The 119628-nt window shown below is 38.7% G+C and overlaps 2 protein-coding genes and 1 pseudogene across 9 annotated transcripts; all 3 read right to left on the reverse strand.

Moving 5' to 3' along the window:
- Positions 1 to 3812: 3812 nt before the first annotated feature.
- On the reverse strand, positions 3813 to 25922 carry HDC (histidine decarboxylase). 2 transcript variants are annotated; one of them, XM_010965298.3, is made up of 12 exons: positions 25492 to 25922; positions 23229 to 23401; positions 19681 to 19794; positions 18482 to 18604; positions 16112 to 16246; positions 15716 to 15859; positions 15215 to 15281; positions 14211 to 14373; positions 14029 to 14119; positions 9010 to 9108; positions 4931 to 5032; positions 3813 to 4797 (listed from the first exon to the last, which is right to left on the reverse strand). In XM_010965298.3, exons 1-12 carry the CDS (start codon positions 25517 to 25519, stop codon positions 4051 to 4053), a joined length of 1986 nt encoding a protein of 661 aa, XP_010963600.1. In that variant the 5' UTR covers positions 25520 to 25922; the 3' UTR covers positions 3813 to 4050. The 2 variants fall into 2 exon arrangements, with proteins under 2 accessions (XP_010963600.1, XP_074222202.1); XM_074366101.1 differs by lacking the exon at positions 25492 to 25922 and adding an exon at positions 20198 to 20241 and having other exon boundaries at positions 23229 to 23292.
- Positions 25923 to 37983: 12061 nt separating this feature from the next.
- GABPB1 (GA binding protein transcription factor subunit beta 1) lies at positions 37984 to 99267 on the reverse strand. Of its 7 annotated transcripts, none has more exons than XM_045524158.2 (9): positions 98948 to 99267; positions 68224 to 68331; positions 62791 to 62958; positions 61410 to 61604; positions 59605 to 59752; positions 59137 to 59250; positions 47173 to 47358; positions 44148 to 44263; positions 37984 to 39485 (listed from the first exon to the last, which is right to left on the reverse strand). In XM_045524158.2, exons 2-9 carry the CDS (start codon positions 68329 to 68331, stop codon positions 39333 to 39335), a joined length of 1188 nt encoding a protein of 395 aa, XP_045380114.1. In that variant the 5' UTR covers positions 98948 to 99267; the 3' UTR covers positions 37984 to 39332. The 7 variants fall into 7 exon arrangements, with proteins under 7 accessions (XP_045380114.1, XP_045380115.1, XP_010963602.1 ...); XM_045524159.2 differs by lacking the exon at positions 98948 to 99267 and adding an exon at positions 98344 to 98483 and having other exon boundaries at positions 47173 to 47355; positions 59641 to 59752; XM_010965300.3 differs by lacking the exon at positions 98948 to 99267 and adding an exon at positions 98344 to 98483 and having other exon boundaries at positions 59641 to 59752.
- A 10936-nt stretch (positions 99268 to 110203) lies between these two features.
- On the reverse strand, positions 110204 to 112766 carry LOC141577967 (peptidyl-prolyl cis-trans isomerase A pseudogene; annotated as a pseudogene).
- Positions 112767 to 119628: the final 6862 nt, after the last annotated feature.

Genomic DNA, 119628 nt, shown 5'->3' on the forward strand with positions numbered 1-119628 from the left:
ACTCCACCACCTATTCTTTGAGAGTTAGTCTTATATAAATGAAGTACATGTGTTTTGTGATGATTATATCCAGATTTTTTTACTTATTTGTCTCTGTTCTCAGTCATGTTCTAGATAGTTGCAGTTGCTACATCAGTGACCTCTCAATTAGCAAGTTAAAGTTGTACTTTCCAATTTAATTTTTCATGGAGGCAGAGCAGTACAGTTGTCATACTATAGTGGAGAGGGTCTGAGTTCAAATCCTAGCTCTACCACTTCGCGGACTGGCATTGGGCAATGTCCAGTGTACCTGAGCCTTGGTTCCTTTATCTGTAAAATGGGTTACAGGTAATACCTATCTCACGAGATTGTCGTGAGGATAAAATGACACATATGTAAACAGCAAGCTCTAGAGACTGATACTTAGCAGGCACTCAGTTATTGCAAGTGATAACTTTTCACTTGCCCCAAGTATGGTATTATGTTTTGTTTGCAGTTTTGGAGAGAGGACAAAAATCTCAAAATCGGAGACTGGGAACATCACCTTCATGCACCTTACCTTGCTCACTCTACGAAGCCCTTCCTCCAAAATACACACACTAATTATAAGCAGGGCTATATTTCTAGTACATCTTTCTTAAAGCTCCAGATAACATCAGAGGCTCTATACTGAGTAATATGCCTTAGTTTGAGAAGAGGGTTCCATAGACCTTTGTTCCAGGTCCGTGTACTGACCCTAATTTAACTATGTGATCTTGGTCAGGTTACTTAATCTCTTCAGTGAGTCATGGGTGTCCTCCACTGTCAAAGGAGAGTGACAGGCTACATCACTCCCAAGGTCCCTTCTGATTCTAAATTGGGAAGATCTTAACAACTCACCAAGAAAGATTAAAAGTGACCGTAAATCTCTCCCACAGACTGTAAAATCCCTAAATCCTCTCCCCAAACCCAGCTCAAATGTCACTGCCTCCTTTTTCTGGACTCCTTGGCATTTTGCACAGATCTCCGGTGTCCACGCCCCCGAGAGGTCAGGACCTCTCTGAAGCTGTTTTTCAGCACTCGCTGCCCTAGAGGGCTGCCGTGAGGGCCGACGAGATCACGCACCCGATGCGCCGAACACAGGAAGCACTCGGGAGACGTTTAGTGTCATCCCTCCTTGAGCCTCGGTTTCCTCAAGGGTAAAATGAGGCTGGACAGACCAGGCCCAAAGCCCCAGGCCCGGGGAGGGTCGGCCTGAGGGGACGCACACCGCGGGTGGCAGGGCCGCAGTGGAAGACCGGCGGCCCTGAGGGTCCCGGGTGCAGCGACGGCGACGGCGAGATCCGTTTTCTCACCTCCCGGGCTCAGCAGCAGCTTCAACGCCTCCAAAATCCGCTCCAGACCACACGTTTCCAGAGCCCCGCGGGGTGCCGCCATGACTAGAGCGGGACGCGCCACTGGGCGATCTGCGCAGGCGCCGCGGCGGACCGGCGCCGCCGCCACGTGGAGTTGATTCTGTCTTGCTCACCATTCTATTACGAGTGCCTGGCACATAACGGGCAATAGTTACTTGTTGCTTTTTCATCAAACAACCCTGATAAACATCTGTTCCCCCTGTGCGTTTCTTGGGGCAGGGGTAGGGGGGCAGAGAGGATGAGCTAAACACATGATCTGAGTCTTCTCTTTCACTTTCAGCCGTGATTCTCAAACTTGGGCGCTGAGAATCGCCTAGAAGTCTTGTGCTGGGACCCATCCCCCAGAGTTGAAATCAGAATTGGAATTTGAATGTCTAACAGATTCCCGGGTGCTGCTGATGCTACTGGTCAGGGGCTGCTGCATTCTGGGAACCACTGACTGGTAGAAAAAGCATCCTGAGTTATACATCAAATGTGCTTAGTGCAATTCAGTTCCTCAGAGATGGATTATCCTTTACTAACTGAAGCTCAGATCTTAGATTTGGAGCGACTCAAAGTGTAGGTCCCAGGAAAGGCCCAGCATAAAGCAGCACGTTTTCATCGTTAGCCTGCAGTTGTTCTTGGAAATTCACATTAACAGCATGTATCTATTTACTAGATACACACATGCATATTATTTGCTGCAGCAAAACTAAAAGCAGTCCTGGATAGTGTCTAGTCAAAACTCTTTTTTGATTAAAAAAAAAAATGCCTGGGGAGGTGAAGTACCTGCCTAAAGTCATACAGCTCATTGGCATCACTAAGCTCCCACCTAGCACTTCCAGAAGAGACCACCTCCTTATAGACTAGTGGTTCTCAGAGTGTGGTCCTGGACTGGCAGCATCAGCATCATCAGGGAGCTTGTCAGGCTTGCAGTTTATCAGCTCCGCCTCCTCCAGACCTGCTGAATCAGAACCACAGGCGATGTTGGGCCCTGCCATCTAAGTTTTTAACAGGCCCTCCTGGTGATTCTGATGTAGGCTCAATTTGAGAACCACAGGCTTAGACCAGTGCTTCTCAGACTTTAATGTATATAAGAAGCACCTGGGAGGCCAGTGCTTCTGGTGCACACCCTCTTCTTTGAATAGCCAGTGACTCTAGAACAGGGTGTCCTGAACATTGCTGCACAGGAGAATCACTTGGGGAGCTGTCAAAAGTCCCAAAGCCCAGGCCCACCTCAGACCTATTAGAGCAAGATTTCTGGGACTGAGAGCCAGCCATCAGTGCTTTTTTTTAAAGACTCCCAGATGATTCCAATATGCAGCAAAGTTCAGGGACCACTGATGGAGAACAGGCAACACAAAAATTTAAGCTCTTGACAGAGATTCTCTACTTGACCAGACTCTACCCAGGCTTCTCTGAACCCTCTTCCCTGCCAGGCCTCAACCTCGGCTCATAAAGGCTTGAACAAAACAGTAGCAAAGTTTCTAACAGCTCAAGGCCACACCCCTAGGATGATCCTAGATCACCTTAAAGTGCCTGTCTGAGAAAACTCAAGGCTGCCAAAAGATGTCCGGTTTGTTCCAGACAACACCTGAAGATAGAGACCCTGCCTCCCAGGCTCTGTGAGAGGGGAGGAGCCTAATTTCAATAAGCACCAGGGAGCAAACGCAGATGGGTTTCCCAGGGACCAACCCGTCTTCCTGCTTTTCGTAATTTTTCATTTCCCTGACTCTCCTGAGCCCCTATTTGCATCCTCCCTGTTCCCACATTTTCCCTCTAAAACACCCAGTGACCTCTGTACAAGTCAAAGCTGAGTCTGGTTCAGTCTGGACTCTTCCCACTGCAATCGTTTATTACTGACTAAAAGCTGTCCTGACCGTTTAGCATCCAGCTTTGTTTACCTTTAGCACAGTTAATATAACCAATTTCAGAACCACTCCCTGTCAACGTGCCATCTGAAATGGAAAGAAAATGATTTTCTGGCCTATGAACTCACCATGGGTAAGCTGCTCTGAGCAAGGCTTTTATTTGATTACCGCGTCCAGAGAAAAGAGAAAATGCACAAGTTCCCAACTTAGAGAGGGAACATCTAATTGTCCTGAAGGACTCGAGGAGCCTACTGAATGATGAGCTTCTAGTCAAGTACAACCGTGAACAGTACAGTCTGGTGGAACAGCCTGAGCTTTACTGAAGACAAGGAGACCTGGCTTTGCCCACTTAAATGCTGCATGAACTGGGGCCTCCGTTGCCTCATTTATAAACCATAAGCCACAGTGCCTGACCCAAGATGCCTGCCTTCCTCATACCAAGAGTCTCCTCCAAAAGCTTTTTCTCATAATTAAAGTCAAATCTTCAGCATCTCCAAAAGCAGAATCCATAAGAACATTCATTTAGACTCCAGAACACACCCTGGTTAATTCATCAATATTTCAGTGGTCGATTAAGTGACACAGGATATGCATTTTTTCAGGGACAAGCACAATTTATTTCCACATTATATTTCATGTCACAAGCTAAATCACAGAAGCTGCCGGTCAATACACTACCCTGGACCCTTAACAGAATCTGAGAAAAATTATGGGCTCTCTCCCAAGAAAAATGCACACACACATAAGCACATAAATTTAGCGAACAATTTTGAGGGGTTCAGAGACTCCCTGAAACACATTCATGGACTCTGGCTGAACCTCCAGGTCTAAACCATTGCTTGCAGAGGGCAGCAGGGCAGCTGGAGCCCACATTGAGAGCTGCATTCAGGAAAGCTGGGGACGCTGTAGAACTTGATTAGTTTTTTGAAGGCACTTTTCTTTAGCATCATCATCTCTTCTGGAAACCTGGAAAAGATCCTGACCCGGGAGGAGCCCCCATTCTTCACAGAGCCATCTGCGGGCTGTGGCTTCTGAGCGCTAACCGGCACGCTGTTGCAACTAAGGGAACGCACTGCCTTCTTCTTATTCTGCACAGACAAATAACTGAACAGAAAGGAGGACAGCTTGTGCTTGGTGACGTCAGGGGCCTCTTCGGAAAAGCAGTCATCAAGTGGGTCCAGCAGGGTCTCAAGATGGCGAAAGCCTTCCCCTCCCCCAGGACTGGCTGCCGCATGCTGAGGCTGCCTGATGGTCTTCCTGGCCTGGGCTGGGTCGTCTCCTGTGCCAGTGACAGACTGAAAGGACATTTCCATGGCTGAGGCTCTGGGGCCCCTGGTCAGGGGGATGAGGTTCCCAACCCGAGGGCTAGGCTGGGAAGTGCAATGCTGACTCAGGACGAGAGTGGCAGCATCGTGAATGAGATTCCAGTCTCTCAGGATGTCATCCCTGGTGGTGAACTGGGACGTCACAGTGAAACGGATGATCAGCTTGTCCTGGATAGTGGCCGGGATGAGGAAGAGACGGCCAGCTTTTGCTAGTTCCTTTAACACACTTTCTGTGAGACAATTAGGACCCTGTGAAGGATGAAGAGAGGTAAAATCTGTATCACATTTCCTGTAAGCATCCCCGGAAGCCCAGCATTTCCCTTTCCAAGAGGCTGAAAATCACCAAATAGCATCTTTCATGGGACATGGAAGATGGCATTACCTTTAGACGGAAAACCACCAGACCAAGGTGCCTCTTGGCAGGAATTTCAAAGAAAGGGTCATTTCTGACCAGAGACTCAAAGTATTTTGCCATTTCAGTACCCTAGAATTGGGAACACAGAGAGAACTGAGATTATTATCTGACAGGGGACGACCATGCATAAACGTTCACACGGCCAAATGAGTTTAAACTAGTGACACCTTTGAACCAGAGACCTAAGTGGTTCCTGTCTGATTTTCTTCTCCATTTTATTTTACTTACATTCCAAGCTATGAAACCTCCAGTGTCTCCCTGTTTCTTGTCACATTAGATCCACCTTGAGAACTCATGTCTCAGGGCCCTCTTTCAACTCACCCCCAGAATCAGAAGGCCTGTGCTTTGCAGTCAAGGCAACGTATCCCTCATAGCTTGCTTCACAAATGTTGGCTCCCAGATGGGCCTAGGGGGCTGGCAAGGGCCCAAACCCAGCCCGTGTTCTGCATTTCCAGTGCAGGTGCCTTGTAAGGGCAGCAAATGCTCAGAGGAAGAGATGTTTGTTTCTACGGCCCACAAAGGCACCCAGAGGGCTACTGACAGCCCTGCCCCCATCCTGAGTCTCCATCTCTCCCTTGCCCCTCAAACCCTTTCCCCTCAATACCCTTCATCCTCTTTTTTCTGACATTTCACAAAGGACATATTTATACATCTCATCCCCAGGTACACCGTGGAGAAGGCTTCAAACCAGTTTAATGGGTTTCTGCTGGGGATGATGGGGAAAGTTCTGGAAACAGAAGATGTAAATGTACCTAATGCCCCACTGAATACAACAGTTAAAATGGTTAAAGTTGTAAATGTTACATACATTTTACCATAATAAAAATTTTTTAAGTTTTATATCATATCAATCTTTCACTGAAGTTGATGTCATTTTTTAAATTTCCTATTTCTTTCTACTTAGTATTATTAACTAAATAAGGATAGGGCTTGCCTTTTCTTTCATTTTAAAAAATTTCTCCAGGCACCCAGAAGGATCTCTATAAAATATTTGCTAAGTAGTTGCTATCACCTGATTCTCATACCGGCTACTCTGTTTCAAGAGAAGTCAAAGGATTTAGCAGAAGGAGTGCTACAAACCTGATCCAGAAGCCCTTTCTCTCTCCAATGCATGGTCTGTTTAAAATGGTCTCCAATCCCTGCCCTAAGAACTTTTCATTTTCAAGTCCTAAGGCTCACTCTCAGGGAAAGCACCCTGCTAAACATTTTTTCTAGCTATTTTCTATTTCTACAATTTATTTTCTAATTTTGTCACGATTCTCCCCTGTATCTCCTTCCCTCCAGGCCCATTTCCATCCCCTGCCCTGCCAATTTGCAGATCTTTCTAAGGAAATTCTTCTTAAAACTATCTGAGCACCATTAAGACATCTCAGGTACAGATCTAGAATCAGGCTAGCTAAGGACCGTGAAACTGATATTTTTGAGCAAGGAAAGAGACCGAGAAGTCATCTTTGTTCAATCTCTTCATCTTCTAGGAAGAGCCAAGGTCAAGTGAAGTCCCCAAGGTACCAGTGGCAAATGCAGATCTCTGGTTGCCAAGCACACTCCCCCCAACCATGCTCTGCTCCCTGCTACAACACATACTATTTGCAACAAAACAGAAGAGGGGCAGGGGAGAGAGAGGAAAGGGGGCAGGCAGCATCCCTGCCACCAGAAAAGATTCTGGCCCGGGAGGAGCCCCCTCTCTCCATGGGAGATGAGAGGTGTACAGCGTTACAACCAGGGTCCTATACCCATCCGGGTCAGGGCTGGGCAAACTGCAGCCCCAGGCCAAATACAGCCCCCTCCACACCTGTTTTTGTAAATAAAGTTCTTTGGAACGCAGCCACACCTATTTGTACATTGTCTACAGTGGCTTTTGTGCTACAAAGACAGAGTTGAGTAGTCACAAGAGAGACCATATGGCCCGCAAGGCCAAAAATATTTACTGTCTGCCTTTTACTGAAATAGTTTACCTGTCCCTATTGTAGGTGGTAGGAGATGATGATGATGATGACAATGATTTGTTATCATTAGAAGAAGGAAAAAATGAAGGAGGAGGAGGAGAAAGGAAGAGGAAAAGGAAAAAAGGGGAGGAGAGGAGGAGTGGGGGAGGAAGGGGGAAAAGGAAATATTTACTGAGTACTTAGTGGAGTATTAGGTCCTGTACTAAGTAAGGGCTTTATGTGTATTATCTCATTTAATCATGACCATAAACCTTTGAGAGACGTATTATCATTCTCTCATTTTGTAAATTAGGAAGGCAGACACAAAAAGTTTAAGTAACTTGTCCAAGGTCACCAAATAGGAAAGGGTAGAACTAAAAACTCAAACACAAATCCCTCAAAAGCACTCAAAAGCACTACCCTGTAACAGAGATACACAACTCGGTTTTATACAACTTTCAAGAGCTCACGTAGTTGAGAGTAGCCCAGAACTGTGAAGAAAGGAGGTCTTTAGCCTAAAGCCAAGCAATCACTGTCCCTGAGCCTCAGCTATAAAATGGGGTTCATCAGGGTGACTACCCCAAGCATTGCTGTAAGAACCTAATGAAACACTGTAAGTTATTTCTTTAAGACACTATGCAAGTAATAATACTTATGATCGCAGTCAAGTTGAAGAGGTAAATTTAACTCACATCAAACAACTTCATTTTAGTTCCACCCCTTACTTTTGTGGGACACTGGTGGCCTTTTAGAGCTCGGTTTTGTAGGTGATCCTAGGAATGCCAAGCAGGCAAAGACAGGGCAGATGGAAAAGTCAGGGAAGCTCCTGGGAAAAGTGGAACCCAACCCATGAGCTATGCCGGAGGGCAACACACAGGTGAAGGTGCAGAGGCACCCTGAGGATGGAATTGTAATGCATCGGTGAGAAGCTTGAGCTTAGAGGCTGATAATCTGGTCCTTGAAAGCCAGGCCCGGGAGTCTGTGTAGGCAGTGGGGAGCTGATGGGAATTCAGGGCTTTGAGTTGCCTGGCAGAGGCAACGTGACGGGTGTTAGCCAGCACCTGCATGTTGAAGATCCATTCCTAGGCCGTAAGCAGAGGAGTTTTCCTGATAACTTGTAACCTCCACCCTCATCCCCCTGCTACCACCTTCCAGTTTTGAGTCTGAGGATCTCGAGAGAGCACAAAGTGCCCAATGTGCCTCCAGATGCTGCGTGACAGCTGCTCACTGATAAATGTCCAGTTAATCAACACCTTGATGTTGATTGATTACAAATGTAAAATCACCAACTCCTAATTACTGATTCAACCGTTTCATTTGGCTCTGTGTTTGCTTAATGAGGAAGGAATTCCCTAGGGAGAGACACACAAAGGAACAAAGCATGATGTCTTTGGATTAACCCTGCTGCTTTCATCAATAACTCTGTCTTACTCATAGTTGCTCGTAGAAATGAGAGGAAAACACTGCTAGCCAAAGTTCTTACTTAAGATCCACAACTTCCATAATGAACATGATGGAAGACCATGCCTGTCCCATTTCCCTCTGGATCTCTTTCCTAGCACAATCATTCGGTTGTTGAACTGAGCTGAAATATATTGTACCAAATATACCTTTGGTAAATACCTGTTGACACATTGCAGGGATGTTTGTTCCAGACTCAGTAAGTCTCCATGTCCAAATCAGGAGAGCCATGTTTCTGGCATAACCATAATAGTGACTAAAATTTTCAGACAGCCGTGACAACCAGAGTAATTCTGAAAAAAGATAGGCTCCTACCCTGGCCACACGGTGCCCTTTGGTTTACTCTCTATTTCTTTCCCTGCAAATCAGGCTCTCAGGCCACCCCTCCCTGGGGCTCAATGACAGCAGAAGGCAAGACATTCAGGCAGGGGGGAAAGATACCAAAAAGCCCTGGGTGTCACGTTTTGCTCACTGATCCTCTAGCTAACAAAGCAGCAGCCTCCCTGAATAATCAAGTCCCAGGAGCTCCCAAACAGGCCCAGACACCTGAGCCATGCACCACAGGTCCCCAGGGCAGGTCTGCAAAGCAGAAAGCAGATTTCCTCCCCACCAGGCCACAGAGCAAGCATGGGTTCGGCCCACAGTATGCACACTACGTACATGTCTGACGTGTGCTTGAAGATTCTTCACTCCGAAGGACCGAATCACGAACCAAAGTTTAATAGAGCGAAACCGTCGGCTCAGGGGGATCTGCCAGTGCTAGAACAAAGGAACACGGTGTTTGTGGTTAGAGACAGGGACCCTGGCTCCCCAATACGCCCCTGGGCTTTATCCCTCATTGCCTGCCCAGGCACCCAGGGATGCACGGTGTCACCATAACTCCCGAAGCTGTTGCTAAGGAGAAGCTGAGACAAGTTACCCAAAGGCTGCCTCGTCATGTGCCCAAATCCTAGCGAAGGTGGCCAATAGGCCCTGGTCCAAGAGCAAGACAGGTGGAAAACAAGCCCATGACCCTGAACCAAGGAGAAGATACTTTGCTTTTAATGCCACTTTAAACATTTCATCCCAAGCTGAAATTCACGATAGGGGCAATATATTTTTGTTCTCTAAAAGGACCTAAGTTCCTTGAATAGCAGAAAATAAAGTTCTATTTCTCTTCCCTCCGAACATGTGAAGTCAGTGATCAAGAGCTCGGACACTGGAGCCCCGCAAACCCGGGTTTCTCCTCCAGCTCTGCCTCTCACCGGCCGTGCCCTTGGGCGTGGCTGCCTCACTGGCTCCTGGTGAGACCAAGAACGAACAGCACCTCTGGGGAAATGGTTCCAGGGAACCAGGGCAAAGAGCTTCACAGGAAGTTATCAGTAAGTTCTGGCTCTTTAGATGATAAAAACCTGAGCGACATATCACAGTGGTATTTCTGCCTAGAATCCAGATGATCATTATTTAATCTCACTGTCCCGCCCTGATTTTTCCTGTAACACTCCAGTGCCCTCAGGAGGCAGCATTCCAGCCCTCAGATTGCAAATCAGCATCCACTCTTGGCCTCTTTTAGCCTGGATTGACCCTTTGTTCCTGGTGACCAAATTTAACAGAGTTTAAAGTTCTCGGCCTCTGTTAGACAAAGATTGACCCTTTGTTCCTGGTGACCAAGTTCAACAGAGCTTAAAATTCAAAGTTGTGGACACCAAAGATCTGAAAAATGTCAAACCAATTCCAAACAAATCTCTCAGATCTGAAAACAGAGCAGGGTTTGGGAAACATCTGCAATTATTCGGATGTCTAAGGTGGTTTCTAATGACCTCTACCCCAAATGTCAGAAAGCTTCACCACAATTTCTTTTGACTAGAAATAAATATTTGTCCCATCAAATATTTACCTACTCCTCTACAGGACTGCCAAATCCTCAAAACTGTGCTCACCTTCATCTTTCACCCCAATTTCCTGACTCAGGCACAGTTTGGATACTACCCTTTGGTTGATGGACAATGTTTCTCCTATATCAAGTAATAAGCCTTGGATTTCCAAGCCAAACACTCTAGTGCTGAGGACCAGCTTGGGGACTTTCGTCACCAGCAGAGGGCATCAAAACCTGGACACAGGACAAAATCCCTGTAAGGGAAAGCGTCAACTCTACCCCTTGCTCACTGAACATTCTAGAAGGAGACTAATGAATGGATAATAGCAGCCTTCTCTAAAAATACTGCTTTCCAGATGGTTATGGCCAATTGACTCCTATAATTCACCAGCAAATTAACATGAGAGGCAGAGATTTTTTAATTTTGATTTCTTTACACTCTATCCACATCTCCAGTGGTTCCTACTGTCACTATTCCAAACCCAATCCATGCTGACCCAGCACGTTCTAGCCAATATTTTCTGTTGGGAAAGGAAATTTGGAAATGACTCTTCTTTAACTCAATGCTTTCCCAATTTTTCTGGTCAAGATGGCAGAGTAGTAGGACCATGAGCTCGCCTCTCCTCACAACTACAACAAAACCACAACTGACTGCTAGACAACCATTGAGGGAAAAAAAAGACTGGAACCTAGCAGAAAAGATCTTCTTCAACCGGAAGCATAAAGAGGAATCCACAGCAGGACGGTAGGAAGGGTGTGCTTGTGATATAATCGGGCCCCATACACCCTGCGTGGGCAACCCACAAGCTGAAGAATAATTAAGTCACAGAGGCCCTCCCACAGGAGAGGTCTGAGCCCCACATCAGGCCCCCCAGCCCACGGTTCTGGCATTGGGAGGAGGAGGAGACCCCAGGACTTCTGGTTTTGAAGGCCAGTAGGACTTAACTCCAGGAGCCCCACGGGACTAGGGGAAACAGAGACTTCATTCTCTTGACAAGTGTGCACAGAATCTCACGTGCACCAGGTCGAAGGGCAGAGGCAGTGATTTCATAGGAATCTGGGCCAGACCTGCCTGCTGGTTTTGGAGTCTCTTGGGAGGTAGGGGATGGCTGCTGCTTACCCAGGGGACATAAGAGCTGGTGGTGGACATTCTGGGAATGTTCATCTACATGAGCTTTCCTGGAGGCTGACATCTTGATTGGATCATTAGCATCAAGACCTAGCCCCACCCAACAGCCTGTAGGGAAGCCTCAGGCCAAACAACATATAGGGTGGGAACACAGCCCCACCCATCAGCAGACTTCCACAGCCACAAACACCCTACCTCTAGACACCCTATCCACCAGAGGTCCAGGACACATCTCCACCCAGCAGTGGGCAGGCACTGGCTCCTCCTGCCAGGAAACCTGCATTAGCCTCTAGTCCAGCCTCATTCAACAGGGGGCAGATACCAGAAATAAGAAAACAATCCCAAAGCCTGTGGAAGGAATCCACAAACCCAGGCAAGACTCTGTACTGGGACAGGCTGGACCCTGGCCCTTGGGTGACAAAAGAGGAGGGTACTGCTGGGACGCACAGGACGTCTTCCACAGAGGGCCACCTCTCCAAGGTCAAGAAATGTAACTAACCTACCTAAAAATACAAATAGAAAGGTAGACAATATGAGGTGGCAGAGGAATATCTCCCAGGCTAAGGCACAAGATAAAATCCCAGAAGAAGAAATAAGTGATGACAAGATAGGCAATTTATCTGAGAAAGAGTTTAAAGTAATGATGGCCAAGATGTTCAGAGAACTCAGGAGGAGTACAGATGCACAGAGCAAAGTTTTAAGCAGAGTTGGACAATATAAGGGATATCCAAACAGAGTTGAAGAATAAAGGCTTTCCCAAGCCCTCTCTGTCCTTTCAAGGTTTTTCAGGTCTCTCTTGCCAAGGACAAGACAATGCCCCATCCACTCACTGAGGGGAGGAGATGGCACTTCCTGATGTCAGAAGAATCTAGCCCTGATTCCAGGTGGCCCCAGGACCCCAGGGATGAAGTCAGTAAGTCTTCTTTCCCGGGGAAGCCGCTCCATTTCTGGCTCATGTCAGACATGCCTGGGGTTCTATTTAAAGCTGCAGCCACCCAGGTGAAAAAGTTTAGGGCATGAGCTGGAGCAGCAGTGAAGACCCCCAGGGTCACAACAGATGGCAGCTTTGGTTTTCTAGGAGTTTCTTCGAGATTCGAAAATTAAATCCACAGATGAGAGGTGGGGGACAGAAAACATAAAGCAGCACCTTCTGGAGGTAGAAATATACACAGTAAGGTTCCCCTGGGCCAGTGTGAAGAAAAGTTTAATTTGATGTTTTTTTAAGTGATCTGGTAGAGAGAGCATACCATAAAATCTTCAGACTGATGGGAACAAACCACAGGAAGACCCTAGGATGTTGTTGTGAACAACAACAACAAAAGTAATACAAAATCCAAAACGGCCAAGGCAAGATAATGCTCTTAAGTTAAGAGGATCCAAATTCACTTATAGGAGAATGGGCATCATTTCAGGAGAGAAACCTAGAATTACCCCTAAAGATATCTTCCCCTGGGGATGCTGTGGAATTTTTTTTTAATTAAAAAATTGCTGAAAACCCACCAGACAGGGCAGTGGAAGTAAAAGAATCTTCTTTTTTTTCTATTTCTATCAACCTCTGGAGGGTCCTCCCCCCACCAATGCAAGTTTACTGCCTGTAATTCCAATCAAAAAGCTTCAAAAACCTAAAGAAAGTGTGAGCTGGTCCGAGGGAATAACCAATATAATCAAGGAATGATGGGGTGATTATTTTAGGACGAAAAGGGCAGGACACTTGAGTCCCAGGAGATAAGAGAGAACCATCTCTTCACAAAGAATTACTCACAGATGTCAGGCATTGCTCTTTGTGTTTCACTGTGTTAATTCATTTAATCCTCACAGCAAGCCTAAGAAGGCAGCACTGTGATTATCACCCTCATTTTACAGACAAGAAAATCTAGATACAGACTTTAAGTCATTTGCCCAAAGCTACACAAGCTAAGAAATGGAGGAACTGGAATTCAAATACAGGCCATCCTGGCTTTAGCACCTACATGCTTGGCCACTTTTCTGTATAACCAATCTCTGCATCTTAAAAAAAAAGAGCTTTTAGGAACATCAAGCCTACATTTATTGAGCATGGGCCGCATTCCCGGTATTGTGCTAAGTGATCCACATGTATCTTCCCACTTCAGCCTCCCAATACCCTATGAAATCAGTGCCACATACTGATTTTTCAGGTAAGATCAAGGCTGAGTGAGGTCCACTAAGTTTCCCAAAAGCCCACTGCTGCTATGCAATCCCAAACCAAGTTTACATTCCTGTCTACCCTAAAATTAATGCACTCACCGAGGAGCCTCCCACAGTGCCTCTACAGGGACAGAAAGCTGAAAATGATTTAAGCAAGGAGTCTCTTTCCCTACCCATGGAAGTTCTCTGCCCTGCCCTGCTGCTGAGGGGTAAGCAGAAAAGATAATCCAGGATGAAGGCAGAAGAAAATTGGTCCTGTGGTAGTAGGGAGAATTTTTAAATGCCACAAATATTCAGGAAACTTACATACTGCCTCAAAGGTTGGTCTCATTTGCTAGGGTTTTTAAAGTTCTCTGGATTTCATTCTGTACACTGAGGCACAGCTTGAAGCCAAAGGTAGACGGTGGCAGCATTATGGGAAGGGCTCACAGTGTGCAGCTCTCTGACGGAAGGAGACCCTCGGGGTCAGATGCAGCCCATTTCCACCTCAGAGGCAGCCAGGCTGCCGGTTCCGGTTCCGGCCACTCACCATGAAGTCGGTGGCCACGCCCGAGTCGGCATGCCTGAGGTAGACGGGGTTCACAGAGAAGGTCTGCTGCAGCTTGTACTTGTCCTTGACCCTGTGGGTTCCCAAATGGGCATTAATGGCTGAGGCCTCTCTGCAGGAAGCAAGGCTTTCCCACAGGCTGGGAGCTGGGCTGTCACACTCACCAGAATGCAGTACAGTCAAAGTGCACCATCATCCACTTGGAAGGATTAAAGGTGAAGGAGTCAGCATGCTCGATGCCCTTCAGAAACCCCCGGAACTCGGGGCACAGGAAGGCAGTGCCTGCATAGGCAGCATCAATGTGGAGCCACAGCCCCTCACGGGCACCTGCGGAGGCAAACGTCGCCTGGCTGGGAGTGGCCCTGAGGGTGGGAGTGGGTGCCACCAGCCAGCTAAAAGGCATCTCTTGTCTGGCCCAGCCAGCTGGTGGGCGGCAAGAGAAGGGCTGGGAAAGGAAGGACTGCTTTGGCTAAATGACACAAGGAGGCATGTGGAGATGAGGGGAGGGTGTCTGTGCAAGGATTGGGGCCAAATGAGGCACAGCCACCCCTACAAGGAAAGCCTACAGCGCCTCTGCCCGCCTTTCCTCTCACTGGCCCAGAGGGTCGGCACTCTCTTGGCTCCACCTAGAGCTTTCTGAAACAGAAAGCAACCTACTGCTGGTTTGGAGAGCAATGTTCATGCACCTAAAACAAACGTCAGTGAGGGCGTGTCTCTCTTTCCTAGTAGGTTTCTTGCTTGAGGATTTGGAACAATCACATTTGGGTTTCTTTTCTGCCCTTATCTCCCCCAACAGTTTCCCCACCTCTACCCTTTTCATTTTCTTAGTCTAGACCAGAAAATACTCCCCCAAGCCTCATTCACCCTGTGTTTTGGATACTGCCTGCTTTAAGCAGATCTCAACATACAAGTGAGATGTGAGAGGCCTAAGGCCCTCCCACTGCTGCCTCCTAGGACAGGCTGTGAAGGAGGGCAGCTCTAAGCCTTGGTCCCACGCCTGGGCAAAGCAGTGACCTAGCTGCCCGGAAGGTGCTGGTGACCTCTGCTTGCTCTTCCCACGCTCCCTGCATTGACCAAGGAGGGGCGAGATAATTCCACTGGGTTGGTTAAGGATTCGTGCTCTAGGGAACACTACTTGTCTTCCTAGCCAGACAGGACAGACACTTACAGATGGGGCCCAGCTCTGATAGGCAGTCAAATGCACAGACCCCAGTGGTCCCCAGTGTTGCACAGACCTGGAGGAAAACAAAGTTAACATGGGAAAGTGGGCTCGTGTGACACATTGGGCCTGAAAAAGATTTAATCACAGGTATTATCTATCCCATCCATTCCATTAGCACAATGTGCATTTCGCACTATATTTTATCATGACCCACAGGAAGAAATACAGCAACCTAGGACATACATGTATTTGACATAAAAATTTTACCAAACAATGTGTATTCTCACTACAGAAATGCACTCTGATATTTTCCTTTCTATTTCTTTTTTTTTTAATACTGGCTATGACCCACAAAATTTATTTCACACAGACTCATAATTTGTGAAACACTGTGTTCAAGGATGTTTCTGCTCTTATGTGCAGCATGTTACTTACCTGAATTCTGATAAAAATCCCTCCTCCTGTCCCAGCTCTATCATCCTAAGCTCAGAACTTGGTCTGACTTACAAAGACAGGCACCAACCCCCGCTCCTTGTCCTCCTCAATGGCTTTCTGAAGAGCTTCCCCTCGAAGTGAGAAGTTGTCATCCACGGGCAGAAATTTCATCTTGACCAAAGAAATCAAACCAGCCTTTTCCACTGAGGAGTGGGCCTGGCAGGACCATAGAAACCAGTTAGCAGAGTCATCCTGGGAGGAGCACTGCTTAGAACCCACTGAAGCCAGATCCGGGGAAGCAAACACAGCATCAAACATTCATCTTCCCCCAGGGTTCCCGGAGACCACCTCCGAGGCCTGAGTTGCCCTCGATCCAGCCCGTTCATGTCTACAAGGAAATCACTCAAGGACTAGGACCCCAGAAGCCAAGCGCTGCCCTGAAGGTGTGGCCTGTGCCGGGCAGCTCACCTGGTCCGAGGCATAGGCAATGAGCCGGGCATTCAGGGAGGACTCATCTGCCCCAGGCTCAGATGCTTTCATTTCCAGGATTTTGTTCTTCCTCGCCGCCAGCAAGGCGATCAAGGTGGACTCGCTGACTGTGCTCTGCAGTGGAAGAAAGATTACCAGTGGCAGCCTCTGCCTGTGTTCTCTTGGCAAATTCCCCCGGCTTCTTAAGGGTGTGTGTGTGTGTGTGTGTGTGTTTAATAGCTATTGCCAGGGAAGGACACAGTGCCTGCCTAAGGGGCTGTCCTTCCTCCCCAGCTCACAGACCTATTCCGTGTTCTCCGTTCACAACCTCCTGTGTATCCCAGGGCACCTCTCACTCCTCTAATTTTCAGGGAAATTAATGAAAGCAAATTTTCACCAACATCTCGATTAGACCACAGAGACCAAAAAGGGAATGTTCAGTCCCTGCTAGGTACAAGTCTGCTTGTAGGTATGTTTGTTCCCTGTGTTTAAGGAAAAAAAAAAAAAAGAACTTTCAATGTACTAGGTATGGAAATGGAGTTTGTTTCCACAGGGATATCCCAGAGAGAGAGGGTTCTGGCTTCTGTGAGAGATGACTTTGGCCTCAGTTTTGTTGCCAGTGGCTCTTGTGATCTTGAACTAATATTGCCCCTCCAAAATATTTCCATTTATAAAATGGGGAGCATTCCTTTAGCTGCCTGCAAGAGTTGGGGTATCAATTATCTAAAAAAGCGATGGATAGGATTTTGCTCTGGCCATGACTGTGGGAATCCTGGGCCTCCCTCAGCAACCTCACAGGAATCCTGTTGGTTTCTCACCATTCATTTTCTCGGTCTTTTGTGTCTTTGCTTCCTGAAAGCTTCAGATGACCTACAGCTGATCACTCCCTGCTGAAAAGCCGGGCAGAGAGTGTCACAGCGAATAGTATAGACCAGGTCCCACAAGATATTCGGTGGCTGAAAATTACGCCACAACAAGGAAGCCAGCAGAAATAATAATATTATAATACCATCTGTATAGCATTTCATACTTTACAAAACACTTTCTGTCATCCCCATTGCTCCTCATAAAACCTGAGACACTGTGATTCCTGTCTACATACAGGGATATTGCTGCTCAGAGACGTTACAGGACTAAACCAAGTTCACATGTTTGATGAATACAGGAGAAAGCATTGTTTGGATTGAGACAGGCCTGGGTTTGAATCTTCATTCTTCCACTTACCAGCTGTGTGACCTGGAGCAAATTTTTAACCTCTCTGAACATCAATGCCCTTATCTCCAAAACCGAGGATAACATTTTTTACTGACAGGGTTCTTGGAGATAATTCGATGAGAAGCAAGATCATGTCCAGCAGACATTTAGCATGTTCTTCCAGATATAGTATCTGAAGCTGTAACTGTTTGCTCACAACCCAGAAAGTTCACAACGTGCAGTTATCTGTCTTTCTTGTGGGGTTCAGATTTTAATCTTGGTACAAGACTGGCGTGAGAGAGAGAGTCACTTAGCTAGCAAATGGGCCCAGCAGACTTTCCAGTTCTCATCTCAGGGCAGCATGGCTCTTTTCATGTAATAGAAGAATTTACTTAATCCCTTTGAGGGTATTATTATTATTATTACTTCTCTATAAAGTCAAGAAAATAAATGAGAAAATACTATATTAGAAAATCAAGACAATTACATATTACAGAAGGATTCAAGAATTTGGGGGTTCTCAAAGGTCTCAGAACCAAACTCTCATGAATGTCAAGGATTTAGAGATGCAAAAATACCCATAGTCTATGGAAGGCACCCAGTAGATTCCACTATGCTGCACTGTTCTGGACAGAAAAGTGAAATTATTTAAAGAACCATCATTTGACCGAAATTCAAAAGGCAAGGTTATAAGATAAGGTAACTCGATTTACATTGTTAATTTCTCTCCTTGCCAAGCATCTCCCGGGCCTGGGAGGGAGGGAAAGAAGTCTTTACTTGCTTTCTCTTTTCCACTTACCATACGGTGTAAAATCAGACAAGGGAGGGGAGTTAGATCACAAACTAAGAAACCTGATTCAAGGAATAGCAGACATGTGATAATGTGTTGATTGATCTTTTTCAAAGAAAAACTGAAAGAAGAGTGGAGACAGTGGTGGCAGTGCTGTAAACCCAACAGGAGTCGCGATGGTAGTGGCGGCAGCAGTGGGAGCGGGGGCTGTGGTGGGGTTGGTGGTGTCGGGTGACGGTGGTGGCAGTCGTGCCAGTGAGGATGGAAGTGGCGATGGGGGTGTGAGTGATACGCAGGGAACCCCATGGAACACATGACAACTGCCTGGGCAAGGGTTTGGCTTATCTTTTACGACTCAGCTAGGGGGAGTTTGCCATTGGAGGCACCTGCAAGACGCCTCCCCCCTGGCTGCCGGGGTGGTGGTGCAGGAAGTGGTCTGGGAGTCCCAGCATCTTTGCCAGCCAGTCCATGACGTTCATCTCCAGCTCCGTGCACGCAGGGCTGGAAGCCTGAGAGAAGGAGAACAACTTCATCCCGATGGCCCCCAGGCACCGAGGTGCCCCCACCATCCCCAGAAACTAAATCTGTCTCCGCCTTGACTCTCCCCAGGCCTAACCTAATTTGTCCCTGGAGAAGGCACCACTGTCAGGCACTGTGTCCCATCCCTTCCCCATCCTCTGCCAAACCAAAAAGGGGAAAGAATGTGGGGATTTGATTCAGGCCACCTTCAAGGAGGTGGATTCTCCTGTGACTCAAAGGCTCTGTGGAAGAACAGCCCTAGAAATGATTGCTTCCATTTGGCTCCCCAAGTCCCTAAAATATCCAGCTGAGAAGCATGCTGAAGGCCAGGGGGATGTTTTAGGACTAAGAAAGACAGCACTCCCTCCTGGAAAAGACAGCAACTTTCCCAGCTCCCACCCCACTCACACACATAAACAGTTCAGGCTTAAAATATAAAGTCCTTCTAGGAGGCTTCTGGAATAATTTAAAACTGATTGGAAGTGCTTAGTGGGTTATTAATGGAAGTACTAGGGTCCATCCCTAACCCCTTGAAGACAAGAGCACAGTGGAAATTGTACCCACAGGAAACAATGTGCTTAGTGAGGGTCACAAACTGTGGTAATAACCAGATCTCAGCCCCAATCTCATCTCTGTCTCTGTGAGCTGTGTGGTCTTGGGGACATGAAGTTCCTTAAGCCTTAACTTCTTAATTGGCCCCTACAAAATGGGGCCAATACTCATAATTCCATAGGGGTAAAGGATGAGACAATTTATATAAAGCTTAGCTCGAGGGAGAGGATATAGCTTAGTGGTAAAGTGTGTGCTTAGCATGCACAAGATCCTGGTTTCAATCCCCAGCACTTCTATTGAAAAAGTAATAAACCTATCAATAAAATAATAACTCGCCCAAAACAAAAGCAAAACCAAAAACAAACAAAAAGCTTAAGCTCAAACAACATAGCCATTGTTAACATTTAACTTGAAACCCTGTTCAGAGACCAGGACAAAATATATCAGCCCCAGGAGATCACTTCCTGCGATGTCCCCTTTACCCCTGGTTACAGCTACAGCTATTGCTACTCACCCAGGTGAATCCCAAGCAGTTGATGGCATCGGCCAGCATGTCTCCCAGCAGTGACGGCCATGAGGTGAGAGCTGGGTAGTAGGCGTGCATATGGGGGCTTTGCCAATGTACCACCTGGAGGCAGAGCATGGACACGGTGGCACCAGAAGGCAGGTCCCGGAGGCTTTCCTCCTCCAGAGACCCTCCCTGGCAAGGGGAAGCACCCGCTCTAGAGACAGCCTGACACTATTAAGATAACTGAACAAGTGACACAAATCACATAGAACCCATAGAACATACTCATGGTGTTCTTGCCACCCCCATTTCTCACATTCTGAGCTAGTTCACCAGCGGAGGGTTTGCACATGTGCAAAGACCAGAAGGGAATATGCAAAGTGGAAATCGCGGTGGGAATTAGAGCTGTGGATTCTAGGTAGTGTTTGCATTCGCCTCCAGTGCCTATCCCCCAGGCTGCTCCTACCCAGCATGAAAGGAAGGGGAGGCTGGGAGCTCAGGAAGAACAGGCTGCTTGTCTCACCCAGTCTTGCAAAAAGCATCTTGAGTTCTCTGGGCACGCAGCTCCTGCAGAGGATCAGTGGGAATGGGTTCAAAGCTGTCCTTAGCTTCCCAGTGGGGATGGAGAGAGGAGATGAGAGGGCAGAAGTGCCAGCCCAAGGGCATGGGACGCTGCCTCCAGGCTAACCCTTGAGCTTCCAATGAGATTAACCCCATGTAAGGAAAAGCCATTGGACGGGAAGAGCCCCCTATAACAGGTCCTGGAAGCATCCTCAGAGGCTCATTGGCCTCACTGATTATCTAATCTGCTTCATCTCACTGTTCTACAAACATGCCCTGATCATTTCTGGGTTCATGTCTTTGAGCAAAGCTGTGTCCCCTGACAGGAGGGCACTTCTCATACAGACATGACCTTCCAAAACCTGTTAATTCTTAGAAAGCTACTAAATGTTGATTTCCTCTGTGAACCCTCCCCCAGTTCCCATGCCCCCCTTGATCTCTTCCCTGAGCCCACGGAACACTCCCATCCTTGATGTTTCACCCTACTGAGAACTGAGTGTATCATCGATTTACTTAGTGTGCACAAATTCCTGTAATTCTTCAAGAGCAAGGACGTGTCCTGGACAAGGCGTATGGTAGAAGGAGCTTAAGATTAAGCCCAAGGACACAGGTCCTGCCTGTAACCAGCTGTGTGACCATGTAGATTTATTGTGAAGCTAATGTACTGAAGCTCCAAGGTCCCATGTTTGCACAGGTGTCTTTCAAGATCCATTGTTGATTTTTTTTTTCTTAAAGGACATCCCAAATTTTATATCCAAGTCAGACCCCCAACACCAGAGTCCTCCCTCAGTCTACCTCAGTTTCTCAACATAAAATAAATCCTGTCTCCTGGGATTATTGTATGGATCAGCCTGGGAGGAAATTCGTAAAATGTAAAGCACTAGTGTTAACAGTAAGCTAATCGCATGGTGATAGACACCTCGCATATCCTGACTGACCCTTCAATAATCAGACCTCTTCTTCCAATTTTCACCAGGCAGAAGGATCATAGGTAATAAGTTATCTTCCGCTTTCCACGCTTTTTCTTATTTAGTTCTCACAGCCCCTCTGTTAGGTAGGTTCTACCATTATCCCTGTTTTACAGATAAGAATTGGGGCTGGCGGAGAGAGGCAGCACCCCCATGATCACACACACCTTGTAGGGACAGATGTCAGCGTCAGGACAGGAACCCAGGGCTGCCCGACTCCAGAGCCCAGCATCTAAGCAGGATGTCACCCTGTCTTCTCCCCCTGCTCTGCAAGAGGAGGAGGCAGGGTTTCTCTAACTAGGGTTGGAATTAAAGTAAAAGGACAGTTTTTCTTCTCTTCGAGTCTGGGAGGTGGCATGGAGGGAAAAATTAATCCAGTTTTCAATGATGTGCTAACCCAGATGAGAAAGTAAGGGGCCAACTGCTTTCAGGCCAGCTCTGTGAGGCTGGTGCAGCCTGAGAGATGAGCTGGAAGATTGAGTTTTCATTATCGATGTGCTTAGTGACAGTATTTTGGAAACCCCAGAGAAAGGCTTCCACCTCTGGGCCCTATCAAGAGGCAATTTGTCTGTTCTTGTAAGATAAACAAGATAAGATAAGTCAGAGAAATGCTTATCAAAACAGACAGACCTCCGGGTCCAGAAATGAGCCTCTTTAACCGCGCCCCCAGCAACTGCTGGAATTTCTTTCCCTCAAATGAATCAGCTCATTTCCACCTCTTTTGACAGTTGCTTTCAGTCTCACTACCAAATTACGGTTGGGCCCTCCGCAGATAAAATTTTACAGAATGAAATCCATGAGATAATCTGATTGGGCAGCGAGCTTCCTTGGTAGAGCTTTACTGATTGAGAAATTTTCAAAAGATGCTTGCAAAATAGGCTGAATGGTCAGACAGAGATGAGTATTTGGCTTTGGACAAACTTGCCATTACTTTCTAAATTTGAATAATGTCCCACTCTTGCCTCCAGGCATATTTCTGTCACATCTCCGTTCCAAGATCTTTGGGGATGGTGGGAGCAAATATCAAAGTCATCCTGGGGGAGAGCTGCAGGACACCAATGCCCCAAGCTGGGACCTGTATGACTCTGGGAAGACAAAAACTTCTCTGAGCTGCAGTTTCCTCATCTGTAAGATGGGGATTTTAGGGTCACTCTGGGATAAAACAAGTTAGCCTATAGTGTTGCTAGTAAAGTAGCCAGCACGTGGCATGGAGCTCAGTAAAAGGCAGGCTCTCTGTGGGAAAAGGATGGTGCACGTTTGGCTCCCTGAGCACCCTGGCCCAGCTCCTCTCCCAGGTGGTCAGGGACATCATCTCAGCTCATGGCAGCTGGCTCCAGCTCAAGCTTCAGGCATCAGCCAGCTCCTGCCTGTTCCTTGGCCCCACTAGTGCTGTCACTAGGCTGTGCCCTTTGTCACCAAAAGTGTAGATGATTCAGGGACAGCTCCTTCCTACTCCTGAAAAGCAGGTCAGTCATGCAACCTCCCCTGGTTAGGAAGGACGTGGCTCCCCCCTCACGGAGGAGAAAGGAAGGAGCTGACTGGGACTCACTTGGCTTCTCTGCCCACTCAACCTGGAAATCGTGGTGCCCTCAGAGGAGTGTGTTTTCTTCCCTCCTTCCCTTTGGCAAGTCTCAGGATTCTGTAGGAGAGTCCCTGGCTCGGCCAGCTGGGGCTTCAGGGACCACCTCCCACCTCCTCTCTCCATCTTGCTTCCCACAGTTGTCCTTTCCCCTCAGAGCCAAATTTCACTACTCACCCCACCCATCGGATCTCCACACTTTTGTCGAACAGGCCCTGGAATGCAGTCCTCATCCCCTCCAGCTCCCCACTCAGCTCTACAGGTTGGAAACCCAAGTCCAGACTGAGTCCTGGCCCTCCACATGCCCAGAAGACAGGCTTGGAAGTGGGCGACCCAGTGGCTGAAGGATCACCCCAGGTGTACCCGCGGCAGGTCATTCCAGGACTAGTAGTGCCTGTCCGCCTGCACCCAGATTCACAATCGCCAGTGTGGTGACTGCATCTCACCCCAGGCATGATGATTCGCTCAATGTCCCCAAAGATGCTGTCCCAGCTGTCAGGTTCCTCGGGAGCACTGTCAGGCAGCTGGGCTCGCAGGTAGCCAGGTCTCACATCAGGAGTCACCCGCCGCTCCCGCACGGTGCGCAGGTACTGACAGATGTAATCCACCATCTCTTTTCCTACAAGAGAGGCAGAGGAACCAGCCTCAGGTTCCCAGGACAGGCCTGGCCAATTCATCCCCATCACCCTCCAGTCGGGGCCAGGAGACTTGGTGAAGGAGGAAATGGAGTCATGGGCTGAAAATTAAAAAATATGTAAGGGAGTGAATGAATGATGGAGGGAGTGCGTGACTGAATAAATGAACAAGTGGGAAAATCTTCAAGGCATTAAACACTGCGTGGAAGTAAAGTATTTCTTTTTCCTCTGCTTCCCTTATCCATGTCAATCTTGATCAGCTCTCCTACCTTTCTTTTCTTCTCAAAAACAGAGCAGCTATTCACTTACTACCTTATGAGTCCAGTAGAAATGCTGTGGTTCTTTCCATGCAAAAATCGTTGCACACATGCACACACGCACACACACACCCCCCTTACATTCTTTGTTGGCACAGATGGCAAGTTCCCAAGCCAGGTTCTGATAAAAGGTAAAATATCTATTTGCTCACCATTCCCATTGAACCAGTAATTCCCCACCTTTTTTAACCCATGAACTTCCTTGAGAAGCTGATTAAAACTATAGGCTTATACATATACCCAGTTTTCTGTAGAATTTCTGAGGTTCATGGACTCCCTAAAGCACAACCATAGGCCCAGAATAAGAAGCCTGCACCAACGTGAAATCTGGGGGACATGCAGGACCATGTCTTAATCCATTTATCACCCTCCCTCTGCCTCCACCAACACAATGCCTAGAACAGTTTGTAGATGCTCAAAAAATTTTATCAAACAAATAAATCCATGAATAGGGAAGAAAAACAGCCAAATCAAATACTTGGAACCACCACAAATTATTTATTCTGTCTTCCCTTTCATTTCTCAGGAGAGGGTCTCTGTCTTCAAAGCCTCTGTCTCCTCCTCTCTCTCTTTCTCTCTCATTGCTTCTCTCCTTCTCTGTGTCTATGTGATCACCTCTCCCTATCTGTCTCTCTCAATATCCATCATTCCTCCTTAGTCCTCCCCAGGCTCCTTTCCCCCCTGCATTATAAGAGAGAGAGAAACAGAAAGAGAGGGAGAGACAGAGACCAGTAAAGAAAACCCGATTCCTTCCCTCTGCATCATCTCATGTAAAATTTTCATGAGCAAGACAAACCCCAGACGAAACTGGGGAAACTTTCAGCACCCTCCTCTCTCCTTTGTGCTTCTTCCAACCCTCCCATAGCCCGCCACCCCTTGTGACTGCAGCAGCACCCCTCCACAGCTCCCAGAGCCCTGGGCCTCGCCCTCTACTTGTCCAGGAACCATAAGAAATTCGTTGGTGTTCTAGTCACAGGATGAATATCCCCAGGAGTCTGCTCTCAGCTAAAAGTGCCTTTGGAAAGCAATGGAAGAAGCTAATGCCCACTGAAGTGTAAAGTCTGATAGCGTCTCAGTGAGTTATGCCCGGGTGGAGGAAAGAGAGGAAAAGTTGGACTTTAACATGGGGCAATGCCTTATGGCAAAGAAATTTTAACCAAAATAACTTACTAGTGGGGGTGAGGATATAAAACCTTATAGAAAGAGTAACTATGAACAACGATCTACTTTCCCTATTAAGAGAGCCATGCTGGGAAACAGGATAACCATTTGGTTTCGCTCATCACACAAGGCTTGAGACATAGGAAGTGCTCAGTAATTACGTGTGGACTGAATAACTAAATGAAAGAACACTCCAGAGAGATTCCCACATAAATAAACAAATCAGAAGAAAGATAAGATTTTGCAGTGACTGCAGAACACTTAGGGAAATTATTTTCTATTTCAGAATATGAGTAATCCCCCCTTTTTCCCCCATTTAGTGGATCAGATCCAAATCCCCTCTTCTGGGGGAAAGCAGAAAGGAAAAGCGTGACAATGCAGTATGAATGGACTTGAGAGCTGATGTATGAGAGGGAGGACGAAGGAGAGGTTGAGAGTAGTTTTAAACGCAGATGCCCCATTGCCCTCGGGAAGTATTTTGCAGTAGCCAGCTCTCAGAAGGCAGTTCTTCTGCTCCAGTCAAACGACACCCCAAAATCTAAGCGGCAGGTCCTTCAAGAATGGCAGCAGGGAAGAGGCCGGGGTGCCATGCTCACCTCGCTCCCTGTACTCCTCGGGCTCCATCGTCTCCCTCGGGCTCGGCTCCGGCTCGCAGACCACACGGAGGAGGTGGAAGGTGCACTCCTGGGCGGCCTGTGTGCCCTTTATTTATAGGGTTCTCCTTTCTTCCACCTCAGCCCCGCCCTTCCAGGGCCCTTCCTCTGGGCTTAATTAATTCCACCCCTTCTTCCCCCACCCCCGGCCTTTTTGGGAACAGTGAACTTTAGCTGGTCAATTTAGCTGCTTCTAAATTAAACAGTGCACTTAGCAGGCAGCCGCCAGGTGCATACGGTCAAGAGCCCTCATTTCTTTCTGCCCCTGGATTCATACAATAGAGCCTTGAGGCTCACACAAAGCTCCCAGCTCAGTAGCCCAGAACAAAGCCAAGGGCATGCACAGAAAGTAGCCCCAGTTCTTAGTGTTACTCCTGCCCCTGTCAGCGGCAGGGAGGGAGAGACAGGCACGCAGGGCGAGGCTGCTCTGCGGGCCACGCTGTGCTGGAAACAGGCAGATGTTATCACTCAGCGCGGGTTTTTTTTTTAAATTATTACTGCATAATATTTATTGCTGGAGAGAGATGAGAAAACACAGATAAGCGAAAAGAATACAAATTGAAATATCACTCAGAATTTTTTCAGGGTTTTTTCGTTTGTTTTCTTAATTTTCTTTTTTGATTGACGTATAGGCAGTCTACAATGTGTCAATTTCTGGTGTACAGCACAATGTTTCACTCATACATATACATACATATATTCATATTCATATTCTTTTTCATTATAGGTTTCTACAAGATACTGAATATATTTCCCTGACATCACTCAGATTTCATCATCGCTTTTAGCACTTAAAAGGCTGTGTGTGTGTGTGTGTGTACACATGCATGTACCATGGAGAGGGGAAACACGACTCTTGGAGTTTGACTTCTGAGTAAAAAGTGATCAAATGCTTTCAAGTTTCCAAATAGAACAGACTGGTTTGTTTCCAGTCTCCATCTTCCTTGTCCTCTGGGTGGAGGTTGGTAGTTACTACTCCCATGGTCCCACCTCTCATGCTCCTCCTCCCACCTCTCTGGCTCTTTCTCTCCTCCTTCTGATCCTTAAATGTTGGCATGCTTCAGGGGATGGCCTTCCTCTAATTTCTTCCTAGGTGGCTTTATCCATTTGTATGACTTGAAATGTTACCAGGTGATAGCTGTAAACCCCATGTCACATTTATACCCTGAGGCCCTCCCAGTCTTCTGAGCCCCAAAAGCTTACCTCCAACTGCATAACTGACAAATCCCCTTGCATGGTTCTTAGGCACCTAAACTTAGCATGTTACAAAACCACATTTTAGTCTTTCTCCAGAAACCTACTTTTCGTTCAGTCTTCCCCATCTCAGTTCGTTGTATCTCCATCCATCGATCCATCCATTGATCCATCTACCTTTCCAGATACTCAAGGCATAAACCTGATCTCTTCCATCCCCTTCCCATCCCCAACCCCTGCCTAAGTCAATCTGTTCGTTTGGATCCAAAATAATCCTGTCGTTTGCCAGGTTCATCCCACCTCCAAGGCGACCACCTAGTCTGATCCAAGCCATCTTCTGCACCACCTAGACTAGTGCAGGAGCCCCCTAAAGGGCCTTCCCTTGTCCACTCCTGGCCTCCTTCAATCTATTCTCTACATCATAGAGTGATCTTTCCAAAAACATGAATCTGATCACGATAACCCCTGATTAAAAAGACTTTGGCATCTAAAAAGCTAAGGAAACTCAGTAACGAATGTGATACAAAATTAAGAGTTTTCATTTATACAATAATAACTAATTGGAAGATATCATTTTTAAAGACCTTAACTATAACAGCAAGAAAAAATAAAATGCCTACCAAAAAACCCAAAAACTGTGCAACACCTATAGACCAGTGAGCTCTCTGAGACTGGTTGTTCTTTGGGGCATTGACTCTGACTCAGGTTTTGGTTTGCTTAGGCAGGCTAGCAAGGCATTAGAGCCAACCCAGCCCACTGGTCCCCTTGTTTAAGTACTCTAACAGGCCCATTTAGGTGACATTCTCAAAATAACATAGATATAGAGATGCAGAATAAATTAATGGCTGTCAGACGTTAAGAATGGGGCGGGGGAATGGATGCAACTACACTTTATAGTACTGCATGAGGGAATTCTCTGATGGTGATGGAACAGCTATGTACCATAGTTGTGGTGGTGGTTACATAAACCTGCATGTAGGATTAAATTGCATAGAATTATATGCAAATATACAAATGAGTGTCTTACTTCAGACTGCTATAAAACAATACCCTGGAGTGAATGGCTTAAACAACAAGCATTTATTTCTCACAGCTCTGGAGGCTGGACTGTCCGAGATCAAAGTGTCAGCAGATTGAGTGTCTGATGAGAGTCTGTTTCCCAGTTTTGCAGACAGTCACATTCTTGCTCTATCTTCACATGGTGGAGAGACAGAGAGCTAGTCTTTTCCTCTTCTTTTAAGGGCAGTCACTTATAAGGGTTATGGGAGCTCCACCCTCATGAATTTATCTAAAGCTAATCATCTCCCAAAGGCCCTGCCCCCTAATACCATCATATTGGGGGTTAGGCTTCAATAAATGAATTTTGGAAAAACACCAACATTTAATCCATAACAGGGTGCATTTTAAAACTGATGAAATCTGAATTAGGCTTAATTAACAGTATTGGATCAATGTCAATTTCCTGGTTTGATCCTATACTATGGTTATATAAGATGTTACTTAATATTGGGAGAAGCTGGGTGGATGATTCATGGCCTCTGTACTATTTGTGCAACTTCTTGTGACTGTAAAATTATTTTGAAATTTAAAAATTTTTAATTGCTGCTGAAAAAACTACAACAAGATACCACATCACACCCACTAGGATGGCTACAATTAAAAAGATAGATAATAGCAAACGTTAGTGAGGATATGGAGAAATTGGAACCCTCATATATTACTAGTGGGAATGTAAAACGGTGCAATCATTTTGGAAAACAGTCTGACAGTTCTTCAAAAAGCTAAATATAGAGTTCTTTTATGACTCAGCAATTCCACTAGTAGGTACCTACCCAAGGACAGCAAATATTTATGTCCATACAAAAACTGGTATGCAAATGTTTATAGCAGCATCATTCGTAATAGCAAAAGTAGAAACAACCTAAATGTCCATCAACAGATGAATGAATAGATAAAATGTGGTATATCCATATCATAGAAATATTATTCCATAATAAAAGGAAATGAAGTGCTGACACAAATACAACATGGATAAACCTGGAAAACATGCTAACTGAAAGAATGCAGTCACAAAGGACACTTATATGAAATGTCCAGAATAGTCAAAATTGTAGATACAGAAAGTAGATCACTAGTAACCAGCAGTTGACAGCTAAGAGGAAAAGGGCTTGGCTTTTTTAGAATAACGGTGATGAAAATGTTTTAAAATTATCAGGATAAAAGCTGGAAAGGGGTGAAGTAGAAGTAAAGGGAACCCTCCTACACTGTTGGTGGAATGTAGTTTGGTGCAGCCATTATAGAAAAGGGTATTGAGATTCCCCAAAACGCTAAAAATAGACTTACCGTATGATCCAGCAATCTCACTCCTGGGCATATATCCAGAGGGAAACTTAATTCAAAAAGATACATGCCTCAATGTTCATAGCAGCACAATTTACAATAGCCAAGACATGGAAGCAACCTAGATGTCCGTCAACAGATGACTGGATAAAGAAGCTGTGGTATATTTATACAATGGAGTACTACTCAGCCATAAAAAAGAATAAAATAATGCCATTTGCAGCAACATGGATGGACCTGGAGATTGTCATTCTAAGTGAAGTAAGCCAGAAAAAGAAAAAAAAAACCATATAATATCACTTATATATGGTATCTAAAAAAAAAAAAGACAAACTTATTTACAAAACAGAAACAGACTCACAGACACAGAAAACAAACTATGGTTAGCAGAGGGGAAGTGGGTGGGAAAGGATAAATTGGGAATTTGAGATTTGCAGATACTAATATATATAATAGATAAACAACAAGTTCATAACATATAGCACAGGAAACTATATTTAATATCTTGTAATAACTTAAGGTGAGAAAGAATATGAAAATGAACATATGTATATTCATGTATGACTGAAGCATTATGCTGTACACCAAAAATTGACACAACATTGTAAATTGACTATACTTAAATAAATAAATAAATCCTTGGGGTAAAAAAAGGAAGGGGGCTGGGGGTGCCACGCTCACCTCTCTCCCTGTAGTCCTCAGGCTCTATCAAGGATAGGATCCTTGTACAAGTGTGAAATGACATGTGTACAAGGTTATTCTTTGCAGCACAGTTTGTAGTAGCAAACGATTGGAAATGACGCAAATGTCTATGACTAGGAGACTAACTGAACTACGCCACGTGCACACAGTGCAATGCTACAAAAAAAGGAGTATGGAGTATGCTGCGAGGGACAAGGAAAACGGCACAGCACAAGAACAGTGTACTGTTTGTGTAAAAAACGGGGAAAATGAAAATGCAGCATATATTTACATTATATGCCCCTCCCCCCAAAACACTGGAATTATTAGTAAGCAATTACTAATGATAGTTACCAGGAACAGGAATTGAGCAGATAGGCCTGGAGGTGGGAGGAGGACTTTTCACAGATGCCTTTTATAACTTTTTTTAACAATTTGTTTTTTTTACTGTATGTACTTATTTACTTGCTTTTCTTAATAAGCACTTACTACCTATTAAAAATTAAATAACTTTAAAATAATGTAATTATAATAAAATTTAACCTTCTTAAAATGGCCCTCAAGACCTTGCATGATCTGACCCCTGTCCGCCTCCTTCTTCCTGATCCTCTCCCTCTCCCACACTCCCTACTCCCTTTGGCACAGCCTCCAAATCTTCTTTTAGCTTCTCAAATAGCTCAATTTATTTCCCACCTCAGCGGCTACTTTTCTGAAAGGCAAAACTCAAAATTCAGTTTAACAAGCCCTCCTCAGACGGAGGTGATAGCAATGAGGCTGGTTACCAGGATCAGCTCTGAGGATCCACTGTGGGTTCCTTTTCCTGGATGGATGAAGGGCCTGGATAACAAAGCTTCCCTGGCAGTTTATTCAGAGGACATTTGAAGGCATTTTTGAAACTTGGTGGAGGAGGGAGGTGTTACTGGCGTCAATTGGGTGGAGGCCAGGGATGCTGCGAAACACCCTACACTGTGCAGGACAGCCCCACAGCAGAGAGCTGTGCCGCCCAGCATGTCAGTGGTACCAAGATTGAGAAATCCTATTCTTTGGAAAAACAGTTTGAAAAGAGCTAGGGTGGATTTCTGACACCCATTACTTGGGGAAGTTCCTTTCTCTCTCTCTCATTTCCCTGTCTGTAAGATAGGCACAATGAACATGATTCATTCTTTAAAAAAAAAAAAACAAATTTCATCTAGAAAAATGAGGAACTCTGATACAAGGAGGAGAACGTAAAATTCCCACCATCCAGAGAACCAGAGCTGACACTCACACATTCATTCAGCAGGTATTTGTCAGTGACTTCCCTTGTGCCGGGCACTCTTGTGAATGCAGAGGATGTCATGGTGAACTCCCCGTGGAGCTTACATTCCGGTGGGACAGAGAGAAAATAAAGGAAATACAAAATACGTCAGAAGTCATAAGTGCAGTGATGGGGGCAAGAAAAAGAAAGAAAGAAAGCCAGGGAAGGGGTGAAAACAGACAAGTCAGAAAAGACCTCCCTGAAGAGGCAACATTTGAGAAAAAATCTGAAGGAGGCGAGAAAGGGGTCTTAGGTATATCTGGACAAAGCATGCTCCCGGCAGGGGAACAGGCTGTGCAAGGGGGTGAGACAAGGTGGGCCTCCTGCGTTTGAGGAACAGTGAGGAGGACACTTGGAGTTCAGTGATGGAGCCGGAGACGAGGAGGAAGTAGGGTCAGAAAAGTAATGGGAAGAGGTGGTTCAGATCAGGGAGGACCTTTCAAGGCACTGTAAGTATTTTAACACTTTGTGCTGGGTAGGAAGCCAACAGTGTCTGCGCAGAGGAGTGACATGAGCCAGCTTCATTCTTGAAAGAGTCACTCTAGCTGTTGTGTTGGGAGTTGATTCGGGGGAACAAGGAATCAGGTAGACCAAATAGGAAGCGATTATAATTATGTAGATTAAAGATGATGGTGGTACTAATGGACCAGCGTGAAGTGATGAAATTCGAGATATATTTTGAAAGTAAAACAAACAAGGTTTGCTAATGGTTTTGCAGATGTGGGATATGAAAGAAAAAGAATCAAGGATGACTTCAAAATTTGGAGCCAAGTATCAGGAAAGATTTGAGAGGAGTTCAGTTTCAAGCAGGTCAAGTTTGAGACATGCATTAGATGTGTAGGTGGAACTATCGAGGGAGTAGTTAGATGAGACTGGAGTTCATGGAAAAGGCCTGGGCTGGAGGTAGAAATTTGGCAGTCATCGGCCTACAGATGATATTTAAAGCCTTGAAACTGGATGAGATCACCAAGCAAGTGGATCCTGAGGTAAAAGCACAAGGATGACATGTCACATAGACTTCCAAATACATTTGTGTTTCAAGTTCTCACACTTTATTCCCCACCCCTGGCCACTCATACTGATATTTTTCCTGCCCACCTCATCTCACCTGCAATACTCGTACTCAGTGCACCGCTCCTTAACTGCCTCCTTTTAGCTCCACAGATAGACACGGCACACACATACACCTCACACTTAGACGCATACATAAACATTTTAAGAATGAAATCATAGGTTCTCCAGGGAAAGAATCTGTTTAACATTTAAATGGTTGTATGATACTCTATCTATCACATGCCTTTACTGCAGTCTTCAACCAATCCTGTATTTGGACAATTAAGTTTGGGGTTTTTTTGTTTGTTGCTACTAGTAAGGATAAGATAGACCAATTTTGCATTCCTAGATATTTCCTTAAAATAAATTCCTAAAGTAGAATTGCTGAGTGAAATGGTTTTAGTCTGTTTGCAAAATGCCCTCCAGAAAGACCAAGTGTATCAGTGTTTCCCCATCTCTCCACACATAGGGACAATGAGTTCTGTTCCCTCCTTCTTTTAGATATGAACAGGTTGCATAAAATAAAACTAAAAGTTGTAGTAACAATTCTTTATTTTTATGCAGTTTTCTGTTTAGAATGTCTTATTAAGTTCTGCTTAGAAGAATTGAGAAGAGAAGTCTTCCACATTTGGTCCATCCTTCCTGTTCACAACTGAATTTAGGGGGAAAAAAAGAAGTTAATGCCTCAAAGCCAGGCAACAAAAGAAATAAAAGCTTGGAACTCCAACTTCACTAAGAAAATCCACAAAGAAATATTATGCCTGCCTGATCGATGGGGGAAATGTGAACTGCAAATGAAGTGGTACAATTGTCACCAAGGAAACAAGAGATTTTACTGGAAACAGAGGGATTCACTAGGACTTAAAAGATAGGGAGCTATGCCCTCCAAGGAGCTGCTTAGAACTGAAGAATTGGTTTCATTTTCAACTATGTATTGAAAGCGGATTTTTGTCATGGTATTTTGCCCCCTGAAAAAGGCACTGGGTACAGATGTGGTACAGATGTGAGCTAGGGTCAGTCTGCAAGAAACTACATGATAGGAGGGAGAAGAAAGTCCAGCTTCCTCCAGGGAGGAACCAGCTGTACAAAGTGCAACAGGCTTAGCTGCTCACTTGGGAAGGTAGCTTAAGGATAGAGCTGACAGACAATACTGCCTTAGGCCGGCAGAAAATCCAGAGGGAAAGAGTGTGGCTGGGATGACTGACAGCCCTTTACATAGCTTCAACAGAGTTCTATCTCTTCTACATATTTCTTCACAATATACTTAGCAAATGTTTACTATATACCGACCACTATACCGTACACTTTTCACACACACAATTTGATTCAACCTTCAGAACCTAGTGAAAACCATCTTCTATCTCATCCTTGAGAAACTCAATCTCAAGGAAATTAAAATACTTGTCTAAAATGACCCAAAATAATAATTGAAGGGGCCAGGATTAGAACCCAGGACTATCTGATCCAATACCTGTGTTCTTTCCATCACACAGGCTTTCAACTTTCTAGTCTACAACTTTTAAGACACCAAACCCCTAGGGTGAGAGGCTAGCGGAATTTTGATTTTTGGAGGCTCTGCTAAATGCTTCCGAACACTTTACTACACATCACATGCAATAATCCAAACATTTATTGTGCTTTCAAATATAATTCAAGACACACAACTATAAAATATCAAAAGAAAAATTTAGAGCAAGAATTGAAAAAAAGAATTACACTGGGTAGTACATTACATCTAAAAATGGTAGTTAAACTTTTCCCTCACTAATTACCAGGAAAAGCATACATTATAAAAAGGTGATAGTATTTAGCTAAAAGAGAAAAAGAATCAGTTGTAAATTAAAGTTTCCTTCCATCTTTAATTATAGGCTCCTTGAGTGTTAGAGTGATATAATACTTGAAATTCCAACTCAGCCTGGCATTGAGAGCTGTACATACTGGACACTCAGTAAATATATACTAGTTGAGACAACAGGAAAAAAACTTAAGTCAGAAACTGGGAGAAAATATTTACAACCCATACACCCAGTGAAAGATTAGCTTCCAGAAAAATATTAAACTTCAACAAATCAGTAAGAAAAACTACGCAAAAACAAAAACAGGCCACGAACTAGCAATTCACAGAATAAATGCTAATGGCCAAGAAACAACAGGGAAAAAAACGTTCAACCTCACTAATAATAGGGAATTGCAAGTAATTAGAAAAATTTCATACCAACGTAGGTTGGCAAAAATATTGTGTTGGTGAGATGTGGGGAAGTGAGAATTCTCATCACTATTCACAGTCACTCTGGAAAGCAATTTGACAAAGTCTGGTGAAACTGCCTACCCTTGATCTAACGATTCTATTGTCTGGGGAAATCTAGCACATACATTCACATAAGGAGATACCAGCATATAAGGATGTTCATTACAGTACTATCTATAATAGCCCTAAATAGGGAGTGACATATCTAGACACAGAACAAAAGATACATAAATACATATGGTATATTCTTATTTAACTTTATATAATAGTCAAAATGAATGATTAGATATTTGGACATGAATAAATGTCTAAAATACTGATGAACTGAAAAATCAATATGCAGAATGACACATGTACAAAATGATGACTAAACAAAGTTTAAGAACCACGCAAAACTCTACCCTATATTTATGAAATTTGGTATGTAGTAAAAGCATGAAAATGTAGGTAGAACGAAACATTTCAACCTGAGAACAGCGGTTGTCTTTTAGAAGAAAAGAATGAGGTGAGAAGGGAAAAAAGGGACTTCAACTTCATCTTTAACAATCAGTTTCTTAACAGAAAATATCTAATTTTAGCAAAGAAGGTAATTTTAATAATTCTTAAATCTGGGTGGTAGGTACATGGATATTTGTTAAATTATTCTTTGGGCCCTACTGTGTGTTTTGAAGTTTTCATTAAAACAACTGAGTACTGAATTGTATCTAACAAAAGTATTAACATTCTTAACAACATGCTTCAGTTTTGATGCCAAAAGTCTGTTATGCTTGGCAGAAATGTTTGGAGGTAGAGTCAATTCTCTGGCTGACCAAGAATTTTTTTAAAAAGAGATTTTAGTTTCATTCAAGTTTAAGCTTTCTTAATGTATGATATTTTTCTATGGCAACATATGCAAATGCAATTTAAACTAGAAGCAATTATTGAGAGTTACAAGGACAGCAAGTATAGGATAATTACGAAAAATGGTACTATGAAAATTAATGCTTTACTGACTTCTATCTGCACACAAAAATATTTCTTACAGAAAAATCAGACATTAAAATAATTCATAAAATTCAAAATTAAAAACCATGTAATCAATCAAAGGAATTGTATTATATAGTACTATGTATTTTATATGTAGAAAACATATTACAATTATCAGCCACACACGAGATCTAAACTATTCAAATGAAAAACTGAGTAAGCAATTAATAAAGAATAGTGGACAGAATCATGGAAATCAGGTAAAAAATTTTCCAGGAAGAAAGTGGTAGTTTTTTGAAGAGTTACAGTACTTACCTAAAAATGAAGAGCCCTAAGAACTATATTCAAATTATATTCAATATTTGATGATCATTAATGTGAAATATTTTTTAAGGACCCCAGGATATCAAAATAATTTTCAAAACTATGTATTTGGAAGATAGTTTAAATAAGTCTCAAAAATCCTGATATCAAAATTCTGATTTGGAACCAGAAGCTTATTTCCAGTGATGATACCATGTTTTCAGCCATAAATTACACAGAGTAATCTGAGAATGAATTCAGAGAGCTTACGTCAAACTAAATCCATGTGCACTGAGATGTTCTCACCTGACAAAGAGAAAGCAAATAACAAACATCATTCAAAACTGCAAGAGACTAGTTATCTATAATGAAATCCAAGAACAGTAAATATTACTTAATGAAATAACAAATGTATTAGCTAGTCCATTCCTAAGTTGATCTGACATGATGGAAAGAGGTATTTATTCAATAGAAGCTGGGTGGATAGAAATTATTTTTTTTTCCATTTGCTATATAATCCTGAGTGCTAATGTCTTGGGAACCCATCCATATGGACGTAAAGGTTCACATAATCGTTCTGTGACTTTATCTAAAAACATTTTTCTTCTTGATATATTTTGAGTCAGTTCTCAAGATCTTTCAGGTATTAAAACACAAAAAAACCTATAGGTTTTATCTGGAAGAAACTTTGTATAGAGTAATAAAATCAGTCAAATGAGCATAAAGCATCCATGAATATGTCTATCAACTCATCAGTTCCTGTTATGGGAAAGGGTTTCTTCTGATTCTCAATAAATGAAATCATAAATGACCATGTTGAAGAGAAATACTGGCATAGGTTTTCATTAGCAATATATTTTGGATAATTATATTTATACATAGATCTTTCTGTTAAAAATAATTATAGCCCAAATGACATGAGATTTCACATTTATTTCCTTCTGTCCTTAGCAATTCTTTTCATTGTCACAGAAGAAAGTTCCCAACATCCAACCCTCCACCATCAGAAACATATAAAACAATCCAGTGGTTAAGTAAAAGAATAACTACCCTGCTGCTGATATCAAGAAAGACTGACGTAAGAAAATAACTTCTAAAAGCCAATAAAAATAAATGACATCACAAGCCTTTTGGAAGTAATTAAGGTATAAAAAAAATAACAATACTAAGTTAGTTGAGAAGCCCAGTCTCTACAAATACCAGCTGTCAGATGAGGCTTTCTGAAATCAACACATACTCAGTCTGGAATGGTGATCCCAAAGTTCAAGCAGCTCTGCACAGGGAAGTTTTAAATCTTAATCAAGTCATTAGGCAATCAAGACATCTGAGCTCAGTGCCAAGAGAGTTCATAACCAGTGCTCTTCCAGATGTGCGGGAAGGAAACTAATTCATTAGGCCCTCGTGTTTAGGGCGTTAGGCTTTGATTCTCCAGCAGAACCCTGGTTGAGAAGAGCTGTTCTAGGAAGTGTCTTGGTCACACATAAGTGGAAATAATTAACTATCAATGTGGCAACGTGATGACTTTTAATTACAAATCCATCGTTATGTAGTGGAGACACATGAAGTATGGATTTCTGAAAACTTGTTATTTTATTCTTAGTTCTGCCCATGCACCCTTGAGAATAATTACAATGCAAAGCTTTTCCAGGCCACTTCAAAACAGAAGCTAAAAAGAAGAAATGAAAAAGGAGGCACTTTTTTAGTTATAAACTCTCGTCTAAGTTTTGATTTCATAGTACAGTGAATCAGGTGTAGTTGACTGAGGAATTAAACAAGTCCAACATAAAAGGCTCTGAAAAAAGTGAACTGCACCCAAAGACACTTCAATATCTACCTGTTACTATTATAGACTTAACTCCTTTTAAGAACCAGTTGTTTTCTACCAACTTTGTCAATGTTATTAGAGATCAAAATTCTTTCTTGCACAGGTAAAGTTTATAGCAGAGAGACCAGAAATCAAAGAAGGCATTAAATTAGCTTTCAGCAGCTTGTTTCCAACACTCTCAAGGCTCTTCAGGACCAATCTGGTCTGGAAGCAAAACTGTAGAGTGGCTGCATCACTGGGTGAACACACTGGCCCTTCTCCACTCTGACACTGCATATGTCTGGGTACCCTGCCTAACATAACAAATCCGTTAAATGCACTAAAGAAATAAAAAACAGACATAAAAAAGTAGCTTCATGCAACTGAAATATGACCTGGCATTTGTAAAACCCAGTTTTAAATACTTTTAAGACACAGTGTGAAGAATTTATAATATTTTCATATGGTGGAATATGGCACTAGTACACAGAACAAACTTTTTAATGTGTGAATAAAATGTGGTCAAAATATAAGTCTACACTGAACACATGTGGAAAAGATATTTAATTGTAAAATAGAAAAGTAGGCTAGAGTACAGTTTTAAGGGTAATTGCTTCTTTATACAGTATAGGTAATCTAGAAGGGACTTAGGGTTAAACATTCTCATAAAGCAATAAAACATTAAAAAATAAAACAAGAAAAAAAGGGCTTGAAGTTATGTTTTACAAAAAAAGAAGGAACAGTATGTCAGAGTTTAATGTCCATACATTGTGGAATTTAACAATATTGTGATGAGAGCCAGTCACAGCACAGACAGTTTTCACAGGGAAAAGTAAAAGTTATGTTAGACACATCTACAGCATCACTGTAGTACAAAAAGTTCTTGTTCTACATACAAAAGCAATTTTTTCCATAAGAATAATTTCCTAGGGTGGGAAACGAGTCCATGAAATATTTCAGAAACTCATATGCTTTGAGTTTCCCAAAAACATTATCTTAAAATCCAGTGCCTTAAAGTGCTTTCATGTGGAAATCATGATAGAAGGCACAGAATAGTTTCACGTCCCCACTACGAAATTTTCAAAAAAGCATAGATTTTGCAGTTTGCAAATTCAAGGTATTTTGTAAGCTGCTCCTTCCAAGAACATTGTCAACCCAATAAAACCAGCTGCTAGCTTACGTAGTTTCAATGACCTATAGAATAAAAGTTTTTTTTTTTCTTCCTGGTAACTTTCATCATCTTTGTGGGAAAAATACCTATGCAAGTGATGCACTTTGAAATTATAAAACATGCAGAATATGTACAAACAGAAAATTTTTAAAAAATATTTGCTTCATATACATGTAAATCTACTTGGGTATAGCTGAAATGCAACAAATATAAAAATTTGCTTTCTAAAAAATGTTTTCAGAGAATCTGAGACAACTTAAAGCTGTACAAAGACTTCCTGGGAGAAATCTTCTCTTCATACAGAAGTTTATACCTACAGGAGTAATTCCAGCATCAGTCCACCACATAATTATTACACAACATTTGGTCTAATCAACGATCACCCTTAAAACTGCTCTGTTTCTGAGAAATTAAGGTTTGTACTAAAATCAAAAAGAATTCACAAAAACAGTGGCTTATTGTGTTTTTGGATCTCTTCAACAATCTTTATCAACTCATTTGGAACTGTAAAAAAAAACTATTTACAGAATTCAGTTTTAAATACATTTCACAACTTCTAAAGTAAAGTTTTATGTTACAAGAATTCAGGGCTCATGGCTTAAGTCCAACTATCAATCTGTAGTCTCTTCTATTATCATGTCTTCCCATGACTGCACCTTATTGTGTACAGTTCAAGATTGTATTCTTTCTTGACCAAAAGTAAACTCAAACTACATGTTCATTGCAATTAAACAGCTTCTTTATTAGTCTGAAGGCGAGTCATAGCTTCTAGTTTCTGTCTGTAGGCCTCTGCTTCCTGCTCTTTCTTTAGAAGTTGCTGTCGGTATTTTTGTGCTTCTCGATTTGCTTCATCCAGCTGTTTCTGAAGAGCTTCTCTCTCCTAATTTAAAAAAAAAAAAGTTTTTTTTTCGATTGTTGCAGAAATACATTAACACATAAAAGCATGCATCCTTCAAATAAAAAAAATTTGCAGTAGCTAAAAGTAGCCACCTATTGGTATTTCCTAGACATCTTGCCTTTTCAATCAATTCACTTCTAATCAAAGCCCTGATTTTGTGCTCCACACTATGAGATATGGATTAGTTTCTGACCTCAAAGAAATTCTTTCCTAATAAGAAATAAGACTAACATAATGAACCCAAATTGGGTACCTGTACTTTTATACATACTACAAAAAACTAGTAAAGAACTTTAAGAGGGACATGTACATAACCATTCCTCTTCACATTTCTGTGATGTTTTTATCTAAAGGTAATAATTATAAAACAGTATTTATTGATCACCTATTACATTGATTAACAGGGTGATTTCCAATAACAAGTCTCTAAGAAAGATATTATGCCCATTTTACAGATGAGGAAAACAATGCCCAGAGATGATGTTGCTTTCCCAAGGTAACATAATAAGGAGTCAGGTTTATGAGATTCTATTACTACTGCTTTAAAACTATCTTCCCCTGTGAGAGCAAGCAAGACTCCTCATCTTTAAAATGAAGAGTGCTGGTCTAGATTAGTGTTTCCTAAATTATATCATTGTACAAACCAATAAAATACTAATGTGATTCATTATATTATACAGAAATAAAGTATATATATTAAATTCCTCAATAAATTGAGAGGCAAAACACAAATCTGGTCCAACAAAAATGGTATTCTTTGTCCTCCTCTTCACTCTGCCCCTATACAGTTGCCTAAGGGAAAACATTTCAAAGATTTCTTTCCTACACCTAAAGTAAGCACATGGACAAAAACTCAACTTGAGAGGGCCCAGGCTTAACCTCATTACAGAAGCCCTCATATTGGGGTGGGAGCTGAAGGTAGGACTAGTAATCACATAAAAGGCCAGGTTCACACTGGACAAGACACTTGACCAGAGAGAACTGAAGGGAAAGGCGAAGGGGCTGCAGCTTGTTGGGGAGGAGGTCACTCGCTATGAGGGTCTCTTCCACTGCCTCCTTGGTCCCTGTCCATTGTGAACCCCAGCAGATTCCCTCCCCTTCACTATGCACATGGTCTGCAAGGAGGAACATGTGCAATACTCCTGTCTTCCTGTAATCCCACTCCCTTCCCCACACTGGGAATGAAGCTAGATCCAACATTTATTTTTCCCATGGGTCCACCAAATGTGGGAGTGGTTGATTATACAAGTAGTCTCCAAATCTTCCAATTACACAAAATGTACAACTAGAAGAGAGGTGTGCCCTCATCTCCGAGCTAAGAAATGCCCGAGCCCTAATCTGCTACCCTTTTTTCCTGACTACAGGCAAGATGTCAGAGTAGGAACAAGTCAGAAAGGCCACTCAAGAGACAAGCCTCATGCAAGCAATTGACACTAGTCCCTGACAGTGAACTCTGCAGGACTTTGGGCACACCAATGCACAGCGTGGGAGGCTAGACACCAACCCCCGCCACCATTTATGCATTCACAGCCATGCATAAATGTTTTACAATTTTACATGTACTAAGAAATAAGATCCTTTGGCAGCCAAAATTTTGCCTGAAGGTTTTTTTTTTTTTTTTAATGGAGGTGCTGGGGATTGAACCCAGAACCTTGTGCTTACTAAGCATGTGCTCTACCACTGAGCTATAACCTCTCCCTAAGTTTTGAATATGGATAAAGACTTGTCCTGATTTGGTAAGAAATACTGGGAAAGATTAAGTCTAAGGTATTTTCCAGTATTACCTATTTATTCACACTTAGAAACAGCAAGAGACTCACAATTATTTCAGAAGATGAAAGCAATACAGAAGATATTTATCTTCCACTACAACTCCAAACCCAAGCAATGTATTATTACATTAGGCAACAGAATAGAGCAAGGAAGGACTTTGAGTTTGCTATTTTACTTCCAAACAACATTCTTGAATTCTGCTTCAGCTAGTAGCAATTGTTTTTTAACAGTTTATCACTTTTAATATGTAATATTCAAATTTATTTTACTTTAGCTATTATAAAACCAAAATATCATTAGTGATTTATCTTCTACCACACCTCAATATAAATTTTAGAAGACAATAATAGCAACTAATAGTCACTGAGCACTTACTATATGCTCAACGCTATACTAGTTCTTCACACGCATTCTCATTTAAGCCTTACAACCACCTGATAATTAATGTAGGTGCTATTATTTTCCCCTTTTTACTGATAAGAAGTAAAGCCTTGAAAGGCTAACTAACCTGACCAATCACACTCAGAAAATTATCATTCAACCCTAAATCGGATTCCAGACTCATTCTGAACCACTGAAATTTTTTTTTCAAAAAAGAGAAATTGGGCAGGGTGTGTGAGCTGTCTGCTTGAGTGTAAACATCAGTTTTCTAACTGCCATGGGCCAAATATGATCCTGTTTTTATAAATAAAGTTTTGCTGAAATAACACCATACCCAGTCATTTCCAAACTGCCCATGGCTGCTTTCCCACTACAGTGGCAGAACTGAGTAGCAAAACACATGCTGTAGGATGTTTAGCAGCATTCCCGGCCTCTGTCAGTGGCATGCCTCTCATTGTGACAAAAACATCTCCAGAAATTGCCAAATGTCCCTTGGGGTCCAAACTGCTCCAGCTGAGAACCACTGCTTTAGAGAAACTTTTTGGGTTAATGGCCAAGCTATCACTTAGAAAGGAGTATAAAAGTATACTTCCAAGACAACTCTACTGGTCATCCAAGAAAATAAATTCAAAAGAACGTCTTCATTGACTATAAGAAAATGATTACCTGGTTTGATGAAAACATTGGAGGTCTCTCTTCATTCTATATCTCCTACCCATCTCTACCATCTCTACTTATTCTGTGCTTCAAGGTCTCTCCATAGTTGCTCTAAGATCATGCAACCTTGACTTGAACATTTCCAGTGATTGAGAATAAGATTTCCATTACCAGAAAGCTCTAATTACTAAAATTAAGCTAAAACTCTAACTCCCTGAAATTCTTTATATCAAGCTAAAATTCCATCTCCCTGAAATTCTTGCTCCTTGGTTCTAGTTAATTTATATACCTCAATTCATACTTTCCTATTATTTGCAATTATTCTCCTTGCTCTCTGAAAGACTGTAAAAGAGGAATTAGGCTGATCTTTGAAGAAAACAGCAACTTTCACCGGTTGTTAGGTAAATAAAGGTACAGGCTGCACATTCATTGTTTTAAAAATGTTAGATTGAGTCAGTTACATTCAATAAAAATTCAGAGATTTTAAAATGTTTTATTAAACAGTTAAAGCAAAGTACATGACAAAATCTTTTTCACCTATATGCCAGAAAAAAAATCACCTAATCAGTAAAAGATATTAAAAATTATTAAATAATAAGTACACTAATACCATTCAATGACGTAAATTGTTAGTTTGGAAGAACTTCAGTGTACTGAGTATCTCTTTAAATTTTGAAGAAATAAAACAACTCACCCTCAATAATTAAAGTCATAATTTTATCAAACATTCTAGTTAAACCATGAATCGAACTTTTCTTAATTCAGTAACATATTCTTTGAGATTGTGGCCAAAGATGTACTAGACTTACATTTAAGTGAATTTGGGCAAGGATATTTTCTAACTGTCCGCAGTCAGAATTATGTTGTCTTTAAGTGACATTAAAAAAAAATCCCTCTCTTTTCTGTGATGAAAAAAATCTTAATGAAGACGTCCTAAATATTCATCAATATTTACTATTCTTATATATCAGATATTATCAACATGTATATAATGACTTTTTCAATTCTCCTAAAAACCCCAAAATGCAGATATTGTTATCCTAAATTCTAAGCTGGGAGAAAATAAAACAGAAACTCAGAAAGATAAGATAATTTGCCTCAAAGCTAATAGGGGTTCAAATCCAGTTCATTTAATTTCAGGTCCAATATTCTTTACATTGCATATAAGTTTATATCAAATGTGGGGACATAATTTTATTTAGTCATGTAAGAAAAAATCCTGTGAGGTATGGTTTGGTTACACTTACACACTAGTTTACACTTACAAACTAGTTTGGGAGAGGGAAAAAAAAGATAAATCCTATCAACCGTTAGTCTAAACTTAGTTTTCTTAAAGGGCTTAATAGTGAAACAAGCAGCTATCTATGGCTTTTTAAAAAATAATGCAGTTGACAAACTTCAACATTCTTTAAGAGGATCTTTCAGCCCAAATAGGCATTTGCATTTCACTTTTGAAAGGAAAAAAAAATTTTTTTAGTCAATATATAGTGACATTTCCTTTAGTGATTTGTGAGAAGGATGTATGTAAATTTAACAGAAAATAAAGGATGGAGTGCAAGAACCAAAGACATTCCAATGTTACCACGATGACAGACTTTGTTACAAACAAATTCTTCACTCATTCATTCATTCATTCAATGTTTATTTATTGAAGGCTTGCTATATGGATAAGGCAGAAAAATTAGACAAAAAATACTATGACTTTCATTCTATATCAAAACAATACTGTCATTAATAAATATAAAAGACAAAAAAAAAAAAGAAAGAAAGAAAAGTAAATCGAATTTATTTTGGATGACTGCAGCAAAACACACCGGGCAAAAGACTCCTTACTTCTATTTCTGCAGACTCCACCCGGTTTTCAATTATTTCAATACATTGTCTCTTGGCTGGTGGTTCTTCACTTATAACAGTTTCTTCAGCAATGTCCGTTGCTGGTACTGTTAATACTAAAATAAAAAAATGTACACATTACTTCATTTTCAGACAGGTTTAGAAGAACTAAAACTAGCCTTGACATTGTTGATGCAACTCATCTAAAATAAATACATTTCAAAAATAATCATTTCAAAACACTGATTTGCTTCTTATGAGAAATGCCCATATTTGTCTTCACCTTCTTGCTTTTTTACTGAAAAGTACTGAATGTTTAAAGTACCTATTTATTTTCTAAAAATTTAATAGATATTATATTCATTCACATGGGCTCAAAATTGAAATAATTTAACAAGCACATTTTGAGAGTTCTGATTCCACCCCTGCTAACACTGATCATCTCTTTCCTTGGTTTCTTGTGTATTCTTTTTGTGTTCATTTATGTAAAAACAAACATGAATATACATTCTCATTTTTCTTTCTTACACAGCAGGTAGCATACATACCAAAACATACGTACAGTAGATACACTGTCCTGCAGCAGCTTTTTCCATTCCATATATCTAGGGTATCTCCCATCAGTACATACAGAGCTTTCTTTAATTTAGCTGCATTATATTCCACTGTGTGGATACACCATTATGAACATTGTTTGTTTATAAATTTTGCTTGTTTTTCCCTGGGGTGTCAGACTCTGTCCCAATTTTTAGTATCTCCTTGCATTAATTGTAAACACATACAGAGCGAGAGACTATCCTTGTTTTGCACAGCAGTGCAGGAATGTAAAAATGACTGTGCAGTCTGAAACTATGCAAAACAACCTTAATCATCAATGGAGAAAATTACAACTGTCCCATAGCCTTTAAAGTTTTTTTGTGAAAATATTAAAAACTCTCCTACTGTCATTTATAAATGTAAACAAATTAAAAATAATAAAATATTATTTGTTTAGTACAATGTAGTTAGAAACATTAGAAATATTGAGAATTAAAGTATTTCTTCTAACTCATATTACGCTTATCAATTCACTCAAGAAGAATTGAGATTCTTACATCTGTTTCATTGGACTGTCTACATAGTCTATGTACTTATATGCCAGTTACACATTTTTAAATTATGTAGGCCTTAAATGTTTAATTTTCAGTAGGTTCCTCTCATTGCTCTTCTTTTCCAGAGTTTTCCTTACTCTTCTTCCCTACTCCTCTCATCAGTATAAACTTCAGAATCTGTTTGGCAAGTTGCACAAAAAGACCCAGTGATCTTTACTAAGGTCTGAATTGTGTCCCCCTCAAAATGCAAATATTTAAGTCCTAAGCCCCAGCACCTCACAATGTATTTGGAGATGGGGTCTTTAAAGAGGTAGATAAGGTAACATGAGCTCATTTGGGTGGTTCTTAATCCAACGTGACTGGTGCCCTATAAAGAGGTGAGGACACAGACAACACACACAGACTGAGGGATGGCTATGTGAGGACACAGCAGGAAGGCAGCCACCTGCAAACCAAGGAGAGAGGCCTCAGAAGAAAGCACACCTGCCAGTACCTCCACCTGGGACTTCCAGCCTCTAGCACCGCAAGAAGATGCATGTCTGTTGTTTAAGTCGCCCCGTCTGTGCTGTTCTGCCATGACAGCCCTAGAGAACTGCTAGCACTGTCTTTTTTTTTTTTTTTTTTTTTTTGGTATCACTTACATTTATCAATTAATGCAAGAAGAATTGAGAGTTTTATGACAGGGAGTCATCAAGAGTTTCTTTCCATTTGTTCATCAATGAGATTAGTCTGTGAGTATAATGTCAAGTTTTGGAAACAATCTTATATCTGCTCGATAGAAATACTTTGAAAGTTTCTTCTTCTCTATATAATTAGAATTAGTTCTTCAAAGCCTTGGGAAAGTACCTGGGCCTGATCCAAACCTTGGACCATCCCCAGAAGACTGAATCACAGCAGGAGAGAAAGGCCTCCCAGGCTTCACAGGTCAAGGGTTTCCTCCTCCAACGCTACAGCAACATCTTTCCTTGAGACCTGGTCTCTCTGTAGTGCCAGACCTCCACTGTCATTCGAAATCAAGCTTGGTTTAGGAGAACTTCTACCTCCAGCTCTTCCCTTCCCCAATTCCTTCACAGGCCATGAAGGGGCTTGGTCTCTGCAATTCTAGTCATTTTCTAAAACGTTATGTGTGTACACACTTTTTGCAGGGGAAGGGGGTCAGGGTGGGTACTGGATGCAGGGCGATGCTTGCTGCCACGATGCTGGCTCAGGTAGGAGCTTTCCGTACCTTCTCTTTCTGCTTCCTCCAGCTTTCATGCCCTGGTCTATCTCAGCCCTACCTGCAGCACTTCCTACTGGGCCCAGTCTTGCCAGGAGTGTATACGTATTGATGATTTCTGAACTCAATTCCTTTTCTGGATACATGATTGTGGGTTTCCCGGAGGGTTCTCTTGCTTTAATGGTCTTAAGATGCTTTTGGTAGCACTTAAAATATGGAATTTTGTGGTTTTCTCAGCCTTTTCGTTTCACTGCAATTGTTAACTGGGGCTTATCATCCATCTCATTACTCTCTTATTACTCAAGAAGAAAGAAAATGGGACAGTTATCAGCTAAGCTGCTTAAATTGCCACCATGTTCCTACATCAAGTCCTAAGTCCAACTTCTTTTTAAGTAGCCTTTTCTCACATGGCATTTTCAAAAGCCAGTATGATATCCGAATTGCATTAAATGGCCAAGGAAAGTACTCTCCAGTGCTGATTTTGAATTATTAATTTAACCTCATTTTCCAACCAGAATACTTTGGGCCAATTCCTCTTTCCACCTAGTATACATTGAGAGAAAGCAAGCTAATTTTAAGCAAATAAAATTAGGCAGTGAAGTCTGTTGCAAAAGGTTACAAAAACATAATTTAAGGCAAAAATAAATGCTGTGAAAAACATGTCACAATTTCCTGAGAATTAATAAACACAAACTTCATGTAAATGCCTTTTACCAACCTTGTTGTCCATCTGGCATGGTCACAATGATGGGCTGACCTATTCCACTGGTTGGAATGGAGTGCAAATTTCCAAGCTGAATTCCATCTGTAACTATTGTGATGACTTGCTGACCCCCTGAACTAACTACTTGCTGAATTGCACCATCCACAGATTCTGCAGTAACTACTTCCTCCGTAGCCACTACTGGAAAAAAAAAAAACAAAAAACGTAAAAATCAAAGAACAGATATAAAAGTATGAATAGAATTTTATTTTTATTTTGCTGCTTTTGATGTTCCTGCTTCTTTCTTATACAGAAAAGCTTTTACCTATTTTTTAACTTCAGTATCCAGCGGTGTTATACATCTATGTAAACAGTTGATTAGAAGTCCTACAATTTACAGTAAGTGAGTTCCAACATCTATGTGTGCAAGTGTTTAAATGAACTGTTTATCTTCATTTAATTCTACGAGGTACGAAATGTGTGAGATCTCCTAAGGTCACAGATATGACAAAGGTTACACCAGCTTAGTAAAATTCCACAATCTCAAGAGAGAAAATATTGTGTGTGGTTATACTCCATTTACACTTACATTTCCACATCCAACAAAACAGGGAAATCTGTATTTTTCAAGTAGACAGAATAAAAAGTATTCCCTTTTTGGACTATGTGAGCAGAAGTTGCCTTGATAATAAGTGGCACATAGATCTGGTATTATATAATAGTGAAAAAATTAATATTTGCATAAATAAAATCCAAAACTATGCTCTCAATATTTTATGAGAGGCTCAGAGAGAATTCTGACAGCTGAAAACAGCACTCCTTGCCATGCCTGGGTAAAGAAACTGCCAAAATCCTTTTCCACGGGCAATCTGATGCTTAACCACGAATCCCAAAAGACATACACAGGAACATGCATAGCAGCTTTACTCATAATAGTCAAAAACTTGAAACAAATCAGATATCCGTCAAAAGTAGAATGGATAAATAAACTGTGGTAGATTCATGCACTGGAATATTACCTAGCAATTAAAGTGACTAAATGTAAAACATGGATGAATCTGACAAAACTCATGCCAATGGGCAGAAGACCTAAATAGAAATTTCTGCAAAAAAGACAAACAGATGGCCAATGGGCACAGGAAAAGATGCTCAACATTACTAAAGAAATGCAAATCAAAATTACAAGAGAGATGCAAATCAAAACTACAATGAGGTATCACCTCATACCAGTTAGAATGGCTATGATCAAAAAGTCTACAGATAATAAATGCTGGAGAGGCTGTGGAGAAAAAGGAACCCTCCTACACTGTTGGTGGGACCATAAATCGTGACAGCCTTTATGGAGAACAGTATGGAGATTCCTTAAAAAACTGAAAATACAAACTACCATATGATTCAGCAATCCCACTCCTGGGCAAATACCCAGAGAAAGTTCTAATTCAAAAAGATACAAACACCCCAAAGTTCACAGCAGCACTATTTACAATGGCCAAGACAAGAAAGCAACCTAAATGTCCATCGACAGGTGAAACAGATAAAGAAGATGTGGTATATATGTATGATGGAATATTATGCAGCCATAAAAAGGAATGAAATAATGTCATCTGCAGCAACATGGACGGGCCCAGAGATTATCATATTAAGTGAAGTAAATCAGAAAAGACAAATATCATATGATATCTTTATATCTGGTATCTAAGAAATGATACATATAAACTTCCTTACAAAACAGAAACAGACTCACAGACATAGAAAATAAACATACTGTTATCAAAGGGGAAAGGAAGGGAAGGATAATTAGGAGTTTGGGATTAGCAGATACAAACTACTATATATAAAATAGATAAACAACAAGGTCCTCCTGTATAGCACAAGGAACTATATTCAATATTTGGTAATAACATAATGGAAAAGAATCTGAAAAAGAATATATATATGTGTATGTATGTGTGTGTATATATATATATATATATATATATATATATATATATATATATATATATATGTGTGTGTGTGTGTGTGTGTGTGTGTGTATATAACTGAATCACTTTAATATACACCAGAAACTAACATAACATTGTAAATCAACTATACTTCAATTAAGAAAAAAACAAAAAACCATTCTGAGCGATGTAAATCAGACACAAATTACGTGCTGTATACTTTTCATTTATGAACTGAGCAATGATTATACAGGAGTGATCACTTTGTGATAATTCATTAAATTGTACACTTATGAACTAAGCACTTTTCCATATGTATGTTACACATCAATAAAAAGGCATCAAAAGGAGTAATGACAGCAATGGATTATAACATTGAATTTTTTAAAAAATCCATTTATCCATAATAATACCTCATGAAAAAGGAGAGAAAGGGGGAAAGAGCACAGATCTTCTTGACAGAAGAATGACATCTAATTAACAAAATTTAAAAATTATCACTGTAACCCCCAGCATAACAACTGATTCAAGCAAGCATCACTAATGCATGTTAACAACACTGGTGAAATGTTTTTGGGAAACATGATGTTCAAATGTTCTCAAAGTATCACATCGAAGATTAGCATTAGTTACAAAGGGGAAAATGTGTCTATAAAGACCTGGCAGTCACCAGTCTCACCAGGTGGTCAGAATCAGGATGGCCTGACATTTTGTGCCTCCTGATGTGATGTGATGAGAGATCACAAAATATCACTTGTGTTCTTCCTGGAAATGTTTGACCAGAATCTAATTATTAAGAAACAAATAAATCTAGAATGTGGGTGATCTCACAGACAACTGGCTTAAACTCTACTAAGATTCCAATGCCATAAAGAACAAGGTTGGGGGAGACTAAAGAGACATAATAATTGAATACAATGTATAAACTATGATTGGATCCTGGATGAAAAACAAAGTTATAAAGGACATTTGGGAGGTAACTGAGGAAACCTAAATATGGACCATATGTTGGATAATATTACTAAATTAATGCTGACGTTTTTAGGAAACATAAGAGAGCTGTGACTATATAGGAGGCTGTCCTTGTTCTTGGTAGATACATGCTGAAGAATTTAAGAATGAAGTGACATGATGTCTGTAGCCTACTTTCAGATAATTTGGCAAAACAAAATCTTGTGCATGTGTGCATATGTACGCATGCATGAACATAAAGGCATGGCAAGATGTTAACACTTGGTGAATACAGATGAATGGTATAAAGTTCACCCTCCAACTTTTCTATGGGTTTTGAAAGCTATCAACGTAAAAATTGTTTTAATATAACTAGTTCTGCAAAAAGAAATGACAGAAAAACTATTTCTAAATGATATGGGTTTTTTAAATGATACAGTTTTTTAAAATGTGTTTTTGAGGCAACACTTTACTAAAAGTAAAAGTATAACTAAATAAAACCATTCTTTCCTGAAGTCATGCTACCATTTGGATACACAATTGCGCTGAAAGTCACTTAGGTTGCTACCAACTTCCAGCAGAACATCATGGATACCAATGACCACAGGATTTACTACTTACAGAGAGGCCCTAATTATATAAACTCCTTTTTTTTTTTTAAAGGCAAGTGTACTGGGACCTTAGTTTTCAAGAATGAACTCACGGCAACAGGCCTGGCTGTAACCCTGTTCACTGTGTTATTTGGGGAATCAAGGGTCACAGTACAAACCACAGGTGATATTCAAAACGCAAACAACCTCTATGTTTTGAGTTCTCTCATTTTTTTGTTTGTCTTAAACTATAATTAGGCTTTATCACCAAGCACTTAAGAAAATTTCAGGAAGATAATTATAAAATGAAATGTAGGGCATAAAAAATAGTAATAGATTCAGTCGAACAACTACTGAGGTTTTCAAATACACTAATTATTACTTTGATTTTTAAAAAATTATCCATATGAAAAAGAAATATTCACTCTGGTTGAATGTTAACTACAAGTAACAAATATTTTAAAGCATAATCATATGTAAGAAATTTCTGAGATCACACACAATCAAGGCACAACTCAAGAACTTTCATCTTGGCACTATTTGCAATGACTGTCATTAAAATAATAGAGTTCTTGCCTTTCATCTAAAAAGCTTTCTTTCTTTTTAAGTTGTGCTATGGTAAGAAATTTAAGAAAAAATTATAAGGAAACCAATTATGTAAAAAAAAAAGTACCTCCAGGAACCCTAATAATAACCCAACAGTGAAATGTTGAAACAAGTAAGAATAAAACAGAAAGCCTAAAAACTTTGAGTGCTATTAAAAAAAATATACATATACATATCTCCAAATATAAAACTCCTGGATAAAAAAATAACTGTAATAAATAGTCATTGATCTAATTTAAAAGTCAAGTTGTTATATATGAAGAGAGCCTAGATAATCTACACTATCTTTGAAAATATTTGAGATCTCTTATTCAACATGACTTTTGAGTTATAATGCCATAAAATTCAACTAAGACAGGGAAAAAACTATCTTTAAGATGTTATACAAGATTGAAAACTCTATATGTATATACATATTTCAACAATAAAAAGGAAACTATGTTTACTTAAAGAAAAAAATAACATGTCAAAGGTGTTACTGCCTTCAATTAAACCTGAAATCTTAAAAAAAAAAAAAAAAAAAGCAAAACCTAAACAATCTTATGAAGCCCAGTAACTCACCCTGAAAGCCAATTCACTTTCATTGCTCTATTTTAGGGACAAAGAAAAAAAAATGCAAACGGGATCTGGTTCAAATTTCAATGTTAGTAGAAAGGAGGAAAACAGCCACCAGATGCATTATATCTTTGGAAAAACCACCTTATTAACAATTAGCAGAAGTAGCTCTAAAGACAAAAAGAAGGGCAGTCACAGATGTCCATTTAATCAAGGGATTATATAGCTGGGCCAAAAGAAAGAATAAGGCCAAGCTATGCAAAATTAACATAAGACTGCAGGCTAGAGCCATCAAACAGTGTTTTATGACAGTTTATTTCAAAAGGACCAAACTACACTGCAGATATTACTGCCTACGTCTAACCAATTTTAACTTCCTATTTTACATCCAAATAACTCACAAATCCACTCACTTCTTATTGTCTGCCGGATCCTAATCCAGGCTAGCTCTATTTCTTCCCAGGTGACTGTATTAGACTCCTAATAAACTCCCTTCCAGAGCCCACTAAAGTAATCATTTTTAAAGTCCTGTATAATCTTAACCTTCAGTCATCATGAGTGACTCTCCCACTTGCTGAACTCAGCCACGCTGGCCTCTGAGTCCTCTGAAAGGACAAGTTCTTTCCTGCCTCAAAAGCTTCACTTGTCCCTCTTTCTAAAATGTTCTTCCCCCAAGTTTTGCTCCACTAATTCCTACTTAATCCTTAGTTTAAATGTCTCTTCCTCTAGGAAGATTCTCTGACCCACCAACTAGGTTGAAATCTTGTATTCTTTATATCAGGAATCACATTTGTCTGAGTGAGTAACTGCTTAATATCTCATTCTACCAAAAGACTACATGTTCCATAAAGATTGGGACTGTGTCTGACTGCTTACCATTTTCTCTCTAGCACTTAGCATAGTACCCAGGACATAAGAGATATTCAACAAAAAGCTGTTCAATGAATGAATAAATAACAGTTTTCTTGTTGTAGATGAATAGCTATTTGTAAACCATTAAATGGAAATTTCAGCCCAAGAACAGTTTTGAGTCATTTCTTTAACATAAAGTGTGATATACCCCTTCATGAATTTTTATTACGTGTACATTTTTGTTTTGTTCTAAAACAGGAAGAAACAGAGTAATGGTGAGAGGTTACTGGAATTCTGATTTTTTTAAACAATTTTTTAAAACATTTTTTAATGGGGGCTGTAATTTAGGTTCGTTTTTATTTTATTTTTTTAAACAGAGGTACTGAGGATTGAACCCAGGATTCTGTGCATGCTAGACATGTACTCTACCACTGAGCTATACCCTCCCCCTTGATTTTTCAAATAGGAAATACCTATAACAGATCAGCCTGTGGAAAGATAGGGTAACATATTCATTCTTCAGGGCACAACTCAACCTCACCTCACCCCACTCCCCTATCCCCAGGCCCCAACTCCAGCTACAAGTAATCTCTTTTCTCTGAAGAACTATAGTAATTGCCTAAATAATTTATTTACAAATCTCTTATGTAACAATTTTAACCTACTCTAACTTTTCACTTATTTCTTATTTCTCTAACAAGATTATATGTTCCAACTGATTATAACTCTCCCCTCACCTTTTCCCTGGCTTTAGTTTCCCTCCTATCCTAGGCTGGAATACTAAATTTCAAATTTGTTGACAATTTTTTGGAAAAATAGCAACTACAAGCTGGCTCCAAAATAGATGCCTGATCATTCTTCTTCTAGAGTAGAGTCAATTAAGCTCCAAGCTTAAAACCATGAAAGAAAACAAAACCTCCCTGATGTATAGTACCTGTAGGCATTTTTAAGTTTTGACGGCTCAGAAAGATAGTTAAAAATAGCATTGGGAAGCAGTGACTCATGGAGAGATCAAAGTTTTGTTTCTGCACATAGCAGGCATAAAACTTAGTATAGAATACATGCTCAGGTACCTTACAAAATAAGCTGGCCAAAAATACAGAAGTCAGCAGTCACAATGTTTAATCCCTTTAGTTACATGCACAGGAAAATATACTCTGAGAACACTTCAAATACATTTCAGGAAGATGCTTGCTTTTCTAAAATTAGTGAAAAGAGCACATAAGAAAAAAAAACAAAGTATATTTTAATAGAACCTCTGCAAATCTTGCCAGTCAAATGAAATGTTCAGTTGTGCCTAAATACATGAAACCTGTACATTACTTTCTGATGGTAAATCTCCTACCTGGCCAGGTAACTACTATGACAAAATAAATAAAGCAAAGGAATTCAAATACCAAAGAGAAAAAAATAGACCAAAACTGACTGCAAATTAGACTAATTTGGTTCTAGAAGATGAAATATCAGTCAAAAGAAAAATAGTTCCTAAAATTATCAAGCATAATGATGGGAACTTTCAGCAAATACGGTAGATACATACCTAAGTATAACTTAGAGGTAAGTTAAAAGATGAAAAGGAAACACATTCCCTTAGTTTTAAATAGGTAACCACATTTAGTCCCCTGAAACAATTTTCTTTTTTATTAAGAGGTCAGTAATATTAATTTTCTTTAAATCACAATTTTATCAATGCTTACTAATCAGTACATGTTAGAGATAAAATTTCATAGGAATTACTATAACCTACAAAATTTTTCTAATCTATTTCAGAAGTCAGTGTGTTAGAAACTTAAAGTAAAGGCACATAAATTAGAGGTAAGTAAGACCTACTGGGTCTATAGCCTATTGACAGTAAATAATTACTCTGTTTTATTTTTAAAGTGCTCAACATGTTAACATTCTTCTAACCTCAGTTTGAGAAATTTGGTCTCGATAACTGATGTCATATTTTTGTTTTAATTATGTCCTAATTACCTGAAACCTGCTCCTTAATTATTCAATTCTTACAAAAAGATTAAGTAGCAGGCATAGAAATATACTCAATTATTAAAACTATTAAAGCCAGTCCTCTCTCCCATATCTTTTCCTTATTGAAGGAGCAGGAAGCAAACTAACAGACTTCCCTGATGCTGAAACTGTCAGCTGATTTATTCTGAGAAGTCCTGCAGCTTCTCCCTTACTGCTTTTGAGCTAAACAACTCCCAAACTTTTCCATTATGCTTTCCCCTCCCTATACATTCTTTACCAAGAATAGCTTTAACCCAGAGGCTATGCTCCAGGAAGGCTGATAATCTCAGAAGAATGGACAGACCCCGTGGAGTTTCTCCAGGAAGATTCATCCAGGTTAAGAGGAATGTGGCACCCTGTAAAATGCCCTGATTGTTATCACCTTTTCTGTTCATCCAGTTTTTCTATAAAACCTCAAGACCCCAACCCCAAGATGGATTCACAGTCTCTAAGGCATTATTAGCCTAGAGTGACTTCCCTTTGCCTGGCAAAGCAATAAAGCTCTTCTTCTCTGATTCTCCCAAAACTCTACCTCCAAGTCTCAATCCATCTTTCAGGGTATAAAGGTCGGTTCTGCAGCAACATTATTAGTGATTCATCTATGTACCCCATAAATCTTACACATAAAAAATGAAATAAATACAAAATGTATATTATTCAAGCAAATCTTTGTTGGAGTACACTTACGATCTTTTAGATATTTACTATGCCCAATTTATTAATAGTAAAAAAATACACTTTTTAAAATCTGGATCAAATTCTTAAATTTTGGTGTGCCATCAGAATCACCTTTGGGAACATGTTAAAAATATAGATGTTGGGGCCCTACTCCAAACTTAATGAATCAGAATCGTCTAGGGTAGAACTGGGGCAAATGTATTGTTGAGAAGGTGATTCTGATTCACACAAAATTTTAGACCCCTGCTCCTGTTGACATTACATATTAATTCAAACTAGTTGAGAGGAGTTCAAATGAGTAGAAAAGTTGAATTACAGAATATGCTGAAGAGTATAGCCTTCTAATCATTGGGTACCTAAATTAACAAGGTAATTCCCAACTATTTCCAAGCAAAAATCCTAGTAGTTTGTTTTAATAATGTAAAAGAGAATGACAATTATTTTGTTAATGTATGAGCTGCCTGATACTTCTCCTGAATCAATTCCATTCCAGAATTATGAAGGATGTTTTAAATAAGTATTTTGAAAACTGTGGGCATACTTTTAAAGACTATAAACTTTTTCACTGATTTATTTCCAAAATGAGTAAATTAATTTCATGTATCAAAAGATAGCTATATTCTCCCTGAAAAAGAAATGAAAAATAAATAACTTAGCATTTTGATTTATGTATCACTTTCTTATGAGTTGGCTGAGTGTGAATCAGTCCCTTATATTAACTCAGGCTATACTAATAAAATATTTCTGAAACATCAAAGCTGAAAACTAAACCTCAGTCAATGGTCAATGACAGTAACCTAATTCAGATGACTACTGTGAGAACAAAATGAGATAACGCATGTAAAGCACTTCACATAATAACAAGTGTATAGCAAGAACCCTATATACATTAACCAGTATTTTTCTATAATTCATTATGCCAAATTAAACTTATGGCTTATACCAACTGTTTCATCATTTGTTTCTGGCTTGTCCCTGGACGGATTATTAACATAGGCCTAAAGGCTCAGGAACTGAAATAAAACCTCCCATTAAAACAATTTAATAACAATGAACATTAGCAGCAAACTCTTCAGGGTATACTACGACTTATCAAATTTTTTTTGTACTTCTATTGAACAGACAAGAATCATGAAAACTATGCATGGAGATTAAAAAATTTAATCAAGCTGGTTAAATGTCTGGAAAAACAAATGTTTATGAGGAAAGAATTCAACTGGAAATAAATGCTAGTAAGGAAGCAATTCAATGAGATATTCTAATCATCAAACATTGACAATCTGAAGTTATATTTGCCTGTAACTTCAAGAAAAGACAGACGTATCATTTGGTTTCACAATGAAAGCACTATAGATAGACTTCCTTTATGAGGTTCCCATTGGATTAACATTAAGATTTGTTTTACATGTCAAAGATGGTCTTAACGTAATCATGAAAGAGCTGTTTAAAGCCATAGTTTAAGTGAACTGGCATGGTATCCTGACTATCACAAATACCTTCCCTTTATGTACAGGACCATGTCAGCCAGCTAGCCTCCATTTCAAATGCAGTCCAACTGCTGCTGAAGTCTGGCTATTTGGTATCAGAAGATGTACTACTTAGCTGGTAACAGTAATGAATATGAGCAGTACCAATTAGTGTACTGATGGTTCCTACATTTTGTTCTTCAATCACTTAAAACATTTATTTCAATAGACTGCTTCAACAAACACACCTCGGGAGTAAAAGTAGGAACAGTGATGCTTTTGTTTCATATAAGGCAAAGTAATAATCTCACAAATATTTATTCCTATCACAAACCAAATTATAAACATTCTAGAAGAGACTAGTCCACTGATCACCTGAAGAAACTGCATAGAGGAAGCAGTCTATTTAGTGGTCACAGACACACACACAGCTTGGGAATCAATCAGACCTTGAGCATAATCTTCTTTCACCACTTAATAGCCATGCTACTTAGGGCAAGATTATTTAACCTCCACAAACCTCAATTTCATCGTATACAAAATAGGAGTACTACTTTATTTCCCAGAACCTAAGATGTCCTTGAAAAAAACATACAAACATTTCTAAATCAGGATGAGTCTGACAACTGATGTTAAAAGGAACTGGCCAGCCAAGAGGTAGAGAAATAACTTGACTGAGCATGTGCAAACTGAGCTGTGAGAAGATTTTCTTTATGTGATTACACACCTCATCTGAGTTGTTTACACTGGCGGCAATGTACTCACCTGAACTTTAACTTAATTCAACCTCTTAAAATGTCTTCAACAAGATTCCACTATGTGTAGCATTGAAATGAAAAATTATTGTGTTCATAGAAGACTGTAAGTTACATGCAACAAGAGTCCATTAAGTCCATTAAAATTACTAATTCTCTCAGACTAGACCACATATAACATTTTCAAAAGCGGACATTAGAAGTTGGTATGACCAATTTATGGAGCCAAACATCTAAAATGTCAAAACCTCCAGCTGACTTTGAAGAAAAGTTTAATTTTTAGAGACATATATTTTATGAAGTATAAAGATATATACTGTATAAAGTATAATCTTACAAAGAAAAAGTTTACAAGCTTAATCAGATAGAAATCCACCAATGAAATTAATTTTCTTTGATATGCTTATGCAATTACAAAGGTGCTGACGAGATCCAAGCATAGGTTATAAAAGCAGTATGTCAATACCATGATGCACATAGCTGCTAATGGCCAAAAATGATTCAGAAAAATCTTAAGACTCTCAAATATAAAGGTTTAGATTCAAACATTGATTATGATGCTAAAGAAGCTGGAGAATGAATAAATGTTTATTATCATAGTTAGAGGGGAGAGCGGGAGAGAGACAGACACACAGAATGAGAGATAGGCAGCCCCTTCTGCCAGAAACAAAACAAAACAAACTTCCTTCAATCAGTAGCACCTTAAAGAGTCAAATCCAGTAATATCTACCTTCAATCTTTCTGGTGAGGATTAAATGAGATCATTAAGTAAAACATCTGTCACAGTCCACAGGACACACAATAAACATACAGTGAATTGTTGTCATTATTATTAATCACACTTTGAAAAAAACAATTTAATGAATGACAACAAATTATTCTTTACTTTTATAACACTGGTCTAGATATAATGGCTTAAACTACAGTAAGAAAAATAATTTTATGGCGTTTTTAAAATTCCCTAATTAAAAAAATACTTTACTTACATAATTTCAGCAAGAACTATTTCAGTTAAGTATAAAGGTAAGCCTTATCTAAAATAGATAATACTGTTTGTCATCATTTACCCCCAGCTTATTCTTTAGTGGTGGTTGTTGGTATGCTATTTCCTATTCTGTCAGTCATTAAGCTTTTACATCATTTTAATAGAACTGACAAAAAGTAAAAGTTATGAAAAAGACAGCAGGTTCCTATGTATTTGTCTACTTTATTTATACAAAAAGTCACAGACAAGTAAAACAAAGTCAAAGTGGGTACAAAAACATGTTTTCTGTAAACCACAGAGGTTTGTTTTTAATTTTAATTAAATTAAACTTTATTTTAATTAATTGCCAAGATTTACTATCTTTTTAAAATCCAGATTTTTCAGCTTCCCATGAAAAAACAGAATCTGGCAACACTGAGCGTATGACTATGATCAGCTAGAGCTGAGCAGGAGATGTACCCTTGCCCTGCCCCACTCTCCTCAGGTGGCCATCTCAACCCGCCCTCTTCAGCCTTTTACATTTCCTTCCTGGCCTTTGTAAATAATTCAGTCTCCAACTTTTAATGTACACATTTGACTTGTTTTTCTAACCTGGAGTTTCTGAAGAATTGGACAACGGAGCAGATGCTTCAGCTAAGGCAGCTAATGTAGCTAATACTGATGTAGAGGAGTTTCCAAACTGAACAGCAGATACACCCGTTTCATCTATGAGAAAGGAGAAAACAAGTTTGAATTTTTAAGAAACTTAATCCAGTGCATTTTTCTGACAATCTATTTTACTTTATTCAACTCTTAAATAAAGCTTAGATAATACCAGTTTTGTGAAAAATGAGCCTGTATAGCATTAAGTTTTGAAAGGTAATACTGCAGTACATTTTGCAATATCATCTTTCTTTCGATTATTTTGTCTCATGAAAATTTGGTTTTTGGCAATTATAACAAAGAAAACCAAGGTGGCTGATATAATCTTACCCTCATTCTCCAACAGTCCTTTCTTAAAAGGATGAACACCTACTAAAGCATAAAATCCCAACAGCTATCCTATATGCATCTCAATACCTGTTGCCTTGGATGAATTTTCTGAAGATACCAGACCTGTTAGGTTCACCACCCCTCCAGGTCCAATGATAAACTGCGGTGTTGCAGCATGTATCGTCACAGTGTCAGGACTCTCTGGGTTTGTGTTGATTTGGTTCTGCATAGCAATCTAGGGGACAAATCATCACCATGTTTTCAGAATTATAAGCAGAACACATAGCACAGACACTCAATGTAGTACAAACACAAATATAAAGGAACATTCTGTAATCTAAGAAGAATCATATAATACAAAATTGAAAATCTTTGTTTATGGTCTACTGAGAGCACAGTGGTAAATCACAGGTATGGCTTTATATCCTAAGTTCCCTGTAAGGCAGCAAATCCCATGTGAGGAGAAATGGGTATCTGAAAGGCTTTTATAGAACACAGTTGAAAGATATTCTGCTGCCCTGTGGCTACAGAAATTAAATTATTTAAATCAAATTATGTCCTTTACTATATTCAGCAATAAATAACACTACATGTAGAAAGCATGTCTTTCCCAATTAACTGTTCTCCATCTTCAACCCAAGGCCCCAAACTAAACTCTTAGGTGTAAGAGAATTGGAAGAAGCATGGCAAAATTCGTTTTCCTGGACACATAACATCTTTCAAGTAACTAGCTGAAGTTTAATAGTCTCAGATGGTCTTGGAGAAGAATTCTACTGGGAAGGAGAACAAGAACACAGGAAAGAAGAGGTAGTAAATAAAGAAAATAATTTAGTTGTCTAGCTGAAGGAAAGAGAATATTGGTTATTAGGAAAACTTGCCCAAAAGCCATAAACAACTATGTTCACAAATAGCTTCTTTTGAGGAGGGAAGAAAAGAAAAGAAAAGAAAAGAAAAGAAAAGAAAAGAAAAGAAAAGAAAAGAAAAGAAAAGAAAAGAAAAGAGAAGAGAAGAGAAGAGAAGAGAAGGGAAGGGAAGGGAAGGGAAGGGAAGGGAAGGGAAGGGAAGGGAAGGGAAGGGAAGGGAAGGGAAGGGAAGGGAAGGGAAGGGAAGGGAAGGGAAGGGAAGGGAAGGGAAGGGAAGGGAAGGGAAGGGAAAGGAAGGGAAGGGGAAGGGGAAGGGGGAGGGGGAGGGGGAGGGGGAGGGGGAGGGGGGAAGGGGGAGGGAAGGGGAAGGGAAGGGAAGGGAAGGGAAGGGAAGGGAAGGGAAGGGAAGGGAAGGGGAGGGAAGGGAAGGGAAGGGGAAGGGAAGGGGAAGGGGAAGGGAAGGGGAAGGGAAAAGAGAAGAAGAGAGAAGAGGAGACAGAAAGGAAGAAAGAGAGAGAGAAAGGAAGGAAGGAAGGAACCAATCAGAATGATGAAGACTACATCACTTACTTAGGGCACATCATTATGATTGCCAAAAAATTTTAGTGGGGGTGTGGGAGTATAGCTCAATGGTAGAGTACATGCTTAGCATGCATGGGTTCAATCTCCAGTACCTCCAGTAACAAAAACAAAACAAAACAAAATTTAGTGGAAGTATAACAGACTTGAAAAACCATACGGTATTCAAATATGCAACAAAAATAATAGAATAAAATGTTTAGAAGGAAATTCAGAACCTTAAAAACACCAAAAGCAATTACTTTATCTAATTTTCTACTGTCACATGCAAAGACTGCGGTCTTACAATGAAATGAACATGAACAGTAAGTAATGAACAAAGAGGAAGTGAAAGAGGAATAGGCCTGTCCAAAATAACAAGTATAAAATGAAAAGCTACAAGACAAACAGTTCAAATTATCCACAAGACAGAGATCCTTTTATTTTCTTAAATTAAAAGCCAAAAGTTACCTGTAATATCTCTGCTAAATCTTCGTTTCCATTGTCTATTGAAATATCAAATGCAGTTTTACAAAATTTACTTTGTGTGTGTACATCAGCACCATATTTGATTAAAAGTTCTACCACTTCTTGATGATTGTGTTCTGTGGCCCAGTGTAGAGCTGTCATCTTCAACATGTCCTTTGCATTGACATCAGCACCATGCTACGAAAATTTCAAAATAAGAAATTTCTGAAATATGAAATATAAAGAATTCCTGATTTGACAGCACTAGCCATTGTGCTTTAATCAGGAATTTGCTACTAACATGATCAACTGTTTTTGTGTGTTGAATCATCTACATGTTCTCCACACATCTGTCACTTAATCAGTTTTCTATCATGCTGGCTTTCCTAACTGCTTTTCTTCTAATTTCTCAGGGGTACAGTAATTATTTTTTCAGTCACCCAGCCATGAGCAAGAAGGGCTGGAGTGGCATGAGGAGTGAAGGAAAACTATGAGCATTCTTCCAAAACATTCCATTTAGTTATTTACATGAAAGCATCCTTTGCTTTCAAAACCAGTTTAACACAATCAATCAACAGGGAGCTATCTAGAGGTACACTATCCATTATGGTAGTCACCAGACACAGGTGGCTATGAAGCACTTAAACAACAGCTAGTCCAAATAGAGATATGCTGTGTATGTAAATACACACTGGAGTTCAAAGACTTCACACCAAAAAAAAAAATGATGTAAAATATCTCATTAATAATTTTTGTATTCCTTTCATGTTGAAATGATAATATTTGTATATATACTGAATTAAATAAAATATCATCTTAAGAATTTTTTTTTTTTACTTTTTAAATGTAGCTAATAGAAAATGTAGAATTACATGTGATTCATACTTGTGGTTTACATTGTATGTTTTTTGAACAAGCTGATCTTGAGGCTAGAATAAAAAGGATTAAGAATATCTAAATCTATCACTCTGTTTTAAAATTTTCTCTTTGGCATTTAGATAATTAAAGAAAAAGCCCTGTCTGTTTTATCTGTTTATTCATTTGTTAGTTATCCAAACCTAACATTCCCTTTCATGTACATTTTAACTGTTGAGTAAGACAAAGCTGTAGTCCCTCACCATAGCAAAAATCAAGATCTAAGAAATCAACTGTTTGATTTAACTAAGAACATACATAGAGGAAATTCCCCCCAACCACAAAAGAAAATTTTACGATAATTTTCATTCATATAAATGCTTACACACAAAAAAAGATAATATGGAGAGGAGTGGGGAGTAGATATTCAATCAAACTAGTTCCCTACTCCCTCTTATAAAACCACTATGGTCTTATAAGCCTGTGGGGGCTTACTTTTAAAAGCAAAGTGCAAAAAGAGAACACATACCTTAAGCAAAACCTCTACTATGCTGGCATGGCCCTCAGAAGCTGCCATATGCAATGGTGTTCGGTCCACTTTGGTTCTGGCATCTCTACTTACACCAGCTCGAAGTAGTACTTCTGTGGTGGAATAATGCCCGTACTGCGCTGCCAGATGAAGTGGAGAAGTTCCCAGCTGTACCACAAGAAAAACCACATATAAAACACTATTACTTTCTACTTTGTATTTCCTGTTTACATTGAGAGTAGATTATCTTTACATTAAGTGTTTACATAATAACTCAAAACTGAAAAGAAATAATTTTTGCTGAACAGTCTCTTTATAGAGGCTTTCAAGAATTCTCATTCACTTCTCAAGGAGGAAGAAAAGTAAGGATTTTATTTAATTCAAACCTGAATTTCTCATTATTTTTATCAGATAAATAGCCTAAACAAAATTAATTTCATCAGGAATTAGACATAATTAGGATTTGAGAAATTTTTCTGAGTATTAAAATGTTTTCCTCATACCATTCACACAAAATCTCTTTTCATCTATGAAATTCACATCAAATAAATGTAACTGTACATTTTTACATTAAACTTTTGTAGGGCTTAAAAAATTAATTAAAGCACCTCAATGACCTTTTTAAAGGAGTTGAAAGAGTTCATATTGTCATTTTTCAAGGGAAAAATCTGATCCTGAGGTGCACTTGCCAAAGGTGAGTTAAGACAGAACCAAAAGAGAGCTCAGTTTTCCTGAAATTGATTCCACACTGCCTAGCCACGACATTAATGCTACATTCCTAATATAGGGAAAGTACATACTAAATGTGCAGAAGACCTTATCAGAGGTATAATCATTAACAGGTGAAAATTAGAATTAAGCTGTATCACATGTATTTAGAGGCACAGAAAGTCCCTACAACTCTCTGATTACCAAGGCACTCATGTTCTAAAGAATCAAGATAGTTCACTAGAACATGGTATTTGCTAAGACCACTACTGTAATAATAACAACTAAGGTTTTGTTTAAGCACTTTCCAAAGCAAGCACTATTCTCCGATCTTTGTATCTATTTTATCATTTAATAGCCTCATAACATAGGTACTACTACTATTCTCATTTGGCAGTAAATGAACCTAAGACACAAAGAGGTTACTAATTTGCCTGAAGTCACACAACAAGAGTTATAATATAAAGCTAGGCATGTGGTCTTAATACATGGTAAAAATAGAAACCATTTACCCTGGAAATAGTTTAACTGCTATTAAAAGTCTTGAATTTTTAAGGGAAGACCATTCTAGCAGATCTAAGAAGATTCTTAAACAATTCTTTCTTTCTCCATGCTCTATCATACTTTTCTCTAACCGGCCCTTTCCAAATGCTTAAATTCTAATATTTAGTGAAGTACCTCAACAGCCCATTTAGCAACCATGACTTCAGCTCAGTGTCATATAATGGTTTATTTTGTAATTTTTTCATCTTGAGACCTTATCTTTTTGGCTGATGCTTATATATATATATATAAATAAAAATAAAATATATACACACACATATATATAATGTATATATATACATATACACACACACATACATATATAAAGAGAGAGAGACACATATATATGTAGTCTGAAGGAAAAAAATGAGGCAAACACTCATGAACCCACCATCACAGTCCAGAAATAAAACATTACCAGCACTTTAAAATCTCCCCACATGCCGCTCCCTAATAAACCTTTACCTCAACTCCTGAGATAACCACTAGTTTGAATTTTGTAATGAATATTGCTTTACTTTACTTTTTTTTTTAATTACCATGTATCCTTAAAAATATTCTTCGGGTTTGCTTGTTTTGAACTTTATTTAAACAGAATCACAATGCATGTATTTCTCTGTGACTTGCTTTTTTATGTTCAATATCATGAGATTCATCCACGTTGATGAATGTAAGTGTAGTTTACTAATTTTCTCTACTGTATAACATTCTACCGAATGAATAAGCCACAATCAACTCAACCAATCTATCTACTGTTGAACACTAAGGTTTCTAGTTTTTTGTTATTATGAATAATGCTGCTACAAACACAGTCCTGCACGTGTCTCAAGTATGTGAATAAGAGTTTCTCTTGGGAATATTTTTAGAACTTCAATAGCTACATCATAGGGTATGTCCATGTTCAAATTTACCAGGTACTGCCAAACTGTCCTCCAAAATGCTTATGCCAGTTTACCCATCTCCTTGCCAATGGTTGGAACTGCCAGACTTTTTTTCTTTTGGGGGGACTAGTCTGGTAGATATGCAATAGTAATTCATGATTTTACTTTGCATTTTCCCAATTATTAATGTAGTTGAGCATCTTTTCATGTTTATTAGTCATTCGAACTTTCTCTTTAGTAAAGTACCATATCAAGTCATGCATTTGCCCTCTCTTTTTGTCTTGTTGTCATCTCACTACTGTCATGGGAATCCTTACGTATTATGGACACTAATCCTTCTTGAGAGCTTTTTGTCTTTTTTATGCCAGGGCTTATTTATGTATTTTTCTAATTGAAGTATAGTTGATTTACAATAATATATTAGTTTCAGGTGTACAGCATAGTGATTCAGTATTTTTATAGCACATACTCCATTGAACGTTGTTACAAAATAATGGCTATAATGCCCTGTACTGTACAATATGTCCTTGTTGTTTATTTTATACAAAGTAGTTTGTATCTCTCAATCCCATGTCTCTATTTTGTCCCTCTCCCCTTTCCTATCCCCACTGGTAACCACTAGTTTGTTTTCTACATCTGTGACTCTGTTTCCATTTTGCTATATACATTTGTTTATTTTTTAAATTCCACAAATAAGTGATATCATACAGTATTTGCCTTTCTCTTTCTGACTTATTTCACTAAGCATAATACTCTGCAGATCCATCCACACTGCTGCAAATGGCAGGATTTCATTCTTTTTTATGGCTAACATTCCATTGTAAGTGTGTATATATACGTGTGTGTGTGTGTGTGTGTGTGTGCGTGTGTGCGTGTGTGCGTGTGTGTGTACGCCACGTCTTATTTATCCATTTGTCTGCTGATGGACACTTGGGTTACTTTTGTATCTTGGCTTTCGTAAATAGTGCTGCTATGAACACTGGGGTGCATGGATCTTTCTGAATTAGAATTTTCATCTTCTCTGGATATACATCCAGGAGTGGAACTGCTGGATCACATGGTGGTTCTACTTTTAGTTCTTTGAGGAACCTCTATACCATTTTCCATACTGACTGAACCAATTTACATTCCCACCAACAGTGCACAAGGGTTCCCTCTTCTCCACATCCTCACCAACATTAGTTATCTGCAGACTTTTTCAGGATAGCCACTCTGACAGATGTGAGGTGTTACCTCACTGTTGTTTTGAAGGATCTTTTTGTCTTGAGGTGCCACAGGATCACTATGATGTGTCTAGACACAGATTGCGTTTATTGATTCTGCTGGTGATTTGTTGGGCTACTTGAATCTGGGAACTGCCATTTGTCATCAGTTTGGAAAAATCCAAATCATTTTTTTTCAATTATTTCATCGCTATTCTCACTCTCCTTGTGGATTTACGATTAGACGTATGTTAGACTTTGTCACACACTTGCCTTCATGACACCTGCTACCTTTTATATTTTCTACGTATTCTTCTCTGTGCTGCATTGTGGATGATTTTTTCCTATCTTTCAGTTTACTAATTTTCTCTTCAGCTGTTCCTAACTGCTATTAAAATCTTACCAAAAGTCTGTATACATCTGCTTCTACTGTCAGTTGTTTCAGTGGGTTGTTGTCCAAGTTGCTTTGTGCCCTTGTATGTTCAGTTATTTTTGATTGTTCACTTTCCTTGACATTTCACTTGTGGCTATCAAGCCTGGGATGAAGGAAGGTTCCTCCAGAAAGGACATTCATTTCCTTGTGTCAGGAACGTGGGGTAACCTCTAGTCCAAAGATCACTTTAAATTCATTTTTCAGTTCACAGTTTTGCAGAGTACACAAATATTTATGAGTTCAAGCCATAAATGTATGCAAAGGATGGCTTTTGACTACCAATTCTATCAACAAAACTTTACCTCTCTCCATTTGGTACCGGGGTTCAAGTCAGTTCATTTTCCTTGCAGTACCCTAACAACAGAGGCAGGTGCAGGGGCAGGATCCAGCAAGAGGAGGGAGGGACTATTTCTGGTTTACCCTTACAATGAAGGTACATCTCTTGTGGATTCCAGAACTATGTGGAAAGTATCTCCCAGGGGACTTCTCTACGAGCAATCTCAGGACTTTATCTTTAGTAACCTATGCCATGGAGGTGGGAAAACCAACAGGCAAATTTACTGAGTCCCCAAATGTTCTAAGGGTGAACTTTCTCTGCATTCTGGCCTTCACTTAGTTTCTCAGGTTGATAATCCTTTACTTTCTAACTCATCAGTGCACGTAAGGCAATTAAAAAAAAAATTTTAGTGAAAATATCTTTCGCTTTTAAAGACAGACACTAAAATATTTATGGATGAAACAAAATAGTTCCTGGAATTTGCTTTAAAATAATACAAAACAAAGAAAGTGAATAGGGTTACAGAGGAAACAGAATTCATCATGATTTGATAATTTCTGAAGATGAAGGTTATGCAAGTGTTTTGTTTGAAATTTTCCATAATAAAAAAATTTATTTTGTTTTGAAAGAAAAATAAAAAAGAACACTGGACAAATAAGCCAAAGACAACAAAATCAAAACTCTGGATTTTTCAGTTGTTACCAGCGGTAGAGTTAACCCAGACTTCTAATCCTCCATACTCCCAAGACCATCCCTTCTGATTTACCTGCAGAATTAGACAGAGTTGTGGTTTTTGTCTTCCTCACAATCACCTTCTGTAATTACTAAGACCTCCCTCCCAATCCTTTCTACCTTCTGAGTCAGGTATGCAATAGTTTTGCAAGTATCAACTGAAATGTAAACAAATTTTCTTTTTAGAATCAATTATAACATTAACCCCAAATTTGTTATTTTCTGAATTATGAATTCTGCCTGTGCTGTTTATAAGGCTTTTAAATTAAATCCTAAGCAGCTACATTTTACATTACATTAATCCTTTATTACTGAACTCCATAGTCTAAAAGAAAAACCTGTGTGTGGACAGAATATTTAGACAAGGAAGTCCAATATTAGTGTGTGTGTGTGTGTGCGTGTGTGTGTGTGTGTGTGTGTGTGTGTGTGTGTGTGTGTGTGTGTATATACATACACACACACACACACTAGCCATTCTCTTTAAAAGCTTGCTATAATTCTAAAATTGCAAACAAACTCGCAAAAAAATTAATTTTTTACCACGTATAAACACATAGTGACTAAACTCTTATCTGGAAAAACTCAAAAATGAGAAGAAGAAAAAGAAAAAGAGGAAAAAAAAAAAAAAAACCCCACAACATTAAAATCATTCTTTACCCAGTCTGTAGTAAAAGGAGCTCCATTAGCCATCAAAATACGAACTTCATCATCTTGACCTGCTCGTGCCGCTTCTAAAAGCTTCTTTCCCAAATCTACCAGGGACATCTAAACAAAACACAGACGAATTTAACATCTCCATTTATATATTATGACATTACTCTTTTTTCCTTCTATCTTCATTAATAAGTCAATTTTCAATTATCCTTTCCAAAGATTATGATATGGTTAAACTCAAACTATAGATCACACAAAAGCAATTTATATTTGAATTTTGAGAACAGATTTATTATTAAATATTTACCTAGAATAATGAAATTAATTCAAATTCTCTGAAAATAACTGGTGAAAGACAAAAGAGATAAGTGGCAGAGAAAGTTTGTCTAAAATTTAAAATAGGCAATAAACTGTTTTCACTGGAGAAGTTGTACAATAAATTTTTTTCACAAATGTGAATAGAAATAAGGTAAATATACTGTCCTCTTTAACTAGGGTAAAATTTAAAGTGAATCTGCCATAACATTTTTTGCAACAGTAAATGTGTTCAGAATTTGAAAATAAGTATTTTCAACCCTTATACCAGAAACACACTTTAAAGTTCTTTCAGAAAAGGCACAATTCACATTCAATGAAAATAATCAAAAGAGTCTAACAGTATTATCAACAGTGTATGTGTCTCACCAAGAACCTAGAAAGTAAGTATACTTGGTATCCTGAATTCAAGACACCTGAAAAGACTAATGTCACAGCCTGGGGGTGTGCGCGTGTGGTCTTGAACAAGAAATACTGAAATATGAGTTAGGGAAAGATCATCATAGGAGTACACAGATGAAGAAAGATTCAAATGTATCAGTGATGTTCAAATTCAAGGGATGACAGTTCTAGGAGAAGAAAGTTCCTAAATCCAGAAAAGACTACTATTCAATGATGCTATATAGTATCTGGAGGAAAGGCAAACGGGTAGAATTTAAAGCTTGTGGGGAAGGAAAGATGTGAAACCCCTGAAATTTACACAAGAAAAAATGTGCCTGGGGTGTGGATTTGTCTCAAAAAGTGACAAGGGGAAATAAATCATAAGAGATGTCAAGTTGATTAGTGTATCCCAACTGTATGAACAATTATTACTCAAGAAAGAGGGGAAAGGAGTATGTGTGTGAGAAGGGCATTGACAGAATTTGGAGAGTTACTTATGCCAGAAAGGAACATAACGCAGCACATAACTAGAAGTGTTAGGGAACCTAAAAGGGTTGATTAAAAGGTTCATTTAAAAATGTCCTTAAAAGAACACAAATTTTTTGACACAACATTGTAAAATGACTATAACCCAATAAAAAAATGTTAAAAAAAGAACACAAATTTGTTTAAATTATTGTATTTTTTTTTAGTAGATTCCATAACATAAAAATAACCAAACACAAAAAGAGTCCCTAGGAACAGATGTTAATACTAGGAGGCTCACGCAATGATTAGGTGAGATATATATATCCAAAACAGGCATTTGTCATTAGGCAGGAAAGAATTTCTTATAGTTGTTCTATTTGTAAGGATATAAATAATCCATAATACATCCTATGGTGAAGAATAAGAAAAACAATCAATGCAGTTGTGGGTTTTATGTGGGGGTTTAAATGCTTTTTTGTGACATTCACAATATTTTCACCGTTGAATTTCTAATTTCCTTTCCTTTTTCCGCCCATTCTCTCATTCATACCTTGGTGGAGTCTTTGGAATCCAAAATACTCCTTAATCCCACTAAAAGCATTGAAATCACAAGAGATTACTGTTCTCTAATGAAGGCTTTTTTCTGAGGGAATATGTACCAGCTGGACAGGAGTTAACATTTTCAACAGGCAAAGAACCTGCAATGACTATTTTGCATTAAAGGCAGAATAAGTTAAGAGAATCTGACCTCTCTCCTACAGAAGTACAGTAAAATCCAAACTGGCCACGCTAACAAATACAGTGTCTACACTCTGGGTGACCAAAAGTTAATATTAATCTGGTTTCATAATGAAACAAGTCTTTCCCCAAAATACGTATTTTTAAATATGTCTTACACAGTAATATAAAATCAGTTTGCAGTCATTCAGCATACATACTGCCAGATGGTTTAGACATCTGGATATCTTTTATGAAACGGCAGCTTAGGGCTTTTCGTCATTCTTTAGAAATTGGGTTGTCTGCCTTTTTCTTAATGATTTGTAAGCATGCTTATATAGGTTCCAGATCTGAGTCCTTTGTAAGATATAATACATATTAAATTCATATTATTATTATCTCCCTCTAGAACCCTGATTTCTTGACTCTCCCACCCTGTGTTCTCTCCTTAAAATTACATAATATCTTCTACGAGTAGATAATTGTCAAGTCTCATTAAAAAAATAATCAAACTAAAATAAAAACAACACAAAAATGAATGTAAGAAACATTAATATTATAATTATTTTAAAGGTCTGACTCAGATGAAAAGAGAAAAGAATAAACACCAAGCACTCAGCAGATCAATAGTCAGGGGCATGATCCCACATTTTCCAAAAGAGAAAACAGAAATAATTCACAAGAGTAAAAATGTTCAGCATCACTAATGGTCAAAAAATGTAAGTGATTTTTAAGTCAATTTGGCAATATTTAACAAAAGTTATAAAAATGTTAAGCCTAATCCTAATGACCCAATAAATGACCCCAGTTCTGAAGATCTATCCTAAAGGAAAAATGAAAATATACCAAACGGATCAAAAGTATATGTGCGTGTTTACACATATTATATATACATATATATTCATTTTTATAATGTGAACAAACTAAAGGCAGGAAAATAGTTAAATTGTGGAATCTAATAGAATAGGATGCAGTAATATAAAATAGTAGTTTTAAAGTTATATAATAACATGAAAAAGTGATGCTATGTTAAATGAAAAGATACAAAAAGCTATATACCACTGACTTACTAAACAGAAAGAGAGGAAAAAACAAAGAATACACAGGCTACTGGGGACCTAAAATAGCAAACATATGGATCTGCTTATAAAAACTGCAACAAAACAATGATGCATTTGAACAAAGCGATTTACTTAGTTCGAGCCCTCAGATTTAGTTTGTTATCTATATATTTAATCCTCAGAGATAAAATACCAGATTTCAATAAAACCACTTAAAGGCTTAGCAATAAAAGTTCTTTTTTGGTATGGCAAATAATTTTCCCCAAGCAAATGGTGAAGCCTGATTCAATTCAATAAATTTTAATGAATGATAAAAACACTTATTGAAAGTATACTATGTATATGATACTAAGTTTAATACTCCATTCTTCTTGAGAAAACCCAAAACCCCACTGTAATAAATTCCATTTTGAATTTCTTTACTACTTAGAAAAAAATCTTATCATACTCTGATATAAACCATTTTTTAGCTCCAATTAAAATGTATTTTAGTAAGATCTATAAGGTAACTTCAAAATGTCTATAAACTAGCTACTTTTGCTCAAAAGTACATGCTGAGAGGGCCATCTAGTGGTAACAGGTATTACTACCAGTAATTACATTCGTAAAGCTTAAAGTCCATTTTGTTTTGAATTTCTATAGTTTTATAGTTCAAAGAGCTATTATGAAAATTAATATTTCCTGGACATGAAAACTCTCTATAAAACTATCAAGTACTAGTTCCATGTGAATTGTTACTAGCACTCAAAAAAGAATACTGTTTTATCAGTGATATCTTTCTATGTCAGCATACACAGACCTAAACATTCTTTTAACTGGCTGCACAGTATTACGGAGTGTGGTAGGTAGGCTGAATAATGGCTCCACCAAAGACCTCTAGATCCTAATTCCCAGAATCTGTGAATATGATAACTTCATGACAAAAGGAACTTTTGCAAATGTGATTAACTTAAGGATCTTGTGATAGGAAGAGTATCCTGAATTGCCCAGGCGGTCCTCACAAGGGTCTTTATAAGAAGGGAGGCAGGAAGAGCCTGAGAAAAAGAAGCAGATAGGAGAGAAAGCGAGAAAAAGAGACTTGAATACACAGCAGATGCTAATCTTGAAGATGGAGGGAGGGGTCATTAGTCAGGAAATGCAGGCAGTCTTTTACAAAGTAGAAAAGGAAAGAAAATGGATACTCCCCTAGAGTCTCAAAAGGAACACAGCCCTGTTGAAGATTTTTTAGGTCTTCTGACCTCCAGAACTGTAAAATAATTTATTTATGTTATTTTAAGGCACTAAGTTTGTGGTAATTTGTTATAGCAAATAGGAAACTATTACACTATAGAGGAAACAAATACAGAGTATGAGTACATTAATTCCATTTTAATTTTTCATTTTTACAAACAATGCTATAACACAGACATTCAACATACTCTCAGGTTAGCATTTTTATGGAAGTTATTCTGAGAAGTATAATTGCTAGAGTTTTTAAAATCACATTTTAATTGTAATGAACACTGCCAAATTATCTATCAAAATATTACACCAATTTACACTTCCACCATCAGTGTACAAGAATGACTGTTTCCCCATAAGGTCCCCACTTTCCTAAGAAAATTGACCCCAGGTCTAGATTTTCCTACAGTCAAGGCCAAGGATCCAGTGAAATCATAATCACAAAGCTGATGAAAAAACTTCCACAACAACTTTCTTCAGGAATCATGACCTGAGAAATTCCATTTCCACACCAGGATAGCAAGACTTTTTAACTACAAGACTCTTTACCATCTTTAAAGCCTCTAGTAAAAAGACATCTTTATGTGACAATGAATATATGTATGTTCATGTATAACTGAAAAATTGTGCTCTACACTGGAATTTGACACAACATTATAAAATGATTATAAATCAATAAAAAAGTTAAAAAAAAAAAAAAAAGACATCTTTGCCCCCAACTGGGAGTTAGGGAGAAAATGTCCTTCTTGGGTTCTCCCATGTCATTTTTCACCCACTTAAACTGTGAAAGCCTGCTCAAAACCTTATGTGCTCACATTAAGTTCTATAGAGGGAACATTCCTTTTCAGGGAAACTTTGGCTTCTCTAGTGTCTACCTATTCTGTTCAAAACATAGGCCCTCATTTGACCCACCAACTCACCAATTATTAAATGATAATAATCCCTAACATTTATGTGACAAAGAATTTTACACACATTAACTCATTCAATCTCACATACTAAATAGTAGTAATTATCATTATCATCATTTTACAGATGAGGAAACCGAGGCACAGCAGGTTGCACTGCTCAAGGACAGACTGCCCGTGAGGATTAGAACAAAGGCAGTCTGGCTCCAGGGTCCATGCTCACAGTCACTATGCTATACTTCTGATCTGATCCTCCTAGTGACCACAGGCCAGATGCCCCCACTGAATGCAGACGCTAACAATTCTACTCCCTAGGCTAAACACTAACCACTATCTCTACCTACCTAATTTTATTTCACACTGAACACAGACATGGTAGAACAAAACTCCCCACCAAATTACACTCTGATTTGCCTTGGTCACCACATGGTTCATGTTTATGTGTCTTACCTAAATTATAAAATGCTTGAAGGCAAGGATGGTAGTTAATGTATCTTTCAACTAGATTCCTTTTCTTCTCCCCTTAAATATTGGCAATTCCTCAGTGTTTCAATTTTCAGTCCCCTTTTTCTTTCTCTACATTCTCTCATCTAGCAGATTTTATTTTTTTTAGCCGTGATTACCTGATAGCTTCCAAATCTACCTTCAGTCCAAACCTCTCTACAGAGCACTGGAGCCAAGTATTCAATTGCATAGACACCTCCACCTGTAGATCACAAAGCACCTCAAAATTAAAACTGTCCACGTACTGGCTTGTTCCCTCAGTCAGAAACTTTGGAGTCATCCTTGACTCCTCCCCACCCTCAACTTCCTCAATTTCAATCAATCAAGACCCATCACTTTTACCTCCTAAATATCCCTCAAATCCTTCTACCTCTTTCCAGTGATACAGCATAGGCCTTCAATAAATATTTGTTGACTGAGTTTTTTCCCTCTCTCAAAATATTTGCCCATGCCTCCACCCTTTCTCTTAGAGCACCTCTAAACTAGTATCTATGCCTCAGTCTTGCCTTCCTCTAATTTATTCTCCACTCTGCTACCAAACTTCTCAGTCATTCTTAAGCAGAAATCATGTCTCTCCTCAGTTAACGCAAATAAAGTCAAACTCTTTGCCATGAGATTCAAGGCCTTTCATGTTTGGCATCTGCTGCTGTCACCCCCACATCCTCCACTCACCACCTCTCACACTGAATTCTATACTCCAGATAATATGTTGTACTGGGCTCTTTTTCTCACCTTTGGGCACCTACACACAATATTCCCTCTGTCAAAAATAATGGTTTTCTCTCCACACTCATTTTGCCATATTTATTTCTACTTGTCCTTCAGAGTTCAGTTTATCTTCTCAGAGAAGGCTTCCCTGATGGCACCAAAATTAACTCAAGTATTCTTCCTGTGAGTTCTTCTAGAATCCTAAGTTTATCTCTATCATGGCATTTATCAAACCACATTAAATGGGCCTGTTTGCTTGGCGACAGCTTGTCACTGTGCCTGGACTGTGGTGCCTGGTGAACGGTCCGTAAGTGTTCTTTCACTGAATAGATAAACAAAGTTTACCATACTGTAGAAACTCCAGAAATACTTGGCATACCCAATAAAGCCACAACATTTGACTCTTTAAATGTAAATTAGGCTGAGAGCTTCACAAATTCTAATACCATAATCAACAGAATGCTCAAGTGAACTGGTATCAGCCTTGTAAGTAAATTCCTCATAACTAAATGAGGTTGGAACTTGCCTGGATATTCTTTTCTTCACTGGCAGCAACTCAAATTGACAGATTTGATCCAAGAGTCTGAAGTCAGTTCTATGTTTGCTGACTCAAAGGAGGAAACTATGAACATAATAAGTATGGGTAATGGCTTCATCTTGGACCCTTAGAATCACTCTTGGACCCGCCAGGTTAGTAATTTGGACGAGAAGCCAAAACTTATCTAATAATCAGCAATAGGATTGTGAAGGAAGATCAGCTCAGGGCCACCCTCAATGACAGTGGATCAAATCAGTACCAAACTGAGTTCAAAGGTTTCAATTCAGTAAGTTCTAGAACTAAGCTGTCCAGTATAGGAGCCACTAGCTGTATGAGATTACTGAATATTGAAATGTGATTAGTCCAAATGTAAAATATGTCATTAGTAGTTTTTATACTGATTACATGTTGAAGTAGTGATATACAGAGTTAAATAAAATATATTAAAAATAATTTCACCTGTTTCTGTTGTTTTACTGTGGCTACTAGAAAGCTTTAAGTATGTGGTTCACATTATATTTCTATTGGATAGAGCTGTTCTAGAACCACTAGTCAAAACTTCTTAAAGGCACCCATTTTAGAATTTTGCAAAAAGTTGCAACATTTTACAATAAGATATGGGTGACAGGGGATAAGAGAAATAGGTGAGGGAAACTAAGATGTACAAACTCCCAGTTACAAAATAAACAAGTTATGGGTATGAAATGCAAAGTGGGGGATATAGTCAACAATAATGTAACATCTTTGTATGGCGACAGATGGTAACTAGACTTACCCTGGTGATCATTTTGTAATGTATAGAAATAGCAAATCACTATGTTGTTTACCAGGAACTAACATAGTGTTGTAGGTCAATTATACTTCAAAAACAAACTCACAGAAAAAGAGGTCACATTTGTTGTCACCAAAGGCAGAGGGTGTCAGGGAAAATGGAATTGGATGAAGGCAGTCAAAAGGTACAACTTCTAGTAATAAGATAAATAAGCACTAGGGGTGTAATGCGCAACATGATTAATATAATTAATACTACTGTATCTCATATATGAAAGTTGTTAAGACAGTAAACCCTAAGAATTCTCATCACAAGGAAAAAAAGATTTTTTAGTGTGATGATGGTATTCACTAAACTTACTGTGATATTTCATGATGTATGTAAGTCACATCATTATGCTGTACACCTTAAATTTATACAATGCTGTATATCAACTACATCTCAATAAAACTAGAAGAAATATATACATATAAACATATATAGGTGTATGTATGTGTGTGTGTGTGTGTGTGTGTATATATATATATATATATATATATATATATAAAAATATAGGGCATTCTTTTAGAAAAAGTGCATCTGATAAATGATCCCCGTTATAACACTGGATAGACTTTCCCTCTAAAAACTATAGGAGGATATGGCCTTTGTCCTTGTAAGAGCCTCATGAACTCATTTGGGGATGACAGCATCCATAGATTCTATTAAATTCTTATCTTTGCAACCCACTGTCCCTTTACCCCATTCAACTACTAGTCTTTTTAAAATCACATGTATTTATCCCAGGAAGAGACTGAGGCTTGAAAGGAGTATGGGCAGTGGATGAAGATAAGCCTAGAATTCTATTAGATGGGGACCAGCAGATGGTTTTTTGAATTAGAAAAGCATAACTTACCTGTTTTACAAAGTGAAACCAACAAACTCCTGGATGCTAAGTCACAACAGTGAGCCATCAATACTCTGCCCAGCAGTGAGAATCCATACACTCTGAACTCTTCTCTCCAAGATTTCTGTTGTATCCATCCCTTGCTCTCTACTACCGCTAGTCTCACACACTCATTGCCTCATGCTTTAATCATCACAATAGCCTCTTAGGTGACCTAACTCCAGTTTCTCTATCCTGCTGCCAGGCAATCCCCCTAAAATACAATTTCACTCAATGTAAACATTTTTATATGTGAGTTTCTACACAGTACCTACCCTCAAAGAATTCAACATTTAGCAGGGAAGACATAGATCTCATAATTCTTTTGTCTAAAATTCTCATCAGTACAATCATTTTGAAGAACGATTTACCAATATCTAGTAGAGCTGAAGATGTACCTGCTCTTTGATCCAGGGATTCTGCTGTAAGGAAAGTACTCTATCTCCTTGTGTACTCTACGACATGTGCACAAGGAGAGGAACATGTGTAAGAATGTTTACAGACACATTATTTGTAATAGAAAGAAATTACAAACAACTTAAGTGTCCATCAGCAGAGAACTATTAAGTTTTTATATAAAAATTCTCAAATATAGAAATGTAAATGTGTATGTGTGTACACACACACATGTCCATACGCCATCACCCACATTCTAAATTAAAAGTTCGTTATCATGCCTCAGCCTACTCTTTTCTAAAAAAAAAATGTACTTTACAGCTGACATACACTGCATTTGGTTGTTACATCTCTAAACTAGTTTTATTCTAGGTTAACTTCCCTTTCCCCCATCTACCTCACTCACCCATTTTTCTCCCCCATGATATTAAATGGCCAGTTCATCTGTATCTCACATTCTGGATTTTTCTGTTTCCTCAAGGTAGTACTTAATTTCTTTCATCTTCCGTATTTCTTTATTAACTCAAAGTCTTAAAAGTTTTACTAAATTCAGATTTTAAATTTTAGAAAAAAATATTTCATAGATGATACCTGATATTGAGTCACATCAGGAAGCATACATTTTTGGTTCACTTTTAGTGATGCTAAAATTAATAACTGGGTTGGTGATAGCCTGATCCTTCCACTGATCCAAAGTTTTATCATCTTACTCTGAGACTAACTAGTACTCTGTGGAGTTACCTTGGCACCATATGAATATCCAGTTGCCAATGAACCTTTCACCTGACAGTTTTAGCATCCATTAATGATCCTGGTCCAAGTCAATTATTTCATAACAGGTTGTAACAAATTGTGACTTTCTAATTCTATAATTCCTTCTATATTTATCACCTGGCATTCCTCATTAACTATAATATAGTTTCTACTAAAAAGGCAGTTCAAACATTTAAGTACCAATTTTCAGAGTAAAGAATACGTATAAATGCCATTTTCATTTAGTTTTTTAAAATTTTTTGTTTGTTTCAAAAAAAAAAATTCTGTCCTTATTCTTTTGGATGTTCAACCTGTTCCAACTTTGGCCAACAAAAGCCTTTTCAGGTTGGCTTTCGTGTCTTTGAAAGCTTTCTTGCTTCTGGCAAAACATGTTCCAGTTTCACTATGTATGTTCCCCGCCCTAGTCCTGCAATCAGTCATTTCTTTGAGGAGCCCTGGATTCTAAGTAGAAGTATGCAAAGATCAAAACTGGGGTAATAGAGGTACTCATATCTGCCAAAGTGAGACACTGTTTCTAGGCCCTTCAATGAACAGAGCTAAAAATATATATATTTAGATGGAATTAAGAAATATCTATTTTAAATCATGAATTCATATTAGCATTTATAATTCAAGTTCAACACTGTCAGGTTTTTGCTTAGCTTCTTTGATAGTATACATGTGTGTATACTAATATACAAGCATAAAAACTTACTGGCTTTACCCTACTATATCCTAGTATATATCAATGGTGTCAAAATAAAAATAACCTGTTACAACTAGCAATAAAATGAATGACGTTTAAGATTTCTCTGCAGTTCTTTTTGTCCTTAACATATATGACATTAGGTGTTGGACTCAAAAGTCACTTGAGAAAGTATTTTTCTTCATGTATTTAAATAACTATTTTGGTTTTTTGTTTGTTTGGGTTTGGTTTATTGAAGTATAGTCAATTTACAATGTTGCATCAATTTCCTTTGTACAGCACAGTGATTCATTTATATACATACATATATATTCCTTCATATTTTTTCATTATAGGCCATTATAAGGTATTGAATGTAGTTCCCTGTGCTATACAGTAGGACCTTGTTGTCTATTTTATATACAGTAGTTAGTATCTACAAATCCTGAACTCCCAATTTATCCCTCCTCACCCTTTCTCTCCCCTTGTAACCGTAACTTAGTTTTCTGTGTCAGTGAGTCTGTCTCTGTTTTGTAAATAGTTCATTTGTGTCCTTTTTTCCCCAGATTCCACATATAAGTGATGTCATATGGTATTTTTCTTTCTCCTTCTGGTTTACTTCACTTAGCATGAAGATCTCAGCGCATGCTTAGCATGCACGCAGTCCTGGGTTCAATTCCCAGTACTTTCATTAAAAAAAATTTTTTTAAAGTTATTGCCTGGCTAGCTCAGTCAGTAGAGCATGAGACTCTTGAATAACTATTTTGATATACACACAGGTTCATTTGTTCAAGTTCTCAATTTTAGGAATTGTTTTTATTTACTTCGACTTAATTATTATTTTTGAATGTGTAAAATATTTCCACAAATCAAAAGTCAAAACTAAATAAAAAGGTAAACCCAGAAATCTCACTTCCATCGGTTTCCTTCACGCCATTCTCAACCACCCCCACCAACCAAAGACTAACAATTTTATTCTGGTTTGTCTTTTCAGTTTTTCTTTTTGTAACATAAACAAATTAGTATATATATTTTTATCACACACACACACACACACACACGCATACACACTCCTCTTACACCAAAAGAGCATACTATGTACACTGTTCTGCACTTTGCTTTTTCCCACTTTATATATAACATTGTTTTACAGCTGCATAGTACTCATAAATGTGAAAAAAAAACACAATTTATTTTTAATTTAAGAAAAAAATAGTGATCTCTTACTCCCTAGCAAGTAAGTCAAAAGCCTTCAACTTTCACTTTAAGGCCCTATATGAACTGCTTAAATCTCGCATTCGCCTCATCCAGTTTGCTCAACTCCCACTTAATACTCCTCAACCGCCACCAGAATCTAAATTTCCCTCATCTCATATAAGCTCACCTTATTCCAGACCCAATGCCTCCCCTCATGCTGTTTTCCCAGTATGGAATGGCTACATCCCTTCTCTCCAAATCCTAGACTCTAACCAAAGCCCATTTCAAAACTTCCTCTTTTCCAATAAGCTTTCCTTAAAGGAGCTAATTCCTCAATAATCCTTCCTTTCAATTTTTCTCAGCAATTTATGTCATGATCTATGTTTGCTATTCATTCAATAAACAAATGTTTACTAAGCATGTACTATCTGCCAACAGAAAAACAAAGACAGACAAGTCCTTACCCTCATGGAGCTTGTGTTCTGCAGGGAGAGCCTGGCAATCAATAAGAGTAGTAGAAGACGTGATAAATGCTATGAAGAAAACGTAAGGCAGGGTTAGAAAATAGAAAGTACTGGGTTAGGGATGGAGAACTGCCATTTTAGACAAAGTCTAAAGGAAAAGCCTCTTCAGGGAGGTGACACATGAGGAGAAACATGAATGAAAGAAAGAAGCAAGCCAAGGAAGGATTCTGGAGAAAAGCATCATGATGAACATGTCACTCTTAAATGCTCAGCGTTAGAACGCCTTCAGACACCTAGGGAATTCCTTCATGAGTCTTGAAAGAAGGAAGAAACCTCTGCCTATTACTGAAGAAAACCTCTGTTTTCTCAGCTTCCCATGAAGCTAGGGTAGTCATCATCTCCACTCCAAGAGAGATACATCTATGCTGGAATCTAACTTAAAAGACAGAGATAAAAAAGCAAGAAGTACATAGAATCTATCATGTACATGGGCAACAGTGGCAGCAGATTCCAATGACCCTAGTGGGTAAATTCTTTTTCTGCAATATTAACCAGAGGCAGCTTCTGGTGCTTAGAACTAAGAATTCTGACTGTTCCTGGTGATCCAAGGAGATGCAATAGCACTTATTAGGGTCCTGAACTAGAATGAAGAGCAGGACATGTAATCACAGAGACATAAAATGGGCCACTTCACACAGGGCCTTATAGGCACTATTAAGAAGCCTGGATTTTACTGAGTTTACTAGAAAGCTGTCAGCATGTTTTAAACAGTAGAGTGCTGTGATATGAGCTACATTTTAAGAAAAACTCCTCTTGATATTATGTGGGCAATACATAGAAGGAGGCAAGAATTAAGGCAGGAACACCTGTTAGGAAAATACTTCAGGCTGATGGTGCCTCAGCCTAGGATACCTGGGCAATCATTTAGACTTTTTAACCTTTAAATACTAGCTATACAAATTTAAATTCTTATTTTATGCTTTCCATTGTTCCCTATTAGGTTTCTTTTCTTTCTTGCCTTCTTTTGAATTGATTCATTTTTTAACATTCTATCCATTTCCTCTACTGATTTGGAGTTATATTCTCTGTTCTTTCAGTGGCTCCCTAGATATTATACCATGCATTAAAGTCTAAAGTTAATCAATATCTCTAGTTCTCCCTTCCCCAAAGACTTACAGGTTTTTAAAGACCCAAGCAACATATCAACCAAATGAACGTCTAGATCCTGTGTGGATTCAATCTGAAGAAACTAAACGTAAATTTTTAGAAGTCATTTTTTAGGGCAGTCAATAAATACTTTGTATGATGCCATAATGATGGATACTCGTCATTATACATTTGTCCAAACCCATAGAATATACTACACTACGAATGAATCATAATGTAAACTATGGACTTTGCGCAATGATGATGTGTCACTGTTCATCAGTTGTAACAAATATACCACTTGGATGGGGGATGTTGACAACAGGGGAGGTCATGCACGTACGGGGAAAGATGGTGTATGGGGAATCTCTGTACTTCCTCCTCAATTTTGCCGTGAACCTAAAACTGCCCTAAAAAAATAAGTTTAAAAAATCATTTTGGCGATAACTGGGGAAATGTAATCACTGCTTAAATATGTAATATTAAGGAATTATACTGACTGTTTTTCTGGATCTGATATGATATTATAATTTAAGTTTATATCTTTTTAGAGATTAAAAATAATATGTCTATGGAGTAAATAATGTGATACTTGGAATTTATTTTAGAATAAGTGGGGGATGTATACGAAACCAGATTAGTCATGAGTCCATCACTGTTAAAGCTAAGAAATGAATTCATGCAGTTCATTATACTCTTTCCTTTCCTTTTACATATTTAAAGTTTTCCACAAAGGTCTTTTTTTTTTAATTTACTCTCCTTCTAGATAAGGACCTTAGAACCTAGAGCCCCACTTAGCCCCTTTCTGTTATTATCTTTAAATCCATTATATATCTTAAACCACTTTATGTAGTCAATATTCATTTTCATTTTATAAATACACATCACTTTATTATTAGCTTTTCACACATTTTATTCCTATCATGTAGGATCAAATTCATTCTGCCTGCTATATATCCTGTACAACTGCACTCATATGGTGCAAGGACCATATACATTTAAATTAATAAAAATGTCAATTCCCCAATCCCACTAGCCACATTTCAAGTGCTCAGTAGCCCTAAGTAATTTATGACTACAATATTGGATAGCACAGATGAAGAATACCCCTATCATCACAGAAAATCTTACTGAATGGTGCTAGTTTAAATTATCTTTATTGAATGTTGGTGACAAACTGTTTTTGTTTAAACTATCTTTATTTCATCATCATTCTTTAAAGATATTTTCACTGGCTATAAAATTCTAGGTTTGCGTAGAATAGATAAACAAGACTATACTGTATAGTACAGGGAAATATACACAAGATCTTATGGTAGCTCACAGAGAAAAAAATGTGACAATGAGTATATATATGTTCCTGTATAACTGAAAAATTGTGCCCTACACTGGAATTTGACACAACATTGTAAAATGATTATAAATCAATTAAAAATGTTAAAAAAAATTCTAGGTTTGCAGGTTTTTTCATTTCATGTTGCAGACATCATTTGCCTATCTTTTAACTTCCATTGTTGTTGTTAAGTATCTGTTAGCCTAATTCTTGCTACACTGATAGTTATCTTCTTTTTCTCCAGCTACTTTTAAGATTTTTCTCTATGCCACTGATTTTCTGCAATTTAATTATGATGTGTCTAGGTGTGGGTTTATTTCCATCCTAATTAAGATTCACTGGGTTCTTGAATCCTGGTTGGTATCTTTCACTGTTTCTGGAAAATATCAGCCATCACCTCTTTAAATGTCCCCATTTTCTCTCCTCTTCTGGAATTCCACTTAAGACCTTCTTACTCTGTTCTCTATATCTCTTACCCTGTCTTCTACATTTTCCATCTTTTTGCCTCTAAGCTACACCCTGGATAATGCTGTCAGAACTATAATTTTTCTGATGTGTCCAGTCCGCTGCAAATTACATCATTAAGTTTTTAATCCAGTTATTCTATATTTCAGCATATGTATTTGTTTTTTTCAAATCCACAAATGTCACCTTTTTTTTTTCCTGTTTCCTGTTTTCAAGTTTGTTATTTATTTCTGTAAACACAGTAATCATGGTTGTTTTATCATGTATCTTCCAATTCTGATATATGACGCCTATGAAAATCTTTTCCTGCTCTGTTGTTTCTGCTGGTTCTTGCCCATGTTTCCTTGCATGCCTGGTTATCTCTGACTATGTGCTGGTCAGTGTCTTTCAAAAATTATTTGTGGGGATGCCTAAGATGAAGGAGTATTTCTCAAAGGAATATCTGCATTTGCTTCTACCAAGCACCTGAGGGACACTACCAGTCAGGGACCAACCTAAATTAACTAGGTAAGCTTCCCTTACCTATCTAGGCTGTGGCCACAATTTGGTAAGAGTTTTATTTCCTTTTTCCTCCTGTTCTGCTCACTACCAAGACAATGTGCCCTGAAGTCCCTTGATATCTGGCTGGGAAGTAGGCAGTGAAAGGGGGTCAGGGGTTAGCTCTGATTCATCCTTTCCCCTCAGGTATTAACATATGGAGTTTAAGCCTAACAGGGAAGGATCTCTTATAAGATTTACATTGGGAAGGCTCTGAGTCTTGACATTTGTCCATCTCACCCAACAAGGCTGATGAACAGAAACCTAAATTTCTTGGTATCAGCAAACAGACTCAGGGCAAAAGTGGCTTCAGTTCTCTAGGCATTCTGCTAACCTCCCTTGGTTTAGGCTTCATTCCAGAATTTGACTTAACCAGATTCCACTATCTTCCCAGTTCTTCAAAGCTCTTAAGGTAGTGTCTTATAAATCTTATCCAGCATTTTCAGTTGTTTTCAAAGAGAGAACTGGTTTAAATAATTTATCCCACCATAACCCAGATGCAAAATATACATCAAAGTAGAGGTAACAGGACTTGCTGATGTCAGATGTCAATGTACAAGAAAAAGAGAAGTCAAAGATGACATCTTAGCCTTTCGCCTCAACAACTTGGTGGAAAGTGGGATTATTTATTGAAATAAAGATGGCAAAGTGGAAAGGGCGGGTTGGGTGTTAAAAAGTTTGGCCACAGATTTGTTAAGTTTGAAATGCTTTATTTAGCTAGGTCTTAAGTTTCTTGTGGGTAGAGACAAGACTTTTTTTTTAGTGTCACCTGCACCCATAAGTACTTTCAAACAGTGCTACATACTTAGTGGGTATTCAACTAAGCAAAGGTTTCTCGATATTTAGCAGCATCCCTGGTCTCTACCCTGAGATGCCAGTAGCAACCCCCTCCCCATTTATATAAAAAAAAAATGCCTCTAGATATTGCAAAATCACTCCAATTGAGACCTACTAATTAAATGCTTCTTGAATTAAAGTTAATTTCTATACACTGTGTTATCCTTTCACTCAACTGGACACATCAAACATATATAAGAGGTAATAGTCCATCCAAGCCCAAACTGTGGCCAAGCCCAATCCAGCATTTCTCAAATTGTGTTTCTCAAAGCTCCAGAGAACTGCAGTACTGAGAAAGACAGCGGGTGAATGAGTAAATAAAGGCTGGAGGTTACAGAACAGTTTCACCTTGACTCAAACAAGACCATCTCCAATTGTTACAGAATTCTATTTATGACATTATTTGTAATTTTAAAGTATTTTTAAAAGAAAGCTATTGCCAGTATAGCATCTTCTCATCAGATATAAAATGGTTAAAATTTTAAGTCTCAAGCAAGAATTATTTAACACAGCCCTTTTTTATTGCTATTCCACACCCAAGTCCTTATTAACACAAACCTAGAAAAGAACTACTAATTCATTTACAAGTCCTGGCATGTATGTGCTTTATCTGTACTCCCTTTAATTTTTCTGACTCTAGCCAAATGGAAACCAAGTAAAAGTCACATGGATAAATTAGGGCCTCTAAAATCAGATTCTGAGCTATAACTCATTCCAGTAAAAGTTTAAAACCAAAATTATACAGCAAGAGCTTGTTTCAGGCAGCACCCAGCATTTCAGGATTCCTTTCCTGCATTAGGTTAAACCTCTTTGTCTTATACGCAGTTACTCCCAAATGTACTATATAAAAATACTTTCATGCTCTACTATAAACTTCCCTAACCCAGTTTTAATATTGTTTTAAATATTACAATATAATCTCAACTACCCTAAAGATTAGTTCCTTATTCAAAAGCTATTTTTATTTCTTTGAATTTCAAGCACCCAAAGATGTAAATAAACAGGAACCATGCTAATACATTAAGTTCCTACTTCCCATATAAGCTATGTATCAGATACACATTCTCTATTTCTCTATCTACATTTTATCTCTGCATATCAATGCCCCTAGCTGACTATAAAACTATGACATCATTACACAGCTGTTCTCCCAAAAAACCTGTAATATAAACATCTGTAATCTAAGGATAAAAAACATTTATTGATGACTATTTGCTATTCACATTTAAGATAAGCTTGAGTTCTAAAGCACATAAACTATATCCACACACACATACACAAAACTAAAAAGGAGTAAGGGTTCAACAACTGGCATGACCAGAACTACCAAAGCACATGCCAAAATCTAGTCTTCCACCTATATCCCTGATGACACTACCACCCTCTTTACCTCCCAAATTATCTGGGAGTTATCCTCAACTCCTTCCTGTCTGTACATACAGTTGTTCATCAAGTCCTATAGGGTCTACTTCACCACTCTTTCTCTCTTTTTTTTCCAACAGGCAATATTTTCACATAGCTCAAAAATCTAAACACAGAAATGTATAAATTGAAACCAAAAACAGACTCATGGACACAGAAAACAAAACTATGGTTACTAAAGGGGAAAGGGTGATGAGGGATAAATTAGGGGTGTGGGATTAACAGACACACGTTACTATATATAAAATAGATACACAACAAGGACCTACTGTAAAGCACAGAGAACTATACTCAATCTCTTGTAATAACATATAATGGAAAAGAATCTGAAAAGAAAAAATATATTTGCATATGTATAGCTGAATCACTTTGCTGTATACCTGAAACTAACATTGTAAATGAACTACACTTCAATAACAAATATTTTTAAAACTTAAAAAAAAATTTTTAAAGAGTTTGTTACAAATAATAAAATGAGACATTAAAAAAAAACAAATGTATACATTGAAAAGTCTCAATGGAAGCATTTATACTAGTCCTATACCATCCTTCCAGCCACAACTATTCATCTTTACTAGTTTAATGGATATCCTTCTAGTATTTCTAAAATTACCAAAAGATAACATTATTACATTCCGCCATTGCTTTCCTTACTTAACACATCCTGGAGACTTCTTCCTATTAGTTCACAGAGAGCTTCCCCATTTTTTGTACAGCTGCTTACTATGCTACTGTGTGGACATGCCTCAGTTTATTATAGATGGACATTGCTGCTATTATAAACAACACTGCAATTAATAACGGCAGATGTACCATTTCATTTCATATAACTGTAGGGAAAATTCCTTTAAGTATGGTTGCTAGGACAAAGGTAAATACAATTATAATTCTGACAGATATAAAACTGCCCTCATGTCATTTTTAAACTAGTCCTTTACTCACCATTTTTTTTTTGCATTCTCATGCCTTCATTAATGAAGTGACTCCTTAACTGGTCTCCCTTCTTCTCCAACCACTGCCCATCCTATTGTCAAACTGATCATTATTACCTTTAATGAATTTTTAAGTATACACTATAATAATTCTACCTTTTACATTTTAAAGAACTGAAAAGGCTCAAGTTCCCTGATCATCCCTCCCTCTCGCCTTTTTCCAGACCCAATCCTCTATCCACCACCAAGAGTTAAGCACTATTACCAGTTTAGTATTTATCTTACCAGACCATATTCTTTGCATTTGCATGTACATACACATACACCCCCTCCAATATATAGTATTGTTCTGGGTTTTTTCCTTATTTGTATAAATGCTATCATACTGTATATACTGCTCTACAACTTATCCCTTAATGATATATGTAATTTATTCATTTTAAAATTATTACGTTATTCCATTGTGTTAATATATCAATTTACCTGTTCATTTTCCTATTTATGATCCATTTTGTTTATTTTTCCAGTTTTTTACTATTATAAACAATGTTACTACAATCAAAAAAAACCAGTGCTGCAACGAACATATCTGTACATGCCTCCTTATGTACATATATGTGTTTCTGTAGTGCAGAAAATGGACAGATTTGTTGAGAACAGCATTTTAAATTAATAGATACTACTGAACTGCCCATACCAATTTATACCTCCAATAGACTACACCAAGTTATATTCCTAATAATAGTTTATAATATTTATTATTTCCTCACAATAGCCAATCTTAACATTACCAAGCTTTTAAAATTTTTGCCTGTATCACGGGTAATGTTATCTTTCTGTTTTAATAGGTATCTCTCAAATTAGAAATGAGACTGTATATCTTATCAAATGTTTGTCAGCCACTTATGTTTCCTCTTTTGAAACTGCCTTTACTTTTCTTTCACTGTTTCTTTGTAGGAGTGTACTATGTATATTTCTGGTTTATTTTATGTATATATATAGCGAATATTTCTACCAGTCTGTCTTAAATTTCTATATTTTGAATATTTCACTGTCTTAAACTATGATTTGGTCAAACTTATCAAAGTATCTAAAACACAGATATAATCACATATTTTAATCACCTATAGAATAAAATTTAGCCATATATATTTAACTTGAAGTGAAAAATACTTATATAATTGACCACCCATCATTCTACTTTGTAAACCTAAGTCCCAGAATTAGCCTGAAACATGAATCTTCCCGATTTCCTCAGTCTCAGTTCTCAAATGCTTCTTCTAGAGTGACTGTCACATTGTAATTGGTGGAAGTTTCATGTTTAAAAAAAAATTTTTTTTTTTTTTTTGGTACAACATAGCCCATAAATGTAGGCCAACTTCCTCTAAGGCACAACAGAAGAAACAGCGATATGTTTCATCACTAGAGGAAAAACTGGCTGTACTGGACTTACTGAAATGATATCTCTACTTCCTATGCAGCAACTTCCTATAAGTAATTTTGACTGTAGGTATTTTTAACTAATTGCATAATCATTAAATAAGTGATGACTCCAATGCATTTCAGACTTTTAAAGACAAAGCCCTTTCCTCAATACAGCATCATCAACTCACCAGTCCCCCCTCGGATTTACACTCCAACAATACAGAGTTATTTATAAATACCTCTAGGTACAATTCTGTCTCATGGTACCATTCTTTTTTTCCTTATTCTGACTGAGAAGTCTTCTACTTACTCCAATTTACTGAACCAAGTTTTCATAGTCTTCCTCCAAAAACCAGCTCAGATATTACTTCCTCCAACAAGCTCTCCTTGACCTTCTTAGCAATAGGGATTAACCATTTCTCTATTCTTTCATCATGCCCTGAACCTACTTCCATTAATATGCGGATCCTACCACGTTACAAACAATTGTTTATAAGCTCTCCTCTCCCACACGAGCCTCGTGTAATCAGGCAGGGTTTACATTATTCTTATGTGTATTTTAGTATCCAGCCCTTTCTAGCATCCTGCACAATAGCTATTTGCTAAATTTAAAAAGTCTTCTCTATTCAGCACTATAGCAAACTCTAAAAACCTACACACAAAAAAACTGAAATCATGATCTTTAACCAAAAATACTTTACAACTGGGGATGAGTATAGTTCAATGGTAGAGAACATGCTTAGCATGCACGAGGTCCTGGGTTCACTCCTCAGAACCTTCATTAAAAAAAAAAAAGTTAAAAAAAATTACTTTACAACCTGAAAGAACATGTGGATTATTAAGAAAGCAGCCTGCAGTTCAATTTTTGGGGGGTTGTTGGTTTTTTTTTTAAGTGGGTATATATCAGAGATTAGCATTTTTCAAACTGTGAGTCATGATCCATTAGCAGACTATGAAATAATTCTAATGGATTAAAGTCAACATTTTTAAAAATATCAGTATATATCAAATGTAGTAAAGATAAGTCATGTTTCATATATTTGTTTCCGTTACACCCATGTGCACGCACACACACTCAATACACAACATACATACAATGTGTATATATGTTAATGATGTAAAACGTATTTCTTATCGTGGGTCACAATAAAAAATAATTTGGAAGCTGCTTCCATAGTTGCTATATGGGTTTGGAGAAGCTTTAAATTAAAAAGCAAAATTACGTAGTCAAGGAAGGCTTCTTGAATCAAAGACGGCCACTTGAAGCATAGTCTGGCTCCCCACTACCTCTCTAATCTCATCTATCACCCCCACCTTAATCATTCTGCTCTAGCCATATAGATTTTCTTAGTAACTATTCAAACAAATCAAACATGTTCCCACCTTAGGTTCTTGGATGTGTTGTTTCCTCTGATTAGAAAGGTCTTTACTTGGATAACTGCATGGTTTACTCCCTCATTTCAGGACACTCAAAGAGAAAAACTTTCTCTGATCACCTATGGGAACCATTTCCCACCACTCTACCCTCTTATAGTTTTACTCCTTTTCAGTGCACTCATTACCACCTGACATTTGTTTACTGTGCCCTCTCCCCACCATCCTGAAAGTCAGCTCCAAGAAAACAGAGACTTTGTCTTCTGTTTTGTTCACTACTGTAACACCAGAGATTAGAACAGTGCCTGGCACAGAGCAAACATATCTGAACAGGCTTTTACAGGCAAGAAAAAGGAAAAGAAAGAACACATGGAGTGATGCCTCAGCATAGTGTATTACAGAGAAAGCACTGGCTTGGCAATGTTGAAGAGTAAAATATTAAGTTGCAGAAGCACAATGTAATACGAAAAAGTTTAAAAGCCAGAAAGCAGAGTTTGGACTTTATTCTGCAGACAGTTGGGAGCCATTCACTGTTTTGAGCAAACGGTGATCCATTCAAACATTTATTCAGCACAAGTTCAATTCACTTTGCTTGGCACAATGGAGAGTGCAAAGGTCAACAGTACATATTCTCTCCTCACACTGCTTAGGGTTTAGCAGCAATGAGTTCAAAAAAAGTTTTATGAAAATTATTCTGGCAGCCATAAGCAGGATGGATTGGAGAAAGAAGACTCTAAAGTTAGAAAGGGCAAATAATAGGCAACACAGAATCCCAAGAAAAACTGAGATCCGGTAAAGAGTAATCTCAAGAACTGTACTGACTGACGGATTTAAGAAATAAAGGGAAAACATGTACCACAGACAACTTTAACATTTAAGCATGATGATGATAAAGAAAATCAGAGTAGGCTGGAAGTTGGGTAATAAATCAAAAAGTGATAGGAAGTCCTTGAGCCTCCCAATGGAAATATTCAGTAAATCATTGGAGATACAAACCTGGAGACCACACATTTAGGAGTTATCAACACATAAAATATCCAAGAAAAGACAGAGGGATGAGCAGAGGGCCAAGTATTGAAAGGAATGAGGACAGTGGTAAGAGGATCATGAAATAACAACAAAAACAAAACAAAAGTAATAGCCAGAAAGGGAAAAGCAGGATGGCACACTAACATGAAGGGCAAGGAAAGAAGGAATGCTAAGAAGCCTAGATGGAAGTCAATAGTAATACACATATACTGAATGAATAAAATCAGGATGAAGCTAATACCATTGGGAAAAAGGATGTGTCACATACACATGTAATGTCATTACAAAATTGCAGCAAGTTAGGGAAGAAGCAGTAAAAGAGCTGAGGGCAGCAATTTTAACTAAGGTCTTAAATTTTTTGAAATAAAGAAGAGAAATGAGGGCAGCAGCTGGAGAGAACAATAGCAATGGTGAACCAAAGTTTTTTTTTCCCCTCCCAAAATACAGAAGTCTGTACATACTTGAAGGTAGGGAGGAAAAACCACTGAAGACAATGATCAAAGTAATCAGAGAAGAAAAGTATGGCAGCAAGATTCCTAGAAAAGCAAGATTCCTCTTCCATTCAGTTTACAAAATAAGGTGAAAGAATAGAAATTTGTCATGGTGACTTTTGTGCAAGCTTGTATTCTATTTTCTTTTCAGTTAAGTAGAAGTCAATGGCATCTTTTGAGAGAGAGAAGATACATGAGACAACAGCAAAACATAAGATTTATAAAATGATTGTCAAATAGCAAGGGCCCCTTGGAATTATCCAGCATAAATTTATAGTAGCCAAGACATCTTCACAATTACCCACCTTCCTCCTCAAATACATTGTGACCCATGAGAAAAAACAGAGGAAACAGATGGGTAGGAAGATTTGACAATAGAAGTCCAGTGAAATATTAAAGTGACCGATGTGACGTGATGAAGTTCAGGCTATACACAATACATACAGAAATAAGCTAAGGGAGAGAAACTGAGGGCTCCTATGGACAGAATAGATCAAAGGACATAGGTAGAGTAATCACATCGTCAAAGATCAGAGTTTACAAAGCCAGTTAGGATGTAAGAGAAATTTTTTAGATCATTCACTTATCTATCAAACTGTTCACTTTGGTTTCAATGTTTGTGTCTCCCCTACCCCCAATTTGTATGTTGAACTCCTAATGCATAAAGTGAAGGTTATCAGGAAGTGGGGCCTTTGGGAGGTGATTAAGTCTTGAAGGCAGATCATGAATGAGCTTAATGTCCTCATAAAAAGGAACCTCAGAGAGCTCCCTTTGCCCCTTTCACCATGTGAGGATAAAACAGAGAAGTCTACAACCCGGAAGATGGTCCTCATCATAGCCCAATGATGCTGGCACCTTGATCTTGCACCTTCTAGACTCTAGACCTCGAGAAATAAATTTCTGTTGTTTACGGACTACCCAGTCTCTGGTATTTTGTTACAGTAGCTTGAACAGACTAAGTAAAACACTTTAAAAATTTTTTTCTGCATTTGGATACATGGTAAGCCTATGGACACAAAGGTAGATGAGTCAGAAGGGGCTTCACATCCAATAACTTTATCATGAAAGGAAGCTGATCTAATTCCAATGTCCAGTTCTATAATTAATATATTGACCTAGGGTAAATATCCACCTCAGTTTCCACATCCAGAGAGTGGGACTGTATATCAAAGAGAGAGGTACCATGGTGGTTTCCACTTACCTCCTTTAACAAATCACTGCTGTAGTAAACCATCATGTAAAAACACCTCATCTGCCAAGTGTAATGAGAGAAAAAAGCTAACTGTGTTAGAGAACTCTCAAGCTTCTTCGGGAAAAGATTCTCCACTATGTAACAGAATCACAGTATCTGTGGGTTTAGCACATTTTTCAAACAAATAGAATAGAAGTGAACTTTTTCTGTTATCTTCTTTTAAATTTTTTCATTACCACAGGTTGTAAAACTATCAAATAATGTAAAGATGTATATGCTTTAATATTAAAATAGGACTAAAAATTGAGTAAATATTCTACAGGTTCCTTAATTGCAATTCTAAAATCCAAAAAAGCTCTGAAACCCAAAATAACTCATTTGGCAGTTAAAACTTTACCTGAAGTGACATGACGCTATTTATAGTCTTATTTTACCCCGTTTACCCCATAAACATTCATACATTCTGATGAAATAGTAACATATTTGAAAAGGTATATTGCATTAGACTGCTGAAAAGTTATGTAACATTACCTTAGCTATATCCAAAAAATGTTTAATTCCAAAACCTATTAGACCCCAGGAGTTTTAGTAGGCTATGATCCTATAATAATTGCTAACATTTACTGAAGTATTAACCATGTGTCAGGCACTGCTGTGATCACTTTGAATATAGTAATCCATTTTATTCTCCCAACACCATGAGATGGATATTATAATTATCTGCATTTTACAAAGGAGGAAACTGAGGCACAGAGATTAAGCAAGTTGCTTAAAGTCACCCAGCTAGGGACTAAGCTGGGATGAATACAACATTTAAAATATTACACATAAGGTGAAGAAAACATAAAATATACAACTGATTATGGTAGGGTGGTAGGAGTCAGTGATCTCTTTCCCTATTCAATTAATATGAGTTTTACAATGGTAAAGAATTAAACTTAAATATAGAACACTTCATGCACTTACTTGTCATTTATGTCTAATTCATAAGCCAATTGCATAAACTGTATATTATAATATCCAAACTTCTCAGCTTATGCTGGTATCTTTTTTACTGAAATACACCTTAAAAGGCATACATATGTATAAATGAATCACCATGCTGTACACCAGAAAGTAACACATTGTAAATCAACTATACTTCAGTTAAAAAAAGAAATATAACACCTTAATATCTTTTTAATTACAACCAATACACAATAATACACTTTCATAGTAGAAGTAAAATTTGGGTAAGTAAAAAAATAATAATAATCTACTATAAAATTACACTCAGAAATAACCACTTAACAATTTGGTACACATCCTTCCAGATGTCAATACATTTGTTTTTTAACCAAAATGGAATCATGTTTTTAAGTTTATTTTTCTCACCTAACATATACCAAGATATAGTTCCACATCTTTACATTCTTCTAACCATCATTTTAACAGTTATGCAGTACCCCACTGTAGGGATGTATCCTAACAATCACAATGAAACATTTACGTTGTTCACAATTTTACAGCGAAATGATCAAGAGTTACCTGCTCTGGAGTCAAGCTGCTTGGGTACAAGTCCTGGCTCTACCAATTTATTAACTCTGCTACTTTGGACAAACACCCTAATTTCTATATGCCTTAGTTTTCTCTTCTGGGATTGGTGTCCTACTTCATACAATTAATATAGGGGGGTCAAATGTGTTACCACACAGCTTTTAGTATCAACAATGCTGCGATTGGTATGTTCACAGCTACTCATTTGCTGAGTACCAGGATAAATTCACTGAAATAGGAACTGCCACATCAGAAGGTATGCCCATTTTTAAGGCTTTGAATCTACCAAGTTATAGCTGGGTTTAAAATCCTCATCAAACAGCTCTCTGACCTAATACTCATTTCTCTTTATCCAAGAAAATGAAAACAATGATCCAGTTATGCTAACCTGCTTGTTTCACTCAATTTGCTTTTGCTCTTCCACTTCTGTACCTGCAAACCTAGACTATTTCATAGTCTGTTTGTAGGAAACTTGAGGAAACCTAGCCCAAATCCTCATTAAGTAGATCATTTCTTCCACCCTAGAATCCCTAATTTTAACACTGTCAGTAAGGGGACAGCCTACCACCTAAAGCAACCCAATATACTTTTACTGCTTTGAGGAAATTTTTCTTGGAAGCATACTGAAATCTGCCTCCTTCTAACTTCTACTACTTGCTCCTAGTTCTTTCTGGTCAGATCAAACCTGACTTCTGTGTGACAAACCTCCAAATATTTAAAGACCATGATTATTTCTTAGATGAACTTCTCTTTTTTGGGCCAAACATCACATTTTTTCAACCCTTCCTCCTTTCCATTTCCCCCATGATCCAGGTTCTCTGGATATGCTCTATAGTTCAGCGGTTTTTAAACTTGAGTGTCTATCACCTAAGGAATGTGAGAAAAAGAGAGGCTCAGCTCCTATTCCACTGAAGCTTGGGCTTCCATGGATTTTTTAAATTAGCTATCCAGGTGATTCTGACATAAAGTTTGCGAACTGATGCAAAGTACCACTTACAATATGACAGTATGCCACCTAAAAAGCTGACTTAATACCAGAGGTGTAATACAAGCAGTACAAAGTAACGTGGGACTAACACCCTGCCCTTTCTGCATGCTGTCCTACCAGCTTCAAAATACTCACTTTTTAAAAAATCGTAATTTTTTAAATGTCGATTCATATTAAACGTACAATTAGTTAAAAGGATCAAGTCTTTTCCACATTCTCTACTTGTGCATTAGCATCTTGGGCCCTGTCAAACTTTATGATCATTCCCATTAAAAGGTAAGAGACTAGGGCTCAAGAGTTTTAGATTTCTATTTCTAAAGGGATCAATGGCCCTGCATATGGATTTACCTTCACTGGAGAAATCACTTGATGCTTAAGCCTCTATACTACACCACGGACATATTCAGCCCAAATAAAGGTGCACTAGCCCACCGACTGAACTGACAACTGACTGCACCAAAGCACCTTCTCTGTGCAGAGCACTGTTGTCAACATAGTGAGGTAACACACAGACCCTAATATTAATACACTGACCATTTAGAGAGCACGATGGAGCACAGATCCTCAGGAAAGTTCCGTATAATACTAATTAAGGTTGTCCCAGAGTAGATACATTAGTGCTATAGAAATATATGATTACTAGTTGGGAAGCTCTGGGGCCAAAGAAATAATACTCATTAGAAAACTAAGTTGCCTTGAACTTTTAAGGCTTTGTTTCTGTTTTTTAGTGTTTGTAGAAAGGAGGAGATGGAGCCCATGCACATTCAGGCTACTTGCAAAGGGGCACTGCACCCTCAAAAATGAATTCATGATTCAAAATTTCTTGTAATGACTTCTGTCTGAATTCCTCTTCACTTGTTTGCTTTACCTCTTACTATTTCTAACTTCTGAGATACTCAAGGGCCAAAGAGGGGAAAAAAGTCTATTCTATGGACAATGAGGCCCATCATAAATATAGCTTAGAGCTGGGAGTTAAGGGAAACAAATTAAGATCCAATCTGACATTTATTTTCATCTGAATAGCAAACATCAAAAATATACCTGGCGTTTTCTAACAATTGCATGAAGAATGACCAGATGCTTCCTGTTGATAGAACAGGCGAGAACTAGACTAACAGAATCAGACTAGAGTTCACAGAAACAACTAGAAATTAATTTAGCTTCATTTCAAAACCAGTAAACCAAAGTAAGTATGGCCTTAAATTTTTACACATTTACTATATAACTGTCCCTCAACCTAGAAAACCCAAACTGATTCAAAGAGATAGAAAACACAAACTCTTAAGTTAGAGTTAACTCTAAAAGTACGTATGCATATAACAAAAGTATCGTTTCACCGAAGGTTTCACCGCAGGACTCGTTTAAGTCTAGCACTCCTGTAGTGCTTTGAAAGTTTCCTATCTCCAAAGTTACGTTTACACACAAGTTTTCACAAGAACATCAAGTACAGAATTCATGTTTTACTTGTGTGCATCATTAAAAATAAATTGTAGAATTAAAAATTAAGTTTAATCACTTGAAATTTTTTCAAATGTTCTTGAGTCTCCAAGATCATACGCGATTATGCAATCTTTACTCATGGTATTGTTTATGCATCTAAACGCCAAGCTGAAAAAAATTTAGAGCCCAAGAAAAAAGTATAGGAATCAGTCTCATCCATATTTTAAAATGTCTTGTACAACAATATCCTAATTTGATTTGAATGGTGAGAGAACAGAAATGACACATTTTTCAGGTTTTAAAAAGCATGAGTATACAGTGTTTTCCAGTGGTTACATGGTGTGATACCACAACAGCTTGAATGCAGAAGTAGATTTAAGAATCCAGCTATCTTCTGCTAAACCAGACATTTAAAAGACTTGCAGAACTGCAAAACGTCACTGTTTCCTAAAATGTCACTGATGTTAACATACAATGGATTTTTAAAATCACTTTTGGAAAAATAAATACTTCAAAAGAGGGAAAAGTTAAGAATAAAGATAAAATCGTCGTTAGTTTCCTTAAATTCAGAGTCTGAGCCTGAAAGTGCACGTGTCAAGGTCGATGGTTACAAGTCACTAAGAAGAAACTTAAACCAAACTAGGTAGGTCTATGTGTGAGATAAACTATCTGCAAAAAGAATTTCTGACCACTAACTTCTGCATAATAAATTATGGTGCATCTTTAATTCTGGGATGGCAAATTACTGTACAAGAATCACTTACTGAATATGTCAAACCATTTATTTTTCCAGATAAAAACTACTTCAGAAAATAACTTGCCTGAATCAAGACAGTAAATCAGTGTCCACAGAGAGCACTTAAAATATTTCCACATTACCAGGCCCCCTTCAGAAGTACTGTGGTCTCTGCCCCTCCTTTGAACAGATGTCTGCTCGCCACAGTCCAATCAGGTTTAAAGCAAGAGTCTGTGTACTGAAAACAGGCTTCAAGTGGGAAAACACACACAAAGCAGGCCTCTATCATTCCTTTGGTTTCAGTTTTCACGATGCACCCCTGAGGCTAGGCACGCTGGCTCAACAGCGTAGGAGAGCTTCAACGAAACACACTAAATACACACTGATTAACTGTGCCCAGGCAGAAATGACCTGGCAAAATTCTCAACTTCGTCCCCGAGGCGGTGCACCCGCAGATTCCGGCAGCCAAATCCCAAGAGCAGAAGTCCCCAGCATCCAGAGCGGCAGGCTTCGTCCCCTCAGGGGCTCGAGTCCTCGAGGCCGAGGCAGTGGCCGCGGCGGCCCCACGCGGGACCGGCCGTGCGCTCCCGTTAACCCTGTACCGTCCGGCCGCTCCCGCCCCGACCCGAGCGCCTCCCAGCCCCGCGGGCCTAGCAGCACAGCGCGCCCGAGGCCGGCCGCCCCCACCGCCCCTTCCCCGCTCGGCGAGCCCGGCGAGGCAGTCAGCCGGCCCAGACAAAGAGAGCCGCGGCTCCCGGGGCGGCGGGCGCCAAGGCCGTGCCGCGCCGCGCCTGCCTGCCTGCCTCCCTCCCCCGCCCACAGCCCGCCTCCCGGCGCCCGCAGAGCCCCCGCAACCCCAGCCGACCCCATCCTGCCCCGGGGCCGCCGCTCAGGGCCGGCCTGGCGGGGAATGGCGGGGAGGCCGCGGCGCGCCGGGGCCGAGGAGGGGGCGGCGGCCGCCACCATGTCTGCCCGCCCCTCCCAGAAGCGGGGAGCCAGCGGACAAAGCGCCGCGGCGGCGCGGGCGGAGCGGGGGCCCAGGCCGACCCCGCCGACCCCCGCGGAATAAGCGGGGCCAGGAGCCCCGGAAACCCGGCGCCTTAATGCAATAAACAGGAAATCGCGGGGATGATCTGGGTTCCGGGGGAAGTGGAATTATTTTTTACCAGCGAAGAGATCAACTTCCACATCCGGTGGTAACAGGGCCCTACACAGACCCGCACTGACCTGGAAAAGCTTCGGGAGCGGCGACGGGGGAGCAGCAGGAGGTGGTTCGGGGACCCAAGGCGCCTCGTACCCGGCCGGGCTGACGCGGCCCCGCTACACACAAAGCGCTTCAGCTGCACAGGGCGCTATTTTCCGAAAATGCCGCGTCTGGTCGGCGCCCAAAATCCCCACCGAAAAGTCCCCCGTGCTGCGCGCGGAGGGACACATGGTGTGCGAGTGAGTCAAAGCTCCCAGCATCCCTCCCGGACCCGGCCCTCGTCAGCCTCTCGCCTGAGCTTTTCCGCCCCTGTCCTCGTCAGCGGACCCCTCTCCCACCCAGGCCCCGATCCCATTCCGGCGGGAGGAAGAGGGCGAAAGGGTCTGATTTTTCTTTTTAAAGAAGGGGAAGGAAATAAGCCATTTCTAGAGCTTCAGCCACACAAAGAAAGCGGCGGAATGATCCGCTGTCGGCGACCGCAAGTCCCGGCTCGCCCGGCGCCTGCGCGGCACGGGGGTGGGAGTTGCGGCCGGCCATGTGCGCGGCGGAGCCCCGGGCTGGCCGCCCAGCCTTCCCGCCTCTTTCTGCGGGGGCTAGGAGTTGGGAGACTCAAGTGCGCGTGCTAACCTTATCTCTCGGACGAGAGCGCTGAGAGACGCGGAGTCCACACTCCTTCAAGATTAAGCTGAGACATCTAGCAGAGTCCTGGGAGACCGAAGGGCAGCCAGGAGGCTAGGGTTAACTTGAAGTGGCCCCAGAGTCAACTAGACTGGGACAGGAGTCGCTGTTGAGGTACAGGGGGAGGAACTAAAGATGTTCTTTTTCCACTTCGCATAAGCCTAGCAGTCAAGTTCATGACGAAAATGTTCATATTCCTTTAAACCAACCCCCAGCAATCCTCCCACCCTTTTAACATTCTGATGATGTGTTAGACCCTAATAACTACTCGCTGAATTCCCTTGGATTACTGTCACCTCAAGAGGTAGAAATCTTGTTTTTCCGTGGCTGGAACGTCAAAATTTTTGTTGTGTTGTATTTTAGCAAGAAAGTAGCAAAAGTTTATTTGGAAATCGTGATTTGCAAAGTAAGAGCCTTATGAATTTACTAGTGATGATTGCTATGAAACCCACCACGCTGATATCAGTGTTTTTAACGGGTGAGCCTAGAAATGAATTCCCCAACCTTCTAACCTTACAATTTTCTGGTATCCCATATCTGGGGATTGGGAATATGTGAGCACCAAGATTTTAATCTAGAGTTTACAAACCATATGAAATTCATATTGCCTACTGATTTTGTGTGGCCTCAGGTAACGCAATCTTTCTCCATTTGTGTGATGTTGTGGTAGTAAAGATTTGTCAAGTGTTTGTGTAACTCACTTAAGCGTTGTGCCTAAAGTAGAAGCAAAGTGAATAGCATAGGGACCATATTTTCTTCTCTTTTAATATTTTCAGTGCTTCTTTGGATAGTCACATAGTTTTCTTTAATGGTGAGTTTGAGTAAACGTTCAGCTGATGGTTGCTATAGAATCCTTGATCTTATATTGTAGAACGCAGACAAGTAAGTAGGCATCATCAGTAGTATAATGAGGGTAAACTGCTGAATGCTGTGATATTTCATACAGGAGGAATCCCTTACTTACCTGTGAGGGAGGCATGGAATGGGACTGGAGAAGCAATTAGCTTAAATAAGGGAGTTGGGGAAGGACCTTTGAGACAGAGGAAGCAATAAATACAAAGTTTAGGAGGCAGATTCTAGAGATTGTTGGATGAAGAAGGTGATTCTGTTTCAGGAGTACCACGAGATGTATCTAAAGAGGTCTAGTCATAAAGGCATTGAGTGCCATGTCCAGAAATTAGCTTTTGAGAGCTGAGGAAGCCACTGAAAGACCAAGTAGAAACATCATAGAATTGGATTTGTGTTTTAGACAGATCACTATTATGCAGCAGTCAGAGGCTAGGAAAACAGTTTGGAGAAAACAGCAGTCTGTGAGAGGATAATGACTTGGGCTGAGACAGTGGCATAGGAGTGAAGAATGTGACCAAAGATGTTGAGAGCTTGGTGATTTGGTTGACTGGATAAGGGAATGACTGAGAGGGAGATGTCAAAGATGACTCCCAAGTTTGTTGCGTGAGCAGTTGAGAGGATGTCTTCACTGAGATTAGACAGAGGAATACATGTTAGGAAAGGAAGATGGTTCTGTTCTGACTAGAATTTTAAGTGCTTATGAGCCAAGCAAGCAGATGTATCTAGTAGGCGATTCAGTATCTTTCATTGAAGTTGTTTCAAGAACAACTGTAACTCGCATTGTTCAACACACTGGAATAGATGAAGCAGGAACAAGACCAACAAGGTTCCTGCTCATGTTTCTGGTGGAGGGAACAGGCTATAAACAAGTTTTATAAAAAAGTAATATCCCATATCTTCCATGAGGAGATTAAAAGGGTATCTGGATGAAGCAGTTCTCAATGGTGTGGGGAGGAAGACAGGTAAAATTTTGGAGATTGTTCAGATATGGCTTTTCTCAGAAGGTATTCTCTGAGCCAAGACCTGAATAGGAGCAAGTTGAAGGCAATATTCGATACCAAAAGGAATAATAGATAAAATCCTAAAGTGAAAAAGAGTTTGTTGTGTTTAGCAAGAAAGGCAATGTGGCTAAAATCTAGAGAGCCACGTTGGAATGGTAGAAAATGAAATCTGCAGCCTTGGTAAGTTCAAGAGCTCTTGAAGCCATTGAAGGGTTTTAAGGAATGGAGTAACATGGGTAGTAGCAGTAGAGATAAAGTGGATGGATTGCAAATATATTTTGTGATTAGAACTAACATATGTTGCTAATGAATCAAACAGGGAAAGGGAAGAATCAAGAGTGGTTTCTAGGTCTGGGGCATGATTGTCTAGGCCATCACTGCCCAGTATAAATATAACACAATCCACATGTGTAATTTTATAGTAGCCACATTAAAGAAAAAGAAAACAAAAAAATTAATTTTAATAGTTTCTTTTATTTAACCCAGTATAACCATACAGTATCATTTCCTATGTGGTCAATATTAAAAAGTTTTAAATATTTTAAATATTTTGCATTCTTTTTCTCATACTAAGTATACAAGATTTGCTGTGTATTTTACACTTATAGTCTATCTCAGTAATTGATTTCATAAAATTTACAGTTGAAAAAGTACATTCACATATCCAGATTGTTCCAAACATACTTAAAAAGTTTTGCAGTAATTGAGTTATGTATAAAGTTTCTTATTTTAAAGTTAAGATTAAAATTTCAATTCCTAAATTAGCCACATTTCAAATGCTCCATAGCCACTTGTGGCTAGTTGCTACTATATTGGACAGTGAAGTCTAGTGGAATAAAGAATAGTGGAATATCAGACTAAAAAAGTTGTATGGAACCAGCCCGGAAGGCCTTTGGCGCCGTATTAAAGGATTGGGGTTTTACCCTAGAAACGAGGGGAACAGTGGGTGGTTTCTAAGGTAGAGAGTGACACAGTGTTTTGCTTAAGGCTAAGAAAAGGCCACCAGGTGGCCAACGGATGGCTCAGGACCAAGAGAAACCCTTCAGTTGAGTCCCCACATTCCAGGGTCGACCTTAGCCCTTCAGATTCAGAAGTCTGTTATTTGTCAGTGCATTCCAAAAGCAGTGCCACCAAAGGTATGGGCCACAGGGTAGTGCCAGTCTGCAAACCCTTTGTTAATGGTCCAAGACAAGGTATTTACAGAAATTGAGAGTAAGAATATAGAAACTTTTATAGCAGTTAGTGTTACATTAATTTTATGTCTATGGTTGTAATAAAGATTAGGGGATTGTATTGTATGTGTCTTTATTTTCTTTTTTTATTTCCTTTTTCTAGTAATTTATTTTTATCTTTTATAAAAGTGTCTATGACCTTTCACCACAGATAATTTTTGAAGCACTGCTCTAGAGACACTTAGATGAGGGGAGTCAGAAGGACCAAGTTCCCAGAAGATCTAAACCCAGTGCCTTTTTTTTTTTTTTAACTTCATAGTGAGAACTGTAATGAGTAAGAGGGGGAATGGATATCTGCTCAGTTTCTCCCTCCACGTTGAAATGGAAGGCTACATGGAAATAACCAAATTTATACTGGCTGGCACTTATTAAGTGTTCCTGTTTGCTGGCCACTGTGCAAAGCCTGTTAAATATATTGTCTCCCTTAACCCTCATAAAAACTCTTCAAATAGGTATTACTAACCCCATTTTTCCAAAGAGGAAGCTGAGGCTAAAACAGTTTAAATAACTTGCCTAAAGTCACCAAGCTGGTAAATGTTAGAGACAGGATTCTAACACAGGCTTCATTCCAAAGCTCTTGTTCCTGATACTTTTTTTGCCATTATATCTCAAGTATCTAGCAAATTTCCTGGCACAAGTCTACCTTGTTTTAGAGAGAATACGTGAAGTTGACCATTACCTCCCAAAGAGTTTGTTAGTGGATTTGGGGCTAGAGTAAGAAGAGTTAGTAGTATTCTAATAGCATGAAGCAAATGCATTCATTTCTACAATAGAAATATGTCTGCTTTGCTCTATTCAGAATTTATAGACCCCTACAAATAAAAAGAGAACCCGATAGAAAATTGGTAAGAGATTTGAATAGTCACTTCACAAAAGAAAGTATCTAAAATGGCCAATAAACATGTAAAGGTGCTCAACTTCTGTAACCATTTGGGAAATGCAGATTAAAATCTCAGTGAGTTAATAGTGCATACCCACAATAATGGTTAAAATGGAAAACAGAAAATGCCAAACATTGAAACAATTGAAACTATACATTGTTGTTGGGAATGTATACCCACTTCAGAAAATTCAAAGGTCAGAAAACATGTGAAACCAAACTAGATTTAGGGATGTATGTTTAGGTAGTAAAATGTATAAAGAAAAGAAAGGACATGATTAACTTTGGTGTGGGGGAGGAATGCTTGGGAGGAGGGTATATAAGGGGGCTGCTGGGGTGCTGGCAATGTTCTTTTTCTTGACCCAAGTGGGGGTTACATAGATGTTCACTGTGTGATTCATTGAGCTATAGGTTTTGTGGTACAGGACTTTTCTGTGTGTGCATTACATATTGCAGAGTTTTAAAAATTTTGCTGGAGTAAAGAAGTTAGAAAAAATATCCAATGTTGGATATATACTGCCATTACCTTGCTGAGTGAGCCAGTCTTTCTATATATACATTACAAATGTGAAAGATAAGGTAGATCTGAATTCTAGGGGTGGCATTGGTGAAGGGGAGGAGAGACAGATGCAAAAAATACTGCAAAACTTGAAGCAATATGAGAAGGTAAAAGGGCATGGCAGCTGGAGTGAAGAGCTGCAAGTTCAAGTCTTAACAGGTTTTTCTTCTGAGTTCTAAGCACTCTAGCGTATGACCTGAGCATATCTCCTAACTTGACTTAATTTCATTTTTCTCACCTGAGGCTGAGGGGAGTTTGATAAAGCATTTTTGTTTTGTTTATAACCCTTTGTAAGCTATTAAAACAGCATATAAAATATTTGACTGGTGTTTGATGTATTGTGATGGGAAAGGGGAGCGGAGTTAGGATGATTGAGATTTTGAGCCTGAGTGATGGAGTTGATAGTGATAGCATGAACTAAATGATTTGGAGAAAGATACTTGCTGTTCAATACATGCCAGAACATCAAAGTGGAATTATTAAACAGATTTATAACTTAAGTTTTGGTACTGTGAAAAAGTCAGAATTGGTGATATAAATCAGAAGCTACCCACACAAGAGTAATAATTAAAGCCATGGGAGTGAATGAGATCATTGGGAGAGAATATAGAAAAACAGTACTGAGGACAGAGGAGAGAAGTAGAGGAAGGAGGAGAGGAAATTAGTATTTATTGAGCACCTGTTGAACTGTGTGCCAGCTGCTCTACATTAATAAATGTTATATATTCCCCTCAGATTCCAGGGTAGTCAGTTTAGCCTCATTTGATAGACTGACTTTGTAGACTCACAGTAAGGTTAAGAACCAGTATTTAAAACCAGCTTTGCTCCAATTTATACAGTGCGCTACACCATTCCTGTAGAGCCAAGTGTCTCTTACAGAAGTCCATGGGGAGAATCTGAGTCAGGAAAGGATAAAGCCTGAGAAAAGACCAGTGGATTTTTGTGATTTGTGACCAAGGGATTTTTGGAACATAAAGCAGCACCTACACTCTCCTGTTTGTTGTGCTTCTGTGAGCATGGTTAATTCAGACAAATATTTGTGTTCTAGACCTCTAGCAAAAAGAAAAAAAGTCAAGATGGTGACTGTAAAAATTAGTATAATGAAAACAAAGTCAGGTTTTGAAGCTTAGCTAGATACTCTTGGCAGCCAGCTGCTTTGAATCAAGCCAGGACCTGAAAGAGAAACAGGAATAACTCATGTGATTCAATGTTGTTTGCTGCTTCGTTCATGTACTGCCTGGAACCATCTTTTATATCACCAGTGGTATGGGTCCTTCACATTGGAAAACACTGAAACGTTCTACAATAGTGTTCACCTTTTCAGTCACCTGAAATTCTAAGGGAAAAGATCAAGATGGCTTTGCCAGCCAAGGACATTATAATTTAGAATGAAAGATAATTTCTGCTGTTAATGAACACATTCCTTTTGGAAAGCAGCTATATCTCTTCGAAATTTAGAGTTATCCACTGTTGGTGAGGAAGACTATTGCTGGTGAGGTAGGTTTATTAAAATCATTTATTTACTCTTACGATCGCATCCTAACATTAAAGAAAAATAGAAGAAGAATGTCCCACCACAATACAATTACTAATTTCTTACTGCTTGTCTTTTGATTCACAGATGAATAACAGGTACATTTTTGGCAGACAAACCACTGAGGAATTTTAAGTTGTTTGCAGGAGCATGATGTCCTTTGTATTTGTCTGTTCCCTCTTTCTGAGTTCTAGAGAAGACCTCCAGTAAGTGAAACTCTGGCGAAGACACTGATCTCAGAATTCTCTAGGGGCACTGAGAACGTTGATTTCCAGGAAATCGTTAGTCATAGCCACTTCACTCAACCTTGTATTTTATACCCCAGAGTGAAGGTTGCATTTGGGAAAACTGATTTTCTCCTCTTTTTAAGGCAGTGGGCATTTAATAATTGTTGATTTCAGATTCCAGACAGGTTTTTAAAAATTATTGGATTAGGTAATTCATCTACTGGTGCAAAAAACATTTTAAACATTGTCACTGTCCTTCCTCTATACAGTTCCCACCCCCAAGGTAACCTCTATTTTTATTTTCTGGTGCATTTTTCCAGAGTTTTTTTTTTTTCATGCTTGCTACATGCAATTATTTCATGCCTTACCATGTTATTTTCCCCTATTTTTCTGTAAAAGTAAGGATATCATATACACTCTTCGGCACTTTGCACTTAAGACATCTTGGGCTTTTCCATATAAATACATAAAAGGCATCCTTTTTTCTTACCTCTGTAGATTGATATCCAATTGAGAGACATGAGTTTCTTTTTTTTTTTGTATTCTAATTGGTGCTTGGATGAATATCTTTGTACACACATCATCTTTTCTTGTATATTTAAGCATGTCTCATCTCAGTTCCCAGAGTAGGATTACTCTGCAAAAGGGCATATGTGTATTTTTAATTTTGATAGGTACTGCCATATTGTCCTCCATGTACCAAATGTTTTCCCACAGCATTACTGGTAGATTAGAGTGTTACCAAATTTTTGGACTTTTCCCTGCAAACTTTTGAAAGGCAGATTATTTCAAGTCCTACCTAATATTTTTAGGACCAATAACAAAATCATCTGGTTAAACTGGGGGAAATGAGATTTGGTTTACAGCATTTGTTCAGGACACAAATTCTTTGCTGCAGCTCCTGTAGCTACACACCCACAACTAGTAAAAACATGGCTGCTTATGCAATCTAAGCAGCCAGCAAAAACCTGGGAAAGTGCCAAGAATGACTACAAACAGCTCCACCTACACTTTTGTGTGTGTGTGTGTGTGTGGCAAATTTGCAAGCTTAGCAGTATCTAAAAAGATCCTTCAGCCTTTGTTTGAATTACAGAGAATCAACCTGGTAAGAGGGAGGAAATTACTCATTTCATGAAAAATGCCCTTAGTATGACAGGAGCTAAAAATGATTCTTACTTAATTTTGCTTTGTTGCTGAAGTGGCACAGGAAGGGAGGAAGAGACATTAGGCTATGGGTTCCACCTGCACTGGTAGTTATATTAGGGTATAAAGAAAAATTTCCAGAAATGATCATCTAAGCTGCTTAGAGCCAAGGTAATTTAGGGAGAAAAATAGTTCAGTGTGGCATGCTGGCTTACTGGCTTTTCAGACTTTTAAATCATTTTACAAATTTGTAGGTTTGTTATGGATTGAATGTTTCCCCTCCCTTCCCAGATATTCATAACTCCTAACCCTTAATGTGATTGTATTTGCAGATAGTGCCTTCAGGAAGTAATTGAGGTTAAATTAGGTAATTAGAGTGGGGCCCTCATAATGGGATTAGTGGCCTTATGAGAAGAGGGAGAGAGATCTTTTCTAGCAGGAGCTCAGAAGAACAGAAGAAAGGCCATGTGAGGACACAGTAAGCAGGCCATTTGCAAGCCAGGAATAGAGTTTCTCACAAGGAACCAAAATGGCCAGCACCTTAATCTTGGACTTTCCAGGTCCCACTTCATAAAGGTCCATCCAAAGTAATTATCATAACTATTAGTAGTATCCTGTGTTTCTTCAGATTAACTGCAACCAACATATTGTCTGTGTAGTTCCTGCAGAAATTTGGAAACAATGACCTCTTAAGACTATTGGGGAATCCTTCAATTTGTTTCATATACCTAAATTTTAATTTGCATCTCCGAGTGGCTTGGAATTTGGCATCCTTATGCCTTTTGAGCTGAAATAAGAGGTATAAATGCAGGTATAAAATCATTCAGTTGATGAGCTGTAAGTAGTGATACACACTCGTGATTGCTTGGACATTTGGTGATACAAGAAAACTACTGTTACTGAGCTATGATGTTTTGTTATAATAGTGTTATAATTAAGTTTTTTAACCAGAATCTTTTACACATATTGAAATATTTAAGAGGAAATGATATGATATCTGGGATTTGTTTCAAAATAATCTGGAGTTGCAACAGGGTGTAAATAAATAGTTGGCAGTATTAAGGAAGTAATAGTGGTCTAGGGGATGATAATTGGAGAAGCTGGGTGATGAATACGTGGGGGTTCTCTGTGGTCTCTCTACTTCTCTATATGTTGACATATTCTATACTAAAAAATTGTTAAAATAACTTATGATTGTGTATAACTAGTGACCACAATTATGCTTTCATTGTCTTACCTTCCATTATTCTGGGTAATTCTAATACCTGTTGAAATTAACATATAAAGAATCTTCAGCTGAAATGTCTTCTCAAGCATGGAAATTGAAATGCTCAGCATTGGCATGAATTTGACTTCACTTACCATCCGTTTATTTAGCAGCTACTAAATGCTTTCCTGTAGATTTTTCTCATTTAATCTCTGCAAAGGTAGATGTTATCCCCATTTTACAAATGAGAAAAATGTGGACTCTAGATAAGTAAAACACAGGTAGAAAATAATATAATTAGGACTTTCTTCCCCATTTGGTCTGCCTCCCAAAATTTATGTTTTATTTCTACTGTACCGTGCTGCTTTCAGACAGACCTGACCACTTTTTCTTCTGTGCTGTTTCAGCTGTTCCATGCTGTTTGAGTGAAAACCTAAAACCACAGGTAGACAAACACATGTGAAAATGTGGAAGATTTCTGAGATCCTTGTCCTCACCTTTCCTGTTAAGGCAGGTAGAGTCCCAAGGCAGTAGTTAAAAGTGTATTGTACCTAAAGGACACCATTTAACAGTGAACTGATAAAATTCCAGACCTAACTCACCAAGCTTTGGTTCTCTAAGAATTAATTTGACCATTGTTACATATATCTGTGTCAATTATTATTCAAGATACTGAACTGATATTCTCATCTCACTTTCAGAACATAAATTAAGAGCCCAACCTTGAGGACTTTATGCTTACCTTGAGAGCATTATGCTAAGTGAAATAAGTCAGAGGAAAGACAAATTCTGAATGATCTTACTTATATTTGGAATCTAAACAAACCAAACTCTTAGAAACAGAGTGTATTTGTGGTTGTCAGAAGTGAAATGTGGGGAGGGCACGGGGTAGAATGGAGGAGGGGAAATGGGTGAAGGTGGTCAAAGGGTGCAAACTTCAGTTATAAGATGGATAATAAGTTCTGGTGATCTAATGTACAGCATAGTGACTATAGTTAATACTGTAACGTGTAGCTGAAATTTACTAAGAGTAATCACCACAAAAAAGAAAAAGAAAAAAATGGTAACTGGTGTATATACATCAAATCATCATATTGTACACCTTAAACTTAATGTTAGGCATCAATTATATCTCAGTAAAGCTAATGGGGGCTGCTCAATCCTAACACTCTTAACCTCTCTCCTCCTCCCTCCTATATCCCCACTCCACCCTCAGTGAGAAGCAACACCTACACAGCTCAGGAAATGGAGTAAGTGAAAGGCAGAAACACTGAACAGCCTGTTCAGCCACTCATTGCTTTCTCCTTTCTCTTCCCAAGGATATGCCAAGTTTGCAATATGAGGGACTTTGGGACAACCCTCTACTCCTACTCCCAAGCCAGTTGTAACTATGGAACTTTACGAATACTTAAATACTTAATACTTAGTGTGGCAGAGCTTAACAAAAGTCCCATCCTGAAGTGTGTGGAGGGAAGAGACCAGGTTTTGTAAGCATTTGTGGTTAAAGCAACACTTGAATCCAAGAAAGGCCTTATGTGGGATCTGGATACTTAAACTTGCTTTATTCCTCATCACCCATCCATCCCCCAAATAAAAAGCACCATACTTGGGCAAATCTAGGCTCACCTATGCTTAAAATAACCCCTTGCTGACTAGCCAGCAGAGTAGGTCTGTGGGATTGACTTTCAGCTCCATGGTGCTCTTTCCCTGTGCCTAGGTTTCTGCATCTCCAGGCCAGAGAAAGCTAATACAACAAAGTTAGTCAGAGCACAAACTCCAGTTTTATCCACAGAAATGTCCTTTGACCAGGCAAGAGTACTGAGTCACTGGAGAAGATATACCATGTTTGATTCTAGAAGAAAAGATTTGATGCTTAACCCAAAGAGATGGAAAACTAGGAAATGAGAAATCGAGAGTTTTGAGTTACAGTAAGAGAACATCTACAGGTTATTTAAAGGCATAAATTGAAAAATGTCCCTGCCCAACCTAAGAAGGCTTTCAGAAGTCTGAAAAGCTGAGGGCTGCCTTTTCCCCTGGCTAACCCGCCTCTCTCTGGCAGCAGGCAATCAATAGGGAGGACAATATATTAATATTTAGTAAAGCATTGAAACCCATAGTCTTGATTTCAATTTAGATATTTTTGTACATGAACTATAAAAACTGATTTGTTCACTCTTCTGTCATCTGCACACACATGTACAGGATCTAGAAGAAGGTACCTAGGAATCCCTCTTCCCCTTAAAACTCTTAAACTCTTAAACTCTTCAAGTGAAACTCGTTTTGCTTTTCTTCTCCCCAACTGTTTAATCTTTATCAAGGTACCACCTTTCTCCAATAGTCTAGGCTCAAAAAAACTTTCATTTTTCTCATTTAGTTTCTATTTCGTAATAATAAACTTAACTTCAACTAGACTTGGAAGGGAATAAGGAAAATATAGAACCCAAAGAAATGTAGCACATAAATAGATGTTGAATATTTTCAGACAGCACAAACATTATAAGATACAGTAAGCAGATGAAGGTACTGGGGTGCATTCCTGAACTACAGAAGGAATGGTCTGGAAGTTAAGTTAAACACAAGACAAATTTATTGGAGTTGTCTGGAGTCAGCAATGGAGAGCTTCTTGGTGGTTCCACCATTTCTGGACTGAAGCACTCCATGGCTTCCACAGTATTCATGTCCTCTTCCACCTTGCCAAAGACCAGAGGTTTGCCATCCAGCCACTCAGTCTTGGCAGTGCAGATGAAAAGCCAGAAACAGTTTGTGTTGGGTCCAGCATTTGCCATGGACAAGATACCAAAACCCATAAGCTTCAGGATAAAACTCTCATCATCAAATTTCTCCCTGTAGATGGACTTGCACTTTGCCACTAGTGCCATTATAGCACATAAAGTCACCACCCTGGCACGTAAATTCTGTGAAAGCAGGAACCTTTATAACCAAGTCTTTTCTCCCCAATGCTCAGTGCATGAAAGTTTTCTGCTGTTTTTGCAACCTTGTCTGCAAACAGCTTGAAAGAGACATGGTCCAAAGGCTTATCATGGACAGCAATGTCAAAGAACATGGTGGGGTTGACTGGCTTGCTGGTGGTGGTGTCTGCAAAGCTAAACTTTCTTCATTCTTTTAGTCCAAATTTCTTGTCCTCCTGGAAAGAAAGCTCTTATATTTTTTTACCTTATCTCCGCAAGCAAGGACTTCACTGTAAATAAGCCTTTATCACTTTTTCTTAAGATGACTGAGTCTTGTTGCCCTCTGAATTTAACCTTTCCTTCCTGCCCCCAGATTATTCTGCCTGATTACCATTGTGACCTTCTTCAGACGTTGCTTTCATCTTGAGACTCCTCTGAGCATTACCCTAAAAAGTATCTAGGTCCTTGATCTGGCCCTGTCTAGCCCTGGGTTTGAGCAGACCTGCAGTCAAGGATGATAGTATGTGAAAACACCTAGCATCATTCCGAGCACATAGCGGGCACTGTTGGCTTCTTTTTCTTCTTCTAATCAAGTTGGTGTCTTTACTGTCGCAACGACTACCAAGGCTTGTTGTACCAGCCTCGTAGATTACAGGCATACTTTGGAGATATTGCAGTTTTGGTTCCAGGCCACCACAATAAAGCAAATCTCGCCATAAAGTGGGTCATGTGAATTTTTTGGTTTCTCAGTGCTACAGTTATGCAAACAATCTGGTACTGGCGCAAAAACAGACACATAGGTTAATGGAACAGAATAGAGAGCCCCAAATAAACCCACACTTACTGACACACATTGTCAATTAATATGTAACAAAAGAGGCAGGAATCTACACTGGGGGAAAGAGAGTCTCTTCAATAAATTGTGTTGGGAAAACTGGACAACTTTCTCACATCATATACAAAAATAAACTCAAAATGGATTAAAGACTTAAATGTAAGACCCAAAACTATAAAACTCCTAGAAGAAAACAGGGAGTAAACTCTCTGACATCAGTCTTGGTCTTTTTTTTTTTTTGGATATGTCTCGTCAGGCAAGGGAAACAAAAGCAAAAATAAGCAGATGGGACTACACCAAACCAAAAAGCTTTTGTACAGCAAAGGAACTCAAGACAAAAAGGCAGTCTACTGAATGGAAGGAAATATTTACTTATGTATCATCTCATAAAGGATTAATATCTAAAATATACAAAGAACTTAATACAAATATATAAAGAATATATACAAATATGCTGTGTATATTTATATAAAATATACAAAAAATTTATACAGCAAAAAAAAAATCTGGTCAAAAAATGGGCAGAGAATCTGAATAGACCTTTCTAAAGAAGACTTACAGATGGCCAGCAGGCAAATAAAAAGGTGCACAACATTGCTTATTATCAGGGAAGTGCAAATCAAAACCACAATGAGATATCACTTCACAACAGTTAGAATGGCTGTTATCAAAAAGACAAGAAGTAACAATTATTGACGAGGATGTGGAGAAAAGGAAATTTTGTGCACAATTGATGGGAATGTAAATTGGTGTGGCCACTGTAGAAAACAGTGTGGAATTTCTTCAAAAATCTAAAAGTAGAATTACCATATGATCCAGCAATTCCACTTCTGGGTATTTATCCATAGAAAATGAAAACACAAACTCAAAAAGATGTATGTAACTCCATATTCATTGCAGCATTATTTACAATAGCCAAAGCATGGAAACATCTAAGTGTCCATCAATGAATGGATAAAGAAGATGTGGTGTGTGTATATATAGAATGCAATATTACTCTGCCATGAGAAGTATGATATTCTGACATTTGCAGCAATGTGGATGGACCAAGAGAATATCACACTTAGTGAAATATGTTAGAAAGACAGTGTATCATATCACTTATATGTGGAATGTAAAAAATAGTGCAAATGAATGTATATGCAAAGCAGGAACAGTCACAGATACAGAAAACAAACCAGTGGTTACCAAAGGGGAGAGGGAAAAGAGGAGGAACAAATTAGGGGTATGGGATTAAGAGATACAAACTACTAGATATAAAACAGACAAGCAACAAGGATATGTTGTATAGCACAGGGAATTATAGCCATTATCTTGTAATAACTTTTAATGAAGTATAATCTGTAAAAATACTGAATGACTATGCTGATATACCTGAAAATGATATAACTGTAAAACAACTATACTTAAAATTTTAAAATGTTAAGAGAAAGACATGCTGTATGATCTCTCTTATATGTGAAGTCTTTAAAAAAAAACAAAACTCATAGATACAGAGAACAGATTGGTGGGGGAGGGGTGAAGGATGGGCAAAATGGGTGAAGGGAGTCAAAAGGCACAAACTGCCAGTTGTAAGTCATGGGGATGTAATGTACAGGATGGCGACTATAGTTAGTAATGCATTGCGTATTTGAAAGTTGCTGAAGAGAGTAAATCTTAAAAGTTCTCATCACATGAGAAAAATATTCTGTATGTATGGTGATGGATGTTAACTAGACTTATTGTAATCATCATTTTGCAGGTTATACAGATATCAAATCACTATATTGTACACCTGAAACTAATATAACGCTGCATGTCAATAATACTGCAATTTTAAAAAGATAAAACTTGGCAAGTTTATTTTTGTTCCTCAGGGATTTCCTCAATATAAAATTTGATACAAACCTGACCCTTAGTTCTGGCAGGCTATGTTCCCCTAGGTGCAAGGATTTCTTGAGTAGTCTCTCCAGAAACTTGAGTATATTGCATGATGAAGTGGGAAATAGCTTGTGCTTGAGTTTCATATAGTACTTGCTTTTAAGTCCTAGTTCTGTCCACCGCCAGTTCCACGATATTGAATAAGTCACTAAAGCACTTTGAGTCTTGTTTTCCTTATTTGTAAATTTAAAACAATAATGCTTATCTCATAATATTATGGTGAGAGACAAGGCATGTGGAAATTCTTGGCGTCTAAACACATCTCCCTTCTTTTCCGCAAAGTGGTTTACAAATTAATGAATCTACAAATGAACAGCTTTCCTAAGCAATAATACTTACCTATTTATAGAAACCTGCACTACCAGTTTCTAAAGACAGGGGCAAACACGGTCTCTTAGTAGCTTGCCTTGGCCTGTCTCTAGCACTTTAGCTTTGGAACATTGTCCTCTTGAGGTGTGTCATAGTGTGTCTTGATCAAAGGCCAACTGCTCTTGGCCTTTGGTATGTAAGGGTCTCTCTTACAAGGTTCCATGAGGTCCATGGATATGACAGAGCAGAACCTCTGGCCTTTAGGTGATAACCGTCTACTAGAGAATATAAGATATTTACACAAATAACAATTACACAAGGTAGAAAGTAATGTATGTCTCAATGACATGTACATAAGAGAAACTGGTATGGCAATTTAGTAAGGAAAAATTATTTCCAACTGGAGAAGATCAAAAATGGGTTCACTCATTCATTCATTCATTCAGTAGACATTTATCATAGATGTGTCTGTGCAAGGTATTAGTCCAGACACTGAGAATGCAAAGATTAAGATTATATTACACTTGCTTTTGGGGAGCTAAGAGCTTAGTAGGGTAGAAAGTCAGAAAAAATCACTGCAGTACTATGTGGTAGGGACTGCTTTATAAGTGATATGTTCAGTGTGCTTTGGAAGTAGAGATCAGGAGTGATTAAATCAGCATACAGATTGTATAAGGGAATGATGTTTGAGCTGGTTCTTGAAGGATAAAGAGGAGTTTACCAGAGAAGATTGGAAAGGGTATCTATTAAGAAGTTGCCCTTTTATCTTGAAAATAGGAAGAATTTAGACATTCAGAAATGGGGAGAATCCAGAATTGCATCAACAAAAGTAGAGAACTGCATCATCAAAGGTAGGGAAATCAGAAGAAAGCAGGAAGTGAAATAATTCTCGCAGTAGTATGAATGAGTAAAAATTAATGAATTTGATCCAGTTTGTGGTGGCTTAATCACACAATGGGGAAAACTATTAAAGATCTTCAAACTAGGACATGATAAGGTTAGAACTTTGAATTCAGAAAATAAGCTTAGAGTTTTGTACAGGATAGGTTGGGTAAGAGCACACTAGGAGCAAGGAGAGCAATTAGGAGACTATTAGAATAGCTAGGTAAGAGGTAACGAGATCACATAGAAAACAGAAGGAGGAATGGAAGGGAAAGGCCAAATGGCAGAAGCGTTGCAGGCATGGCTGTTTGGTTACTGACCACCTGAGTGCTTGAGAGGGTGGTATACCATTAACAGAAATAAGAAACGTAAGAGGTAAGCCTTGGGGGAAATGAAAAAATTCGGTTTGGACACACTAATTTTGAGAATCTACAAAAGAGCAATTTCCGTAGACTGGTAGAAACAATAGACAAGATGAGACAAGTGGTTAAGGAGAAATGGGAAGTGAGAAAGTAGAGGCAGTAAATGTGACTACTTTAGTGAAGTTTGGCAATGAAGGAAAAGAAAATATATGAGGAAAGATCTTGAAAGTTTTTGTTGCATGATGAACTGCAGAGACTGAGCTTACTTGTAGATTGAAAGGGAAAATAAAGAGCAGATCAAAAACAAAAGATAAAAGAGGGGCTAAATTATGGAGCAAGGTCATAGTTTCAGAGGCATTAGTGGAGGGAAAGATGTGAAATATTTCTGTGACAATTTCTAGGCGTAAGAGATAAAGAATTTCAGTTTCTACTTCAGATGACCTCAGGGTTTGTTTGGGTTTTTTTTTTTCTGTATGGAAAATCTTACTGTTTTTTTTCCCCCAGTCCCTTGGCAATTAAACCAATTTTTGACTGGCTTGCAACATGGCGTACTTAGTGAGAGACACTTAGCTGAAGCAGAGTGGCTGTTGTGTAATTGCTTTCCCCAGTATTCCTGCTGCAAAGAGCTGCCTGTTCAGCTACTTCAGTTTTGATATCACAGTACTCTGTGACTGGCTCTTCATAAAAAGCTCTTCAATTTGGATGGATGTTGATTTTCATTACTTTCCCACCCAAACATTTTAAAAGTCAAGAGTAAAACAATAAAACCTCTAGAAGAAAACATAAGAGAAGTCTTCATGACCTTAGAATAGGCAAAAATTTCTTAAATAGGACAAAAAGCTGCTAATCACAAAGAGAAAAATGTGATAAACTGGGACTATTAAACAATTATAAAGTTTTGTTCATCAAAATACACCAATAAGACAATAAAAAAAGGCATGACACAGAATGAAGAAAGGTGTTCTTAATATGTAAATACTTGGAATACATTAAGAATTTCTATAAATCAATAAGAAAAAGGCAGTCCAGTTATAAGATAGGCAAAAAATTGAACAGCCTTAATTTCTCATAAAAGAAATTAAGCAAAAGACTAATAGACATTTTAAAAGATACTTAACTTCTTTAGTCCATCAGAGAAATGTACATTAAAACCACAAGCTATTTTAGCAATCAAAGCAACTAAAATGAACAGAAAACATCAAATGTTAGGTAAAAATATGGACCAGCCAGAACTCTCACACACAGCAGATGATAGTATAAAATGGTACAGCCCCTTTTGAAAACTCTTTTCTCATATAAAGTTGAACAAGTGCATACTCTATTACCTAGTAATTCAAATCTTAAGTATCTACCCAGCAGAAGCAGCTGGATTCTATGCAGTGTCCTACGGTAGAATGAATGAATGAATGTGGTATATTCATGCAGTGTAATACTACTTTACAATGAGAATGAATGAACCACAACTCCTCACAACAATATGGATGAAGTATACAACATCATGACGAGCAACAGAAACCAGAGATGAAGGAGTTCACACTGTATGATTCCATTTATAGAGAGTTCAAAAACAAAGATAATAGATTCTGTTGGAAAAAAGTACAGTGGTTACCCATGATATGTGTGTGATGGGGGAGCAAAGTAGCAGCTAGAAAGAGGAACAAGAGAAATTTCTGAGGTATAAGTAACATTATCCTTCTTGCTCTGACAATACTTACGCAGCTGCACTCAATCTGTGAAATTCATTGAGAAATTCATGATTTGGGCACTTTTCAGTGTGCATGTTATACTTCAGGATTTTTTTTTTTAAATCAGAGGTCTCAAGTTTGTCAACCTTGTTCTTACAATAGGTTTAAATTAAGACAAGATCAAGATTGTCATGTGTCATTTTCTCTTTGGTTTATCTACTTATTAAAATTATTCTTGTTTTTCATTAGTTTCTACCTTCCAAATCTCCAACTGCCCGGTTCTTCACATCTTGAAACCCCTTAATGATTTCCACACAAGGGAATGTTATACCAAGTTCTGTACTTGTGGTCTGTGCTTTTGTGTTGTGGCACACAGGGTATCTCCCTTAAAATCCACAACTCTAATGAAATTGCTCAAAGAAAGAAATGGGTAATGACACCAATTTAGTCACAGCCATATAGTCCTTCCAGCACTACCACAACTATGGACATTGTCAACTTGGCTTGTACCTTCGGTGCCTCCTGTTGCCACATTCTAGTCTTCTGGACTCCTTGAGGACATTTGGACATCAACATCAAGTTCAAGGAAAAATAATGATAGTAGAGGGGTATTAAAGTCAGGAATTCCTTGTTTGAGGCAGCTTCCTTGTTTATTAGTTATTCATCATTCTGGAGAGACAACTGTAAAAATGCCTTCAATATGGACATCTAAGTACTACAGGAAAATAATGAAACGTGAACTAAGTTTTAAACAGTGAAAATAAGCTTGATATCATAGATTCCTGATTTTAAAAATAATACGTTACTGGTTCAGAGGTTATGCAAATTTGGGTTGGTGTTGCATTTCACCCAGTGCGATTTGGAGAGAAATGACATGTTTAATAATGTTCCATTTTCTAATCCAGGAGCATGATGTGTTTTTCCATTTATTTTCTTGTTCTTTTATGTAGTTTTAAAAATTTCTCATTTTGGCCCTGACTATTTCTTAATGGATTAATTAATTTCTAAGTAAACACAAGTGATGACTTTGAGATTTTTGAGGACTCAGTGCTCCCAGGGGAGCCCAAGTGGGCAGAAAGTGAATCCTTTTTCCTCTTTAAATTGTGTATCTCCTAGTATAATTCAGAAAGGAAAGATTTCCTATTCACATAGCCTCAGATAAATCTTTTTATTTTGGTTGGGACAAAGGAAAGAAGAGGAACACATAGTTGTGTTTTACAACTTTTGTTGTTGGGGTGAAATCTTAGTATGTTTAATCAGCTAATTTTTTCATTATTATTGCTCTTCTACAGCACTGTCATGGGCTCAGGAAGTAGGGGTCTTTGTTGTGGTTTCCATGCTGCAGAGGGCCCCACATTATCACAAACACAAAAAAATAAATTATTAAAGAACACAGAAGTGTCTCTGACACTCAGGATGGCATGAAACCCTTAACTCCCATGATTAATTTCATTTAGTTCTCAGGGAAGCACTTCATATCTCTTGCTCTATTTTTGAAATAAAAGGCAACTATATTTAAATGCCACAATGCAGAGGTTCTCAAACTTTGCAACACAAGACTCCTTTACACTCGTAAAAATTTAGGGCCCTGAGGAGACTTGTTTATGTAGGTTATATCTATTGATATTCACCATAATGTAAATTTAAACTGAAAAAGTTATTAAGTCATTTAGAAATAATAAACCCATTGCAGGTTAACATAAATAATATATTTTTATGAAAATAACTATATTTTCCCAAACCAAAAAAAATAGAAGAGTGACATTGTTTTACATTTTTTCAAATCTTAACAGGAGATAGATAGATTTTCATCTACTTCTGCACTCAATTTGTTAGACTATCACACATCATACAGCCTCTGGAAACTTCCATTGTACATTTGTAAGAGAATGAAAGTGAAAGTGCAAATGATGTCTTAGTATTCTTAGGAAAATAGTTTTCACCTGTGGATGCCCAAAAAGGAATTGGGAACCTCCTGGGATCCCTAGACCACAATTTGAGAGTCACTACCACATAGGACTGGCAGTTCACATGGTTCAACGTAATATACGTCTCCTTCCTCAAAATATTCAATGCCAAAAAGTCAAATACTTAAGTCTCTTTAAATGTGGTATACATTGCTTCTTAATAATTGCCACCTTATACTTTTAGTAACTTACAGGTAGTGTGACACATATATTCAACTTTTATCCAAAAAGATTTTTGAAATCAGAAAATACACCAGTAGAAGAGTGCTACAGGATAAATGACACGTGGGAATTTCAGGGGAAAGAATGACTAATATACACATAAAAACATTTTCTCACTTTACTATTACTCAAACCCCAAAAAAGCGACACTCGGTGGGTACTATTTTTCAATAATCAAACTGACAGACTCTTGGGGGTTTTTAACCGTAAAAATATGAATCTGTATCTTTCATCATCACATTTAATGTTATCAAGCTTTTGGGAAAATAAGCAAAAGGCTGCTTATGGGGTTTGGGTTAGTTCAATCTCACTAAAAGGCAGTTTGGTAACAGGTATAGAAAAGCTTGGAATTTGCCATGTCCTTTGCCCTAGGAATGCCACTTCTGAAAATTATTCTAAGGCATTTATCATGGATATACACTAATATTTATGTTACAAATCTGTAAGAGTATATGTTTTTATATTCAGTGCTTTTTATACTTTTGTTAAATAGAAATAATCTGTGTCTAATCGTAGAGTTAAATGAATTAAGAGATGATTGAATAATATTGTGCAGTCTTTAAAAATGATTTTTAGAAGAACTCAGTAATGACAAGGAAAAGTGTTCATGAAATATTAAGTGAAAAGGAGTATGAAAAAACAGTGTGTGTAGTACAATTCAGTAATGTAAATATATGTGTGCCTTTGCAGAGAAAGGAGGTCAGAAGGCAAATCTGCCATGTCCATGGTGCATGTTGAGCTCTCCAGAAGGGAGCTTAGCGAGGGGAGAGTTAGATCAGAGGTCAAGGTCATACTTTACTCAGCTAGCCCTGCACTTTGGGCACAGGGCTGCATTCAGCCAAGGGAGGAGGAACCTTTTTCTGAATTATTCAAAAGCATCAACTGGACTACTGATAGCCCTGCTAGA

The sequence above is a fragment of the Camelus bactrianus genome, chromosome 6, assembly GCF_048773025.1.
Source record: "Camelus bactrianus isolate YW-2024 breed Bactrian camel chromosome 6, ASM4877302v1, whole genome shotgun sequence".
Lineage (NCBI taxonomy): Eukaryota > Metazoa > Chordata > Mammalia > Artiodactyla > Camelidae > Camelus > Camelus bactrianus.

What these genes read in the sequence shown, in the direction of transcription:
- HDC (XM_010965298.3), bottom strand. Translation starts at nt 25,519, where the DNA reads ATGGAGCCCGAGGAGTACAGGGAGCGAG. An exon ending in TTTGACTGTACTGCATTCTG is followed by an intron (nt 14,120 to 14,210) that starts GTGAGTGTGACA and finishes GGGAACCCACAG; the next exon opens with GGTCAAGGACAAGTACAAGC. An exon ending in TGGTGGTTTTCCGTCTAAAG is followed by an intron (nt 4,798 to 4,930) that starts GTAATGCCATCT and finishes CATCCTTCACAG; the next exon opens with GGTCCTAATTGTCTCACAGA.
- GABPB1 (XM_045524158.2), bottom strand. Translation starts at nt 68,331, where the DNA reads ATGTCCCTGGTAGATTTGGGAAAGAAGCTTTTAGAAGCGGCACGAGCA. An exon ending in CTCCTTTTACTACAGACTGG is followed by an intron (nt 62,959 to 68,223) that starts GTAAAGAATGAT and finishes CTTGTGGTACAG; the next exon opens with CTGGGAACTTCTCCACTTCA. An exon ending in TGGAGTCTGCAGAAATAGAA is followed by an intron (nt 39,486 to 44,147) that starts GTAAGGAGTCTT and finishes TTTTTAAATTAG; the next exon opens with GAGAGAGAAGCTCTTCAGAA.